The sequence below is a fragment of the Rhineura floridana genome, chromosome 6 (assembly GCF_030035675.1).
Source record: "Rhineura floridana isolate rRhiFlo1 chromosome 6, rRhiFlo1.hap2, whole genome shotgun sequence".
NCBI lineage: Eukaryota > Metazoa > Chordata > Lepidosauria > Squamata > Rhineuridae > Rhineura > Rhineura floridana.
This window is the reverse complement of record NC_084485.1, coordinates 155,430,645-155,545,893: the sequence shown is the minus strand read 5'-3', so window position 1 is coordinate 155,545,893 and position 115,249 is coordinate 155,430,645. Positions and strand designations below refer to the sequence as shown.

The following is a 115,249-nucleotide window of genomic DNA, read 5'->3' as shown; positions in this document are numbered from 1 at the left end:
CTTGTACAATACTTAACTTTCAACTTACGATGAGGAATCCTTAAAAGCCAGTTCACATGTGCAAGCCTTCACTAAAAGCATGCATTTGTGAACCAGCCTTTACTATTGCGGCACCCAAAAATAAAAAAGTGCTCCAAGAAGATTGGAGCCAAGAATATTGCTTCCTCAGTCTTTAATAGAATAGCTTGGTTAATGTGACCAACAATCGTTTTATATGCTGACTTATTTTTCAATTTGACATCTGCTCTTGACCTGTAAAACAGATTTCAGAAATGCTCTTGCCAAGCAAGCTCCCCGTCCAATCTTGCAGGTCTGCATTTTTTGGGAGGTGGGTGGGATGGTAGGTTTAACTTCACATTTTTCCTTAAAACTTCTCCATGTTTTTTTTATTATTATTATCTAAAATTTATTCGACGCCTATCTGGCAGGACAACCTGTCACTCTAAGCGACATACAAAGGAATAACAATACAAAACCAACATCAAAATAAAAATCAACGGGTATCCATCTTTAGTCTTTCAGGCATCACACTGTTAAAAAAAACCCCATAATGTATCAACATTTATTTGCCAATAAAATATTGCAACTTTTATTTAAAACAAAATGCAAATTGGCAAAAATCTTTGTGGAACAACAGGCAGAGGCACCTCCTCCAAAGGCCCTTATTTACATCAAGTTAACACTGTTTGCAGTTCACAGTCAGGCAATAGTGAAAATTTAAATTAGAAAAAACCAAATATATTACAACAAATAAAAAACAACAACTGACAACACTAGTAGTGTGGTTTTGCATGTGATCAGCATATTTTCAGTTTTATCAAATTTTCTCCTCAGTGACTTCAACTATTAATTCAACTAACAGAGTGCTGGGTTGATTAGAATCCTTAACTATCTTGCCTTATCCCTCCCCTCCAACCATGGGAGCCTACCCCTTGCACCACACATGCTTGGGCCCTTTTTTCTTAGGCAACTGCAGAGAAATCAGGTGTTCCTAATAAGAAAGCTTTCCGGAATATGGAAAAGGCCACATTTTCATCTCATGAGCATTACTTCAACTAGATGCGCAGAGCCAGTTGCATACAGTACCAAGTTGTGAACTGGTGGCAGAAAGTCACTCAACACTTCAGTCATCTTGGGTTTTTTCTAAGTCTGTGTTTTGAATGTGTTTGGTGTGCCTCATGTGAAGCAACAGGAACAGGCAACTGCTAGTTGTTCAGGGCCTCTGTGCTCCCAAGTAGAGCCATTTGGGATATATTTGGTCAGTTTGAGTACTGCGCTTAGGGCAGCTTATTTTATTCTGCAAAATCAAGTGGTAAGGCATTTCCTGGACTGCACCACTGTGACCATAGGGAAGGGAAATGCATATTGTTTCATAAAATAAGAAAAAGAAAAATGGCATGGCAGGAAGGCTAGGCTGAACCCATTTCTCCAAAATGATAGTTTTGGAAGTTTAGAGAGTTTTTAGGGCAAGATTCCTACACAAATGCTGAAGTGATACAGTATGGGAGAAGCTTTACCATTAGATTCTACTATGTGTGTGAAATGGTCCAAGTTACTGTAGCAATAACTTGCTTTTTCACATTAGCTGAAAGGGTTAAGTGTATAATTAAGGCCTTTTTTGTGTTTGCCAAATACTGTACGCAACGATAATTGTGATAAAGAGAGCAAGGATTTAAATGCCACCGATGCCACTGTTCTGTCCGCCTTAGAGACTGCACAAAACCTCTGCTTTCCAGGCAATTAGCTGTTTGGAATGCCTTCCAAGCTTAGTGTTTTGACAATCTACTTCAGTCGGTTTTAGAAATCTCTGAACTCAACGGTCATGAAACAGTCCACAGGAAGAGTGCCTATGTCCTAACATGCTGGTGCACATGGAAACCTTCTTAGAGAACATGTACAGTATCTACAATCTTGCTATAAGACCACCAACATCAGGGAAAGTATTCCTGCAAACTCCAGTCCTTAGTATGCAAAGAGGAAGATAGTCCTCCCTATTCTACAAGTCCACAGGCTTAAGAATCTTCCCTTTTCAGCTGAGGCCTCGTGGATTCTTTTAGATGTCTGCTTCTCACACCAGCCCTTTTTTTTTCATAATACAAACTTGCATTATGTTTGGTGGGTACAGGAAGTTTGATTTACAGATCAAAGCTCAGTGCCACATTTTTTTAAAAAAAATGCAAGCATGTTGGCGTAGCAGTCCCCCCGGTTACTGTCAACGAAAGTGCAGCAAAGTCTATTTTAAACAGGACACAAATTGTGCAACTAGGTACTGAGACTGATTCACTTCTTACATTTCCGAAGGCATCTGGCCATAGGGATCATGTAAGAAAAGATGATTAAAAAACAAACCTGTGTGGATACTATGATTACCAATTTCTTCCCTACAAGCACAAACTCCAGAGTCATTAGGGAAGCTATCCAAGTGCACAAGGCATTATGCTGCAGTTACAGTGATCAGGAACACAGTATTCTCACAAGAGGGATCCCAGAAATTTATTTCCTCTTCTTTGCTCCCATGTGCAGACGGGACCAGAGAATGGGTCATTATTTTCTTTCTTCTACAAGGCCTTCACATGTCTTTATGGGTGTTACTCTCATTCGTGACGTATGCAAAATCTTGCTTTCCCACCTGCCCTCACAGTCCCTCAGTATTTGAATAATTAGATTATAACGCATCCAACTACGAAGACTGCAACTGGAACACAATCAACAGCCAACACAAAGTTCAAGCAAGTGGGGAAAGAAGATACCATTATCTTCTGAAAAGGGCATGAGCGAAAAGGCTGGAAGTTAAGTTGCATCTTTTTCTACACTGAATAATCCATAGCAGAACAATTCAGAGGGATTCAACACCAGCAGGTAAGGCCCCCAAAATGTTTGTGGCTGGAAGATAAATAACTGTAGTAGATAATCCCAGGGTCATTTCAGGGGAGTTTAGTTCTGGAAAACTGAAATAGCAATCTAACAGGTGAAATGTTTTCACTCAAAATAGACAACAGCCACTGAGCAACAAGAGCTCTGAGTGCAGATTGGCATAGATATACCATCCTGTCCCTCACAATCCTGCAGCAGCAAGACTGACAAGGAAGGAAGGGAAAAGTGTAATATCAAGGATTGAGGATTTTAAAAAACAAACCCCAAAATATGGTTAAAGTTTGAGTCTCTGTGTTATTGTATACAGATGAACTAGCATATTCTTAAGCACTATGGATAACATCCAACTGTGTCCATCAACAAGTGCAACTGACTTCTACTTGTGCCACATGACTTCCCCTTCCTCTCCTCCCACATCCCCCAAACATGCTCCAGAGAATCCTTCAGCCCTCCAAAGCAGATCTTCGGGGAGGGGGGAGGGCAAGCAGGAAGGATGAAAGAAAGGGGAAGTTCATTTGTGAGACACTAGTCATCACTCATATCTTTGGCAGGGCAGCTATTAAAAGAGGGTTCTGGTCTCCTCTTGTTTTGCTGAAGAACAGCCTCCCCTAGCCTGCTGCCCTCCAGATATTTTAGACTAAAACTATGATCATCCTCAGCCAGTATGCATCAGGTTGGGGAAACCTGCTATAGAACCTCTCAAGGAAGCTCAAAGATGACAATTTCTAACCTTATGCAAAAGCATAAAAGTTCCTCTGTTCTTTTGAGTATTGGTGCTCAAGAGGTTCAGTCCAATCCAAAATATATTTCTTTCAAAGTTGCCTTACTTCAGAAGAAACCTGAAACAGGGAACATAATGCTGCTCTTTGGGGAAAAAAAGCTTATGTAGGGCCAAGATATAAAATATGCTGAAATTATGGCTGCATAGTCTTACTCAGACTTCTGCACTGGACCTGCACACAGCATTACCTATAAGTAGCAGAAGGGGGTGCTGCAGCAGTGCTTGTACTCTCTAGTAACTGCTTAGCACAGAGCAACTATGGTTATGCAGGGCAGTTCAGGTCCATCCCTCCAAAAATTTAGGCTTGTCTATGCAGAAGTTAAACAATATCTAGAATAAAATTGTGCTAAGTTTAAAATGGTCTATGTCTATATTGTCCCTACTTTAATGTGCACAGATGGCTGGAATCCAGGCTACACATTACTCACCATTGGAAAAGCTACCATTTAAGACAGGCTGTGACTGTTAAGAGTTGTGAAGCTCCTCAAGAGAGACAGGCTAGTGCAGTGTTTTCTCCAAGAATTTTAACGGGGAAGATTAAATGTTCAAGGGGATGAGAGTGAAGGATCTCTAGGTTGGAGAGGCCCGTGCTGGAGTTCCTACATAGGAAACACATGGTGGGTCACAAGTAATGACTATGCTGGCCCCCTTTCAGCGTTTCTCCATAGTCCAGTGGCTTTTTTCAAAAAGGCTTTGCTACTTTGCTGAACATTTTGGTTTTCCCATAATGTCCCTGACTTTGATGCAGAATGGGGGACATTGCGAGGAAACCATACTGGTAGGATGGAGACAATGATACTTTCGGCTGCGTCGTTGCCATAGGCAGCAAGAATACATCAAAAGAATCTTGGTGCAGGTGAAGACTACTGATAGTTGTGCCTGTGCCACTGCTACAGGTGACAGTAAAAAGGAAAAACAGTCTCTGGGCCTCTGTGGAAGGCCGGAGAAAGGGGACAAGAGCAGGCATAAGCAGTGGGGCCCCTGGGGTGCTGGCATCCCTAGCCAGTTCTGGCGAGACTCTGCACTCTGAGAACAGAGACAAATTGGAATGGGGTCAGAGGATGCCAATGAAGATAGTCAGGGACATGGAAAAGAAGTTCAGTGAAGAAAGGCTGAAGGAACTGAGTATGTTTAGACTAACCCAGAAGGCAGCTAAAGTGGAATATGATATCACTCTGCAAATACCTAAAGGGCCATCACACAGAAGAAGGCAAAGACTTGTTGTCTGTTGCCCAAGAGGGCACGGCTTAAGTTATAGGAAGGCAGACTTTGGCTGAATATTAGGAGAAACACCATAGTAATAAGAGTAGGTTATCAGTTGAACTAGTTACCTATGGGGATGCTAGGCTCTCAATCGCTGGAGGTTTTCAAGAAGCTGGACAGTCATTACGTTGGGGTGCTCTAGCCTTAGACTTCCTGCATTAAGCAGGAGGTTGGACCAGATGGCAACATAGTCTCCTCCAACTCCTATGATGCTATAAACCACTGGTCACCTTTGTCCTTTGGCTGCTTATCTCTACTTAGTGGCTAGTTTCTGCTATTCTTCCCCTCCAACTCTTAGGGGAAATATGCCATTAAGAAGAGATATAAGCAGAGAACTAGTAGAGGGAGAAACACGGATACTGGTCTCTGCTTCCCTGTGCATTTGCCTAAAATCCCCATCAATTTTCTCTGCCTGAGCCTGGGGAATCCTTCAGTATTCTCAACAAATCAAAACCTGCTTTATATTTGATTGTTCTCCATTTGCCTACTTTTGATTCACTCAGTCTGGACTGAGAAGCAAACTGGTCCCCTTCACTTTTCCATAACGATGCACCCACTGGAGAAGCAAGAACAATTTCGCAGAGTTAATGTCATTCTAGTTCTCAAATAAGCACTAGGAGAAGTTGCTTTTTATAAAGATAAAGCCCCAAGAGTGGCAAATTCATACCTTTCTACCATCACCAGGATTCAATATAAAAACAAGCAGCACAGCATTACAATTTTAAGTATCAACATTTTAAAAGTAAAATGGCCAAGTTTTAAAAAGATTAAGGTGCACAGCAAATCAGACCCTGAATGTTTTTAGACCAATGCTGTGAACAAAGCAGGAGAAGGTACTGACAAATGTGCAGGAACAAGAGTGTGGAATTCTCTAGCATAGGGTGGAAAGGCCATTCAAGTCCCAGCCAAGAACTACATCCCTCCCACTCTCCCCGTAGTATATCTTTGGAGCACACGTAAGTGCTGAATTTATTTGCTGGATTTCTGTGAACAGGAATTCTCCCCATGCCTAAGAAATATACTTACCAGGGCAAATTCAATTTCTCTCAACCCTTCAGTATGGTAACTTCAGCACTGATAGAATTATAGCTGTGTAGAAGAAGGATTTCTATACACTATAGCACAGCCTTTCCCAACCAGTGTGCCTCCAGATGTTATTGGACCACAATTCCCATCTTTCCTGACCATTGGCAATGCTGGCTGAGGCTGATGGGAGTTGTGGTTCAACAACATCTGGAGGCACACTGGTTGGGAAAGGCTGCACAGCAGGTAAGAGTGTGGTTTCATGTTCTTGAGCTTGTTAAAGAGATGTCTCATGAACAGCAGCATACTGTAGACCTTACCTATATTACATAAGTAAAAATCAACAGGTAGATAACATCTGCGTATTATCTAGACAATCTGGGAATTTCCTGGGGGAGAGAGAAGAATAGATGAAGACAGAATGAGCAACCATGGCTCACATTATGTGGCAACAACTGTCTGCACGACGGAGTGGGCATCCCCCAACCCCACCATACAAGTTGTGTCATACTATTCCAGGCAATACATATGGATGTCCAATTATTTCTGCTCAAAAAGGGAAAAAGTGGGCATCCGCAGCATGTGATGTTATCTGCAGGATGCAAAAAGGGGGTCATGCAAACACCCCCACCATGTGAAGATTCACTGTGCTGGTCTAAACTGAGCCCCAAACATGCTCGAATCTATCAACACTTAAGTGTGTGATAGGCAAGTGGGGACCATTCTTCCTTTAGCCTTCTCCCAGACACTGACATCAATTTCACCCTCCCCCCTCCAGTGATGCTACACATCGAGGGCATTTCTAGGAAAACCAAATAGTATCTTGAAATGCTGAACAGGACAAACGTTCTAGATGTGAATATGAACAGTACAGTAATTCATCTCATGAGGTACTCCCAAGAGCCCATTTGTAATCCTAGCAGTAGATATTATGGCCTCAGGTTTCTGGTTCCCTCAAAAAGTAGCTGGATTAGGGTCAGCATAATAAAAAAAGGAATGTAGAGAGCAACAGCAGCATTCTGCAGTGCCTTTAATCCAGGGTGGCCCCTCAAAGTTTATCAAAGGAGAAAAAACAGACATAACAGCTTTTGGACACACACTGGTAAATTTGTGCTACAGCCGAAACGCCTCCAATGAGTGCCAGGTTAGATACCCATGCTACACTACCAAGTGGTGATGACAGCCAGTTTGAGAGAGAGAGAGAGAGAGAGAGAGAGAGTCTGTGTGTGAGAGAGAGACATCCAGTAGCAAGTCTGCCCAATCATCACTCAAGAAGCTGTGAAGGACTGGATGTGTAGATGGTAAAACATATGAAAAGGATGACAAAAAAATAGGATGTGTTTCAATATTGTTTTTTGCCATTCTTATTACAGCAGCACAATGTACTGTGGAAGTTAAGCCAGGTGAACTAATCCACCACTTCCAGCAGCTCCAAAGACCTTCCCCCAAAATAAATTCTCTCCTTCTTGGGAAGGTCAGTCAACTCCAGCGGAGCCTCTGAACCTTTCTATCACAAGCTCAGAAGGTCCAAACATGCAGTAGTGCAGAAAGGGAAGCCCCACTCCCATAATTCTGGTCATCTGAACAACACAGTGGAGAACAGCAGGCTCTTCCCAAAACAAAGGCTCTCTTGTTGACTCTCCTACTTTCTGGAAGTGGAATGAGAGCAGAAGTCCCACTTTTTGCATAAGTGTTTTCTGGCTAGGGAAAGTTGACATTTTCCCTTCCTCACCTGCAAATCGTCTGACCCGCATGAAGCTTGGCTTCCCCCTTATCTGTCCCATGTACTGAGATGAACCTGTAAACATGAGAGCTCAATGATTTGAGGTACTTCACATAAAACTCACTCAAGTATCAGTCTTTCCTTTCAAAAGCATCGTGATAGGGGAAAACATCAGAAGGAGTCATCTTGACCCTTCTCCCTCCACTTGGTATACATTTTTTTCCTCCTAACCAGATGATTTGACAGTAGCTACCTCTGGACAACATCACTGATTTCTTGAACACAAGACAATAAGTTATTAAGTACAGGATTTGCTCCGGGCACACTAGCAGCTGTTGAGGACACCTGCAGCTCCTGCAGGCTGAGTTCCAGTTTGCTCACAGCTTCCCGAAAGGCAAACTTGTTGCGTGTTTGGGGAATGCAGTCCACATAGCCTGAACAGTAATCCAACAGCTGGTGCCCTGTGTCCACCAGTTGGCTGTTTGTGGTGGGTTCTGCAATGGCACTCGAAAGGAGGTCTGCACACTCCAGCAGAGCCTCTTTGCTGATTTTGTCTGCAGAGATTCTCTCAGTCATCTGTTTGGTCTTTCTCAGTCCTACTTTGGCTCCTGCTGTACCATTTGCCATTTTGGCAGGCGAGGTGGAAGACAATGACAGAGGCACTTGAGGTGGAGGCATGATGGGCCTTCCAGCTTTTCCACCGACAGATGCTGCTGCTGCCTTTTTGCTGCCCTCGCTGGCTTCTTGTCCAGGCTGTACCAACATCCCATTATTAAACTCATCTGTTGTATCTGAGGAAGGAGGCTGTTGTAGGAACTTCATGACAGGTGGTGGAGGTGGGGCACACTTTGGTTTTATCCGCCTGGGCCTGTCCCTGTCGCTGGAAGCAGTGACCTGATGCTCAGACAAGAGCTTGAACCGATTCCCCTGAGAGTCTGTACCAATGAGCTGCACTTCTGCTGGGGTATGTTTCAGACTGGGCGAGATGAGGACGGGCACTTTGTGGTTATGAGTGGTAGGAAGTAGTGCTGCAGCCTTGGGTGGAGAAGGCCAGCCTGACTTCTCTTCACCTTCTACTGACCCTTGCCGCGTCCCGCTGTTCTTCTCTTTGCTCTTCAGGCTTGCTGTAGCCATTGGCCCCTGAGTGTCCTGTTCTGAAACAGCTGCATCCACTGATGGGGTCCTGAGGGGAACAGCTGTAGCACCTCTTGGCAGAAGTTTGGCTTTTGGTCTGTCTCTGGTCAAAGTAGGGACTTCTTCACATCTTTTAGGGACTAGGTCGTTGGACTTGCTAGTGTTCTCCTCTGGCTGAGAGGAAGTAGACACTGTCCTTTCCAGCTGGACTTTCGACCTATGGCAATTTCGGGGAAGTGTCATCGCCATTCTTTCCTGCTCAGGAAGGCCTGAGGACATGGAAGATGTTGAGTTGGACCGGGGGAAGGGCTTTGACGCTTCTTCCCCAGTGGGCCTCCCAGCTCGTAACCCCAGAGTCTTTTTAATCAGGCGTGGGGTAAAGAACCCTGTGATGCCGGACCATCCACTACCGGTGCTTGTGCTTCCCCCACTGCTAGTGCTGCCACTGCCACCACCGTCGTCACCATAGAAATTTCGCTGTGTGAAGCCCCCAATATAGCACTTGGATGAGCAAAGGTTCCCATCCTGCTGGGAGGGGGTGAAAGAAAACCCATCAATATGCTGTAGAGAACCAACTGTTGAAAAGTTACCCGTCAACTCATATTTCTTGTGAGGTTGATTTTCCATCTCGCGGAAGGAGCTGCTGCGCTTTGGAGGCGTAGGGGCATTTTTCTTCTTCATGAAAGAGCTAAAGAATCCCCCTTTCCTGTCTCTGGTAAAGGTTGTCTCTCTGGTGTCTTCTAACAGGCCACTGGGTGACTTGTCTCTTTGCTTGCGAGGTAGTGCTGGGGATCCACTGGTCTGCTGTGTGCTTCTGATAAAACCTAGAGAAAGGGAGAGAGAACACACACTTTCCACCGTGTTGCCAGGTATTTATGAAGCCTGGAATTGTGACTGTACAAGGCTATGCCTGCAATATGTCTACCCTTTGTGGTCTTCTTGCTCATAGTTGCTTACTAGTTGCACCTAGACATGATTAGGATCTCCCAAAGTTTTCAAAATGTTATTAACAGCTGCAGCCCCCGGAATCAGATCACAGCACAGGGGCAGGATTATTTGCCCCCTCTCTCATGCCACCTTCTCAATTAAAACCATGTCCACAAGTTTTTCCCTCAGGGGGAGGGGGAAACTTATGAACATCCGTAAGATGTCTGTAACTTGTACTCCCTGAGACATTTAGTAGCTTGGGGAGCTGCATTGGTGGCTCCATCTGTCTGCTGCACAGCAGCTTCATCCCTTGCAACGGCATCCAAGACTGCAAGGGAAAAAAATCATTTGGAATGTGGGTGGGGAACCTGAGGCTCTCCAGATGTTGCTGGATTGTAACTTCCACAATCTCTGACCATCAGCATGCTGGTTGAGGCATACAGGAGCTGGAGTTTATCAACATCTGGAGAGCCACAGGTTCCCTATCTCTGAGATTCAGTGACACTAGCAAGATATTAAATTTACTTTGTTCCCAGTCAATCCCATTGAGGTATATGGAACAGAATCAGACCCTTTGTGAATAGTTCTTCCTTCAATTCCATTTCTCAGGTCAACATCCCTCAACACTGGATGTACTGATATATATTCCTTTCACCCATTTGTGGTGGACTCCATAAATAAGAGAACTTTTGCTACATATACATTTATGCTGTTTAAAACCCTCACATTTAGCTACAGAACTATAACCAACTATGAGCTCAATTGCAGTTCTTAGCTCTCCTTAAGTTTTCTTTGACCAGATACAAGTTTGTTTTCTTCTTCCACAAAGGCAAAGAGAGAACTGACCCCAAGAAGAAGAATGTGGTATCCCCAGCCCAGGGCCAGTCCTTTCTTTGAGACACTGCCCTACAGGAGCCAGGGTCTGGACACTGGGAGAACTCATTTACGAAGTTGCAGAACTCAAAGCCTCACACTTTTGCTTACCACACGTACCTGGTGCAGAGCTGGAAGCAGAATGCTCTACAACCTCCTGGGCTCCTTCAATATTCTCTTTGTTTTCTGCCTGTTTTTTCAAGGTCCTGGTCTTGGAAGGAAGCATGGGTAATCGAGGCAAATATGGAACTATGGATGATGAGGATGCTGTCCTTCCAAGTTCTTCTGCCACTTCTGTAAGAAACGTCAGGGTAATAGTTGGAACAGAGAGCAGCAAGGGAAGAGGAAAGGAGATCTGGGTGCTAACAAGAGGCACTGGATAAGGGAAAAAGAAACATCACTGAAAGATTCTATGAAGTTATCAAATTCAAGTACACAGAGGATCAGTTTTAAGGGTCCCAAAATGCAACAGAAACTGTTGTAGGAAACAAGAGCTAAGTTGCCATCCAGAAGCAAACAGCTCCTATTACTTAAATTATGTATCTTGCCTGATACGTAGAAATCAGAGCGGAGAATGAAGAGAAGATGTAAGCAGCAGTGGAAAGTAATGTGGTCCACAATGGTTTCTAAGTATTGTACAAAGCAGGTAGGGCAAGGAGAGACATGTATGTTCTCTCTGGATTGATGCATGATCTGTCCACAGAAGGGAAAACATGCATCTTGTCTCAGGGATATGTGCTTCCTCCTGCCTAGGTCTGCACAAGACTCAGAAGGGAAGAAGCAGTCAGGGTAACCTTAAGCTTCCTCCCATGGTTGTTTCTGTGTTTTCTACAAAACTACCATCAGCTCACCCAGAGTGTTGGCCAGGCCTGCTCAACCTCATAATTGTTTTGAATGAACTCAGTGCATGTGCTGCAGGGGAAGACTGCAAGGGGCTATTCAATAATGTACCGTATATTCCGGCGTATAAGATGACTGGGCGTATAAGACGACCCCCAACTTTTCCAGTTAAAATATAGAGTTTGGGATATACTCGCCGTATAAGACTACCCCTGCTTATGACATGCAGGTACTTAGCAGGAAAACTGTCACTTATAAACTTATAAATATTAATATTTGGATTGTCCAGTTGTTTTGTTTTTGTGCCTAGGAATTACCACCAAAAACTGGGGAAAGATGTGAGAAATCTTTTTTTTAAAAGCAACATTAAATGCCTAGACTCTAGTTTCCAACACTATGGAGTATTTATTGATTAAGAGAATTTATATCCTGCCCTTTTGCTGTTAAAAACAGAGCTCAGCACAGCTTACAAATATAGTAAAAACAATAAAAATACACAATCAGAGAAAAACAAGCCAAAATGTTAGGAAAAGGAGTCTTTCACACCACATGCTCAGTTCTAAATACTGTTGCAGCAAGTTTTACAAGTTCCTCCAGTATTCCACTGGTGCAGGCACTCAGACATTCAAAGTACTGTATGTTTCTTAGGTTTTATAAAAGCAGAGCTTTGCTTAACTCAAAATTTCTTCTCCCTTTGATAACCACATCTACACAGGTTCCACCTCCATACTCAAAATGAAACTGAGCCTGGAAGTGTGCAACAACCCCACACATACCTTGCTAATTAGATTACCAATGCCAGGATGTCTGTCTTATCGACTACTCTCCTGCTCCCCCCCCCCGGGCATCATGAAAGACCCAGTCCTGGGCTCAGAAAGAAAATAAATATCTGGTCCTCTTCAAAGTATTGATAAGCCTCTTGTTTTAACTGAAATAATAATTATAAATTCTTGTTCTTATCACTAATGGGAGTTAATTATCTTGCATATGCTGCTGTTGCTTCTGAGGTTAAAGATAAGTGAAATGCAAATAGGAAAAAAAAATACAGAAGGCAGTAACACTTTCCTAAATGTAATACCATACCAACCACAACAAGATTCCTATAAGGCAAAAAACTAAGCATCTCACAACCAGTCAGGATTCCTAACCAAAAACCAAAAATATGATAAATGAAGAAATATTTATATAAGCATAACTATCAAATATATTTATTATTTACACAAACTGTAAAGATATTTATAGTGCAATCCTAAATTTATTTATTCAGAAGCAAGTCCCAGCGTATTCAATGGGGCTTACTCAAACAGGGACAGAAATGCAACCTCAAGTGATAAGCAACTTCATTCACACAACCCAAAATTCCGAATCATGCCACTTTACACTGTTTTGCAACTGTTTATACTTGTTTTTATGGTTATTGGATTTTAAATGGCTTTATTTCTTGTTGTGAGCTGCCTTGGTTTCCAACCCTACCTCACAGGGGTGTTGGAAAGACTCCATACACACACGCACACACTGCAGATGTATAAATACATACAGCCCGTATAATAGTTTATTGTCAAACCAATTGGTCATTGCAGAAAAATCAGTATTAGTTTTTTAAAAATCAGCATTAGTTTCCTACAGAATAAAAACTGCAATACCTAAGTAAGCCCTGCCTACTTGCTTTAAAATAGGACTGGGGGGGGGCAGAAAGAGAACACAAACACAATTCTTTTTTACATTCACTCCAAAGTCCCATTGATTTTCAGCACATTCATAATCATGTCTACTCAAAAGTAATTCCTACTGAATTCAATAGGATTTACTCTGGACATATGGGATTAGCACTGTTTTTACCCCCAAAAGCAACTATTGGGAAGGTTTTCAAAACACTGCCCAGGATCTGACTCCTACACACAACAGGGGGAAAAACTGAAATGTATATACCTACCCAATTTATGAGATTTTCAGATAAACAGGAGGGGAAACCACCATTTTCTGGCCTCGCAATGAAGTTTTGCAGACACTGCCACCAAACAAACACTTCACTGATTGGCTGAAATCCTGAACGGGCGGGGTTAAAGCTACGAAGTGCTATACAGTAGTTTAAAAAAAGATTTAACCGGGGGGGGGGGGGCTGACGTTTTTATATATATCTCGAGAACCGCACCACCTAGAAACTTAATTTTTTTTTTAAATGAAAGCTGAGAATCCGGGCCACCTAAGGGGCTAGACGGGCGCCGGGTGGCATGCTTAGAATCCGGGTAAAACCCGGCTATCCGGGCAATATGGCAACCCTAATAAGACGACACCCGGCGTATAAGACGACCCCCGACTTTGGAGAAGATTTTCCAGGGTTAAAAAGTCGTCTTATACGCCGGAATATACGGTACATGGAGTTTGGAGAAGCTCTACAATTCCCTCCATTTCCAAAGTTCAGAAGTAAGTGTGGATCCTTATGTAGTCAAATGGCATCATGGGGGATTGGAACTGAGAAGTTTGCAGAAGTAGAAAAATCTTATTTAAAACCCTAAAGAAGAAAGAACCCCCCCAAACAAGTATACATTAATGGTGAAAACTGCATTTCCTCCTGCAGGAAACCTTTTCTTCTTGAAGAGTTGCCCTGTACCTGCCAAGTGCCTGTATCTAATAGCAATTTCAGCAGCAGGAGATTGAAAATCAGTGCTACAGCTCTGATTCAGTTTTGGCTCCCTGCCCCCTGACTGCTCTCAAGCAAAGAAAAATACATTGAGAGATCTTATCACATATCTCCCACACCATATCTAATTTGACAAACTGGAGCTGCTTGCAACTACCGGCTAAATGTTTAAATGTATTTCTGCAAACATGAATACTAGAAAGATGATTTTAAAAAGAAAAGCTAGGTTGAAGCCATCAGGAAGAGCACAATCCAGAAGAAACAGGAAAAAAGCCTAGTTGTGCACAACTCCCCTCCCACTACCGAACCCGAACCCCAAGATTCTTTAGTTTGGACAGCAGATTTAACCATAAACCATAGTTTAGTGTTACAAGGATGAGCTGATGTGTGCTTCCCTCTCCTTTGCATTTGAGGAAAGAACGTTGAAAAGCTTCCATTTGTGGTGATGAATAAACCACAGTTTCTATATTATCAGTCCAAATACAGAAAATTACCTTGTTCAAATCATAGTTAAATCAAACCAGCATCAGACAGTGGTTTAATATCCTGGTTTAAGAAATAACTGATTTGAATACACCAAGTTCTCACATTCATAGAATAGTAGAGTTGGAAGAGGCCTATAAGGCCATCAAGTCCAATCCCCTGCTCACTGTAGGAATCCAACTTAAAGCATTCATTTGTAACATGGTGTGTTAACAAATGTGGACAGATGCTTTAAAGTTTCTTCCCTTACATACAAAAAAGGGGAGACAGAAGTGTGAGCCTGAGGCTTGCATCTGCTTATCCTTACAATGCTAAACAACTTAAGAGTTAGGTCTGAACCAAGCTGAAGTCTAAAATGTCCATTTTCCAGCAGGTCAATCTGACGAAAGGCACCAAAAAGTTTTCAACTGCTAGAAAGATGAGGAAAAAACCCAGTATATTTCATTAGAAGTGTTTTAGATGTAAATATTTATAGAACGTTGAAAAGAAAGAAGGGTTCTCACCTTCAGAGATGCTGGAATCATGGAACATAGTTTCAAAGGCTTGGTGAGTCTCAGCAAATGAAGGTCTGTCTAGGGGATTCCATTTCCAGCCTGCAGCGTGATAGAAACAGAAGATAGTTCTGGGTCTGAACAACATGGCAAGCAAAAGCAGAAGTAAAAGCCTCCAAATTCCTCTCTCCTGACCATATGGGAGGAGCACATGATCCTAAGGTTCACTGCGGTGCTCTTCTGCTCATTCATGTTGCAGTAAATGGTTTAGCATGACATGCAAACACGGCCACTGTCAATAAATATAATTAGTTTCTACTGAATTCCAGTAGGTGGGGAACCCTCCTCCATAACACACTATTCATTCATAACATCTTTGTCAACTGCCTTCCGAATTTAAAAAGTCCAAATTCTTTAGCTTTGTTTTGTATGAGGGTATTCCTATGCCCTGGTCATTTTAGTTACTTGTTTCTGTATCTCCTAATTCTCTGGCTTTTGAGAAAGAGCAACCAAAACAGTATCCAATACTGCCATAACAAATACTGACATAATGGCATTAACAACCGCTGCAGCCCCCTGAATGCTTTACTAAGGTCCTAACATTATTATTATAACATGCTCTATGTGGGGCTATCCTCAAAAAGTGTGTGAAAATTTAAACTGGTACAAAACACTTCCAATGGACTTTTGCCTGGAGCAGGGTAGCTTGAAGGTATCACCCCAATGCTAATTCATTTCTAGTGAAAATTTAAGGTGCTGCCTTTAGAGCTCTAAACTGTTTGGGATCTGGGTAGCTGAAGTAACAGCAGATAAAAAAAGGGAGTATAACCCCAATGCAAAAACCGGAAGAGAAAATAAAACAAACTCGGCCCATGCCAAAGACTTCTCTTTAAAAAGCCAGGTCTCAACTTAGCATGTAAAAATATTCAGTGATGGGCTGGGAGGACATTCCACAGGATTGATACCACAATAAAAAAAAGTCCAGCTCTTATAGATACCTGCTATATTTCAGATGGCAAAGGAATCTGGATGAACACATGGAAAAAGGCAGTCCTTCAGGTTTCTTTTGAAGAAAAGGGTATATTATGCAATAAATATTATACTTGCCATTTGCAATCCCTTCCTAATAATTTCAAACACTGAGTAAGTTGTTTGCACTGCTGGGACACACAGAGCTGATGTTCTCACCGTCCTTTCCACTATGACCAACATTGTCTATTTATTTTTAAAAAAATCTATCCTGCCCTTCGTTGGTACTAATCCCAGGGCAGGTCACATCATATACAAAACAACACAAAACTAGAGCAGATAACAATACAACAACGAAAATGCCATTATAAAAAATCCTGGTATGTGTCTGTATAGTCACACAGTCAGCATATATGTGCAGCTAGAATTTATTTTTGGCCAGGGCTAATGGGAGATGGAATCCATCCTCATCTAGAGGATGATATATCTGAGAAGGCTGTTCTATAGAATTGTAGAATAGTAGAGTTGAAAGGGGCCTATAAGGCTATCCAGGCCAACCCCCTGCTCAATGCAGGAATCCAAATTAAAGCACACCCGACAGGCGGCTATCCATACAGGATAATACAGGAGTTCATCACAGAACTTTACTATCCTAAGTTTGGTGTCATCTGCAAGTGTGGCTCTCTCTTAACCTCTGGATTTAAATCTAGTATTGGTCTGACGAACGTCTCTAACTTCTTCCATTACAAAAACTGGATTGTAAATGTTAAAAATATCAACAACTACCTTGAATTCAACATTTCTTGGCAAAGGAACAAAACTTGGTTGAAATGAGCTCCAACTTCCCTATGAATTACTTGATTTAAAGCCATAATCATATCAGCATTAAACAGCCTCTCCATTTGCTTCTAAAATGTTGTCTCTTGTTCAGGAAATGATACCAGACACAACACTGTACCTTATTACACACAGTACACGAAAAAGGCAAGTAACTGGTGTCTCAGAATTTAGAGCAGTTGCCAGAATCCTAGAATTCTGCAAGCTGGATAATACACAGAAGTCTGCATGCTCAGTTGCAAAAACATTTTGGTTGCTGTTTGTGTTTATTTTAGGAAAGTTAAGAAGAATATTGTGGACTGTCTGATTTTTGGTAATTCCTCCCACCCCAGTCCAGCCTTTGCTGTTCAGGAGGGTCTCCCAATCCTCCAGAGAGGTTTTTGGGAGGGCTCAGGGGGCTGTAGGGAAGAGGCAAGAGCAGGAATGTCTCCTTACATAGCTTTTCGGTCAAGCAACTTTGGATCCAGGCCTATATTTTTGACAGAAAAATTATTTCCAGCAGTTTCCCTGTGTCACCATGAAGTCAAGAAATCAACAACATTACTCTGGATTCCATTTTATGCAACGCTGAAGCTGTTATATTAAGAGATATGTGGATTTCCACAAACCCCTAAGCAGAAGTCTGTGTCTTTGGACCAGTTTCTTGCTTCTGTTATTTTTTTTTTAAAGAAGATGTCAGCTGGTAACAACTCTCTGGAAACTGTTTTGCGGACAAGAAATTGGTTGCATGCCAACAGGCTTATACTGCCAGTACTACTTGCATACTACCAGTTTGATATGTTAAGCTAGCAGGACCTCTGGCTCCTATAGCATGTTCTCACATCATCTCCAATCTGCAATTTGTTTCTAAAAGTAAAGATAAGAACACAATACTCACATGCCCTCATGAGTTCATAGACTTTTGGGGGGCAACCTTCAGGTTGTTCCATCCGGTAGCCTTTCTCCAGTAAATCATAAACCTGAGAGAGGTCAATGCCAGGATAAGGTGACATCCCATAAGTGGCAATCTCCCACAATAATACTCCAAAGGCTGCAAGTTAAACAAGGTCATTTTTATTCTTTATTAAATCTATATCCCGCTCTTCCTTCCAGTAGGAGCCTAGGGTGGCCAACAAAACAATAAAAGCACTGTAAAACAACTTAAAAACAAAATACTTTAAAACATATGAAAACAAAACATCTTTAAAAACATCTTTTTAAAACATCTTAAAAAACAATTCCAACACAGATACAGACTGGGATAAGGCCTCTACTTAAAAGGCTAGTTGAAAGAGGAAGGTTTTCAGTAGGCACCGAAAAGATGGTATCTGCAGGAGGCCCTCACCTGCAGAGCACAGAGCTGGAGAAGGCTTTGTACACCAAAACCAGAACCTTGAACTTGGCCTGATAGCTAGTGGGCAGCCAGTGCAATTCCTTGAGCAACCGGGTAATATGCTCATGATACCCTGTCCCAGTGAGCAGTTGCACCGACGCATTTTGCTTCAGCTGCAGTTTCAGGACCAACCTCAAGGGCAACCCTACATAGAGCACATTATAGTAATCCAGCCTGGAGATTACTAGTGCATGATCAACAGCAGGACTCCTAGCTACTGAGGTCACCTGGGCCTCTAGCAATAAAGATGGATCCAGGAGCACCCCCAGACTATGAATCTGTTCTTTCAGGGAGGGTACAACCCCATCCAAAGCAGGCAACTGACCAATTATCTGAACTCGGGAACCACCAACCCACAGCGCCTCCATCTTGTTAGGATTCAGACACAGTTTACTGGCTCTCGTCCAGCCCACCATCGAGTCCAGGCACTGGTCCAGGTCTTGCACGGCCTCTCCTGATTCAGATGTTACAGAGAAATAGAGCTGGGTATCATCAGTGTACTGCTGACACTTTGCCCCAAATCTCCTGATCCTTCTTCATTTACACATCACAATTTCCTAAACTGTGGCTAGAGATAGCCTCTTTTTGAAGGGACTTTGCTCCCGCATGGGCTGTGTATTTAAAGGCAATCTTTAACTACAGGAGGGCCCCGCTTGTCAGTGTTCCACTAATACAGCGGCGCCAGTGAGGCGATCAGCTGTAGCACGGGGAGCTCCAACCACCGCACTCCAGCTGACAGGGATCAGCTGTAGCGTGCGGGCCCCCCAAGCTACAGCTAATCGTGTACTCCAGCTGATCAGCTGTAGAGCACAACCAGCTTTAGCGCAGAGAACTCACGCGCTCCACCTGATCACTGTCAGCTGGAGCACGGCGGTTGGAGCTCCCCGCACTACAGCTGATTGCGCGATCAGCCATAGGGCGTGGAGCTCCCACACTACAGTTGAGTAGGGCCCCACTTTCTGGCAGTTTTCGCTTTTCGGCGGGGGCCTGGAACAGAACCTGCCGTATGAGTGGGGCCCTACTGTACTAGTTGTAAAGTGGAGGGAAATTAGGTGCTGGAGAAAGTAGGTGAGATTTGGGATGTTGTTGTTTTAGATGTGGCAATCTAACTCAACTGTAACATATGTTCTTAAGCTACTTGCTAACAGACAGAAAGGCAAAATTCAGGCCATACAGCAGGGACAGCCAAGTGGTTACAAAGTAATTTTATCTAGCCCCTGGTGGCCAGATCAAGATATGGTAGAAAGCTTGCCCACTCATAAGGAAAAAAAACTGTTTATGGTTTTTAAGAGATAAGAGACTTTAAAGTTACATTGCTCTTTGGAATGTATATAGATCCATCTACCTCTGGGAGCATGTGCTCCATAAATACAGTACGGCCCTGCCTGTCGGTGCCCCGCTTTTCGGCATTCTGCTCCCCACGCTCCAGCTGATCATGCGCTCCAGCTGACAGGGATCAGCTGGTGTGCACAAGCTCCCCACACGCCAGCTGATCAGCTGTAGCGCGCGATCAGCTGTAGTGCAGGGAGCTCATGCACTCCAGCTGATCCCTGTTAGCTGCAGTGTGGGGAGCTTGCATGCTCCAGCTGATGCTGCACAGAGAGCTCCAGCACTACAGCTGAGTAGGGCCCCACTTTCCGGTGGTTTTCGCTTTTCGGCGAGGGCCTGGAACGGAACCTGCCGCATGAGTGGGGCCCTACTGTATAAAGTTTTTTATTTTAGGTGGTGTGAACACTACTCTACAACCTGAACTACCTAAATGAAGGTAGTCAGTTTCAGGCAAAATACATTTCTAGGCTCTGAAGCACCATCTGCAGACTAGAGCCGATCTTAAGAATATAGAAGTTGACTAACCCTGCCTTATAGCCCAGATTTTAATGCATTACAGGGACTCTACACATAAAAAGAATTTTCTCCCTTCTTACCCCAAACATCTGATTTGATTGAGAATGTGTTGTAGGCCAGACTCTCAGGTGCAGTCCATTTGATAGGAAACTTTGCTCCCGCATGGGCTGTGTAAGTATCTCCAGTCATCAATCTACTTAATCCAAAGTCAGCCACTTTCACCACATGATTTTCTCCAACCAGGCAATTGCGAGCTGCTAGATCCCTGTGTATACAAAGACACTGCAGAATTATGGCCTCTGGTGCCATCAAGTTTCACCCTAAACTCTTCAACACTAATTAAGTACATATGATTTTCTGAAATTGGAGGTAGAAAGCAGCAGCATGGGGGAGCTTGCAAAGCATAGGGTTGGCAATGAGCAACAAGTTTTGACAGGTGGGCAGGGCAACCCACCTGTCAATCATGTAATAACAATGATATCACATAGTTGAAAGATGGGTTGCCCATAAACCTGCAGGGTGGGGCCAAATAAAGATCTGGTCCCCCAGGGCCAAAAAGGCTCTCCACCTCTGCTCTAAACCACAGTGAAAAAGCTGTACTATTTGTAACAAAGCTTTATGCTTGTGCCAAGATACGACATTGCCACCTTTCACACTGAATGCTTTTTAACTAAGTACACTGTAATCATGAAAACAGACCTACAATAAAGATAATGAAGTTTATCAGCTTCTAGTTACCACTAAATAGCCAGTGAGTCTTCACTGAGCACAGTAAATTATTTATTTATAAAAGTAATTCTATACCACCATATCATAAAATATCTGGTCGGTTTACAATGTTAAAACATAAAACAGCATTTAAAAAATTAAAATTAAAATACAGATAATCATTCAGGTGACTGGCTAATCAAAATAAAAGCTGCAAAGGCCTCTCAGCATAAAAAGGTCGTCAAGAGACACATGTAAGTCAAAAGTGAGGATGCCTGCTGAATCTCTACTGTTCCAAAGCATGAGACCAGCGACATTAAATGCCTGACTGCTGGTTGAGACCAGTCAGGCATCTGTAACATGGGGATAACTAACAGAGCTCCTCCGGATGATCTGAGTGATAGAGCTGGGAAATAAGGGCTCGGGCAATCCTTAATGTGTCCTGGATCCAAATTGTTCAGGGCTTTGTATATCAAGACAAGAACTTTGAACTTGGCTCAGTAGGATATAGGCAGCCACTGTTGATGTTTAATCAGAGGTGTCACATGCTGTTGGCCTCCAATCAGCAGTCTAGCTGCTGCATTCTGCACCATCTGGAGCTTCTGGACAAAATATTTTTACTATGCTATTACTGAGTAATCATCTTATGTGATTCTTTGAAATGCAAACCAGAAAACTGGCAAATATAAAGTTACTTGCATACTATTTCATGCTGGTCTAAAGAGACTTAGCTTCCAAAATTCATGCCTCTTGAACATGCCACACAGGGCAGCAATTTTGATGAGACAAAAGTCTACTGCAACAGAAGCATATATCCATTAACAAAGGCCCTTTCAGAATACAAAATGTAATCACTCTTCTCCTCTGCAGAACTTATGAAACTCTTAACATTGCCAAGCAAGTAGAGCTGAGATACAGCTGTCTGGGCAAAAGCATGTGCAAATCAATTCATGCGGAGGCAAAACACGGTGGCAGGGTCATAAGTTATTCTGCACTAAAATACATCATGAATGCGATGCCAAGGAAATTTGAGTTATAGACTCAGTGTAAGTCAGGTATAGTAGATCTCCTTGATTTTACTATAGAGCCCTGACCAACTAAGATTTTCTTTTCCATACAAGGACTTAGGTGACAGAAGATAAATGAGGAGGAAAATGGGACATGGAGAATCTTGACAGGGATGAAGGAACATAGTGATCACAGTGGGCACTGGAGAGACAGGGAGCTCTGGAGGATAAAAAGGTAAAAGGTTTTTCTCCACAACTTGAAGTGTTCTCTTGACTTTTCTGAGCCTTCAAATATTTAATAGAGATATTTAATTTCTTTCTCAGAAGAAACTGGCTATCTTTCCCCTCACATGAAAGCTAAGAGCTCAGGATTGTTTAGAAACCTGAACAATATATTCAGTTTTGTCTAGAAAAAATAGCTGCCACAAAGTTATTAAGTTAAGGAGGCAACACATGAAGAACTTGCAATAGCTTTCCTTAAACCCATAATCAGATCCATTCAGTTTTCAGAAACAGTCACCCTCCAAGGTAGTACACCCGTACCCACATTCTTACCCCCCTTTTACAGAAGTCAGTATTCTGCTGACCTGTGGATGAAATTCTTCTTCTCCAGGTACTCCATGGCAGAGGATATCTGGGTAGCCATATACAGCAGGACAACAGCAGTCACCTCCTCTCGATTGCACTCCCGCAGGTAATCCAACAGGTTCCCATAGGGCATATATTCAGTCACTATATAAAACGGGGGTTCCAGAGTACACACACCTAGCAGCAGGATGGCAGAGTCTGGTAAGATTTATCTCTTATTATTTATTTATTTATTTTGCCGATTTGTAACCCGCTTTCGTTCACTGAATTCAAAGCAGCGAACAACAGTATAGTCTCATACAATATAAATAAACTCATAAAATCAGTTAACATATCCATTAAAAATCAATTAAAGATTAACATTAGATGAAACAGTACCGTTTACATATTAAAAGCTTGGCGAAATAAAAAGGTTTTAACATGTCAACGAAAATCTAAGAGGGAATTTGAAAGCCGTATCTCCAGTGGAAGAGTATTCCACATACTAGGGGCCACCACTGAAAAAGCTCTATTCCTAGTGCCCGATTGACAGATGGTAAAAGCTGAAGGAATAGTCAAAGTACATTCAACAATGGATCTCAGTGGACGATGGGATGTGTATTCACAAATGCGATTAGATAAGTAAAGTGGCGCCAAGTTATGTAAAGCTTTAAAAGTTAGGACCAACAGCTTAAATTGATGACGAAACATAATAGGAAGCCAGTGCAGATGATATAAGAGTGGTGTGGTGTGCACTCGAGGGCCAGCTCTTTGCACCAGCTTAAGCGGCCGGAGGGTTCTAACCGGAAGACCGACATAGAGGGAATTACAATAATCCAGTCGTGATGTTACAAGGGCTTGCGTTACTTTCCGTAAATCGGATAATCCCAGGAAAGGACGGCGTTGGCTAACTAATTTTAATTGTGCAAAAGCGCTTCGTGAGACTGCTGCAACCTGAGGTTCCAGGGTCAGGGCTGAGTTTAAAATAATGCCTAAACTACGGACTTGCGTCTTCAGGGGAAGTAAGATCCCATCTAATGTGGGAAGGTTTTTATTTTCCTGAGGAGAGTCTCGTCCGATTAGAAGAACCTCTGTTTTATCTGGATTAAGTTTTCATTTGTTACTGTTCATCCAATTCTGCACTGCTGCCAAGCATTGGCTCAGAGGATGAACCGCCCCTTTGGCGTCTGGTGGAAATGAGCAGTAGAGTTGCGTATCATCTGCATATTGATGGTAAGAAATCCCAGATTTACGAATAATACGACCTAAAGGTTTTATATATATATTGAACAACATTGGGGAGAGAACAGAGCCCTGGGGGACACCGTATCGCAATGGCCAGGGCTCTGAAAGAAAATCCCCAAGAGCAACTCTCTGGAATCTACCTTCAAGGAAGGAGCGGAGCCATTGTATTACAGTGCCTCGTAGCCCCATCTCAGAAAGGCGATTCAAAAGGATGTCATGGTCAATAGTATCGAATGCGGCCGATAAATCCAATAGGACTAGTAAGGTCACATTGCCTCTATCTAGTTCAAGCCGTAAATCATCGACTAGCGCCACTAAGGCTGTTTCTGTCCCATGATTTGGTCTAAAGCCTGATTGAAAGGTGTCATAATGGGCATTGGTGTCTATGAAACTTTGTAGCTGTGCTGCCACAACTCGTTTGATGACTTTACTTAGGAACGGTAGATTGGATACAGGGCGGAAGCTATCACAGAGAGTGGCATTAAGTGATGGTTTTTTAAGTAAAGGTGTTATAATTGCTTGTTTCAGATATTCGGGTAAATGGCCTTGTTGGAGTGATGAGTTAACTATCACACATAGCCAATTTGCCAGTTCAACTCTAGATGTTTTTATGAGCCAGGAAGGACATGGGTCGAATAGACACGTCGTGGGGTTCATTCCATTGAGGAATTTAGGGATATCCTCTGGTTGGATCGGTTGAAAGGTTGTATAAAGAGAAGGATAAGCCGTATCAAACATAGGATCACTGGGGCCTATTACTTTATTAGCGTCCAATGAGAGACGGATCTGATTAACCTTGCTCTCAAAAAATATGGCGAATTCTTGACAACGAGCCTGTGAGGGAACTATACCAGAGTCAGGCTGTGTCGGATGGAGTAAGCCATTAACTATCTTATAGAGCTCTTTTGAATGATTTCCGGCTGAAGTGATAGCCGCTGAATAAAAAGATTTTTGGGTGGCATGTCTTGCAGAGGAATAAGTTTTTGCCGATTTCTTAGCATCAGCCCGATCCAAAAGACTCCTGGTCTTTCGCCATCGGCGTTCTAAACGGCGATAGGAACGTTTCATTATTAACAGTTCTTCTGAAAACCAGGGAGCTGGTTTCGGTCTTACCATTTTTAGTGGACGAAGGGGAGCCATTGAGTCTATCGTTTCTGTCATGATGGAATTCCAAGTGTTAATCAAAGTGTCAATTGGTTCTCCCATGTGCGGGCAGGGGTGATCTTTAAGTTTTTGTATGAATATATTAGGATCCAACAATCTTTTCGGGCGATATAGCTTTGTAGATCTTCTAATGCTGGTAGACAAGGAGGTTACTAGTAATCTGAAACTGAGCAAATGATGATCCGACCATAGTAATGGTGTAATGGCAATATTGTCTATTTTCCACTCATTGATGTCTGAGTCCGATTGAAAAATGAGATCTAAAGTGTGGCCCGCACTATGGGTGGGGGCCGCAATTAATTGTTGGAGCCCCAGAGTAGACATCATGAGTAGAAAATTTCGTGCTGGACTTGAAGAAATTGATTCTGCATGAATGTTGAAATCTCCCAGTACTAAAAGGATTATTGTAGGTACACTCCTCTAATGCAATCATAGCAGAGTCCCCAAAATGCTGAAATAGCAGATATTAAGTGAGGAAAATGTTCACATTTCCAAGATGAGAGGCCTACATGTTTCCTATTTTCACAGTGACACAGGGAAGGATTTCCATACAACAGCATTTGCATAAGAAGCACAACGTCAGAACAGCCAAGGAACTAAAAAGAAACATTATTAATGTGGTGCTAAGCTTGACAGAGTGGACAAACATGGATAATTTGTCCAGAATCAAAAACCTCCACAAGGAACAGATATTATGCTATTCAGCGACTATGAAGCACTTCCAGTTCAGAACTGGGACCACAGTGAAAGGGGGGAAAAGCGTCCTGTTTTCCTTCCATTGCAGGAATATTCCTACCAATTTTATCCACAAAAACCTCTGCCACAACTGGTTGCAATAAGGATATTTCCAATACTATCTACTAAATCACACACAGCACTGAATCACAAAATGTTCTACTGCTAGTGGGATAAAACATATATCCAACTCAAAAAACTAGTTAAAATTCATAGCAATTAAGGACCTAGATGAAGATAAACACTGGGGACGTAACTGAACTAATTCCTGTGGTAGGTAATATGCAGAACTAGTTACCACATTCACTCTAACAGTGAAAAATCTGAACTTGAGGCAGACTGGGAAAAGATCCAATAAACACATAGGTCAACAACAGAGCACATGCTCCAAATTCAATCCCTTGCACAGCCTTTCCCAACCAGTGTGCCTCCAGATGTTGTTGGACCACAACTCCCATCAGCCTCAGCCAGCATTGCCAATGGTCAGGAAGATGGGAGTTGTGGTCCAACAACATCCGGAGGCACACTGGTTGGGAAAGGCTGCCCTAGCATCTTGAGTTATATAGAGGACTGGGAAAGACCTTTGCCCAGGACCCTGGAGATCCACAGTGAGTCAGAAGAGACAACAGTGGGCTAGGTGAACTATGGATCCAACTTTAAGCCAGTTTTCATCATTCATAAGACTTTAGTTGTCTAAACTTCTGCCATGTGACATCGATTTACTATGACACTCACCCTGCAAGAAACTACACACAACTACATGGTATTACTGTCTGGGCAGAGATTATCACTAGCTGTCTGAGATCATAAAAACATCGCTATAATTTAGCCCCAGTTCTCCTTCTTTAAGTGAGAACTATAATGACCTCTCTTGCAATTTTATAGTAAACAAGGAAGTAAAGCACTTTGTACAATTATACAAACCATTAAAAAACTCAGTCCTAGAATAGATTGTTGTTTCTCAGTGGAGACAAAATTCCTTTGCCCAGAAGCAGAATGTGACACACAAGCCCTGTCATTACCATCTGTTTCATAACTGGTGCAGTATTGATTGAAATCTCTGAAGTGCTTTGCATTCCCAACATTTTTGCATTTTGCCTTACTATAGCAGTGCAACTCCCACACATGGTGACAGTCATCAATATACACTAATAAAGGTGCAGAACTTAATGGTCAAAACCTGGGCTCCTACTAGGAGGAAGAGCGGGATATAAATATGATGATGGTGATGGTGATGATGATGATGATAATAATAATAATAATAATAATACACAGATAATGATTCAGATTAACGTAGGACCAATTGCTACACTATGCATGACAAAAAACAGAAACAGAACCAACACAAAAGTTTGTGTGGGGGAAACAACCAAGCTGCCAATCCCATTTCACTTCTCTCTTATTTCAATAGGTGATTCCATTTCCCCTGAAACAGCCTAATTCAGTAATTAAATGCCTATTTATGTCCTAACCTGTGTTGTTAGTGTAGGATTTGTTCAAAAATTTGGTCGTGTGTGTGTGTGTGGGGTGAGGTCTCTGAAAGCATCAAGAAAACCCTGAACTCCATCACGAGAAACCAGGGATTCTCATGCATCTGAGGCCTGTGAAAGCAAGGCTCGAAGTCTTCAACGAAACTAAGGGGAGCAAGCAGCCTTGAAAGGAAAGCATCACCCACTCTATGGAATTTATTTCCAGTTAAGCCAATTTAGGATTGCAGCCTCAAATTTTTATGCATCTTGGTTGCAATTCTATACACAGTTAGGAGAAAGCAAATCCCATTGAGTTCAATGGGACTTAATTCTTAGTGCAAAGAACTGCACTGTTAGTTTTTTGGCAGGATGTTTGTGTCACAGTAGTTTGAGGGGTGGAGTAAAAAGGTCAACCGCACAATAGAAGCCAATTGAAAAGGGCAGCCAATGCCAGGTACCTGCTTCTAGTATCTCTAAACTAGTTCAAAGGTCACCAAAAGAAGGCAAGTAGCAATTCACTGGAAAAGAAAGGTCCTTTATGTTTGATTTCTTTTGAAGATGACAGACCCTCTACGTGAAGAAATGGATCTTGGGTTTGAGTGTTGTATATATTCTACTGCTGATATTTATAATCCTCTCTGGGAGCCTTTTTGGCTAAAAGGCTGGATATAAGTGTTTTAAATAAATAAAATATGTATAGTATTCATAAAAATAATCACTCTTTAAAGATATAGATTGCCTTACATAAACAGTTGCCTTACACAAAATGCATTCCACAAAACATCACAAGGTTTTTTTTCAGTGTTCCCCCAAATTTCCATTTTTTTCCATTGGAAAAAATTAAAAAGTTCTCAGGGAAAAAAACAACAGAAAAAACATTTTGGCCCATTCTTGCCTGTTCCCCTCCCTGGGCCTTCACATCTCTACCTTTGAGACTATTAGCTCACATAAAATACTACGGCGAAGTCTGAGCCTGTATGTGTTTTGCCTTAGGTGCATAGCCTCTACGACAGGGACGAAGAACTTCTGTCCTGTGGGCCACTCTTGGCCCTCTAGGCTTTCCCATTTGGCCTGCCAGGCCATTCTGGGGAAGCCATGCCCACCTGCCTTACACCTGACATCAGATATGACATAAGGTGAGGGAAGGGCTTCAAATGAACAATTAGGAGCTCAGAGTGGAAAATGGAAATTGCTTCTCTGTGCAAACACTGTTCTTTGAAGCCAGCCCATGTGGCTCCTCTCCACCTCCAACAAACAGGTCTAAGAATTGGTCCAAGTGGCTCCTTTCCAACCACAACATCAGAGGTGGAAAGGAGCAGCACAGGGAAGCAAGCCAAGCCCCTTCAGCTGTAGCTCCCAAGTTTTGGGAACCACACACCCACCTGTCAATCATGTGATATCATGTCATCTGATCGACAGGTGGGCTGCCCCACCCGCCTGCCAGGGTTGGCCCACAGAGTGCAACCATAAAGTTTCCCACCCCTGCTCTATGGCAATATCATTTCCAGTGTGTAGCGGTCCAGAGACAGTATAACCATGCCCCATGGGTGAGTCAGGCACAGTCCTACCATATGTAGGCTTCACACATTCAGAGCTTTGTCTAAACTAGCCAAAGTAAACAAAGTGTGGATGGCACACTCCAACTGTTCTTGGATTGCAGGGCTTTTTTCAGTACAACCATATTAAAGTGAACAAGTGTAAATTTGAAACAGAAATCAAAACACATTGTGGTCAGATTAGTGCACTCACCTAATAACTGCACCAAATTTGGATGCTTGATTTCCTTCATAACAGAAGCTTCTTTCAAGAATTCCTCCACTTCCATTGTATCTTCCTGAAAGTGAAGATAATTGTGATCAATTAAAACAGAAATTAGGAGGTAGAATTCAACCGTATTTGCAAAAAAAAGAATACAACTGTAGAACTTTAAAGCACAACTAAAAAGGAATGTAACTTAAAGGAAATACTGATTAAAGTTACTGAAACTGTTTTCAAACTTGCTGTACACAGGCTGCACAAGGTGAAATTGACAGACCGGTGCATGGGAACTTGTTCTGATATTTCATGTGTCTTGGGGCATCCAATCTACAAAGATTGTAGATCTATATGCTGCATATAGTTAAAACTACAGATGTGGCGATTGCCATGAAACTGGGCAATTTTAAAAGGGGATTGCACAAATTTATGGATAAGACTATGAATGACTACTAAACATGATGCTACCTCTAGGATCAAAAGCAATTCAGGGGAACAAGACTAGGGGAGGGCTATCACCCTCATGTCCTGCTTGTGGGCTTTCCATAGGCATGTGGTTGGTCACTTGTGTGGAACAGGATACTGGAGTAGATAGGCTGGTCGGATCCAGCAGGGCTCCTCTTACATTCTTAAGGCAAGCAAATTTCAAAACAAGTATGTATTTAATTTCCCTAGACCCTGTTGTCTTACTACCAACCTAGTTATGATGCATGGGGAAGTATGTGCGTACAGCAGAAATATCAGATTCTAGATCTCACCATCATTGCCATGACTTTCTAGACTTTTAAAAGTACATAAGAAGAGTTCTATTGGATCAGACTATGGGTTAATCTATAGTCCAGCATCCTCTTTTCAACAGCGGCCAGCCACATGCTTCCAGACTGCCCAGAAGTGCACACACAAGCAATAGCTCTCAAAGGTGCACTGTCTCTGAATTTTGAGATTATTCAGCTACAGTGAAACATAATTGATTGTCACTGCTCTTGGAAAGTGAGATGGAGCTGGAGAGCTGAAATGAGGGAACACACGGGCACCAATGTTTCTAAAAGGGAGGGATGCAATGAAAGACAATTATCTTTTCACATAACGTGCCAGGAACACTAAATTATGGGCCACATGTAACCCAAGCAGAATCTGATGATTTCTACTTTTTCTTGCATATTCCAAACAAAATTTCCATTTACTTTTTATCAAATGATAACACATCATAACTACAAGCAACATTGGGTAGTATCTAATTTTTTCCAAGTGGGTTGCAGGTTACTCTTGTTATATTATCTCATAAGAATATAAGAAGGGTCCATCTAGTCCAGTACCCAGCTCTCAGAGTAGCCAACCAGATGCCATGGGAAGGGTTGGAGCGCAACAACACTCTCCCCACTTGCAATTCCCAGCAATTGGTATTCAAAGGCATATAGCTTCTCAAAGAAGTCCTGCTTACTCTGTGAAGAAAGACACTCTGCACATTCTCAGATGTGTTCTTACTGTTCCTGTATTCCCAGGCTAAGCCCTGCTGAGTTCTAGCAAGTTAGGCTGTGGATTGTCAGACAGATTACTGCAGGATACAAACTTTGAGATATGATTATTTATTATGTAGGTATTTGTATGAAATGTAAATGTACTGCCTTCAAGTCAATGCCGACTTATGGCGACCCTATGAATAGGGTTTTCATAAGGCTGAGAGGCAGTGACTGGCCCAAGGTCACCCAGTGAGCTTCATGGCTGCATGGGGATTCGAACCCTGGTCTCCCAGGTCGTAGGCCAAGACCTTAACCACTACACCACACTGGCTGTCCACGTATTTGTATACAACATCACAAAACAAATTAAAAAGAACACACAAATTTCTTTAAAAAACACAACAATTCAATCTGAAAACCAGCAATGAAATGCAACAGAGCATGAGGAAATTTTAATAGCAACCTGCAGCAAGGCAGAGTATCTCAGTCTGAGTATATACCTTTTACAATCTGCCACCACTAAGCAATCGGAAAATATTTGCAGCCACAATTGTCTTAAGATTCATGACATCAGTGGATGGCATGCACTGCAAACCTAGCAACAGGTTGCAAGTTACTACAATCAGTCAAGTACATTTCAACACAACCACGACAGGAACAATTCTTTTATTAACACAACACACAGGGACCTACTAAGAGAAACATCATCATCAACAACAATTTTTAAAAATTGTATATACCATTTAATACCAAAATTGGCTTCTAAATGGTTTAAAAATATAAAAACCAATTGTACAAGCATTAAAATATGAATATAAGGCTTTAGCAACATACCTTGAGTGTTTTCACAGCAACTGTGAGATTGTATTTCTTCCATACCCCAACATACACTTCACCATACTGTCCTCCCCCCAGCTTGTGCTTCATAGTGATGTCTGTTCGTTCCATCTCCCACTTATCATGGATGGGAGATACTCCATAGACTGTGGGCTTATTGCACTTTGGTGCTGGGTAGTGCAAGGTCGTCACCAGGCCATCAGCTACTGTCGAGTGATGGTGAACTAGCTCTGCCAGAGTACTGAAACGGCTTTCGGCTGTCACATACACCTGTTAAAGAGAGAATGAAAAGCCTTGTGTAAGCTGGGCAAGAAAGGAGGTGTGAAGGCTCAGGAAAGGGAGGAGGAGAAAGAAAACTCAGGAAAAAAACCTTTTCCCCCAGAACTATGAAATGGAAAAATGAGAAGAAAACAGAAAAATCCTCTTATGAAACATTTTCTTGTTTCAGAATGATCAGATAAATCTCCTTTAAAGCAATGTTTAAAATAAAATTGTGACAACCAAATCTCTCTACAATCAAATACCTCTGCTACAAATCTCTTAGATATAAGATTCAAAGGTAGTTTTGTTAGCAATGATGTCGTTGCTACTGCGTCTAGTTAGATTACTAAACAACTAATATGCACAGGATTTGACACTGAGAAAGTACTTTTAAATGTTGCAGCATACAGAGCATCTTTAAGTATTTGGTCCACTGATGTAATCTGGGAGTCTGCCAAGTCTATTGCTTCAGCAATCTGGTGGAAAAGCTTTCAGAATAGCAGAGGCTCTGGTGTTTAAGTTTGCACTTGCTTGAGATTTCATTGCCTTTTGCACCAAGTGAAAGAATGATGAAAATGGTTGAAAATATTCATATATATAATCAAGCAGCAAACTAACATATGAAATAATCAAGAAAGGTCTTTTAATTATCCTTCCATTTTCTAAAAAACATGAAACCAAATTTTAATATCTGAAATTATGGCTTTTTGAGACACCCATTATAGAAATAAATGAGGGTCATTCTGCTATTTTCAAGGCTATATTATTTCCTGGGACAGAGTGGGATATAAATAAAAATTATAGCCCAGCTCACATGTAACAGTAAACTATGGTTTAACACAGAAGTTCCCAGCAACTATGCACTACTTCTTCTGTTCCTAGCATGGAGGGGAAAACAGAGACCAATCAACACAGTACTTGCTTGGTGAAGGTCTGAATCTAACCAATCTAGTTGCTGACCACCAACTTAGAATGAGAAGATCATCTCTTTAGGGTTCAATCCAATACATGTCTATTCAGAAGTAAGCTCCATTGGGTTCAATGGGACTTACTCCTAGGTTAAGTGTGTATTAGACTGCAACCTTAGTTATCACAAGGACAGACTAGAATTACAGAACAATGTACATATACAAATACTTTGCTTAAGCTTTAAAGTAGTAACATCTTGCAGTTTCAAAAGGTTTTTACTTCAAACAGCAATAAAACCAGAACATTTTCATGATTTCACTTTTATAAAATGGGTTTCCCAAAAGGGATTTACCTTGCCATCTGCGGTGGTATTGATCCTGTAGTGGTAAACACGACCCTCATACCTGAGCGAGATGGACAGTTGTCCTGGGCTGCTTTCACTTTCCCGAACTAGGAAGCTGCCATTAATGAGGCTGCTCAGCAGATACTCAGCTGCACTGCGTGACACTGGTCCGTGATACCAGGAATGCTTCTCCAGGCTGTTCACTGGGGTGATGTAGTTACTTGGAACCCATCCCTGACCATTCTTAGAGCGTACTTCACTCCATTCACCATTCTGGTTGTAACCCAGTACACGTAGCTTCTCACCTGAAGCAAAGAGGAGAAAATTCCAAGTACAGTAGGGCCCTGCGTCCCGGTGTTCCGCTAATGCGGTGGCTTTCATTCCCCGTTTTAAAGCCGATTTTGCCACTTTTGCGGCATTTTGGCATCATTTTTGCGCGACGCGCCCCATTATACTCATTGGGGCTCCGCTTTACGGCGGTTTCCGCTTTACGGCGGGGGTCCGGAACGGAACCTGCCGTATAAGTGGGGCCCGCCTGTAAGGTAAAATGAGATTTATAAGATTTAATCTGCCCCACCCAGAAATTGGAAATAACAAAATACTCAAGGAAAGCTAGCTTCTCAGACTAAAGACAGGAAACAAACGGGAGTGGGCCCAGCAGGGCTGTTGGAAGAACTAAAATAATATTAACCATTTCCTCTTAGCAACTGGGTAGCTTAACCAATTCTGTGGGATGGTTTTTCACCCTAACTGAAAAATGTACCTGTCCTTGTGGTTTAAACCAGTTTGAAGACCTTGTACATAATGTATCCTTTGTGTAACTGGTTGCAACAACAATACTTGGGACAAATTTTAGGAGAGATGTGGACAGCTCTGAGGATTGCCATAACTGGGGATTGCCAACTTGCACAAGTAAGTAATCTGCGGCACCTGCAGAAACAGCACTAGGTTGGCAACCCTCATTTAGATTTTTTATTAACATTATCTCTATACTACTTTGCATTTCCAAAAAAGCCCAATAACCCCTCTAAGTGATCTACAACCTTAAAACATCAGAATTATTTATAGTGCTCAAATGAGTACTTCAGACACTCTAAAATAGCTATAGGAAGCACATTTCGGCACAGAAATTGAAATGGCAGATTGGCAAAATATGTGGGCTAAAAACCCTTTCCTGTTGGTATCTGCGAAAAAAGAGAGAAAACCAGAACAAGATTCTACACCGGTGGTATTTAACACTGCAAAAGCTCAATCAAATCAACTCACAAGTCTCACCTCTATGCTAGAGAGGATGTGGTGTTATTGGCACTGTGTATCATATGTGGCGAAATTGTGTTATTACTGCATACTGTTTGTTGTTATGTGCCTTCAAGTCGATTACGACTTATGGCGACCCTATGAATCAGCTACCTCCAATAACATCTCTCATAAACCACCCTGTTCAGATCTTGTAACTTCAGGTCTGTGGCTTCCTTTATGGAATAAATCCATCTCTTGTTTGGTCCTCCTCTTTTTCTACTCCCTGCTGTTTTTCCCAACATTATGGTCCTTTCTAGTGAATCACGTCTTCTCATCATGTGTCCAAAGTGTGATAAACTCAGTTTCATCATTTTACCTTCTAGTGACAGTTCTGGTTTAATTTGTTCTAACACCCAGTTATTTGTCTTTTTCGCAGTCCATGGTATGCGCAAAGATCTCCTCCAACACCACATTTCAAATGAGTTGATTTTTCTCTTATCTGCTTTTTTCACTGTCCAACTTTTACATCTGTACATAGAGATTGGGAATACCATGGTCTGAATGATCCTGACTTTAGTGTTCAGTGATACATCTTTACATCTGAGGACCTTTTCTAGTTCTCTCACAGCTGCCCTCCCCAGTCCTAGCCTTCTTCTGATTTCTTGACTATTGTCTCCATTTTGGTTAATAACTGTGCCGAGGTATTGATAATCCTTGACAAGTTCAATGTCCTCATTGTCAACTTTAAAGTCACATAAACCTTCTGCTGTCAATACTTTAGTCTTCTTGACGTTCAGCTGTACCCTGCTTTTGCGCTTTCCTCTTTAACTTTCATCAGCATTCGTTTCAAATCATTACTGGTTTCTACTAAGAGTATGGTATCGTCTGCATATCTTAAATTGTTGATATTTCTCCCTCCAATTTTCACACCTTCTTCATCTTGGTCCAATCCCGCTTTCCGTATGATATGTTCTGCATATAGATTAAACAAATAGGGTGATAAAACACACCCCTGTCTCACACTCCGTGCGACGGGGAAGCAATCGGTTTCTCCATATTCTGTTTGTACAGTAGCCTCTTGTCCAGAGTATAGGTTGCACATCAGGACAATCAGATGCTGTGGCACCCCCACTTCTTTTAAAGCATTCCATAGTTTTTCATGATCATTCTACACAATCAAAGCCTTTGCTGTAATCTATAGAGCACAGGGTGATTTCCTTCTGAAATTCCTTGGTTCATTCCATTATCCAACATATGTTTGCAATATGATCTCTGGTACCTCTTCCCTTTCTGAATCCAGCTTGGATGTCTGGCATTTCTTGCTCCATATATGTAAGAGCCTTTGTTGTAGAATCTTGAGCATTACTTTACTTGCATGGGATGTTAAGGCAATAGCTCGATAATTACTGCATTCCCTGGGAACCCCTTTCTTTGGAATTGGGATGTATATTGAATGCTTCCAGTCTATGGGCCATTGTTTAGTTTTCCATATTTGTTGACAAATTTTTGTCAAAATTTGGACAGAACGTCATACTGGAATGCTCTATTTAATGAAAGAAGCTTAATAACAAGACAAACTGTTGAATGCATGTCACTGTTGGCTTTATTTTACAGCCACAAGAGTGGCTGTGTGCTATAGCCAGTATGGATTTTTTGCATTCTGCAATGTTAAAATGAAAATAACCCCCATGCCATTCTGCTTCCCGTAAGTTCGTTTAAAAAAAACCTTACAAAACTTACAGTCCTGAACTCAGAGATGCTTGTTTAACAACCCCCTAAGTTTTCATGGTGATACACAAAACACTCAAGAGAGAATCAAGAGTTCAGAGTATAAAATGAGAGAAAGAAATCCAGGTATTAGAGTACCTGTAATCCTATTACTGACCTTGCCCCATACTCTGACCTTCACATTCTGCAGTTTAAAAAGTAAAAAATAAGAAATTTAACACTGGAGTCAATGATATGCGCAGGTATGCTCAGTAAGAACCAACTGTCAGTGTTCTAAAGGCCAGCCTCACAGCTGTTTGACTTGGCTAATCAGGTGGCCACACCCACACCAGACCATTATTTCACTTTAGACAGTTATGGCTTCCCCAAAAGAATCCTGGGAAGTGTAGTTTGTGAAGGGTGCTGAGAGCTTTTAGGAGACTCCTATTCCCGACAGAGTTCCAGTGGCCAGAGGGGTTTGTCAGCCCCTCTTCTATAGATGTGAGGGGAATAGGGCATCTCCTAAGCAACTCCCAGCACCCTTCACAAACTATAATTTGCAGGATTCTTTGGGGAAAGCCATGATGGTCATATAGTGAAATAAAGGTCTGGTGTGGATGTGGTCAGTGACAACTTTGCTTTAAATTTGGGTGGCAGACTACATGTGCCTGCTGTAGAATAAAAATGTGGGGGAAACCCTAAAAAACAATGGTATTATTCACAATGTTTTCCTTTTGGGAAGGAAAGGGGCTTTCCCTCTGCCCAGTGCCCACCCATCCAATCTTCTCCCCTCCCTCTCCCTCCCTACGCCTACCCTTCCTCCTTTTCTCTCCCCCTTCCCCCTCCTCCCCAGTCCCTGCCCCTCCCCCAAGGCCAGTTTCATCTATCCTAAAGCATGATTGTACAGCAGTAAATCACACTGAGCTCAAAAAGCATCCAAATGATCAAGCCTGCCCTTCCCTTCTCCTCCTCCCTATCCCTTCCCTCTTGCCCCTTCCCCTCCCCCCACCTTTCTCCTTCCTTCTCATCTCCCCTCCTACCTTCTCCTCCTTCCTCATGGTCAGCTTTACCAATCCTAAGCATGATTGCATGGAAGTAAATCCCACTGAACTCAGTAAGAATGCAAATGATCAGACCTGCTGTCCTGACCCCTCCCCCTCCTCTCCTCCCCTGCCCACTCTAGCCCTTCCTCCCTCTCCTCCTCCCCCAGTCAGCTTCACCTATCCGAAGCATGATTGCACAGCAGTAAATCCCACTGAATTCAATAAGTATGCAAATGATCACACCTGTCCTCCTCTTCCCCTCCCCCTCCCACCTGCTCCCATCCCCCTTCTCCCCTCTGCTCTTTCTCCTCCCTTCCATGTTCTTCCCCTCCCCATCCCCTGTGGTCAGTTTCACCTATCCGTAGCATGATTGCAGGGTAGTAAATCCCACTGAACTGAATAAGCATGCAAATGATCAATCCATTCTCAACAAACTTGCACAGGATCCCATTTCTTACCTTCCAGACTAAAAAGAACAAAAATTCACTAATAGACAAAAGACCTTGCAGTTTAAGCACACATCTATAGCCAACAGATATTTCTATCAAACTTTAAAAAGCAGGGAAACTGGGCAGCTATAGTGAATGCCCCAAGGGAGCAGGAGACCTCCTCTGTGAGATATTGGACTGCCCCACAAATGTGTCAAAATGCAAACACAATTTGGGTTGGTCTTTCACAGTTCAATCCACTTCCTGTGTAGCATGGAAGAATTTGCTTTTTGACAAATTTGTAGGGCAGTACAGTATCTCAGACAGGAGGTCAGGTCTCCTGCTCCCTGATGCATTCACTATGGAGAATGCATCCCCTGGTGCATTCATGTTCTTAAACTGCAAGGGGTTTTTTGCCTATTAGTGAATTAACAATCTTTACTGAAGGGCAAGCAGACTTACAAGGAGTCTGGTCTCTCTCAGCTCTGCCCACCGGGGTACTTGGTTCAGCATCATGGTAGATCTGAGGGTCGGGGAGGTGGGGTTGCTGTCGTCTATAAGAGTTCCATCTCACTCACCAAGCACCATGTTCATTCAGTTACTGGCCTGGAGTGTTTGCACCTTGTGTTGGGCCAGAGGGACAGGCTGGGAATCCTTTTGGTGTACCGCCCACCTTGCTGCCCAATGGCTTCCCTAACTGAGCTGGCGGAAGTGGTCTCGGATATATTGTTGAGGTCCCCCAGACTAATAGTACTGGGGGATTTCAACATTCATGCCGAGACCACTTTGTCTGGCGCGGCTCAGGACTTCATGGCTTCCATGACAGCCATGGGGCTGTCTCAATATGTTAGTGGTCCAACACATGTATCGGGGCACACTCTAGACCTTGTTTTTGCTACTGAGCATGGGGAAAGTGATCTGGATGTGGGGAGTTTTACAACACTCCCTTTGTCATGGACAGACCACTGCTTGCTGAAGTTTAGACTTTCAGTAACCTCTTCCCTCTGCAAGGGTGGGGGACTTATTAAAATGGTCCGCCCCCAGAGACTAATGGATCCTGAAGGTTTTCAAAGGGCTCTGGGGGATTTTCCGGCTGATAGGACTGGCGCTCCTGCTGAAGCCCTGTGGAATACGGAGATGACCCGGGCTGTAAACACGATCGCTCCTGCACGCCCTCTCCTGTGTAGAGCTCATACAGCTCCATGGTATACTCCGGAGCTGAGAGCGATGAAGCAAGATAGGAGGAGGCTTGAGCGGAAATGGAGACGAACTCCCGACGGATACAATTATGCGCTGGTTAGTGCTTCGACTAAGCTCTATGTAGGAGCAGTGAAGGCAGCTAAAAAACATCATTTTGCTGCCACTATTAAATCATCTCTTTGCCGCCCAGCGGAGCTCTTTCGAGTTGTCCGGGGGCTTCTCCATTCAAACCCTCCGGACACAGTGGAATCATCGGAGGCCCGCTGTAATCAGTTTGCCGATCACTTCCAGAATAAGATCTCATGTATCCGCCAGGACCTAGATTCTCAAGTTATAGCAGTAGATCCTAGTGAGATGTCCGGAGCACAGTCTTGTCATGTTTTGTTGGATGAGCTTCAGTTGGTTCAACTCGAGGACGTGGACAAGGTGCTTGGACAGGTACGTGCAACCACTTCGGTACTGGATCCTTGCCCCTCCTGGCTGATAAAAACTAGTAGGAATGGAACAGGTAGCTGGGCCAAGGAAGTGATAAATGCCTCTTTACGAGAGGGAGTGGTCCCGGGCTGTCTGAAAGAGGCAGTGGTGAGACCACTCCTGAAAAAGCCTTCCTTGGACCCAGACAATTTTAACAGCTACAGGCCAGTGGCGAATGTTCCATTCCTGGGCAAGGTCTTGGAACGGGTGGTTGCTGGCCAGCTCCAGGCGCTATTGGATGAAACCGATTATCTAGATCCATTTCAATCGGGTTTTAGGCCCGGTTTTGGCACTGAGACAGCCTTGGTCGCCCTGTACGATGACCTATGTCGGGAAAGAGACAGAGGGAGTGTAACTCTGTTGATTCTCCTTGATCTCTCAGCGGCTTTTGATACCATCGACCATGGTATCCTTCTGGAGAGGCTCGCGGAGTTGGGAGTTGGAGGTACTGCTTGGCAGTGGTTCCGCTCCTACTTGGCGGGTTGTCTCCAGAAGGTAGTGCTTGGGGAACATTGCTCGACACCGCGGGCTCTCCAATATGGGGTCCCGCAGGGGTCAGTTTTGTCCCCCCTGCTTTTTAATATCTACATGAAGCCGTTGGGAGAGGTCATCAGGAGTTTTGGAGTGCGTTGTCATCAGTATGCTGATGACACGCAGCTCTACTTCTTTTCATCTTCTTCAGGTGAGGCTGTCGATTTGCTGAACCGTTGCCTGGCCTCGACAATGGACTGGATGAGAGTTAACAAACTGAAGCTCAATCCAGACAAGACTGAGATGCTCTTGGTGGACGGGTTCTCTGATCAGATGGTGGATATATACCCTGTCCTGGACGGGGTTACACTCCCCCTAAAGGACCGGGTTCGTAGTCTGGGAGTCTTTTTAGACTCTTCCCTCTCACTTGAGGCTCAAGTAGCCTCGGTGGTTAGGAATGCGTTTTACCAACTTCGGTTGGTAGCCCAGCTACGTCCCTATTTGAGTAAAGAGGACCTTACATCAGTGGTACATGCTCTGGTAACCTCACGTTTGGATTACTGTAATGCGCTTTACGTAGGGCTACCTTTGAAGACAGTTCGGAAGCTACAACTAGTGCAAAATGCGGCGGCCAGATTGCTGACAAGGACCAAGCGGTCCGAGCATATAACACCTGTTCTGGCCAGCTTGCACTGGTTGCCAATATGTTTCCAGGCTAGATTCAAAGTGTTGGTATTAACCTATAAAGCCTTATACGGTGCGGGACCACGATACCTTGCGGAACGCCTCTTCCGATATGAACCGGCCCGTGCACTACGTTCTGCTACGAAGGCCCTCCTCCGGGTTCCAACTCACAGGGAGGCCCGGAGGGTGATGACAAGATCTAGGGCCTTCTCAGTGGTGGCCCCCGAACTATGGAACAGTCTCCCTGAGGAAGTACGCCTGGCGCCGACTCTGCTCTCCTTCCGGCGCCAGGTCAAAACCTTCCTATTCTCTGAAGCATTTTAAGTTATACTGATTTAATTTTAAAAATGTTTACTGTGTTGGATTGTTGCTTGTATTTTAGTATTGTTTTGTTATTTATTGTATTTTTATGTTGTTTTATGTTCACCGCCCAGAGAGCTATTGCTAGTCGGGCGGTATATAAATTTAATAAATAAATAAATAAATAATACAACATAAAAAATTGGTAACTTTTCCTGGTGGCAGCAAGACAAGTGATAAAGCAGAGAGAGAGAGAGAGAGAGAGAGAGAGAGAGAGAGAGAGATGTATGCGCGGCTTTGCATATGTGATGTGTGTCTGTATGAATGTCTGTGAGAGAGATAAACGTGTCTCTATGGTCGGAATATGCATGGCGAGAGTGTGTGTGTGTGCGCATGCGAGACAGAGTGCCCACCTTGTATATCTTTCCTAGTACTGGGAACTGCTCCCTGTTATTAGACAGCATCATTGTGTATGAAAAATCAGTATTGTGTGATCTCCACAATCATGACCAGCAGGACACAGGTGACTTCCCATGATAAGCATGAGGTTTCTGGCAGTGGGAAGTAGCCAGAGCCGCCCCTAGGCACTGGGAAGCGGGGCAGTTGCCCCAAGCCCCACACTTTGGGGGCCCCCCGCACTTGGCGATCTGCTCACTAGCTCGCCTTCGTCACGCCAGGCAGGGTGCAGCACTCGCTCTCTCTCTTTCTCTCTGCCCGGGACAGGGGCTCGCTCGCCTGCCCTCCCTGCTGAAGCCGCCGCCGCCACCGCTGCTCCTGCTGCACTTAGCGAGCGGTAGCCGCCCCGGGGACAGCAAGCAGGGCCGGCAGCTCCAGGAATGGTGCCTGCGCACCTACGGTGACTCGGCCAAGACCAAGACAGTGACCTGGAGCAAATGGGGGGGCCCCCCAACTATGCTTTTGCTCCGGGCCCCGTACATGCTAAGAGAGGGCCTGGGAGTAGCAATGACTGTACTCCCTCTAGTTACGTGTTATGCCACACCCCCACAGCAGCCATCCTGTGACTAGATAAACAACCCTTTCTCAAAATTCTAAATGTGCCCACTGGTCCAAAATGTTAGCGACCCTTGCATGTATTTTACCTGCTGGATAGGTAAAATAAATATAAAACTAAGTATTTTATCAGCAGTAATCAGGGGAAATTCTTAAGTGACAATCCTGTGTTTTGTCAAGGAGATTTGAGAATTTTAAATTTGTTTATGCCTTTATTCATTCAGGTTTTACCTTTTTAAATTGCTGTTTGTATGAATTTATTTTACTTTATTTAATTTAACATCTGTTAAAACAGAGACAAAATTTTTAAAGTTTTGATCTGCCAACAAAATTCAATATTTTAATTTTATGCCGTATATAGTTTCATTTGGTCTGAGTTCATTTCAGTTACTGTTACATTGTATTAACCTATACAGATAGTATTTTGTATTAATTTATGCAGATATGTAGTTCCCTTCATTAAACTCTTGTTTTCACAATTCTGTGAAAAAAGGCAATGAAACTAAGCAGAAATGTAAAGCTTAGTTGAAAATAAAACTGTAAGCAATTAAATTGGTTTCACTCTATTTAAAAGAAGCTGAAAGAAAACCCAAGATTCAAAGAGGCCACATTCAAAGAGCAAAACAGCTAAACAACCAAAACCTCACATGATCAAGAGCCGCCATTCCTGCTGACAATCCCTCAGATGTCTTCCACTCCCTTTTCCTTTCACCTGCATGCCTACAGCAACCATTGCGGTAGCATTTCTCTTCCTCAAGTTCTGCAATAGCCCCACTGTGCCAACTGCTGCTTCCACAAAGCTTCACAGTGTCTAAACAAGATAACACATATGTGTATACACCACCTCCACAAGGGACAGTTTTGTTTACCTTTGGTGATGCTGAGTGTGTTGTCACCACTTGCTACAAAATCATAAAGTGCAACAAAAAGATTGGGATCACTTTCAGTGGCTCCTAAGAGGTTCTCCTTGGAACTCCACCTGATCGCTTCATTCAGTGCCTGGGGTTCTGTGTCACAACCATAGGGACGGTGCAGAGCCTCTGGGGGAAGCGGAAAAAAAGAGAAAATGTTTAGTATCTATATCCTTTAAAATCCAAGGGCACACTGAATTTGGTCTTGAGAAGCAAATGGAAACCAAGTTTGTTAGGTATATCTCAACAACCAATAGCAGTGGCAATACACAATGTTTGGGTGCTTGAGGCAAAAGAATGCAAAGGACACCTCCTCTGCTCACTAATATGGAACACAACCCAGTGGGAAATCATCATGCACAAGCCCCCAAGGAAACAGACAAGAGTTGTGCAGCATGAATCAGATGTCTCCTGTTCTGTGGCTCTTAGGAGCACTCAAAATCCACTGCTCGAGGTACTCACTTTTGTTTGCCAGCTAGTGGAACTGCCTCTGCTAAATTACAAGGCAAATACCAAAAAGCTATTGGATAATCAATGTTTCAAGCTGTTGGGAAAGCAGGCACAATCTTATATGATGGATAAAACTCTGTTAGTTTTCCTAAGGCCACATGATCACATTACAAGTCCAGGTAAGACAATGACAGAAGCGTCATGTACAGCATATAGAAAAGCATGTAATTCAAACAGGCCATGAAGAAATTATACTGCAGTGGAAAAACAAAAACAAACCCAATTCATATTTCAAGAAGCACTCTTTGTAATTGTACACTTTAAAATGCAATTATCTGAGACGGTGTACTGGTTGGGGGGGACATCAACATGACCTCAGGACTGTTGCTGATATGCCAAGCTCCCCAAATTTATTTTTGAACTGCTAGACAAAGCAGGCTTCAAATGTGTCTTTGCTTTAAAGCCTGAACCTTTTAAGTTATCCAATCAAATTTCAAGTTAAAAAGGAAAGAATAACTAACTTTGAATCAGAATACATACAAAATTTGTTTCCCAAAAGCAAAAGTTAACCTTCATCAACCTGTGTCAACTCATATACTGTAGACCTTGTAGGGAGGCACCTGCATCTTGTACTCTAAACTATCACATATATTGATGGGGCTAAAAATAAATAATCCAAGTAAGCAGTTCCATTTGATATATGGATAAATCAGGCAGCACAATGAAAACATTAAACTGCCATGCAAGTGAAAACACTGAAAAGAGCAGAACATTAAGATGGACATGCTAGACCAATGTTGGGCAACTCATTCATTGGAACATTGGTTCCCAACCATTATAAGTACGGCACCCCCTTTGTAAGCTCAAAAGATTTTGTGACCCTCCCCCAGAGAGACTGTAATTTTAGTCTCTGTTAATTGAAAAAAATGGCATGTGGCAAAATCACATCTCCAAACATCCCTTTCCATTAAAAGCTCTCAGCAGACAAAGAGGTGTTGCTTTCTTTTCCTTATGCAAAGATCCAGTCAAGTTGGTATCCCCTTCCCCCCTACACACAGTCTGAAGATGTACAGTCCTGCATTTGGGCACATGGGAGGGGGAAGCCCTCAACTGCTGCAGTGTCTTGGAGAGCGAGATTGGGGGGCGGAGTGCAGGTGGAAGAAAGGGGGGACACTGGCACACACACAGAGCCTCAGAAATGGAGGATGAGCAAGTCCTGGGCTTCCTCACTGCTTCTTGGCTCTGTCTGGGCCGAAGGCAAGATCTGACTGGCCTCACAAATAAGAATAAAATTTTTAAAAGGAGGTGGCAGCGAAGCAGGAGCCAAGAAAGGCAGGTAGGTCAGCTGCCAGGAAGGAGAGGCAGGGGAACAGCCTTTCCTTGCAGTCTTGTTTCTTTTGCTTCATGAAAAGCCCTCCTCTCTCGTTCTGAGCAAGGGTGTCATCAGCCAGTGTCAGCACGAGGAAATGGGAGTTGGCGATAGTAACCCCCTCTTCTTCCTGGTAGCTCCACCCTCAGCCTTGTTCAGCATCTGCCACATGTTTTATAAGCAGACACCTGTCCTTGGCACACCTGGAATACACTCTGCCGCTTCAGCAAAAGTCCCCCCCCTTTGGAGCAAGGGGGAGATGTCATCTGCAGCAGCAGGAGGGAGCAGACAGCATCCAGGGAGGGAAGACTTTAAAAAATCCATTTCTTTACTGTTCGGAGCCCCCCCAAATTACTTCATGGCCCCCAGGTTGGGAACCACTGCACTAGATGACTAGGGCATTTGTTGAACATGACCCTCCTGTAAGCTAACATCTGTTACACTTCAGTTCCTCTGGGATGGTGGCAGCAGCCAGACAGTGAAGGTTTGTGATGGACAGAAGAAAGAGGCATCAGCAGTGATGCAAAAGAGGAAGGAGAGGTGCAGAGCCATTCCCCATCCAAAGCACCCAACATCAAGAATTAGCTCTGGACTAGAACAAGCAAGCATCAGCAAGACTCTTTGAGCTGCATATGGCTAAGCTATACCGCAGCAGAACGCACGAAAGAAAGGGAAAGCTCAAAGGAAGCACTAGCAGCAAGCCACCTGCTACTGTCTGTTTCAGAGTCTGAAGCAACACTGCCCTCATAAAGAATCCTGTGCTATGCAACATCATGATCAAGAATTTGATGGAGATATGCAGTGCTTCATTATGCCTTTTGAATGCATTCATAAGAGCTGCATTCTAACAGCTGACTGTTACAGGCATTACTTTCAGGAATGTTCATATGATCCACATATGGGGAAGTAAACTGCTCTCCCCACACTAATGAGAATCTTAGCATATCGGTCCCACAATGGGAAAAGTTAGCAATTCAGTAATCAGCTGCACAACCAAGTTACACAGTTATTTTTTAATGGTGAACAGCCTGTGCCTTGACACACACTCTTCATTTCTTATGGATCATCCAATATCATCTACTCCCTGTAAGAGTTTCTAAACTCACATTGTTCAAGATACTGAAGAGTGAGCACCCCCCATTGGGAATCGAAGAATCAACTCCCACCCCACAGTTAATCTTAACAACCTGAATAACTTAAGTCCTCAGTTCTTCTCCAGAGGCTGAAGTACACTGTACACAGGAACAGAGTAAGCATCATGTGCAATTATTGCTTTTCAAACATACCTCCCAAATCAGATAAAGTAGGTTTAGAGGCCTCCTCACAAAAGGAACACAGTTGCTTATTATTTTTGCCAAAACTGCTCGAGTGAAGAAGAATTGTCCCCAGCATGATGTTGCTCCCTACAGAAAGCCAACACAACTGCCCAGCACAAATCAGAACACTGCTCCCTGGGCCATGGCATGCTATGTACATGTGACTACTACTACTGAGAGAAGGAGGCAACAGGAAAATGCAGGACTGTTGGCGTGGGAGGGGAAGCAAGTGAGCAATACATTCCTCTGTTCAGCAACTGGAAGCTTTAGGAAATGTGGAGCTTTTCTGACAGCTAGAAGGAAGGGAACAAACTGCAAGTTGAAACATTTCTAGAACTGACAAACTGTAACAATAAAAGCTTATTCATTTACAGATGGAAGTTAATATTGCTTGAAGGGAAGGAACATTTTCCTCAGCATAGCTGAGTGATGCATATTAACACACACACTTTTTTCAATATGTGTACAACTTCATCAGTATGTTTGAATGAACTCTTCAACAACTACCCTTTAAGAGGCAAGATTAACAGATTTATTCTCAGTGTTCCTAGATCAATTCTGTTGCAAACTCTTTCTTTAGTGATGAGAAAAGGACCAAACAACCAGGTGATATATTTGTCATTTGCAAGGGACAGACTCCTGGCCCTAGCTATTGCATCTGCCTGGCCTTCATATTTGACACACAGAATCCCATCTAATAACAATGAGATTAGGCAATCAAATTAGAAAAGGTAATTATTTTCCACTTGCACACCAGACTCACTTGCTCTACTACTTGTTGGCTCTTCAGGCCTTAAAAGAAAAAGCTAACGCACATAACGCAGTGTAAGAGTTACTTTTATTGGCCAAGTGGTCTGGAAAGGATGCACTTCTGAGCAGCGAGCTCCAAGCAAGACCCATTACCCAAGTAGATTTATTTTTTGTTAATTACATCTGTATATTTAAAAAATGTTGTTAATAGATAACTAGGCTGGACTTTGCTGATTCTATCTTTATATCAATATTTCAGTGGGCAGTGTCATTTCTCTAGCACAGATTATACCATGGTTTTGTGGCATAAGCAAGCCTAGGGTTCACATACTCCTTTCTTCCTCTGGTGTGGCCTTGAAGAGGAGTTTGAATTGACAGACTGGTCAGTGCTAGTGTTAAGTATGGCTTGTTCAAAACAAACCAGCTTCAGACAACAGGATAATCTGTAGCTAAATGGAAGCTTCCAAACTCCTCCTTGTGGCCATACTGGAGGAGGAGCATGCAAATGTGAGACTTACCTGGGCTCCTTCACATCATGCTGAACTATGGTTCTGGCATGAAATCCAAACACAGTCTCCATTCCTAGACAGCATCACTCGGCCTCCCACAAAGCTGACAGAATTGCGCTCGGAATACCCAGCAGCCACCTTCAATTGCCTTCTTGCTTCCAAGGTCATTTTAATATTTCTCCCTTCTGTTTGAAGAAATTAGTATCATCTTTTCGGCGCCAGGTTAAAACCTTTCTCTTCTCTGAGGCATTTTAAGTCCTGTTAATTGTAAATTATTATATTTTGATTTTGGACTGTACAGTTTTGTGTACAGTTTTGTGTTATTTTTATTGTATTTTTAATGTTCACCGCCCAGAGAGCTGTTGCTAGTCGGGCGGTATATAAGCTTAATTAATTAAATAAATAAATAAATAAGAAGGCTCCCTCTTCCCCACAGAAAATATTTGTTCAGTCCCTGAAAGGATTCCGTTTTTTTCTTTTCTGTTCAGAAACCTCTGAATATAGGCGCAAAGTCAAACAAAAGCACTGAGATAGACTCCTCAGATGTTTACAACCAACCATGAACTCTTCCAGTAAAAAAAGTTATAATGGGGTAAGGCTAGCTGCATCTCAGATTGATAAGACCAAGAATGTGTAAGTACATAAACACAGATACACTCTCTCTCTCTGTTTGGGTATGGACTATAGCGTTGCTACTCAGCAAGGACAAGAGAGTCTATTCACAAGCATGATACTAGCAACTGCCAAGTGTCCAAGGAAAACCTCACAGGCTGCAAAACAGGGGAATAATGCAACCCACCCCCCAGTTTATAATTTTTTTTCCTTTTCACAGTCTACTCTGGTAACATGACATTCATGCACCAGTGCTTGAAACTGACGAGTAGGGCAGGAATACACACACACAAATCACAAGGATCCAGGGAAAACATCTCTTTCATAGCTAGTCATACAGAGGGATCTGGGAATCTCCATGTCTACAACACTGCAAGCACATATATTTTCCCCCATTTCAGCAGGGCTGCGGAGTCGGTGTGTCAAACCTTTGACTCTGACTAATCTATTTTTCTACTGTCCAACTGTGACTCCTTCATAAATGGCAAATTTATTTATTTATTTATTTAACTTGTACGCCGCCCCATATCCGAAGCTCTCTGGGCGGTTTACAGCAATCAAAAACATTAAAACAAATATACAATTTAAAACACATATTTTAAAAACAATTTAAAACACAATTTTAAAATTTAAAACAATATAAAAACAATTTAAAACACATGCTAAAATGCCTGGGAGAAGAGGAAAGTCTTGACCTGGCGCCGAAAAGATAACAGTGTTGGCACCAGGCGCGCCTATTAATTTTTCTACCGTCTGACTCAGACTCTGACTCCTTCATATATGGCAAATGTATATTAATGTGTTAATATTAATTAATATTAATATTAAAATATTAATTTTATTTTGAAGTCGGAGTCAGTACATTTCTACCGACTCTGACTCCACCCAAAATTGCTTCTGACTCCGACTCCATGACTCCAACTCCACAACCCTGCATTTGAGTGCATGCTTAAGAGTGGCAGGAATTCTTATCCCCTTTAGTGTTTATGAAGCATGGCAGTTCTTCCACGTTAACATTTGTTTTATTTACTTATTTCATTCCATTTATGAATTGCTTCCTATGAAAAATCTCAAAGCCATTTAACAATAAAAATATCAATAAAAACCAATTACATATACACACAAAATTTCAAATCCAATAGACTTGGAAAAAAATCTCCACTTAAAAGCCTTGTTGAAAAAGAAAGGTCTTCAACTGGTGAGAAAAAGACAATAGAGATGGTACCTGTCCAATATGGGAGTGAGTTCCAAAGGGTAGGTGCTGCCATGTTAAAGACTCAATCCCTGCTTGTACAGAATGGACTTCCTGATGAATTGGCATCTGCAAGGGGCCCTCTTCTTTCAATAATATTTTTATAGAGCGCAGCAATTAGTTGGGTATATAGGGGGAGAAATGAACATGAGGAACAAGGAACTTTCTCATCAATGCACTGTAAACCAAAAACTGCTTTTTCTTTTAAGGGGTGGTTTTTGCCCTTTTGGATTCAGTAGAGAAGACACATATTGATAGTTGCTTCTAAAAAAGTAGTAAATGTTTTAACTGTTTTGTCAATAATTTTAATGCTTTTTGTAACCCGCTTATATAAATTTTACCTTTAAATTTTTGTTAAAAAAATAAAACACAGTCAGTGATTTAACATCTAAAGAGGGAATATCTTCAAAGCTACCAATCTCTGTAATATTTATATTTACAGATGTACCCCCCTCATTTGCATTTTCTTTGAGAACAAAACTTCCTTGGGCCTTGACAAAATAATATAAAAAGAAAAAAACTATTTCTACAGTCAAGCTGCAAAGCAGGCTTACAAATATACCTAAGTAAATGAGAACCGGCCTGGGTGACCCTGGTTGAAATACCTACTCAGCCATGAAGCTCAGTGGACTGTAGGACAGACACACACACAGACACACACACACTCTCAGCCTAACCTACCTCACAGGATTGTTGTGAGGATAAAAAGGAGCAGGGGAGAACCATGGCAGCATTTAACTAACTTGTCCCATCAGTGCAAGGATTACTGCTAATGCAATGGGACTCCCCCCTGCCCCCGTGTGTACTCCATGCCCCCCCAAATCTGCTCCAGAAGGTTGGGGGAACTTCTAGAACAGATTTAGGGGACAGGCAGGAGGAGGAGAGGGGAAGTAAAGTTTCACTGCACAAGTAGAAATCGTACTAATGGAACTACATACTTAGTGCTATGTTGAATATAAGCCCATATGTGCCACCAGGGCTGTGGAGTCGGTACGCCAAACCTTCGACTCCGACTCCTCTATTTTTCTACTGTCTGACTCCAACTCTGACTCCAACTCCTCTAGTCCTTTTCTACTGTCCGACTCCGACTCCACCCAAAATTGCTTCTTGTCAATCAAAATTTATTTGGAAGTCAGAGTCGGTACATTTCTTCCAACTCCACCCAAAATTGCTCCCGACTCCGACTCTGACTCCACGACTCCAACTCCATAGCCCTGTGTGCCACCTTGACTCTTTATAGGAAAGAAGATTATAAATATAAGGAAGTAAGTATTTGTTTCCCTCATAACAACTGGATAGTTTTTGGACAGAAATAATATCATCTGGGTTATGAACTATGAATTTGTACTTTTAGGCAAAACCAAAACATTTCAGAAGCCTGTCAACAAACCACAGAACTTGTAACGTGAACTTGTATAGTATAAGGCAGGGGTAGCTAAGGTAGTACCCTCCAAATGTTATTGGACCAATTCCCATCATGGTCAATGGTCAGGGATGATAGGAGTTGTAGTCCAACAAAAACTTGATGTCTACCCTTGGCATAAGGTTGCAAACAGCCTTGTGTATAAAGTCCATATAGTCATAATTTTGATTGGTTGCTAGAAAAAGCAGCTTAGCAGCCACATAACAGTCAGAAAGCTCCCCTGCCAAGCCCATCAGGAACCTGGAAATTAAACTGAGAATTGAAGCTAAGCTTGGAGCAGGAAACTGGGAATCCAGAAAGGCCTGCTGCACACTTGAAAATTGTGGACATTCTAAGGCGTTTTTAACAGGGAGGGGGAACACTACAAGGCATGCATGTGTGAAGCCTCTCTCATCAGTAGACACTCCTTGTTTAAGCTCAGAAAGCTTATTATTGGCTTGACCTTCCCACAACTTTTGGCACCGGTCTTCAGCTCAGACTTAAAGATGAGTGTAAAGTACTTTGATGGAAGTTTTGCATGTTGAAGATTGCTATTCAGGCCACCAATCTTAGATAATCAACTAATTCATTATCCCTGCTACCTCTAAGTTGAAGTATCCAATAAAACCTAACGAGAAGATGAGAGACTGAAGAATCCCCAACAGCAAAAGAATAACGGAAAGCACAGGGTGTGAACCCAAAGTAAACTAATCCAGAAGTCATCAGTAAGCTACAGGAGACAGTATACATCACTGTTTTTTCCAAACCAAAGCTATTAATATAATTCAATGTCAGGAAATTGCAAAAAATTCTGCATTGAACACAGATGACTCAACTATAGTGAGGCATATAATTTATTTTTATTTTATTTTATTTATTTGTATCCCGCCCCTCCTCCCAGCAGGAGCTCAGGGTGGCAAACAAAGCACTAAAACACTTTAAAACATCATAAAAACAGATCTTAAAATACATTAAAACAAAACAGCATTTAAAACATTTAAACCATAAAAAGGGTTAAAAACATTATTAAAAACATTTTAAAAGCAATTCTAACACAGACACAGACTGGGATAGGCCTCAACTTAAAAGCTTGTTGAAAGGGGAAAGTCTTCAAAAGGCGCCGAAAAGATAACAGAGATGGCGCCTGCCTAATATTCAAAGGGAGGGAATTCCACAGGGTAGGTGCCGCCGCACTAAAGGTCCATTTCCTATATTGTGCAGAACGAACCTCCTGATAAGGTGGTATCTGCAGGAGGCCCTCACCTGCAGAGCACAGTGATCGACTGGGCATATAAGGGGTAAGACAGTCTTTCGGGTATTCTGGTCCCGAGCTGTATAGGTCTTTGTACACCAAAACTAAAACCTTGAACTTGGCCCAGTAGCAAATGGGCAGCCAGTGTGATTCTTTCAGCAGCAGGGTGACATGTTGGCAATACCCTGCCCCAGTGAGCAGTCTCGCCACGGCATTTTGCACCAGCTGCAGCTTCCGGACCAGCCTCAAGGGCAGCCCCACATAGAGCTCATTACAGTAATCCAGCCTAGAGGTTAGCAGTGTGTGGACAACAGTGGTCAGGCTATCCCAGTCCAGAAACAGCTGTAGCTGTCTCACCAGCCGAAGCTGGAAAAAGGCACTCCTAGCCACTGAGGTCACCTGGGCCTCTAGAGACAAAGATGGATCCAGGAGCACCCCCAGACTACAGAACTGCTCTTTCAGAGGGAGTACAACCCTGTCCAAAGCAGGCAACAGACCAATTATCCGAACTCGGGAACCACCAACCCACAGCGCCTCTGTCTTGGTAGGATTCAGTTTATTGGCTCTCATCCAGCCCACCACTGAGTCCAGGCAGCGGTCCGGGGCTTGCACAGCCTCTCCCGATTCAGATGTTATGGAGAAACAGAGCTGGGTATCATCAGCATACTGCTGACATCTCGCCCCAAAGTTCCTGATGACTGCTCCCAAGGGCTTCATATAGATGTTAAACAGCATGGGGGACAAGATGGTACCCTGCAGCACCCCACAGCACAGTTGCCAGGGGGGCGAAAGACTGTCATCCAATGCTATTCTCTGAGGACAACCCTGGAGATAGGATCAGAGCCACTGTAAAACAGTGCCTCCAATACCCATCTCACTAAGTCGGCCTAGAAGGATACCATGGTCACTGGTATCAAAAGCCACTGAGAGATCAAGCAAGAAGAACAGTGTTGCACTCCCCCTGTTCTTCTCCCGATAAAGATCATCCATCAGGGCAACCAAGACCGATTCAGTCCCATAACCAGGCCTGAACCCAGACTGGGATGGGTCAAGATAATCGGTTTCATCCAAGAGTACTTGGAGTTGCTGCGCCACAACCCTCTCAATCACCTTCCCTAAAAAGGGGGTATTTGCAACCGGTCGGTAGTTGTCACAAATCAATGGGTCCAGAGTGGGCTTTTTCAGGAGTGGTCAAATCAACGCCTCTTTCAAGATGGCTGGAACCACTCCCTCTCGCAATGATGCATTGACCACACCCTGGATCTACTCGGTCAGACCCCCTCGGCAAGCTTTAATAAGCCAAGGAGGACAAGGGTCGAGGGGACACGTTGCTGGCCGCATCATCGCAAGCACCTTGTCCACGTCATCAGGCCACATCAACTGAAACCATTCCCAAGAAGTTGCAGCAGACATTGCACTGGACACCTTATTGGGTACTACAGTAGATGTGGATGGGACATAAAATCTGCTACAGAGGTGACCAACTTTACCCTCAAAGTGCCTTGCAAACAATTCACAGTGGGCCTCCAAAGGGTCTAAGACTCCATTTCCTGGAATTGATGTCAACAGACCCAACAATACAGAAAAGCTCCACCGGATGGCTACTTGAGGATGCGATGGAGGCAGAGAAGTGGGCTTTCTTCGCCGCCCTCACCACCACACAGTAGGCACGGTTATGTTTTACTCGTGTCCGATCAGCCTCACAGCACGTCTTTCACCACTTGCACTCTAGCCGTCATCCAGCCTGTTTCATTGCCCTTAGTGCACTGGTGTACCAAGGTGCAAGCCGGGCTCCACAGCGCAGCAGAGGGCACTCGGGGGCAACCGTGTCGAGAGCCCAACACGCATCGCTGTTCCACAGCGTGACAAGGGCTTCAACAGGGTCACCTGCTCTATCTACTGGGAACTCCCCCAGGGCATTCAAGAACCCAGTGGATTCCATTAGGTTCCAGGATCAGAGCCATAAGTTTAAACTTCATCAGGAAGTGGTCTGACCATGACAATGGGGTGACATCCACCCCCGCTATCTCCAGATCACCCCTTCCTCCATCTGGAGCAAAAACCAAGTCGAGGGTGTGCCCTGCCCTATGTGTTGGGCCAGTAACAAGTTGAGACAGCCCCATGTTCATCACAGAGGCCATGAAGTCCTGAGCCGGAACACTAGAGGCAGCCTCAACATGGACATTGAAATCACCCAACACTATCGTTCTGGGCTCCTCCAACGCCACAGCCGAGATGACCTTCACTAGCTCGGTCAGAGAAGCTGCTGGGCAGCAGGGTAGACAGTACACCAGCAGCAACCCTAGTTTACTCTCTCCTCGGCCCGACACCAGGTGCAGACCCTCGCAGCCAGCTCCAAGACAGAGTGGTTTCGTGGTGACAGAGGTGGAAGTTCTGTAGACCACAGCAACTCCTCCCCCCGTCCCTGCAGCCTGTGCTGGTGCTGCAGCAAGTATCCAGGTGGGCAATGCTGGGTCAGATCAACCCCTCCAAGCTCAACGCGGAACCCATCCATGAGAGGAGCAGCAGCAAGGAACAAGGCGCAGATAGCCTTGCGTTCACCTTCTCGGGTAATTCACCACCTCCCCATGGCTATATTTCCCTCTGCCCGTAATCACTGAAATTGGGGTGGCATCACCCATGTTCCTCCATACTAAGACTCCTCCTAAACACCTAATATGGGCCCAACAGAAGCCCACCAACAAAGCCTGCTGGAGCGAATTATCCCAGTAGGCCTCTGCAAGGATTGGGAACAGTCACACCCATTCAAGCTTTTTCACTCATATCTACTCCCCCTCCTGTCTCACACCCGGGGAGGGCCAGCCTTCTGCCAGTTACAGACTAGGCATCTGGCAACTTTCTCCTCTCATTCAGTTCACTGCACAGGCTCCCACCCTGTGCAGGAACTACACATGCACCACACGCCCTCCCCACCACCAATCTTCTCTAGACTGGTTTAACAGAAAACAAATTTAAAAACAAACAACAAGAAAAAGTAATAGAAGGGGGTAGCGCCCTCGCCCTTGGGACTCCCCAAGGGGCAATCCCCTTTGGTGTCGCCTCTTCGGTGGCAATCCCGCCGCCCAAGGGCAGCTGGGCTTGTATGCCTCCTGGCCAAGCCAGCAGCTGTTGCAAGGGGCTGTGAGATTAACTGCAGCCTCTCTCTGGAGCAAGGGCTAGACACGGGGTCCCAGTCCTTGCAGCACTTACCAGAGACTTCAGCTGTCTGGACAGACAGCAGCCCAAAGGAGCTAGTAGCAAGCACCCAGATGCCAGATACTCATGGACAAATGCTTCTCCCATGTGATCTCAGAATCAGACACAGTTAATAAAAATCACTGCATAATCCTTGTAAAGTAAATGGTTATCACAAGATATTTGTTACATATGTGGTAGAAATATCCAGTTGTAACTAGTTACTAGAGGAAGACAGTACGGCTCTTCTCAGACATGATTGGGGTTACGTTAAGACTCACCCCATTGATCCTGTTCAGTGTGACTGAAAATGAGGTGGCTATGAATTTGAAACCAATGATATGGATATTGTTGGTAGCAGCTAAAATAGGTGTGGGCAAGAAAATGGAAATGATCTTAAGCCCCTTCTGAATGGGAATGGTTAATGAGGTGTACAGAAAAAGCTTAGATGAATAAATTAACTGAATTGATTCAAAGGAAAGAAGGAAGACTGCGAAAAACTAATTTTGTTGAAAAATGGTCCTGTTTGGTTGATTTTTTTGGAATGTAAAATATGGAAGTGTAGGACTTGAAATATGTTTTTGTAATACCTAACATACTAAATGTATACACACACACCTGCTGATAGTGAGAGTAATCAAGAGTTGTCTCAGCCCAATAGCTTATCCCATGTAGCCTTGATCCAATACCACTGAAGAATATTATTAAGCAATAAACTTCCTGCAAAATTTCCAGCTAAGTGCAAAAGGCTGAAATGGAAGAACTTTGAGTGGCAAGCAATGTCTCCTACCACGGCCCCAAAACACAATTTCAAATGGGTTGGTCAGGCAGTGACCACAGTTTAGCAGCATAAGGTGGAAAGATGTCCACGATGCAAAGACAGCGGCAGTTCTAACACTACTATGAAGACTACGTAGATTCTAACACAGGTGCAATGCTATTTCCTCTTCCCCCTCCCACATACAGTTTCTCTCTGTACAATGATAAATGGGCTCCCATTTAGTGGTGCACAGACAGGAATGCTCCTCTCTCTTCACTGTTGCTCAATAGTTTCCTGAACAGCTGAGCAGGATGGGGAGGAGGACATTTTTAACCTCATCTTCCCACAATCTCCCCTGTCCAACTGTTTAGAAAACAGCTGAGAAGCAGTGAAGAGGGAGCTGATTCACTGGATTTTCCCAACTGACAAAGTTTCAGGGAAACGGAAGGAAGGATCTTGGCGGGCCAGTGGTTCCCCTCCACTGATGTAATGCCCACAGTCTGGGCCCCTGATGCTATAAAGGGCCTAGTTTCCTCAGAGCTAAAGGACTTGCAAAAAGTATGCACTACAGAGCTGAAGGGTAGCTTGGAATAAGTCATTGTCATGAAAGATTCTCAGCAAAGATGTACTATCTGCTCCAAAAAAGGCAGAAGAAAGCACTCACAAATTTAATGCTCTGTGCACTTTAGCATGTGTGGCAAGAAAGTAAGCTTCCTGATCAACCTCCACAACTTTTGTGCCTGTAATCACTGGTATACCCACTTTGCTCAGCCAAGATGTAAACTGTGCCTGTAGAGAATCAACAGCTATTCAGTAAAACTTATTGATGTTCATGGTTTAATTACTATACTATGTATAAAGTATAGTATAATTATACTATACTATACTATAGTATACTATGTATACTAGTATATAGTATAATTATATTATAGTATAATTACTATACTTATATTACTGTAGGTTTTCAGGTCAGCCACCCCCATGACCTTCTTGTACCAAGGGTCCTTGGCAGGGGCGGGCTTCTTCCCCCATGTAAGTCAATGGAGAAATTGCTATTTTGATTTTCCCAAACTGTATCATGGAGAAAAACAAAATGGTGGCTGTTCACAGAAGCTCTGAATTGCTGCATGCACACACATCAATTTCAAATGAAATAAACAAAAATCAATGAAATAAGGAAACCCTGAATCAGCACCAAGAAACAAAGGTACTATTTCAAATAAGACTAGTATCCACAGGATTGCAGCTTTAACCTGCAAAAAGAGACCTTGCTATCCTTGCATGTGTACAGAGAGTCACACAGAAATCTGCCTTGTCTCTAAGTAAACATGATCATTATGTATTACAAAAAGACAAGTGATTCCTTCACAACCAAATATAGTACTAGATTGTATGAAGACTCTACTCGGTTGCAAGGCAATTTTTTTATAACATATTATATGTATGTTTGCACTAGAAATATATAAACTGAAAAATTATTATTAATTTTTAAAATTTAATTATTCATACATACATACATACATACCCCGCCTTTTGGCCAAAGGCCCTCAAGGCGGCTTACAAAAAACACAAATATAAAGATACAATATAAAATACATCAACAAAACAATACAATTTACAAAATACAACTTACAAAAGTTAAATAACTGCTCTTAGGCTAACAATGTAAAGTGCACAACACACGAGGGAAAAGCGACAGGGAAGAACGAGGAAAAAAGCACACTCAGGCACCAGTTCTTAAATTACATTTCTTATCATGCCCAGCTGGAATGGAAGCAGGTAGCCTGATAGCATGGTGGCTACTGGAGAGAGCAACGGCAGCTAGTCACTCAACAGAGGCGATGAAACAGCTCATGGATGGATCAGCTTTGGCATGGAAACAAAACACATCTTTGCTGCTGAAGCCACGAGGCATCCTGGCGAGCATGGCGCCCCCCTCCCCAGAACTCTGCCCCTCTCGTTTGCCTCTTGCTTGGGTTCCTTAGCCACCATGAGGCTACGGAGATGCTGGATATGCTCGGGGTAAGCAGGGGCCGGCCAGCTCGACTCCAGGTACACATCCCAGCAGAGTGGCTGCTGCGCCCAGGGGTCCCTGGGAACACTGATTCAAAATAGCCTTGATTTAAATTAACCCACCCTGGTTCGCAACATCTGTTGAAGTATTGGGCTTCTGGCCTTGCTCCAGGTTAAGGAGCAAAGAGCTAGACTTGAAATCATAGCCTACTACTTCATAAGCTAGAACATTAAGCACTCAGCCAGTTTTCCTTCACAAGTCAAATGGAAGAAATAATCCATGTTGATACCAAGGTAGGAAAAAGGGCCCATTTACCATTATTTTAAGAGCCTTCCTCCCACAGTTATCAACTTGACTGCTTATTATATCATTCCTTCCTGTTGCCACAGTGTTGAGTGGAATGCCATAAAAGATTGTTCAGGACAGCATCAGCTGTTTGTCCTGGGAGGCTCCAACAACATTTGTCTGCACTACACCTGCCTTTGTAAGTTGCCAATCTTAAGATTCAGTTTATATTCTCAGTTGAGCAAGAAGGAGAAAACCACAGCAGATAACCTATCATTAATAAAGTGCAAAGTCATAGTTTGCTTGGTTTCTATATAAAGATTCACGTCCTCTTAAAGTCAATGACATCATCCATTTCTTGATTTCTTAGAGAAGCAGTGTTTCTCCAAGCACACTAAGAAACATCATTTTGTACGTAGCAGAACGCAATTAAAGGACATCATCTACAGAATTAGAACTTAAATGTTTATGTCCACCTTTATTCCTGCCTTTGAAATTGAAGAAATACAACCCAGCTAGTTAGGAAGCTCCTCTATTCTCCTCTATATATCTCTCAATGTTCATGAATCTCTTGCTTGTCCAAAGATATTTATTTATATATATAAATATATTTGTATGCCGCTATTTCGTTAAAAGCATCAAAGCAGTTAACAATAAGTTTAAACAAAACAAGATATCACTTCTTTTCTACCTGGAAGCAGGAACTTAAGAGTTTGCATGCATTTCAATTAACCTGCCACTGTTGTCACTTGGCAGCAGTCAAATATTCCAGTGAGTCAAGACCACAGTTGTGAAACTAACATCCTATTTTTAATTGCTTTATATTATCATACAACAACACAGGTAGAAGTGAGGGTCCTATGATCCCCAGCCTCACAGTAGTCCATCTCAGCACACATACTACTAATTTAGGAACAGGAACCCATTTGCCCTACAAGTCTCTCCTGTGAATCCCTTCTCTTCTCCTCCCAATCAAACCACATAGGCTGGGGATTGCCAACCCAGCACCAGTGGGCACCATAGCACCCACAAAGGCTTTCAACAGTGCCCTTATGCAGGAGCCCCAGGCTCTGAATTTTCATTTTAACAAGTCTCTAGAAATAAATATACAAAGCAAGATGTGCAGGTACTCTTCTATGCGATTTCTGTGAAATGAACCAGCCTCGCTGTCAGTGTTTTTAGTCAATGAGTGAAGTCAGCAGTGACTGGTAAGTGAATTGTTTGGACATCAGACAGTAGGGATCCCTGGAGTCCTAAAGAGCATTTGTTTTCCCTTTCTCTTTACTGCACGTTTCCTGCTTCTGTCTTTTTTTTCTAGTAGTCCTTGGACTCTACATAGTTGCCCTTTCTTTTTTCCCCAGCAATCTGGATGCCTTTTTCCTGTTGTGGGTTCTTCTGACATCAGGTGCTCTCTAGAAGTTATTTTCTGCAAATACTATTACACAGTAAGTGCAGGTGGATGTTAAAGAATCCCCCTCCTTCCAAAAGGCAACTGTGAAAACTTGGCGAAGAGGCTTAGGCATGTCTCTTGCTATGCCAGAGTTGATGTCCAGGCACTCATTAAGAATTCACTGTACTTACAGTGCAATGGTAAACATGTCTACTTCAGAAGTAAGTCACTTTGTGCTTAATGGGGTTTACTCCCAGGTAAGTAGGTACAGGATGGCAGTCTAGGATTTGGTTTATGACTGGCATTGGGGAAAACAGGGTCTTGTGTTTTTAACCGTTGCATATCCACAATCAGAACCAGCACAACATGGGGTTGTAGCCAATGCTAGTCCTACTTAGAATAGACCCAAATGGAGTTAATGAACATGACTACTTTAGGTTTATTAATTTAAAAGGGTTTACTCTGAGTAGAACTAGTATTGGACACACAACCCATAGTTGACTTCCCATGGTAAACACAAGACTGTTGGGGGAGGGGAGGTAGAGAGAATCAGCAATGATTGTACTTTCTCTAATTTTGTGTTATGTCATGCCTCCCACAGCAGACATTTTGTGACTGGCACCCACAGCACACTCTTAAAATTTGAGATGTGCCCACTGGTCCAATTTCCTTCCCCCCCCCCAATGGATTCAAAATTTCCAGAAATGTTTACATCTCTACTAAGGTGAACATTCCATCAGAGCAAGGAATTCTCTTTACACAATGGAACATTCTCCCCCCCCCCAATGTTCTGGACCAGATGTGGATATGGCGCTGAGCACATGCAGGGGAAGGATAGGAGGAAATCCTGTTGAGGTAGCACAAGAATTTAGTTGAACACTGGCCACAGGTAAATGGAACAAAGGAAACCTCCACAACCATTTCAATTTGTAGTTGAAATGATATTCTATTGCTCAAGTGGGACCTCAAAAAAACCCACATCACTGCTCTGTGACATGCCATTTGGTCTGTGACATGGAGCTTGATATTCTAGAATTACTGGGGTAGCATTATAGTACGGGGAAATTTGTCCAAACTGAAAAGTTAACTAATCACAGTACTGTTTGATGTAATAAAGAGGAGTTTGTTTCAAAATATGTCTAAAGCCTTTTCTGTTAAAATGCCATTTCCACAGCAGCTTTAAAGTCAAAAGCAATTCAGGGGTTTTAACGGGTGTTTTCCCTCTTGAAAACAGGAAAGGGCCATGCTATTTGAATATATGTGCCAGTATAGAAGACTGAGTACATCCCTGGGTTCCCAACTACATCTATCATTGATTTTCTATGCACATGTGAGGAAGCTTCTATATCTGGTATATCTGTACATCATCTGTGCATCATTTAAGATCTGCAGCATCCCCTAGTGGAAAAAATGAAGTAATTAACTATTCAAGGTGTTACAGTAGTTTTACGATATGGAAACCATTACTTTTACAGCTCTCTCACGTGTGCAAATTCACATATGTTTTTGTGCAACATTAAACCTAGTTAGGTAAAAGGGAACATCATACTAAGTAAAGGGTTGGTGGAAGAAGAGTATCATCCCAAATAATTTCTTAGCTGGTTAGCCACAGAGTTCTTGTTACACTTTAAGAGTTAGACTTGGATCCAAAGATCCTCTGCACTTTCACTTCTGTGTGGAAGGGTCCCTGATTTTTGCTTGTTATTACCCAAAGTTTTTATTTTTGCTTAAAAAGTTTATTATTACACAAGCTATTACCCGCTTGTTACCTAAAGTTCTCCGAATGGCTTACAACATTATTAAAATTATTAAATCATACATAAAACAAAATAATAAATGTCCTATGCCATGTTCTATATTGCCCCTGCATATTTGGGGGGCAGAGTTGGACTGCCGAACAAACTGATGGATTCTAAGCTGATCTAACTACAGGCAATGTGCCCAATCTGAGTCTCTCTGCTGCTGCAGACTGGAGCTGGTGTAGCAAAAACAAGTGTAATTACTGCCCTCTCCCTTTTACCCTGATCAGCATGAACAGTAGGGTTTTACATTATACATGAAGTGGTAGCTCAACTACTCCTTTTAGCCCTGCTGCTCCCAGCTTGGATAACACTCTTAGCCTACGCTTAAACCCAACCAACAACACGGGACATAATTTCAGTTTACCACTACATATGCCCATCTCTGTTTTTAAAAGCAAGGATGATCAGATAAAGGAGGCTGTATAGAAAAGGGAATGTTTGGTAACTGATGAAATGCACTCTTTACATAACTATTAAAGGTAAAACAACTGTATCCTCTTTTACATCTGGTTAGTTTCCCTGTTTTCCCCCCTTCTATCTCTTTAAAAAATTTAAACACAGTTTTTAAGTGGTGGTATAGCCCCTGGTACAACCCATCTTAAATCATGGTATGAAGTACAAATGGGCCTCAGTCATTCATTTGGAGACAAATGCTCTAAAGTTAGTGTTGGACATTTGACCAAGCAAATATTGTCAAAGCGCTAATTATATCAGAGTAAAAAGGATACTTTAATCATAAACAGGTTTTGATATTTATGCTAATTACAAAAACGTTTTAGCACTTACTGTGAAACACTTAAATTAATGTAATGAAATAAAAGCAAGTAACAAATTGTAATGCCAGGTCCATGGTGGAAGAAAAGCAAGATACAAATGCAACAAATTAAAAACTTTAATTTTATTTAATAGAGGTAAGGTTTCTATAAATGCATATGATACAATGGACTGTTCTTCCCTGTGGTTGTTATTCTGGAATATCAAGGTCAGCCTACATCTACATTTTTTTAAAGTCCAAAAGCAAAGTAAAATAGTCCATTAATACATAGTTTCCAAGTAGAACTTTGAACTTGATCAAACATAATGTGGTTTAAATATTATGTAGCTTTATTTTCTACTCAAATATTTCAGTTCTGATACTTGTGGCTATGAGAACAACTTGAACTATTTATATAAAATATATACTTAAGTGACATGGCACAATTCTTTAGTTTCGTTTACTAAATGGAAGTCCAACAAGCTAAAGCAGATCCTAGTCTTCTAGGGTGGTGGTTCCCAAACTTTTTTCCCCCTGGACCACTTAATTATTTTTCTGCCTGTTGTAGCAACAGAAATGCATTGTGCTAGGTGCTTTGTTATTTTTAATTGTGTTTTATTGCTTCTTTTCTTTCTTATATTGTATTACAATCTGAATGCGATAGAATTCAAATTGAAATCAACACATAAAATTAATAAAATACAATTTAAAATCAGTATGAATATTTAGTACAGATATGCCATGGCCCCCCTGAATGAAGCCGCCTGCAGGCCACTGGTGGTCCATAGACCACCCCTGTTCTAAGACATTGCAAAATATTCAGAATACCAGCATAACTGGTATATGCTGTTCCAGGCTGCATTCTCAGTTAAAGTGCGGTAGCAGTTAGTCCAATAGGCTCGGACAGTACCCTGCATGTTTATCTAGATGTTGCCCTTGAATCTTCAGCAACCGACTGGGATTCCATTGTAGAGGAGGATAAGCCAATGTGAAAAGAGATCCCTTAAGTTCAAAAACTGGACAAATATCTGGATGTTTGACACACATGATTCAGGTGTGTAGAGTTGAGATGTAAAAGCGTCCCGAATCAGTTTAAGCCAACTGAGACCACCCTATACCTATCTAAAGCCATATTCTAGTAATGAACTAAAAACTACTACACAAAGAAATACAAAAAACCAATGTTCTTAGAAACCACTGAGTCCCAGGGCAAATGAGCAGCAAACAAGTGCACATTTGCTGGGCCAGAGTCTGAATCGGGCTCAACCCTGTGACAATGCCAACATTTTCAAAACAGATCTCTTAGAAGAAATCAAAAGACCAGCCATGTCTGATATAACAGACTTCTTTCCGCCATCATTCCAACAATTAACTAAGGACCATTCATGAACATAAGTCTTTACTGTGTTCAAGCTTAAAGTTTATTTAAGCACTAATGAAAACATAATGATGTAATCACACTGGAAGTTTAAACTGAAAATGGTATTTAGCCCAAAGGCAACTATATTCTTATCTGTCCAAGTAAAGATTAATGAAAAGAAATGGGGGTGCCACAGCATCTGATTGTCCTGATGCGCAACCTATACTCTGCACAAGAGGCTACTGTAAGGACAGAATATGGAGAAACCGATGGTTCCCCATTGGAAAGGGTGTGAGGCAGGGGTGTATTTTATCACCCTGTTTGTTTAATCTATATGCAGAACATATCATATGGAAAGTGGGATTGGACCAAGATGAAGGAGGTGTGAAAATTGGAGGGAGAAATATCAACAATTTAAGATATGCAGACAATACCATACTCTTAGTAGAAACCAGTAATGATTTGAAACGAATGCTGATGAAAGTTAAAGAGGAAAGCACAAAAGCAGGACTACAGCTGAACGTCAAAAAGACTAAAGTAATGACACTTTAAAATTGACAATGAAGACATTGAACTTGTCAAGGACTATTAGTACCTTGGCACAGTCATTAACCATAATGGAGACAACAGTCAAGAAATCAGAAGAAGTCTAGGACTGGGGTGGGCAGCTATGAGAGAACTAGAAAAGGCCCTCAATTGCAAAGATGTATCACTGAACGCTAAAGTCAGAATCATTCAGACCATGGTATTCCCAATCTCTATGTATGGATGTGAAAGCTGGACAGAGAAAAAAGTGGATAAGAGAAAAATCAACTCATTTGAAATGTGGTGTTGTAGGAGAGCTTTGCGCATACCAGGCACTGCAAAGAAGATAAATAACTGAGTGTTAGAACAAATTAAACCAGAACTATCACTAGAAGCTAAAATGGTGAAACTGAGGTTATCATAGTTTAGACATGATTCACTAGAAAAGACAATAATGCTGGGGAAAACAGCAGGGAGTAGAAAAAGAGGAAGGCCAAACAAGAGATGGATTGATTCCATAAAGGAAGCCACAGACCTGAACTTACAAGATCTGAACAGGGTGGTTCATGACAGATGCTCTTGGAGGTCGCTGATTCATAGGGTCACCATAAGTCGTGATCGACTTGAAGGCACATAACAACAAAGTCTGTGTCACTTTATAGTCCATTATGAACTATAGTCCACTTCATGCATCTGATGAAGCATGCACCATAATAAAAACTGCTTGCCTTTAAGGTGCCAAGAAATTTTTTTATTGATTTTTTCAGCAGCAGACTAACAGTTACTCCTTGTCCTGCCCAGAGTGAGACTCACGAGACGAAGACGAGAATGGAATTAATTCTTGTTTTATTAAAGTAACATCGAAGGCAATGCGTTTCATAGGCACACTATGCTAACTTACTGCGATCCCTAACTAGGCTACCTAAGTAAACTCTGCAGCGTGTGAAGAAAGTTGAGTCAGCACCCAGGTCAGGGGGAAGCAGGCTTAAGTAGGAGAAGTCTTCGCCCATAATCTCTGACTCCTTCGAAGACTCTCCCTCTGACCAAAGCGCTTCTCCCGGCGTCTGGCATGGGAAGAAGGGGGGCGTGCTTCCGCTGGCTCATCTGACAATAGTCTCGATAGGTGCCGACTCGGCTTCCGGAGGCGGGGAAGCGCTTGAAGTGCCAAGGGGGGAGCTCGGGGGGGGGGTGGAGTTGGCGCACACACCAAGACATCTCCCAACAGCTCTATGGGGGCGTCTGGAAGTTGAGTGTGGTCTTCTTCGGTGGGAGAACTGTCCGTGGAAATTGGCAGTGTCAAACACACCCGCTCCCGCCTCATCCTCGAAAGTCTCAACACCCTCTGATTCTTCCCCTTGCCCTAGCAGCCAGCACCGACGCTCATCCAGCTCCCCTCCTTGATCCTCCTGAGGGAGCTGGGGCTCAACACTCCTATGGAAACCTGGAATGAGTTAAATTCAACGCCACAGTGAAGTAGTTGCCATTTTAGAACCTTTTAAAGACATTCACTGCATTGCATACTCTATTCTGCAAATTTTAGATGTCACATGAGACACCAGCAGTTGCTAATATCGGTTCTAACTCAGTTGACAGGCTCTCTTGGAATTTATTAGCAGATTTATCATTATGAATTAGATATGGTACTGAACTACCTGTTTTTCTGTGTCTATACCAGTTGTAGTTTTGATATTTTTGTACTGACTGTGTTGTAGTTATTGTCAGCCGCTTTGGGCTTCATTTTGGAAGGAAAAGCAGGGTACAAGTCTGCTTAGCAGTAGTTGCTTGGTGACAGGTTTTGAGAGGAGAGTGATGTGACGGTCCTTCCCTGGCTCTCCCTGTCAGGTTACTACCTGCTCGTGGCTACTGCCTGTCACTAGGCACCACCAGGGACTCCACCAGTCCGGACCGTCCTTTTTTATGGTTTCTCTCTCCGCTCTAGTATAGACCTCACCAGATCCCCCTGCTAGGCAGCACCACCAGTCACGTTCTATAACCAGTATTCCCAGAGTCTCTGCCTGAGTCTCTCTCAATCAGGTTACCTCTGTGACTGCGTGCTCAAGCTGTCCCACTCCCTTTGTATCAATGCAGATACATATATTTCTGGTTTGCTCTGAATACTTGTGGTGTTATTCTTCCCTTCACCACTGCCACCATTTGTTACCCTTCAGCCTTGGTATTTACCTTACTCTCCCTTCTGGTCTGTGAAACCCCAGCCAAGGATCAGGCCTTTGGTAAACCAAAAGTATTTATTAAATAACAAAGATAACAAAGATTACTTTAAAAGGCACTTAAGCATATGGTTACATCTATTCCTGAGGTACTGGTCTTAGTATTAATCCGAACTCCACACTCTCCTCTCATAAACCCACCAAACAACCCTCTAACGTCCACACTCCACCTCACATCCACCTTCCACCTCACATCCACCCAGATTTACCTGACATCCTTCCATTTATACTGTCAGCCATTTTAAACACTCAGCCAATCATCCAGCATTCTACTGCCCATTCACTCCCCCCTCCTCTTTCATTCCACTTACCATGTATCTCCTATACAAACAGCACTTACCATATATACACTAATAGAGGAACATCACAAGTGACACAATCACTTTAAGATTTTCTTAGATGAGGCCCAGATCAGGTAAATTCATTCTGATTGGTGTGGGTGACAGCAGACTCTGCTGGTTGGAGTTTAAGTTGGTTGGAGTTAAGAGTTGAGGAGACAGTTGGTTCACCAGGGCAGTGTGAGGAATAAGACCAGATAATAGATGAGGAGAAAATTGAGGCCTGTACATTAACACCCAGGGTATTGTTAGTAACTGTCTGGTGAAGATCAGAAGGAAGCTGGTGACTGAGTTGGTCTGTGAGGCTGCCCTGTGAAAAGATCTTACCAGAAGTGACAACATGGGTTTTAAAAGTTGGCTATGGTGTCCCAACAGGCAGACGGCAACCAGAGAAGCTTTAGGGTTCAGAGGCAGATTATCCTGAATAGCTGGACTGCGCTGTGGAAGCATTTGGCTGGGGAGGAGGTTTAGGGAAATGGGCCTGTGGTAAAAGCTTTAGGAGGCTGGTGTCAGCAACAGTGTCTCTCAAGTCTTAAAAACTGTCAGCAAGCATCTCCAAGTCCCAGTATAAGTATCAGCATTCCTTTATGTAAATAGTATCCCTTTAATAAACCTATAATCTTAGTTTAAAGTTTAACCTATTTCTAGTGTTGCTATCCATCTCACACCCACAGCTTTCTACGCATGCTTCTAGGAGGGTTGAAAGCATTCTGTGAGAATTGGTAGCAGCAGAAAATTAAGAGAGCCTGTTTACATGAAGTGAGGCTGAGAGGGACCCAGGATCCTTGACAAGGACCATAGCCCCAATGCTATACACCAGTGGTTCCCAACCTTTATGAGGACGGGACCCCCTTTGTAAGCTCAAACCATTTTGTGACACCCCCCCCGCTAATTGTAATTTTAGTCTCTGTTAATTGAAAAAAATGGTGCATGGCAAAATCACATCTCCAAATATCCCTTTCCATAAAAAGCTCCCTGCAGACGGGGAGGCGTTGCTTTCCTTTTTAATGCAAAGGTCCAATCAAATTGGGATCCCCCTCCCTCCACAGCCTGAAGATGTACAGTCCTGTCTCCCAACACCAGTGGGTTACAGTGTTGGACTAAAATCCAGGTTCAGATCTGCACCCAGCCATAAAGCCCACTGGGTGACCTTGGACCAGACACCGTCTGTCAGCCTGATCTATCTCACAGGGTTGGTGTAAGGATAAAATGGAAAGGGGGGGGGGACCATGTGCACCTCCTTGAGCAACTTGGAGGAAAGGTGGGATATAAATGCAATAATTAAATTCATTTAAGCTGCAGTATGTGGACCCCAGTCTCAGCCAACCTGCTGAGCTTTTAAAAATAATAATAATAATCAAGAAGCAGCGATGTGGTCGTGGTGGGGATGCTAGATGGTGAAGACAAAAAGGTGGATAGACTGAGGAGGGGGTTAGTGCTTTTAGGCCTTGAGATGACAATCAGGACTGATGAATTGTTTAGCATGCACTTGAAGAATGAGTGGAGCAGAAGACAGATCAGAGCACACACGCACACAAACACACCTGCCCCTCCTGCAGGTGTGCATGCATTTGGGCACGTGGGAGAAGCCCTCAACTGCTGCAGCATCTTGGGGAAAGAGACTGGGGGTGGTGGAATGTAGGTGGAAGAAAGGGGGGACACTGGCACACACACAGAGCCTCAGAAATGGAGGATGAGCGAGTCCTGGGCTTCCTCACTGCTTCTTGGCTCTGTCTGGGCCGAAGGCAAGATCTGAGTGGCCTCACAAATAAGAATAATTTTTAAAAGGAGGAAGCAGCGACACAGTAGTCATGGAAGGCAGGCAGGCAGGCAGGCAGGCTTACTGTCAGGAAGGAAGAGGGAAAGCAGCCTTTCGTTGCAGGCTTGCTTCTTTTTGCTTCAGAAAAGCCCTCTCCTCTCGTTCTGAGCAAGGATGTCAGCAGCAGCAGCTGTGCAAGGAGACGGGAGTCGGGATAGTCATCCCCTCTTCTTCCTGGCAGCTCTGCCCTCAGCCGCCTTTAGCATCTGCCATGTGTGGTATTGGCAGATGCCTGGCCTCAGTGCACCTGAAAGATGCTGTGGTGCTTCGGCAAAGTCCTCCCCTCTTGTTTGGAGCAAGGGAGAGATGTCGTCTACAGCGGCAGTGCAGAGCAGGCAGCATCCAGGTAGTGAAGACTAATAAATAATTCATTTCTTTACTGTCCGTGGCCCCCTCTGGTTACATCACGGCCCCCAGGTTGGGAACCACTGCTATATACCACATCTAGTGTTGGAGATCACAGGGATCACAGTCCCAATGCATGTAGCTGAATCAATTGTTCCTGAACATCCAGAGTTCCACTGCAACCACCAGGGGCAAGGGGCAAGTAATCACAGTCACTACAGTCTCCTCCTCTCCATGCGTGTGGGAGGAGGAAAGGTCAAGTTAAGAGCATTGGCCAAGCACTTAGGTGGCACCACTCACTTTTCTCTCATACAAAGTTACTGTGCATGCAGATCCAGGCACTATCCATTTCAGTTCCTGGCTATTACTAGTTACCCTTTTCATCTCTCCGCTTTATTCTCCACAGACCACTCAGCTCTATACAGAACATAGGGAGGCCCACCCCATGATCAGCAGTGATCACAATGCTCCTGCCTTTCCTGTCAAGGGCACTGGCAACCTAATAGTTCTAGGCAGGATCCTGCACCTTGGCAAGCTCTATCACAGACAGTTATGCAACAAGTGAATGTGTTCCTAATATAGAACTGGTGCCATCAGGGACACTATACCTGCCACTCTGCTGTCTGTCAGCCACGACCCAAGACACAGGAGCCCTGCTGGTTGACAACCCTACACATATCTTTTCAGAATCCATTCCATTCTGGATACTGTGGAATAGAGGTTTGACTTTGGCAACATGCTGGACAGGGAATCTCTTTTCCACATGAAAGTATAATCTAGCTGGTGTGAGGATGGGATATGGAAGGGGAGGGACATGATGGCCTCCTGCTAAGGAAGTTACATTGGTGGTGTGTTGCATAGCTTCTTCCGCCTTCCCTTTATGTTTTGTTTTCTAAAACAGTGCTTGTGAGCAGCATAAGAGGATCTGAATTCCTGCCTGTAGAGATGACTGGGGACAAGCAGTAGCAGGGTTTTTTCCGTCTGTGCCACTGGGCATCATGGAGCAAGGGGCACTGTGACATGATTGTGTGTGTTGTGATGCAGGAAGGTGACATGGAAAATGTCCTCATCATTGTGAGTTCATTGACTCCCTCTTTGTGTAGGTGGCATTGTGTAGGGTTTAGCTGCGCTTTTGCTATTTTTGCTGTTTTTCCAAGTGGTGCATTTTCTCTCCCCTCCTGGACTAAGTGGATCTATGATTTAGTAGCCATTCCACCAGCATCTCCTCCTCCACCCCAAACATAATGACTATATAAAATTGCTCTGTAAATCCTATGCCAGTTACATCCCTCTCTCCTAGTAGTTTTCAAACTGTGTTCCAGAAATCCTTAGTAATTCTGTAAGGTCCCTCAATGAGGAAAGTCAGTAACCATGAGCAAGTTTTCTTAAATGATTTTTCCACCCATGCTCACTTTCCCCAGACATGTACAAGGGAAGTGTTGAGTGTATTATACTCCCATTTCATACAGAAGAGACAGATGGCGGAGCCAAAAAGATCTGGCCAGCATTCCATAAAAACTTAAGTGTTTTTCCTAGGACATGCCCAGAATATTGTGTCATGACAGAAGTTCCACAGGAGTCAAGTCCACATGGAATGGTGTTTTTGAAGACAGAAAATTTGAAAACCATTGTTGTAAACTAGGAAACCTGCTGTTATATGCCTATATCATCATAAACACATGGCTCTCTTTGGTCAGGTACTTGACATCCATTAAAGCTGTATGTGAAGTATCACACCTATGGATCTCAATCAATCAGACTGCTACAAAGACAACCTGAACTCAGAAGAAATTATTACAAGTTATGGTAAAGATCACAAAGTATTTCTAAATGACCAAACCACAGACAAATTGGAAATCGTCCTGTGACGTCATGCTGAATGGATACCCTTTGGCAAACTCCAGTCTCAGGTACAGGGTACTATATAATGCACACATCAACCAGGACACTTAGTATTACTGGTGTCTATTTGAGCTTTTCATTAAAAACTTTAAAAAAGCAGATCTGACTATCAAGAGCAATAAGGAGAAACAGTACATGACCTTAAAACAGAGAATATAACTTCGTAGAGTTGCTACTATACTACCTATGTTTATCAAGAGATTATGAAAGAACAGTAACGATAGAAGAAACCAATAATACTTTCTTACCTTGATATACAACTTGTTTCTTAATAGCACTACATCTCTCACAGACATACCCACAGCCTCCCAACTAGAGGTGCTCTCTTTCTCCCAAGAGAGTGCACACACAGTTTTCTTCTACCTTCATCTCTGCCAGTAAAGGTCACAGTAAATCACACTGTTAACCTAACAAGAGCAGACCTGCAATCACAATATCGCCAACGAATGTTAGAAAGAAACCCTGATAAACAGTAACTGGAAGAAAGAAGGCTCTAAAATACAACTGATCCGCTGGAGTGCGCTCCACCTGGAGTGCAGGGAGCCCGAGAGCTCCAGGTGATCACTGTCAGCTGGAGCGCAGCAGCTGGAGCTCCCCACTCTACAGCTGAATGCCCTGCTGGTGCCACCATATTTGCGGAACGCCAAAAAGCGGGGCCCTACTGTAATATGTGTTTGACACGTTCTGAGCAGTGTGACAAAAGTACTGTATCAATTGTTGCAATTTGTGACAGGCATCTCAGGACGAGATCCATTCTTACCAACGTTATTGTCATGATAAAGTTATGCTAAAGAGATGGAAAGAGAAAAGACAGCAACTATCAGGGAAAGTGTGAAGGAAAAGCGGAACATGTTTCAATAGGCAAATAGATTTTGGTGAGGAAGAAGTTTCAAAAGACAAGGATCTGAGGTCCACTGTGGAAACACCCATATTGCAGGTAAAACAATGCATTTTGTTGCGATTCCTAAAAAATACCTATCAGCACAGGTTATCTCAAAGTGATGTGTGCCTTTGGCATATACTTGCAGTACTCAAACATTTAGATGACCTCAAACAGTAGACACAGAGTGTGAAAGAACAGCAAGCTGACCAGAAATGTAGACAGTCCTGAGGAATAATTATATCCAATATGTATTCCAGAGGGACAGCCTTGTTGCAAAAACAAGTCAGTTCCCTGACACCTGGAAGACATACACATTTATTGTTGGCATAATCTTTCATAAACCAGAGCTCACTTCATCAGATGATCTGAAATCATGGGATGATGTTCACAAGCTTAGCAGAGCTTAAAAACAGGATTAGTTAGCTTTCTAGATGATTCATTTTATTAACCAGTATATGCTATAATAGTTAAATTAGAACCTCTCTAAGCCCACGGTATGCTTGACAAGATGCTGGGGGCACACAACAGAGAAGGGCTGCTGTCTTCACGCTTGCTCAGTCACTTCCTTGAGCCATATTGACTGTTGAGAACAGCGTGCTAAGTTAGAAATACCTTTGTCTGATCCAAGAGAACAATTACTTCTTTTTTAAAGGGGGCTGCCTGCCCGGCCCCCTCTCCATAGCGCCTCTGGAGACGAGCTGAAATCCCTCCCCCATCACAAGCCTCTTCCACTTCAGTGCCACACCCACTCCCAGCATCTGCGGCAGCGTACTTTCCCCCCTGCCTCCCCTTCCACCTTCCTCCCTCGCCATAGTCCGCTTCCCACCTTACCGTGCTGGGTGAAGATATTGAAGCCGCTTTCGGCGCCTCGGGGAGCGGCCGCCTCTCGCCGCCGGTTGGCGGGCCTGGCAGTGCTGCTGCTCCCCCGGAGACTCCTAGGTTGGGGCTGTGGCTGGGAAAGAGACGACGGCTGCTGCTGCTGCTGCTGTGAAGCCGGCTGCTGGAGCGCGGCGGCGCCCGGTTCCCCGACGCGGCCCACCTGCTGGCCCATCCCCGTTCTCCTCCCGTCTTGAGCTCCCACCAGAGCCCTCGGCTTTTTCCTCTCGCTCACATGCCGCCGCCTAAACCACTTCTTGAGCCGCGCCCGGCTCCCCACAGGGTTGCCCTGTCTCCTTCTTCCTCACACCCGCGGTCCGGACAGGCCCTCACGGACTCGCCTCCTCAACCTCCGCCGCCGCCATCTTAACCACAGAGCTCAGGGGCAAGGGACGGAACGACTCCCTCTCGCCCACCCTTCCCACCTCCGGTCCTCCAGGGGCGGCTGTTGCTCCTCCTCCCATCCTGGCCCAGCTCCTTGCTCTCGTGCTCTGGCCCCGCCCACAGGCGTCCGCAAGTGAACGGTAGTTACTGCGCCCTCCCACCCTAGACGCGTTCGGCCCTACCTTCTCCTTGGGAATGTGATGAGAATCGATTTAAAATAATCATAAACTACAGATAAATAAGCTCAGGTGCAAAATATTCAGGCCAAAAGTTTAATACATTTATTCATCCTAATTATTATTAATATATATAAGAACATAAGAAGAGCCTGCTGGATCAGGCCAGTGGCCCATCTAGTCCAGCATCCTGTTCTCACAGTGGCCAACCAGGTGCCTGGGGGAAGCCCGCAAGCAGGACCCGAGTGCAAGAACACTCTCCCCTCCTGAGGCTTCCGGCAACTGGTTTTCAGAAGCATGCTGCCTCTGACTAGGGTGGCAGAGCACAGCCATCACGGCTAGTAGCCATTGATAGCCCTGTCCTCCATGAATTTGTCTAATCTTCTTTTAAAGCCATCCAAGCTGGTGGCCATTACTGCATCTTGTGGGAGCAAATTCCATAGTTTAACTATGCGCTGAGTAAAGAAGTACTTCCTTTTGTCTGTCCTGAATCTTCCAACGTTCAGCTTCTTTGAATGTCCACGAGTTCTAGTATTATGAGAGAGGGAGAAGAACTTTTCTCTATCCACTTTCTCAAGGCCATGCATAATTTTATACACTTCTATCATGTCTCCTCTGACCCGCCTTTTCTCTAAACTAAAAAGCCCCAAATGCTGCAACCTTTCCTCGTAAGGGAGTCGCTCCATCCCCTTGATCATTCTGGTTGCCCTCTTCTGAACCTTTTCCAACTCTAGAATATCCTTTTTGAGATGAGGCGACCAGAACTGTACACAGTATTCCAAATGCGGCCGCACCATAGATTTATACAACGGCATTATGATATCGGCTGTTTTATTTTCAATACCTTTCCTAATTATCGCTAGCATGGAATTTGCCTTTTTCACAGCTGCCGCACACTGGGTCGACATTTTCATCGTGCTGTCCACTACAACCCCGAGGTCTCTCTCCAGGTCGGTCACCGCCAGTTCAGACCCCATGAGCGTATATGTGAAATTAAGATTTTTTGCTCCAATATGCATAATTTTACACTTGTTTATATTGAATTGCATTTGCCATTTTTCCGCCCATTCACTCAGTTTGGAGAGGTCTTTTTGGAGCTCTTCACAATCCCTTTTTGTTTTAACAACCCTGAACAATTTAGTGTCGTCAGCAAACTTGGCCACTTCACTGCTCACTCCTAATTCTAGGTCATTAATGAACAAGTTGAAAAGTACAGGTCCCAATACCGATCCTTGAGGGACTCCACTTTCTACAGCCCTCCATTGGGAGAACTGTCCGTTTAGGTTGGCGGGCACTAGAGAGAAGGCCTTTTCAGTGGCGGCCCCCACCCTCTGGAACTCCCTCCCACAAGATCTTCGGCACATCTCTTCCCTGAATATGTTCCGCAAGGCCTTAAAGACCTGGCTTTTTCAGCAGGCTTTCGGGACTTCTGGGGAGGCTTAATATTCTTCTGTTTTAAATGCCTCCTATTATGTATTGTTTGCTCTTATAATTTATATATTTCACTGTATTTTTATATTGTATTCTGCCATATTTATTGTATGTACGTCGCCTAGAGTGGCCACTGGCCAGATAGGCGACACATAAATTAAATTTATTATTATTATTATTATTTATTCCTACTCTCTGCTTTCTGCTTCTTAATCAATTCCTTATCCACAAGAGGACCTCTCCTCTTATTCCATGACTGCTAAGCTTCCTCAGAAGTCTTTGGTGAGGTACCTTGTCCAAGAGGAAAAGCCAAATATATTTAAAATAATAATTTTCTTTAAATCATTATTTAATACACTATTTTTCATGATAAAATCCATCAGTTATAACGGAAGAGTTGTAACTTTTTTTCTTGAAATGTTTTTTTTTTTAACGCAGGCCCCTTTTCAGTAAAAAATAATAGCAAAAGTACTTATGAAGCACCTTATGTTTGTGTAGATTTATACAGCCTTTCAAGCTACATCATCAAGCAAAATGGAAATATAGTGCATTTGTTGGTGGTGTTCAGGCTTAAGGCAGCAATCCTAGATACATTGCCATTGATGGCAGTGGGCATGCTGAAGATTGCACAAGGGCATTGTGGGAGAGAAGGTGAGGATATATGAAGAAATGCTTATTGGCAGGTGACAAACTATGCTTGACCATAATAATTTTGTCTGGCTGAGTTTCTAATCTCTGGAGCATCTGTAGTGTTGAATAGGCCAGTGGTTGCCAAACTTTCCCCCTCTGAACCACTTGAAATTTTCTGAGGATCTTAGTGGGACACTTGCAATCTAATACACAGTTACCTGGGAGAAAATCCCATTGAACCCAATGAAGCTTACTTCTGAGTAGACACATACTGGATTACAGCCTAAATGATTTTTCTGCCTGGTTAGCAATTGCAATGTGCTGCGCCAGGTGCTGTATGGTTTTCAGTTCTTTTTTCTTCTATTTCTTTTTTTAGTTAATCTTTATTAATTTTACATCATTATTAAACATAATCAAACTATATATAACATATGTTATCATATAACAACAAATGATGTGAATTGTTGTAAACCACCCAGAGAGCTTCGGCTATGGGGCAGTATACAAATGCAATAAACAAATAATAAATGTAGATACTCAAATATAATTTAAAATAAACTCATATTGGTTGCTTTTACAGTGCATTTATGGAATTCAACTTTCGAAGCAAGGATATTTTCATTTACAATTTTATCTTACTTGTGCTTATTATTTCCCTTTTCTTTTTGGGTATGGGGTAAACCAGGAAAGAGGGGGAAAGACCCACTTAAAGAAACCATATGCATTTATATCCTGCAAAGGACCATGATCATGTTCTTTCTTGTTCGTGTATTGTACAAAATCATACCCTGTCAAAATAAATGTTTTTTTGCTTTGACCTCTAGAGACTCTAGATTTTTGTGTTTATCTAACAATGCTTCATTCCAGACTGGCTTATACCAATATTCCATGTTAGCTCCGGATAGGTCCTTCCAAAAGCATGCCGTTGTGAAATGTGCCACGTGTAGTAAATGTATGACCAATGCTTGTTTTGCAGATCTGAATCATCATCTATGAACAAATTTAAAATGGCCAATTGTGGAGTAGCAGTAATCTGTTGATTCACTATTTTATTTCCTGGAATACATTGGTCCAAAATATTTGTATTCTGGGGCATTCCTACCACAGATATAGCTACTTATCTATCATACAGCCTCTCCAACAATTTGGTGATGAACTTGCGTTAATAAATGATAATTGTTGTGGGGTCAAGTGCCACAGATACATTATTTTTAGGAAAAGTTCCTTATTTCTAACCTATATGGGGTTTTTACCCATTGCATCCTCCAGCCCCCTGAATCTATTGCTATCTGTATGTTCCCACTATGTTTTCAAATTTTACATCAAGTCGTAGGATGTGTTTAACATTATTTTATGGATCGCTGAGGTTAACATTTTGAGTCACCCTCTGTGGACATCACAAATTCCTCAAAGCAAGTCAATCTCCTCGTTGCATTTTCTTTTACTCCCCTAGTCATTGCCACCCTGGACTCCTGCTGGGAGGAAGAGCGGGATTTAAATAAAATAATAGTCATTAAAAAGGTTTTTAATTGTTTCCTGAGTAGCCATGGAAGGTCAATCTCTCTCAGCGTATTCCGTATCTCCCCCTCCCTAATAAGATTATGATTTACATAAAAATCTTTTATATGATAAAGTCCCGTGGCACACCACCCTCTAATATCATATGCTTGGCCTTTATTGTAAAAACTAGGGGTGGTGTGCCCAGGGAATGAATAGTGACATTGTCGGTGTTAATATTTTCATTTTCCAGTTATTAAACGCAGTTTCAGTGAACTTATTTTGCAATTTCAGCCCTTTAAGCTTATTTCTTATATTGTATTCTATATTAAAAATTGCATTCCATAGAATTCACATTGTAATAGAATAAAATGCAGTATAAAAATAAAAGCAACCAAATAAAATAAAAAACAATATGAATATTTAATGTGGGCATGCTGTGGATCACTTGAATGAAGCTCACAAATCACAGTTTGGGAACCTCTGGAATAGTAATTGACGCTTACATTTTGACTGATTATGCATTTCAGCTTTCTGTATGACAAACAATGCTTCTGGAAACTGAACATTTTGGGCATAAATCAGCACAAATTAGTCATAACTAGTCTGCCAACAGTTTACCAGGTGTAAATATGTATTGTACCACTTCAGACTGAAAGTGGGGGTTCACATGAATTACTACTCCCCCAGTAGGAAAAAAATTCTTACAGAAAACTATCATGGCAGAAAATATTCTAGAGCCCTTCCCCCCCTCACATCTAGTTTTTATGTGTGTGGAAGGTTTGCTTTTTTTCTTCATACGGAGGAACTAGTCTGCCCACAGTTGTCCATGCTCTGGTGATGTGCCATCTGGCTTACTGATGCTGGACTGCCCTTGAAGACTTTAGCTAATACAGAATGTAGCTGCTAGGCTGGTAAGCACAGCAGCCCAATGGGACCATGTGTCACCAGTCCTGAAAGTGCTGCACTGGCACAACCAATTCAGGTTGTTAGTACTAGCATAAAAAACCCGATATGGGTGAGGAACCAAGTACCTAAGTGCCTGCCCCAATATCAACCATCTCTGACCCTACAGTCTGCAGGTGAGGCTTTGTTGGTGGTGGTGCCACTAGGGACTGTCCAGTTGAAACTGACTCATGACAGGGCCTTCTCAGTGGCAGTTCCCCATTCATGAAATGCCCTCCTTAGTAAGGTGCATCTGTCTCCCTAATTATTGCCTTTCAGGAGAAATTTTAAAACATTCCTGTTTACCCAGGCATTTGATGGCTGAAAGATGCTGTTCTTGACAACCATGAAATCATTGGCAATGTGAATGTTTCTGAACTATTTTAGAATGATAACTGATTGATTGAATGAATGAATATCAGTTACATGTTAGTCTCACCTGCAGACTGAAGTGGTACAGTTCAAAAATGTTTTACCACAAGATTAGTCTCAAAAGGCTTATTGCAACTAACTTTTTCTGGATTTTGCCTTGGCTTCTTCCTTTTTCTATATTCACTTCTTGATCTCAATGACTGTTTTCAGCTGATCACAAATATCTCCTTAGGCAAGGTGCTCAAGCAGGTGGTGGTTAAGCAACTCCAGGAACTCTTGGATGAGATAGATTATCTGGACCCACTGCCATTTCAATCTGAAATGCAATCTTCTATACAACAAAGGTACAAAATCCTTGCCATCTTTTGCATCTGGCCATCTAAACCCTTGGGTTTCATGCATTTCTGTTCTCTTTCTCACAGAAAGTTAAACCCACAATGTCCAAGTCATTAACATGCATCCTATAAGTTTTCTGATGTTAGGTTTATCCTAAGAATCTACACCTACCTGTATTTAATCAAAACTGTGAGAGTTTTGTTTTTGCTAAATATTGGAAGGCAAACTCAGAATGGATGAATAAAATAAATTCAAGATTAATGCATTTTTTGTCACATTGGCCATTTTCACCAATCTACTTTAAAACCGCAGAATATATGACATATAGGAGCACCTCTTGTAACAAATATATATTCCAAGGGGAATCAATTGACAGTCATATTATCTTCAAAACCATGGACAGTGTGGCCAGTGGGGTGCTATAAGAACTATTTCTGCACATTCCTCCCTCAGTTTCTTTAAGGTGCAGGCTATCAGAGGAGTTGGCAGGAAAGGCATACAGGAGACCTGGGGGCCAGGCAGTTGAGAGTGCATCTACTGCCTCTGCCTGGCCTGATGGATACCAGGCGAAGAACTGGGGAAGGTGATGGTTGGTGGGAGACGTGAAGAGGTCCACCGCCATGTCGCCAAAGCGGCGCTGTAACTGGGCAAATACCTCCGGGTGCAGTCTCCACTCCCCCACTTAAAGCCTCTGGGGACTCAGCCAGTCTGCTGTAACATTGATGTCCCCAGATATGAGATATTCCGCATAGATCAAGCCCACATGTAGCTCCGCCCACAAGAGGAGATGGGCAGCTTCTCGCTGGAGGCTCTACGACCGCATCCCTCGTTTGTTGATGTGGGCCTTTGTACAGACATTGTCGGTGTGAAGCGGTGTGGCAAAGGCTGAGTCTGGGAGTAAAGTGCTGGACGGCTAATCCGGTCGCCTTGAGTTCCAGCCACTTGATGCTGTGTTGTGTCTCCTCTGCTGACCACAGTCCCTGGATAAAGAGAGAACAACAATGGGCACCCCACCCTGACAGACTCGCATTGGTTGTAATCACCACCCATGACGGATCCTGGAAAGGAATGCCTCTCTGGAGGTTGGAAGAAGCCGTCCACCAGAGGAACGAATTGCGGAAATGGGTTGAAAGGTGCAGCTAGGGATGCTTACAGGCCATGATGTCCTGCTGATAGGGAAGCAGGAACTACTGCAGGAAGCGAGAATGATGCAGTGCCCACAGCACTATTTGAATTACAGATATAAAAAATCAGAGAATTTTCACGAGTCATGAGATCTAGAGACCGAGGCGAGCAAGGTCCTTACCGATGACTGCAAGTTGGCCATCTGTTCTGGAGAGAGTCGGATTGTGGCATCTCGGCACCGTGCCACAATCTGAGTAGCTATGGCCCTTGCAGAGAACTGAACTGCATCCAGCGTGGCATGTGCAACGAAACCTACAGTCCTGTGAAGCTTTAGATAGGTCTTGTGGAGTCTGCTAGGGTTACTGTCAAGATCAGGTGATGCTGGATCCAGCAGATCATTCAACCAGACCAGTGAGGCACAAGAGAAAATAGACGCCACACAGGGCACCCTGACCACCAGAGCCGCTGCCTCGTGGGTCTTCCGGAGGGAAAAGTCGAGACGACGCTCTGACATGTCCTTGAACTGAGCTCTCAGTTTCTTCAGGCAAACGAGAATGAGAAACGGGGGCAAAAATGGGACCATCAATGCCAGGAACTTTCAGCAAATCCATGAAGGCCAGTTCCAGACAGTAGAAATGTGCTGTCAGAGAAGGAGGGTGCCTGGTCTGAAGAGGAGCCTGTCACTCGGCTTGGGCTACCGCCTTAAACATGTCAGGAACAGGAACAGTCACCACCTAGGTTTGGGAACCTTCAGAACTGAAGCTGCTCTGGAAGGAGGCAGAGGCAGGTCGGGTGATGAAGAATTAATATCTAAGTCCACTAAAGACTTGCACAGGAGAGGTAAAACGTGGTCGGCCTGGAACAGCCTGTGAGAAGTGGGCGTCACTGAAGATGGACTATCCTCCATACCGGAACCCTCACTCCTCTCCCCATCCTCACACTCAGGGTCCATGAATGGTTCCAAATGATCTCTGGGTGGCATGACCGTGGCATGGCCCCTGGATGCTGCAAAAGGTTCAGAAGAAGAGGCGTACTCTTCATCTGAGGAATCCCCCATAAATTCCCTAGGCAGTACTTGTTTAGGACGCCTAGATTCCCCCACATTGGGAGCATGCTGTGAGGGAGTAACTGTGGCAGCCATGGAGTGAGTCAAAGTGGGGGCCAAGAGCGCTGAGGACAGGACTTCAACGAGGGCTTCCCTGATGTGGGCCAAGGGCCTAGGCATGAGTTGGAATGGCACAGCAGCCTCCAGACCTGCATGATGGGAAGGCTGAGCAGACGGCTGAGAACTCCTCCTGTCTGGGAAATCCTCTACATTGCTGCCTTAGGCATTAGGAGATGCCACGAAAGGTGCATCTGCAGCAAGCTCATCGTAGCTGCTGTGTTGCAGTGGCTCTTAGATTCAGAAGCATAGGCCTTGTGACAGCGCTTAGGGCTCTCAGAGCGCTGGGGGCATCCTTTGGGGCTGAATGACCATTTGGCAGTGGCCATGCAGACTGTCCCTGAATCCCCTGAAGAGTGACAAGGCACAGGTGCAATCCCTATGTCACCTGAGCCAACAGCCATCGCTGATGAAGCAGCCGCCATAGATCTCTTCTTTGCAGGGGCTGCTAATAAGCCACCCAAAATGGCAGCTGTTCTTTTCTTGGCGGGAACAGATGGTGCTGCTGAGGCAGGGGGAACTAGTGCTACCACAGCGCCTGCTGGAGCCCCTGCCTTGGCTCCCGCCCAATGTTTCTTGAGTGCCTTGTGAGGCGCTGGATCAGCTTCCACTATGGCACTGAGGGAAGACCTCAGTGGCAGTGTGGTCTCCAGGGAGGTAGCAGGTGGAGACGTGGAAGGGACGCCTGCAGGAGGATCAGGTACCTCACACCCACGCCGAGGAGATTCGGCAGCCACGGCCATTGCTCCCTCTCACGTATGCCTTTCTAGGGTGTGGAGGTGTATTTTATGGGGCAGCTCTCACGCACATGTGCCTTTCTGGGGTGCAAGAGGCGTAACAATGGTGGCTCTAATTCAGCCAGGGTAGACTCTTGACTCCCGGGTGAAGTAGGTCCCTCTTTCCTTTCCCAACCAGCCCAAGCGGAGGAGGTGAAACGAGTGGGTGGGTGGCATGGGAAAACTAGGGACAGATTCCAAAGCTAATGAAGAAACATCTTTTTTTTTTACAGCAGACAAAGAGGAATGACAACACTTACTGCGGGAAGGAACTAACTGAAAATGGAAAGAACAAAAGGTAAGAATGACAGAGATAACAGAGAAGAGAAAAAATTCCACCACCTAGGTCGAGGTAGGAACGGACTGGGAAGTCACGTGTGTGAGCCGACCTACTCCCAGTAATTCTTCTGTATTTTCCTGCCTATAGTCGCTAGGTGGAGCCAGAACCCACTTGATGGACTATCATTCAGGGAGAATATAATTTCTATCTAATACTGAAACCTAGGAGCTACCCACCCACATGGACTCGATCTTATTGGAATTCAATCTCTCAGACTCCACTGCTGCATCCAAGCACCACTCCAGAACCTGCACAGCCTTGCCTGATTCTGTTAAGGAGAAAGAGGCAGGTGGCTCAGAGTACTGATGGTGCCCAGCTCCAAAACCTCTTATGTTCATTGGCCCACCTAGTTTAATATTGTCTATAGCAAGGGAAGAGAGCCTCAGGCACAGGAGACAAAGGTGGCCCTCCAGGCCTATCGATCTGGCCTACAGCTCTCTCCACAGGGCATGCCTCCTCCACAAGCCACACCCCTCACTGGCCCTCTCCACATCTCCCTCCAGGTTTTTATTTTGGCCTAGATGGAATATCTACATCTCTCTGTCCAGGCAAGCAAAAGGCATTCCTACAGTTCACTTTTGCTTGCCTGGACAGAGAGATGTATCCATAGAAACCCCCAACCTTTGTGGGACTGGGCTACAGCTTACTGTACAAAGATAACAGTCACATCTGTTGCCCCGCCCCACCTGTGCCATGTGTCCTTTGAAGGTTGCCCATGAGGGAATGTGGCCCTCAAGACATAAGAACATCAGAAGAGCCTGAAGCTGGATCAGGCCAGTGGCCCATCTAGTCCAGCATCCTGTTCTCACAGTGGCCAACCAGGTGCCTGGGGGAAGCCCGCAAGCAGGACCCGAGTGCAAGAACACTCTCCCCTCCTGAGGCTTCCGGCGACTGGTTTTCAGAAGCATGCTGCCTCTGACTAGGCTGGCAGAGCACAGCCATCACAACTAGTAGCCATTGATAGCCCTGTCCTCCATGAATTTGTCTAATCTTCTTTTAAAGCCATCCAAGCTGGTGGCCATGACTGCATCTTACTGCAAAAGGTTTCTTCATCCCTGGTTTACATTGACTGGCAGCAGCTCTCTAGAGTTTCGGGTAGGGGTCTCTCTCAGCCCTACATGGAGATGCCAGAGACTGAACTTGGAATCTTTTGCATGCAGAGCAAATGCTCTACACTACTGAGCTGCGGCCCTGCCCCAATGCTTCCATCTAGAATTGGCCCTGAAAGTTGGGATGCAACCATCATATCACGGTGCCTCCAACTCCTACCTCACAGAGCCTCTCTAGCAAGATACCATGCCTGATGGTATTGAAAGTTGTTGAAAGATAAAGAAGAAACTAGAGTCACATTCATTTTCTCCTGATATTTCATAGCTGATTGGAGATCTCCACTCTGTGGTATGTTTTAATCTGAGCAAGTCCAAAATGCCTGGGTAAACGCTGATCCCAAAGTGCAAATCAAAGTCTTGCCACAAGTCTTTATCTGAGGGCATCTTCTTCAGGACTAGTTGGCCTAGTCCACCTATGTTGGCAGCAAGACATTTTCTTCTTTGTTCACTCTTATTTTCCAGAGTAAATCATGGGCCCAAACAGAGGCAGGTAATTCTCCCAGTGCCTCTTGCCCTCCAACTCACAGGATCCTGGAAGACCCTTGCTCCTGGAGATTGGTTAAGGGCTGAGATTGGTATAGGTACCAGATTCCACCCTGTAAGGCCATCATGGGGCATCCAAGGGGCAAAGTCACTTGAGGATTTTATCTCATCCATTTTTTCCAGGCACTGAGGGCTCCTCTCACACACGCACACACAGCTCCACATTCTCCTTCTGTACTTTTTCTTCCACAGCTGGCACACATGGACTGAAGAAATCTAGCTGCAGCAGGTCATCTCCAGCCTGTAGTTCACTCTTTTCAAGGCACTTTCTTCCTCCTCACGTCCCCTTCTAATTCTTGGGATATCACCTCCAGCTTTCTGGTGCCTTCCCTACTGGCAGTCTCCTGGACAGTCAAGACCTCTTCTTCCCCCACTACTGACTGCAATTCCTTACAGTCCAAACCCTTCAACTGCCCATGCACTTCCTAGATCTCTTTAGCCACCCAAGTCAGTGTGCTCTGCAGCTGGCTTCTGAGTGACTCTCAACCACATGTAGCGGCTGATCAAGCAGGGCTTTCACCACCTTGCATGGGGTCTCCCTTTTCTCTTCAAAGATGCCTTCCAACATCTCTCCTTGTTCCTGATGTTCCTGGCACAAAGCATCCAGCTCGTTTAGCAGTTCTCTGAAACTGCTGCAGAACCTGCTCCCTTTGCTGCTGGTCCTGTTGGTACATCAATTGAATCTGTTCCAGGAGTGCTGCTAGTTGTCCCTCCATTTTGACTCAGGCACTCCTTGCTCCCAATGTTTCCTCCAGAAAACTCAATCCACCTGCTGACACCAGTGTTATGCACACCCCAATCTCCATGCGGTGAGAGACTTCCAGGGGTTCCACAGTGCTTACTCAGGTTTGTTTCCTTGGAATAAAAGTGACTTAAGACTGTGGTATCTTTGTGATATATGGTTTTATTTACACCTATATAAGCATAAGATGGAAGGGCTCCCAGCATTAAAACTCCAACAGATCTTGCTTCACCATTAGGCTTCTTGGGAAGACACTCCCAAACCATGGCCTTTGATTCAGAACATACAGCAGTCAAGCCTCTCTGTGTTTTTCCAGCTCCCAGCTCTACATCAGACTAAAACACACAAAAACCACCTCTTCACCCTAGGATAAGGGAGGCCTCCAGCCAGGTGAGGGGGGGCAACCCCTATTCCTATGGCAACATATCTGCTGTCCACCAAGTCTTCAGACATATAAATCAGGTCCATCAACTTAACAAAGAAACTGACTTGACCAGTTCAGCAGGTTTCTCTACTACAGAATTACAGACTTGGAGGGTACCCACAGACATCATCCAAATCAGCCCCCCCCATCCTATAACAATTATACTGAACTAATAGTCTAACTGCACATGGGTGACATGCCACTCCCTCCACACACACACCCCACAGAAGTTATTAAAGGGTCTAAATGAAAGCTTAATTGATCTCTGTTGCTAAATAGGATTGTGACCAATAAGATTTTGGTGGAAATAACAGGATATTTCAAAAATAAGAGTGATAGTAGTTGCCTTAGAAACAAGGTGGGACTTGTTCAAGGCCATAATTCAAGGTAAAAATTAATGACCTCAGATTAGATTGCTTCCAGATAACCTGGGAGACACAACAGGGTCTCTTCTGTTCCTCCCCTACCCCAAATTAAATGGTCTCAGGGCTAGTCTGGGCCCAGAGTAGCAACTTTTTCTCAGATGATATTGTTCTCTGTATAGCAAATCCACACACTTATCTCCACTATTGAAGAAATAGTAGTGGTGTATGGAACAGTGTCTAGATTTAAAATAAATTGCAGCAATTCTGAGTTTTTATCTATTAATGTGCACACTGTGTAGGATGCTATCTCAGGAAACATGGATACAAGCCCTTGGAAGCAAACAGCCACATAACCACTCCTCAGAAGGATTTGAAGCATATGAACTTTATCCAGGTGATTAAAACCCTCACAAAACTGCATGGCCAGTGCCATACTATACATGTATAATCGTGTCATTGAGTTCAATTGGACTTACTCCTATGTAAATGCATATAGGACTGCAGCCTAAAGAACCCTAAAGGCTTAGAAAAAAATTAAACTATCCTCAATTAAAGTCAACAGGCAAGCAGCCTATTTTGACACTAAACTTTTTTAAAAAATCATCAGGCACTGGCTCTGAAGCATAGTATGCCTACAAACCAATGATTACTTTTTGAGGCTAGTCCCAGGAACTACTATTTGTGTTCCCGTTAACAATATTTTGATTCTACCCATTTTCAGAAAATGCAGCATAAGCACAAATCTTTATTCCACCATTATCAACTAAAGATGAGGAACTAGTTCAGGCCAAAAAGTCTGCAAGGGGAATGCATCACAAGGCAGACTTTGCATTTGCATGGCTATAGGGAGTCAAGTGACAGCTAGCAAATATGTCACTCTTTTTGGTTGACACAGTTTCCAGTGAGACCACTGTTGGACAGTTCTCAGAAAATGATTCCAGCAATACCAAGAGGTGGTATGAGAGTGACTGAAGGAGTCCTTCCTGCACTACTTGATAACCCTAGAACTCCATGGCCACCAAGAGAGGAGCCTGGTCACCCACTCTGGGTCCCTGGAAGCAGTAGCATGTGTTGGAAATTGCTGTCTTAAATGGAGGAAATCTAGATAATGCTCTAATGATACAAAGGCAGAAGTACAAGCTCTTAGTATTTATACCAGGTCTGCAGGAGCTAATGCACATCTCTTATTATTTTCTATGTCCAAAGGGGGCTCTTAGCATATACAGCCCACAGCAGCTCACTAGGTTAGATCCTAACCACAGACCCTGAGGTTTCCAGTTCAAGCCCCAGAGTCCCTAACACTTCTCATGCCCAGTGTCACTCCTCACAGGAACTGGATCAACACTGGAGTGAAGGGGTCACACTGCCATAGCCCCCATACCACTAAAAAGCTAACACCAGAAGGAGCATACTGAGACTGCACACTATCTTATGTTGTCAACTTCTACCCCATGACAGCAAGGCAATAGCCACTATTGATGCAAACATGCTGTGAGAAGAATAAAAACCAACCCATTGTTTTATTAAAATATTTATTCACATAATATTTATGCAGAGTCTGACCCCTGGGGAAACACATAACATAGTCAAAATTTTGTGTTGTTTTCTTCCAACAGCTCCCATTTGCTCCCACTCCCAAGAGCAACCTGCTGGCAGCTCCAAATCTCAAGCATTCTGCTTCAGCCGCTACATAAATAAGTTACCTTTTTAATAAATTAGTTTATTTTTTAAGTGACATTTCCAGTACATTAGATGCCTAAATGGAAGCGTGTGTGGTTTGTTCCACACCACTTGCCAATTCAGGCAAGGATACAGAGGGCTGTAGTACTTCCTTCAAATATTTTGGTGCTTCAAGACTTCTTCTGTCTCTACTACTGGCTGCACAGAAATGAGCATGTCTTAACCACCTTGGAAAGTTGTCCTATTTCATACCGGCACACAGTTGCCTGTGTAAAGGTAAGGGGAATATGGAGACATCCCAAGAATGTCAACCAAGTTGCAAGAGGTTACCCTCACTAATAGTACTACTCCAGTTCCGGACACAATATAGTTGTGGCAGAAGGCTTTTGAAATGTCCAAAGAATTTCACCATAGCACCTGACCTGATCACATCTTCATGTCATGTTTCAGTGGCCCTCATGGTAGCAACTGATGTCTCTCATCATAACTTGAGATGCTTAGTTGAATCACAGAAACCAATTCGTTTGTGAACATTCTCTTTGTTGAAATAGGTAGCTTGCTATAGATGGGTTTGGCACAGCTTTTTACGCCTTGCTGCAATTTAAGAAAATTACTGACGTGGACTGAGAACAAAAGCTTAAAAATGCTTTCAAAGAAAAAAAAATATTTTGTCTGCACGCTCCAAGGCGTTGCCCTGCCAGTTCTATTACAGAAGGAGGAAATTGCATCTTTTGCCCAAATCGATGAAATTTTTTTTGAGAGAGTTGACTGAAACATTCCAGCCTTGCCTTTAAATTAGTTTTAGCTGGCATCTCAAGTGTCAAATCCAGGAACATTAATCTATCACTGCAGATCTGCTAAGGCCCCTTATCAAGTTTGCCGAATAATGCACCAGGACACTACATGTCAAAACTGATAGACAGAATAAACTTCTACAGATTTTTCTCCAATATGCTGGAGGGGGAAAATTTCCAGGACAATCATGTTTATTATTCAAACCAGAGACACCTAACATTGACTGAAGCAAGCTACAATTCCAGGCTCATGATCACAAAGCCAGTGGATCATTTAAAAGGAGACTTTTTATGCCAGTTGAAAAAGGCCTATTGAATGAGGTTGTATGTTCAAGTTAGCCTTGAAAAATGAGACAATATCATACCCTCTGGCACAGCACCTGTGACTACTTACAGAAGTAGTGACACACGTCAGAAAATTTTCCATTCCTCAGACTCTGGTGGCATCCATCTTTTAAATTAAATGCAAACTTTAGCAACAAATCCTATTTGACTAATGAAGGGCTGTCAACATTGAAAGGATATAATGAATAAGTCTCAATCCTTCCTACTTTTAAGAATAATTATTTGGTTCAATTGAATCTGCATCTTTAAAAAGCAACAAGGATTACTAGGTATCAGTGAAATATTTACTTCAAAGGGGCAAGAATCCTTGCGTGTGGGAATACAGCAATGGCTTGCACAATAATCTCCAATCTTCATGACTGGTTGAGTCTTTGAATCATCGTGCAATCCTGATTCCTTTCAGCCTTGTGGATGGAGTATAGATTTAAATTAACAACCTAAAACAGTCTCCTTTGCATTTTGGAATTGAAGGATTTTGCTTAACACTGTTGACAACCACACATTCCTTCATAGGGCTCTTGAGAAAGTTCCAGCCAAAAATTCCTAAGATCCATGCGGGTCAGGAGAGACAACTGAATTTGCCTTTTCTGTTTTTAGGCAGCCAGCAGGGATGCTGGGTCAACCTATTATTTAAAACTCTGGTCTAAAATCTGAAGATTATGTTTGGAAAAGGTGAGGGAACTGTGGCTCTTCTTTGGAGCCAGTCTGTATTAATGCCCCAATTCCCATTTCTTCTTAAAGAAACCCAGGAGAGCTCTCAGTGCAACATCCACTGCCAGCAATGGACATCCAAAATATGATATAAGGTTACCTGAAGGCAGGTACCGTGTCTTCAGCAGAACCTTCATACCACTGTTTCTCCTTTGATGCAGGAAGTCTGGCATTTCAGTTTCAGTCCATCCTGCTCACAGCCATGCAAAACCAATTGTGCTGTTTCCTATTGTTTGCTTAAAAATGAAAGAGAGAGAATCCCCACCATTGAAGTTACAAATGGGAAAGTGTCATCCTATCTTCTACTAGTACAACGTCTGGTCCAAACTGGTCTGTACATTGCTTAACTGTAGCCAAGATGTTCAGGAGTCGCTGGTCTAGGGCATCCATATGAGGGGCAGACAACACTGGTGAGATAGGATCATGCAACATGGCAGTTTTTAAGGCAGACTTCAGCACTCCACTCTTCAGGTAGTTGAGCCTGTTCCATGTGGAGACTCGAATACTGCAAAAGAAAAGAAAGCATCTGTGGCAATCCTAAGTTTCAAATGCAAACATCAGGGTCTGGGACATGAATCAGTCTACTTGGGCCTGTTCAGGCATGTCACATGATGTTCTATTTGGTGCAAAAAGTATTATGAGCATATTTTGCACAAAACAATCCAAACAAAGTAGTGTATTTGTTGGGCTTAAGAGTGGGGAGATCTGGGTTCAGCCAGTCAGTTTCCGAGCCTAACCTCATAGAAACAAGAAAATGAAATTCTCCTTGTAGAAAAGGCAGGGTGCAAATGTGATAAACACATAAATGCTATGCAGAAAATGAATTATGCAAATCATGTATGTAAATAGTTACAGTACTTTGCATAAAGCCGCTCAATTGGAAAGCTTTGTTCTGAATTATGTAATTGTGTTTTATTATAATGTGGATATTTAGTAAGGAGTAGTGTTTGAGCATGAGGAAGTGGTAGGTTACATTATAAGTAGGAGCAAGTGTAGGTCTCTGCCCATGCTGGAGGCTATGAAAAAAAAGCTAGGAGTCTTACAAGTACTGAACAGTGAAGCCCTTCCCAAAACTTTCTGCAGGTTTTGAAATGCATATCAACAGCAATGAATAGAAATAAGATATTCAGAGGTCTGCAACTACTGTCTATTCTAACCAGATTAAACACAATACCAAACATATATAGAGCAGTCAGAGCACTTGCATACATACATTATTCCAGTAATCTTTAGAACAGGCTTGAGGTAGGTCAGTCTTGTCCCCTTATTGCACAGGGAGGTTATTTAGGGAGTTCATGGCAGAGGTGAGATTTAGGAACTGTACAATTTACAGCTCAGCCTTAGCCACAATGCTATAAAAGCCCTGAAATCAATAGAAGTTGTTAATGTAGGGCTGTAAAGATAATAGCCTGGGTACCTAGATGTTTGACAAGGGCAACTAAAATTTTGAAATATATTTTATTCACCCAAGAATTTCTGACATCCCTCTGAATGGTTCCTCAGCTGTGAGTTTACTCAGGCGCTTAATTGTCTCACTTTTCTTCCTTCCCTGCAGTTACTATACCCACTGCAGGCTGTCCAGTTGACAACGACCCCTAATACGGTCTTCCCAGCTGAGGTTCCCCATTTGTGGAATGCTTTCCCTGATAAGGTGCATCTGTCTCCCTCATTATTGACTTTCAGGAGAAATTTAAAAACATTCCTGTTTACCCAGGCATTTGATGGCTAAAATATGCTGTTCCTGGCAACCCTGAAATTATTGGCTAAATGTGATCATTTCTAAACTGTTTTCAGAATGTTTTTAATGATATTGCTGTTGATGTGTTTGCCACCCTGGCTGCTTTGGGAGGAAGGGCAGGATGTAAATTGATTGAATAAATGAATACTTCTGTGCTTCCCTTATCAGAAATGTGTTCCATGTAATGTGGATGGCTCACATGGAATCTTGGAGCTTGGCAACATGTTACTCTCATCACATGAAAAGCAGCTACACGCAAGTCAGGCTATGACTGCTGAGAACTCTTGAGGCTTCCTCAAAGGAGGGGGATCGCAGAGCCTCTCCATCTTGCCCTGCCTCTCCTTTAGCAACTAGTTGTTCCCAGGGACTCAGAGGAATAGCCTCTTTTTGATGTGACAAGCTTCATGTACAGCCAGGATCTCAGTCTCAAACAAAAGCTCCAGAACCATTAAGATACTAGATTAAAATTCTGCAAAGCGTATGCATTCATATTTACCAGACTATCTATTCTTATGATGAACTGCAGCAGCACTGGATTAATGGTCAGATTTGCATGCTCCCAGGATGCTTAAGGTGGAGTGTTAATCACTAAGATTTGCAAGTTGTATACAGTATATAAGATTATTAACTTTTTTGTTCTTCACTTACATGCAGCATTGATAAAGAGGTGCTAAAATGCTTCTCTCATCCAGGGAAGGATTCCCAAAGCTGAAAAACAAATGGAAACAAATCCGGTGAATCCTCTGGAAAACTTCACCCCTCTCTCAAAGCTAAGGTCTTCAACAGCTCTGGCATTTCAATTCACCCACAAGCTGAAGAAAATAAGATATATTAGCATTAACAGGCTGCACAAAATTGCTTACAAAATTTCACTATTAGCTCCCTGTCTTGAAAAGATGCCAAAAAACATAAACCAATTAGGACAGCCTTCCCCAACCTGTCGCCTTTCTTTCTTTTTTTTTAGACTACAACTCCCATCAGCCCCAGGCAGCATAGTCAATGGTCAGGGAAGATGAGGGCTGTAGTCCAAAATGTTACAGAGAGCACTAGGCTGGGGAAGGCTGCCTAAGGGAGAGCCTGAAGCACAATGATAATCAAGGCAAACTGATCCTAACCTTAAAAAATGTTAGCTTACTTAGAGAATTTTAAGATGTTTACGCATTTCCCACCTTTTGGCATTGTCAAGTAGAATTAGCATGCTGGCTCCTTCGTCATCCTGAAAGCTTTCGTAATGATGTCGATCAGCATTCCCAATCAAATAATCAAAGATGGCTGTATCTATGATGTCAAGGAGCCGTGGGCCTGAGTCATAGGGTGATGTCTTCTTTACAGCATCACAGTAGCTCTCATCATATTCCCATCTGCAAGCAGATATGGATCATGCAAAACAAAGCTCTGATGACCTTTATGGTTTATTTAAGATATAACTATGCATTGTCAGAGGCTTTAAAGAGAGACCTCCATAATGGGGAAAAAATATTATTATTATGACTGTTTACTCCTATATTGCCTTTTGGCCAAAAGGCCCTCAACGGAAATAATAATAATAAGGCAGCTTACAAAAAATAAAGAAATACAGAATACATATCAAGAAAAATACAATTTACAAAACTTAGATAACAAAGTATTAACATTATTATAAAGCAGGAATAACAACTTTCAATGACAATACAATAACAGGCAACATTTTCCTAAAACTTCCCTAATAAATTCCTAATAATTAGATAATGTCTAATAGTTCTTACATCAATATGTTGACATCAAAGCATGGCATCACTTGGGGTGTCCTGCTGATACTGCACCTGCCAGTCCCGAGACAGGACTGGCAGCGGGAGCAGTCCAGTGTTTGCCAACATAGACTGTGTTCACAGTAAGCAGTACGTCAACTTGATCACGGGAATAAAGCGATCGATGATCCAGCCCACAATCTCCCTGCCCTGGCTCGCCAGGCTGCTCTCGTGGGTCATGGCAAAGATGGAAACCTCAAAGGGAAAGAAGAGGAAAGAGCTGGAAGCCTGCTCGGCAGGGGTAGGCCTGCCCATGGGAGAGATGGAAACAACGGGCTCTGAGAGGAAAGAGGTGGAGGCCAGCTCAGCGCACGGGGATCTGTCTGCAGGGGAGTCCCCAGCGCCAGAGCTTGTGTCGTCGGAGAGTTGATGTGGGTCCACCATCATGACCAGGCGAGATGACGAGAGGCCCAGCAGGGAGGGCAGGGGCTAAAAAGAAGTGGTGGCAGAGACAGGCGGGCGGCACGTGGTGGCTCCGGGGCTTTCAAAAGTAAAGGTGGCACAGCTGTCACTCTGCCGGGCTCTGAACTGCTTCATTGTAGGCCTTGGCTGCTTTCACACATGGGGCTAATAGTGCTACTTTACCGGATTAAAAAGGTAGCGCTTCATTCCATATTTCAAAAATCCCTTTCACACTGCAGTACCTGTTATATCGGCATTTTGCACAACAGTCTTTCACACACAGAGCAGAGTTCCCCCCCTCCCCCCAATTCAGCCTCACGCAACACCAGATGAGCAGGTCTTCATCTACCTTTGGTTTGAGGCCCGTTCTTTCGGTGCGTGGGGGGGGGTTGAAAGAGGCACGATCACGATCAGCTGAGAGGCGCGGCAGCGCAGCAGCAGAGGCTCTGGTTGAGCACAAGCAGCAGCAGCACAGGCTGAGCGAATGCTGCATGCTGGGAGGGCTGTTGGTAAGGGCAGGAACGCACTGCATGCTGGGATGGCTGTTATGTGAGCAGCAGCAGCAGCAGCTAGCGCAAAACTCCCGCAATCATCTGGTTTCCCAGCATGCTATCGGAATTTTTCAGGTATCATTTATTACAGAAATTAGCGCTAAACTTTCAATACATTCCACCAGAATTCCGGAGCTACCCGTTATGTCGTGTGAAAGCTCAGATTTTATGCACAAATTAACAGGAAATAAATTGTCAGAATAACAGAATAAAGTGCAGTGTGAAAGGGGCCCTTGTCAGCCTCCTCCAGCGCAGGGCAGCGTTGGCGGCGTCTTCAGGAGCAGCAGGTTCAGACCTACATAACTTCTGGAGCTTCCACATTTAGATTAGTGTCTCTCACATAATCATGAGTTACTAAGTTAGCTATGGAAAGACTTATGGTACATGTCCATAGGAAGAAATGGCAGAGTTGTCACTTTCAGTTAACTTTCAATGCAGTGTTCTCCCACCATGATGTGTGAGAAAATTGTCTTTACTTACTGGCTTGCCCCTTCTCCAAAGGTTCACACTATATCTCCTCTTTACAGCATGGGCTCTTAATTCCATCTACCACCCCCTAACAATTCCACACCCTTTCAATAATTTAATGCAAATCCACAAAAAGAGGATACACACCCTTATTTTGCCTAAGGCTTTATATGAATGGCAATACTTGGTTCTGTCTCTGCAAGGTGCAGTAATATTTCAGGAGGAGTAATGGTAAGGAATAACTAGTGAGAGAGCCTTATCTGGAGATCATGAAGGATAAATAGTCAACCTGAAATCCGGTACCTTGAACATCATGGCTATTACAGCAGATACTGCCTGTATAGGCTTCAACCATAACCCAAGCATATGGGGCAGGTACAAATGGGTTTAATTTGTTTTTAAATAGAAAGGTTTGGAGGAATCTAAATTTACAGATGCAATCACAAAAGACGAACAGAACTTATCATAGTTAGCAGAGGGTGTTCAACAAAAGGAATGTGGAACAGAGATGCTCAACAAATTCAAACTTAGCAAATTATGATGCAAACTGACCTGATCCCAATCTTTCAGAGTAAAATGTTAATCAGAAGTTAATTAACCACAAGATTTGGTCCAACATAGTTCTCCACTCAAAAAACATATTTTACATTAACCTCTGCCAGATGGGCATCTAACAAATCTAATAAATAAATACATGTTTAAAAAATGTAAAATGTCACACTCAGTCCCCATTGGAGAATTTGGAGTGCCTGATCAAACTCTGGGATTTGCATGAAGTCAGAACAGGGTAGGGGAGCCAAAGAGAAAGCAGGCTGCATAGCAGTGGGTGTGGCAAGAAGCAAGGGGCACTGACGGGAAAAGTGGTGGTTTAAAATAACAAGAGAGGTCTGAATAATTGGCAAGGGAGGAACACTGAGAGGTTGTTGTTTTTAAGTTCTAACACGGAGAAATAGCAGAGATGGGTACAACACAGAAGCTAACAGAACAGAGCCATTCTCAGCTCCTTTCTTGCTGTACTCAAATCCCTGCTCACTCCACTCAAACCTCTGCCATTCTTAAAAAACGCGATATTTCTCTCAGTGTCTCTCAATTCCCAATCTGCCACTGTTTAGAACAGTCACTTTTTCCCTTTTAGTGTCTCTCCTTTCTCATTGTACTCAAACGTCTCTCTCTTCCACTCCTCAGTTGCTTCATGTGAGAGAGACAAAGGATGCGGAGCCCTCAAAAACTCCATAGTACCTTCACACAATGTATATCACTCCTGGTACCATGTGTTGTCCTAACAAAAAGTTCCAGATTCAATGTAGTAATTTGGAACAGATATTTTATTAAGAAGCAAACACCCACATATGTACAGCATCCATCAACTGAACTTAACCTTTTCTCACTGAACAAGCTAGATGGAAAGTTGGACTTACCATGAAGTGTCCTTCTGATCAGTGGAGAGTGGAGCAGACAGGAATGGGTTAACTCCTCCTGGAGGCAGAGTCAGCACTATAAAATAAGTTTAGTTGGTGGCCAGCCGGAAGGAGGAGAAAACCTTCTCCCGTTCTCCAGTTTGTGACCCAGCTGTAAAAAACCGAGTACTGAGCAGCCGGCCACTCTATCTACATGAACTTGAAACTTGAACAGTGGATAGAATAAGGACAAACATTAACACATCAATAGACAGCGCCAGGAAGGGACGTAGGAAGCCCTTACTACTCTATCTAGAGGGTGAGCGATGGGGTTGTTGCCCGAGGGTTTCCAAGGAGATGCCCTCCCCACCCCACAGCCTAGGTTTTGCTGCAGAATGGGGCTGTCTGCTCCACTCTCTGCTGACCAGAAGGACACTTCACAGTAAGTCCAACTTTCCATTCTCGGTCAGCGGAGGGGTGGAGCAGACAGGAATGGGATATACCTGAGCAGTGACCCACCCTACATCCTTGGGTGGGAGCAAATCTAGGTCACCACCCTCTGAAGAACCCTTCTGCCAAAAGAGGCTTCAGCAGAAGCGAACTTATCCACCTTGTAGTGCTTGACGAAGGTGGATGAATGAGCCCAGGTGGTGGCTTTGCAGATTTCCTCCAGCGGGGCATCCTTGTGGAGTGCTGCCGTGGTGGCAGCCGCTCTGAGTGCGCAGTTATCTCTGGAGGGGGAGCTCTCCCTTTGGCCTGATAGGCCTTAACCACACAATCCTTCACCCAGTGGCTGTTGATGGACCTGGACACCTTCAACCCCTGTGTGCCCTGTTTAAAGGACACAAACAGAGCTTCAGACCTCCTGAATAGTCCAGGTAGATCCAAAGTGCCCGCCTGACATCGCATTTGTGCCACTTCTTCTCCCTGTGATGGACTGGGTTGGGGCAGAAGTTGGGTGGAGATGTCCTGTCCCTGTGGAAGAGGGAATTGACTTTGGGGGAAAATTGGGGTCAAGGCGAAGAACCACCTTGCCTGGTTTGAAAATGCACAGCCCCTCCCAGATGGAGAGGGCCCCCAGTTCCCCCACCCTCCTAGCTGAGGTGATTGCCACAAGAAAAACTGTCTTGAGGGTGAGGTCCTTGACTGGTATGGAATGTGCTGGTTCAAATGGATGTTGTGAGAGAGCTCAAAGGACTAATTAGACATCCCAGGAGGGAAACCTGTGTTGCACTGGTGGTGACAGCAGGGTTGCCCCTCGGAGAAAGTGTTTGATTCGAGGGTGAGAGGAAACGGAATGGCCCCCACCTTTGGAAACACACTGCCTAGGGCCACCACCTATCTCTTGAATATGTTGGGGGGCAGCCCCTGATCCACACTATCTTGCAGGAAGTCAAGAATGGTGTGGATGTGGCATTCTGCAACAGGTCTATACCACCTGTTGAACGCCTTCCAGATGAGGTCATAAATTCTCTGGGTGGATTGTTTCCAAGATGCCAGAATGGTGGAAACAACCTTTCAGACAGCCCCTCTTCACTTAGGCACTGCCGCTCAGCCTCCAGGCGTGACGCTGGAGCCACTCTGGGTCTGGGTGAAGGATGGGGCCTTGTGAGGGGAGATCCAGTCTGGTGGGACTGGTGAATTGGGTGGGTCTGGTGGGCTGGAGCTGAGATCCACTAGGTCGGAGAACCATGGTCCCCATGGCCAGTGTGGAGCCACCACTATCACCTGGGTCTGGAAAATTCTGATTCAGAACTGTCTGGACAGTAGATGTAAAGGCGGGAAGGCATAGAGAAGTACCTGAGGCGAGGGGGCTGACAGGGTGTCTGTGTCCTGGGCATGTGGATCCCAGCCTTGTGGCATGAACTGGTCCTCATTCAACAATGAGGCAAACAGGTCCATGCATGAAAGCCCCCACTTCTGAGTGATCTCTAGAAACATGTCCCGGTGAAGGGCCCACTCTCCCTGGTGGACTTGTTCCTGGCTCAGCCAATCGGCTTGTGTGTTCAGGATCCCCTGCACATGGCTGAAATGGATACCAGGTGCCTTTCTGCCCACTGGAACAGCAGGTTGGTCTCCTTCTGAAGAAAGCCTGATTTCATGCCCCCTTGTTTGCAGACATGCAATTTGGCTGTGATGTTATTGGTGCACATGCATTTGATAAATAAGAGGTAGGAACTGCTGGATTGCTGGGTGGAAGTGTGCCCACGGCACCGAGTCTATGGATGCTATCATGGAGCCCTGCAGCTGAGCCAGTTGGATGAGAGTAGCCTGTCTGCCTTGCAGGCATGCGTGCAGCTGGTACAGATGCCTGTCCGTATGTTCAGTGGACAGGAAGAGCTGGCTCTGAGCTGTGTCGATGACCACTCCCAGATGTTGAAGACACTGGGTGGGGATCAGATGGCTCTGTCCCTGCTGATAATGAAGCTGTGGTTTCCCAGACACTGGATGGTCATCTCGAGATCCCATTGCACCACTGTCGCTGAGGAGGCCCTCACTGGAAGGTCATCCAGGTAAGGGTATACACAGACTCCCTGAGTGAGAAGGTGTGCCACTACTGCTACCATGATTTTGGTGAACACCTTTGGGGCCGAGGCGAGGCTGAAAGGCATTGCCCTGCATTGGTACTGGTGGTGGCCATGTGTGAAGTGGAGGAAGAGTCTGTGCTGCTGGAGAATGCGGACATGCAGGTACACCTCTGTGAGATCTATAGATCCCAGGAAGTGCCCTGGTTGAATGGCTTCTGCAGTAGACCTGAGCATGTCCATCTTGAACTTCTTTGTCCACACGAAGCGGTTCAGGAACTTTAAACCCAGGATGACGCAGTGATCGCCATTGTGTTTGGGGACTGTAAAGAACACAGAGAAGATTCCTGAGGACCACTGATGCTCTGGCACGGGTTCTATGGCACCTATCTCAAGGAGGTGAGAAATGGCATCCAGGGTTCTCTGCAGCTTCTCTGCGATGGAGGAACTGCCCTCCCATCTGTCCTGCAGAATGGCGGAAAACCATAAGGAGTAGCCAGACAGACAGTGCTCAGCATCCATTTGTCTGAGGTGGAGGCCACCCAGGCATGTGTGAAAAATTGAAGCCTGCCCCCCACCTGGGCCGTCCTGGCTTCATGCTTGGCTTGACTTGAAACTGGGCTTGGAGTTTTGATGATGTCTGTTGCCTCCCCCCCTCACTGGAGGAGGGTGTGGAACAGGTGCACTACTGGGAGGAATTCCAGGAAGAGTTCCAGGACCCACAGAACTGTCGAGTATTCCTGTAGGTAGTTGGATAGCCCTTGGAGCAAAAGGAATGTGAAGTCTTCCTATGGGACTTGTTATGCTTCCTGGGGGTGGAAGGAAGAGCTTTCTTTTTATCCTTTGTCTCCACCACGTAGCGCTCTAGAGACTTGGCAAAAAGTTGACCACCTGAGTAAGGCAGAGCTGCAAGGCTGGCTTTGGAGTGATTGGTCCACTACCCACTATTTCAGCCAGATATTGCGTCTTACTACCACTCCATATCCAAGTGCTCTTGCTGAGTACTGCAGGCTGTCCAAGGAGGAATCTGCTAGGAATTCAGCTGTTTTTGCCAATTTGTGCAGCCCCTCCCTGACGTGCCTGGCATCAGGAGGCACTTCTGTTAGCAGCACTTTAGCCCACTTTACCACAGCCCATGTCTGGGCTGCCAAAGCTCTCATGGCCAATGTGGATGCTTCGTGTGCACATTTTAAGATAGCCTCACTGCACCTGTCACTTTGGTCTGAAAGAGTATCCACTCCTCCTTTGGGGATAGCTGTCTTGGCCCCGAGGGCAGATACAGGCTTGTGAATGGCTGAGACCTGAAAGGTTGCCATGGTTGTGGCAGGAAGTCCATATAGCTTTTTGGACAGGGCATGAGGAGCTTTGGATTTGGCTGGATGATCTCATTCTTCCTTAGCAATATCCTTCAAGAATTTGAAAAGGGAATGACCACCTTCTGATCCCCTGATCTGGGGAAGATGTCTGAAGCTCCCAGTTCCCCTTCCTCTAGTTCCCCCTCCTGAAGAGTTTTCTTAGGCGGGTCTAGCTGAAGGCAGGCCATAGCCTTAGAAATCAAAATAGGATAGGAGTCAGAAGAATACAGTCTTCTTATGCACCGGGTATAGCATGGGGAAATCCTCCCCTGAGAGTTCCCCTTCTTCCTTCTCTGAGTCTGAAGCAGATGACGGGGGGCACCCTTCCCTCAGGAGTCTGGGCTAAGGGAAAGGCTGTGAGGCTGGAACCCAGAACTGGAGCATATTTTGCATTTATCCTTGTGGGGTTTAGGCTTCTGGAAGAAGTCCCTTCTTTTGCTCTTCCCCCTTCCTCTATCTGGGCTGACATCCAAGGAGGAGGACGAGGAGGAAAATGAGAAGTAATCATGGCAGCGGGCCCTGGAATGCTTGGAGCCTGATTTCCTGTGCGCATGGGCCCAATGCTTGGCTAAGAAAGCCCCCGCCTCCCTCATCGTGGCCTTGTTAAGCCAGGCCAGCATGGCTGACGAGGTAGAGGGCTTATCTAAATGGTGAGATTTGGCGTGCTTTTTTCCTGCAGGAGTCATGTGTGCATCTTCCCCTCCCCCTGGTTGAGTAGAAGGGAGCTGAGAAAACGAAATTATTTCAGGCGGAGAGTCTAGCATGGTGCCTGTCACTGAGGTGAGGATGGCTAGGGGATTGCTTAACTGAGAAGTGGATCCCCCCCCTCAGGGACCCATCTTCCTCAGCCGAGGTGTGAGATGGGCTGTATCTCCCTCCAGGCATAGTTAAAATCCCAGCTGAAAAAGGGAGAGGCTAGAGCTGGAGCAGGATATGCCCCCTCCTGATAAGAAAAGCATAGCAGCTTTACCTGAAAACAAAGCGGCAAGGTGGCAAACCGTGCATCGCGGAGGCCCATTGCCCCAGGGGATTTCAAAATCAACAAAAAGCCTTGGATAGCAAGGGACCAATCCCAGTTTCTCTCAGGCTCTTTAGCGGCAATGCTCCCAAAAAGCTTCCCTCTCCTTAGGACTGCAGAAAAGCATTCCGACAAAGGACAGTAGGAGGAGGCATGAGACAAATCTCAGCCTCCACCATGCCCTGGCACTTCCTGTGCCTCTTCAGAAAAGAATCCCTCTCTTCCTCCCTCAAATCTGCCTATTCACTTAGGGTGGGAAATGAAAGAAGAGAGAGGCAGAAGTCTGTGTGCAGCAACTGCAGTTGAAGGTAAACTCTAAAAAGAACAGAAAAAATAACTAAACTGTTCCCAAATTCCTTATGGGGACCCAGGAGGAATAGTCTGACTCTGTTGCTTGCTGAAGGCAGAGTCCAGAAGTGGAGAAATGGAGGTTTCCTCATCCTTCCGGCTGGCCACCAACTAAACTTTTTTAATGTGCTGACTGTCTCCAGGAGGAGTTAACCCATTCCTGTCTGCTCCACTCCTGACAGAGAATAACAGGCTTGCTCTTAAGATTCTATACATCTTAAAGGTACAGCAACATATATCATCACGGGGGGGGGTGCACATGTGTGCCAAGGGGGCTGCAGAATAGGAGAGAGGGGAGGAGGTATGGAAATGGGGGTGGTCTGTGTGCAAGGGGGAGTTAAGAAAACAGAGGAGAAAAAGGAGATGAAGGTGAAAATGGAAGTGCAAATGGGGGTTGCAAAAAAGGAGGGAGTAGGAGGCATGGGAATGGGGTGAAGATGAATGCGTGGGTATGGAAGGGGTTGCAAAATAGGAGGGGATGGTGGCTTCATAATTGGGTGGAAGGTGAAAAGGGTGCTTAGAAGTTGCAACGTGTGGGAAAAAGAAGGTGCAGGAGATTACCGAGGGGATGGTTTCTGTGCAAGGAGGAGAAGGAGGCCATGGCCATGGGGCTAAAGGAGAAAACAAAGTAGCGGTGTACAGTGGCTCTGGGAAGATGAAAAGGGAGCTTTGTAGCTGAATGGAGTATGAAGGGGAAGCTCTAGAGAGTTAATGTGGGGGGGTGTTAATGAGTGGAATGAGCAGGGATGCAGCCCCTAGTCTCAATATATGCATTTTAAACTGTAGTTGGTAAAATAGTTTTAGAAATACATATTTTGAGAGAAAATATGTTCAGAAACACATACTCAAATGCAAATTTTCATGCAAATTTAAAAATATCACTGATTAACACTGAGATGGGATGGAATGGAATTATGGATCATCACATGGACCAGAAATAGGCTGATTTGTCTGTCTCTAACATGGAACATTATGTACTCTTTATAAGCACAGTTTACTCCACTGGTAGAAATTAGCACAACTTTTACAGACAAAACAGGTCTCAAAACTTGAGACTGCACACCACGTATATGCACACAGACCACCAGCACCCCGAGTCAATTTGAAGTTCTTTTTTCTACCCATTGTTTGGGAAAGGGAATGGTCAAAAAACCAAAACAGATCTTCGTTTCTCATGGTCTCTTGAAATCCTTCACATCCCTGTTTCCAGGCACCTTTGTCCACTGCACACCATTCTCAGAGTCATTTCTGCACCTTCTCCACCAGATAAAGCCTTTAGAGGTTACAATAATAGAACCCATACACAAAATACATTGTACTAGAGAACCTCAGCTGTAACACAATTTCAAGAACACTGGCTGATATACCCCTTTGCATCTATAAATACAGCTCATTCCCCGAACTGACGAACAGACATGACAAAGAGAAAACCTCTTTTATGAATTCCATACCTGGCCAGTTTGCCTTCCCTGTATGTTCTGCCCCATGGGTGTCGATGCTTCTGAAGGGGCCAAACATCTGGCAGCCATAACGTGACTGATCCCTCCATGGTGCCCCCTTCAGCACAGGCTGGCTCTGTTTCCCGGCAATAGTAGCACTTTCCATAAAAGCAAGTATTATTACCTTGGAAAGAAGCAAAAACAAAAAGCCATCTCATGTCATTTGATATAATCACATTAAAAATGTTTCTAGAGGTTGCAAGACAATTCAGAAACTTTCTAGGAGGGATACCTTCAAACCTAGAAGTTTAAAATTACCCTGTGTTATTTTGCTCAAAAGAAAATACAGCGTCCCCCTCCTCCTCCCAATATTCTGGAAAAAGGCTTCAAGCAAACAGCAAGTTACTTTTTCCTACTCGTGATTAACTAAAAGCCTAGCTAAATGAAAAAGCAGATATTTTGAAGTAAATGAATGCATTTTGCAGACATTATTTTACTGTATATACACAGTCAGGGATCTTAAGGTGAGAGAGAGAGACCTCCCGATACCTGTTACATCATAGTTTCATTGCTTTTTAAATGATTTTTTTTAGAATGAACTGCTGCTTTAAAAACATCTGTTGAACACTGCTAACCCAATTAACAGAAAAAGTGAAATGGCAATGACTTCTTAACAGAAGATTCTCACAAATTACAATCCTTCACACAGAGCAATCTGTGAATTAAGTCCAAGAGATGTAATGTTGTTTCCAATCCCCTGTGGTTAGGAGTCCAGGAGGGTGCTGTGCCATGTTCCCTGCCCCCTTTTCTTTTCAGAGCTAACTGTGGTGCAATTTCAAATTTGGACCAATGCTTATGGTAACCACAGTGTTAGTTTCAAAACAGAAATTACAATCAGAATTAACTGTGGATAAAGCTTATCATGGTGTTGATATCGATGCACATATAATTCTGAACCAAAGTTAGTATTGAAAAAGGAAGGAGAAGAATATATATGTATGAGGGGGAGCAGGCCCACAAGCTCACTCATAATCTCCTAAACATGAAAAATCAAGAATATGATATCTGACAGAGCTTAAGGGGCTTACAGAGCACCAGGTCTGCCTTTCCCAGTAGTAATCAATTTCTGCAAGCCCTTCGCAGGCTTTATTCAATTTTATTTTGGAGATTTTCTTCATAATATTTACTTTGTCACCTACCTAATGTCAGGAAGGTACTTAGCAACTGTTCTGTAGCAACAAGTTTGATCTCTGTGCGGAGATTCACAAACCTGCCAACCACTAGTGGGGCTCGTCGGAAACCCAAGATTCTGTTTGGAGAAGACAGGATAGGAAGGAAATGAGACACAAGAATATGTAATATGGAGCAATCCACCCCCTTCCAAATATCTAAGAAAGAAAACCCTATGAATTTTAAACTTTACAATAGCAGTTGACTATTTAAAGATCATGTTTCAGCTGTGTTGGAACTTCCTAAACTGTACATGCAGGATCACTATCCACCCTACACAGACAGAGCTCACAACCAAAGCAAGGTTAAAGCAGAACAATGGTGGACTTGCCATCAGGCTGTACAAATGGTCTGAACCTCAAAACAAATTGTCTAGCTGTTGGCCCATACCTGGGGTGGCTGTAACCAAGTTGTTCTGCCCCAACGCCATTTTAGATAAAGTTTTCCTTCTGAGTGCTTTGGCTAAATGCTTTGGCTTCATCTGTGATAAGGACTGGAAAAAAGGGTGGAAAAGGGGACATCTTGTATGTCTGAGGGACTGGCTTTTCCTCAGTTTAGAGGACAAAACAAGACGAGGACGAGGTTCATTTAGTTAGTACATTTATATCCAGCCTTTCATCCATTGTGCAACTCAATGTGGCATACATAAGGTTTCCAGGTTGTGTCGCATTCAGGCACTGACCTGATTCAGGCATGCTTTGCTTCAGAAAGGTGGCTGAATCATGTGCCCAGGGATTTTATTCCTTCAGTGCATTTTTACAAGCAAGTCTACAGAAGTAACTAGTCTGTTTTAATAAAAACGAAACAAAAAAACACAACTATCCACTTGCCCAAATATGCCTGTGTCTGTCATCTCTACCCAAGTTACCATGCCTGATTCACCTGGAGGCAGTTTTTACTTTCCACAGCCTACCAGCCTGTCTCAGCCTGCAGTAATTTGGTCCTATTCAGAGATATAGTTTGAACCTCACATTGACAATGTAATTACCTAAGAAAAAGATGATGACCTGTTGCAATCATATAACAATACAAATGAATTAGTTATGTAATGGGAAGCCATTATTTCCTCATAATTTTAACCATTTCAATAAAAAACAAATTTTCTATTCAGTGTTTAAAAAAGCTTATAGGTATATTTCCCATCTCCAAGAAGAGTGAATTCTAATTTAACATTTATGTACCTGTCCAGGTGGAAGGCTGCCACCTCTGCATTGTGTCTGTCATACCCTGCATATGGTTCCCCTTCTACCACATAGTCTCTGGCATATCTAAAAATTGCAAGACAGACAATCTTGGTAATTGTGCTGGATTTTCCTGTTAAGCTATAGACACAAAATCGAAGCAGATTAGGTTTCTTCATCACCCCAAGAAGATGCATGCCTGAGGCATGTTTCCTTGCAATTGATCATGCGGCCACACATGCAAGGAAATTTTTAACTAGAGCTGTTAGCGACTGAAAAGAGACTTGCTGTGCAGCCCACATTCCAATTTAAAGACATAGAGCTTATTCTCACAAACAATGGAGCAGGAACTTCCTTGCAGTCGCTTCCCATGTAGCTACATTAACAAAGGAGCCATACTGGACATACCCAAACAGAAGCCAGAGAAGGTAAGGTGACACTAGCACCATCTTCTCAGATCCCCTTTTTCCCCATTCATACACACTGTGGTGAAGAGGTGGACAAGCAGCTGACCATTTCTCTGATCTGTCCTCACCCATCCCCTGGGGAATGATGGTCAGCACTCTGATCTGCAAAACCCCTATGCAAGTCATTGAGTTTTATAAGGGGAACACTAAATGTATTTTGTCCAGTCACTGAATGAACATTTTACCTCTTAGGTTTGAAGACCACCTTCTGCCCACCTTCCAGTATGAGCAATGCCTTCAGCTGAGTGCCCTTATAGCCCACGTCTGCTTTGATTATCTTTTTTGTAGCCATGGCATGCATCACTGCCCCTAGTTCTGGTGTTTCCTCTGGATACACTTCACGAGGCACCACCCACTGAGCTGCAATCTCCCAGGGAGATTGCAGTGTGTGATCAAGTCGTGGGTCCAATTCCACCCGCAGGCTTGCCATCATACGGTGAAAGGCGCGCTGGTCCTCACGGTTAGCTGCTGAGGTGTCCAAGTTGTCTATGAGGAAAACCTTGGTGAAAATAAAGATGACAAGGAGGATTGCCAGAAGCACTACCCGTTGTTTCAACTTCATGATGGCAAGCGGTCCTTTTCTCCTGATGTGTTCTTCCAAATACTACAGGAAGTATGTCACAAAACAAGATGAGAAGCAGTGTGGTACTAGATGGATTTCATTCATAATCTTCACTCCAGCTGACCTAATGTTGCATCTTCTGGTATGCCTATAAGTTAATAAATACAGCTGTATTTCACTTCCTTAGGCATGATCGGTTATACCTGCAGAACAGATGTTGCTGTTATCTAGTACTTTCACTGTGCACATTAGCAAAAACAGATAATAGTTTTCAAAGCCAGCATCTATTAAAAGACTGATTTCATCAGACTTTCAGGTAACAAGTTCCTTGATCACTACATATTTACTATGCAATATGGGAAACTGAGTGAATTGAAAGAATCATAGAATAGTAGAGTTGGAAGGGGCTGATAAGGCCATCAAGTCCAACCTCTTGCTCAAGGCAGGAATCCAAGTTAAAGTACCACTGATTTTTAAAACACAGGGATTTCTAACAGTTTGGTGATCTGAAAGTGAAAGAAAAATGTATTTCCCTTCAGCGTTTTAAAAAAACATTATGTACTCATTCTTCACACACATACACCAGGCATCTTTAACTTAGCTGCTAGATTTTTGTTTTTGTTTTGGGGATGGGGCTAACAGAAATGTACACAGCAAACTAGATCTCCAGTTTATTTAGGGAGGATTGGTGACATGGCTCTTCTGTACAAACTGAACTAAGGAAATCTTATCCTGCCACTGGCATATATTCCTAGGGCATTAAGTCCTTTCCCAAACAGCACAATGGAATGCCACTCAGCTAGTAAACAAGCAAAACCTGAGGACACAGGAGAGACATTCTTTGACTCCATACACTGTTAAGGAAGACAGAGTTAGGGTCTTCCAGCTGGCTAGGCTTGCCTACCTTTACCTGTGCTTGTTGTGACCCAGGATAAGGCGGGGGGTCTTAGTGGAGGGAGACTCGGAGTTGGAGGACTAGGGCGAAGACTTGAGGGAGGAGAGCGAACCGCACGCTCAGTCCCCTGCCCCCCCCGAGGGCTCGCAGACTGAACTGTCAGAGACTGGTGGGATGGGCACATGCCCTTCGACCGTGCCAGAGGAACCGCCTTGCCAGGTTGAAGATACCTAGCCAGGTGCCCAGCAGGTTCCCATGCTTCCCCAACCTGTTAGCCCTCCCCACTCAGAGATCCAACCCCCCTTTCCCTCTAAGAATTCAGAGGTGCAAAGAGGAATGGTCGGGGTTAGGCGAAAGAGTTCACGTGAAAGTCAAGCCCTCTTAAGGAGGTGTGCAAGAGGGATTACTTTGCTGGGTCAATGTCTGTAGCTTGGAGACTTGCATAGTTAGAGTTAGTCAAGGGAAGTTAGTTCTTAGAAAGCATAGACAGTTGGATGAGTTGGAAGGCTTTTGAAGTTCCTGTGACTTTAATAAAAATAGAAAAACTCAAGTGCGTCTGGAATTCCTGGCTTTGAGCAGGACAGTGCTGTTCTCTACCTAACTTCCTTCCATTGTGAACTGATATGGTCAGGGAAGCTGACTTGTCTCTCCTTTCTTTCTTCTTTTTTCTTCGACTGTCCGAGGAGGGAGGAGACATCTTTGTCTTTGCTCTCTCTCCTGAGCCATGAGGGCAATACCCACGTCTGGGCATTGCGCCTCAGTTAGTTAGTTAGAACTAGGTATGCCTTTTCTATCTACTATGTATTTCTATCAATAAAGTAGCTTTTCTTATCTTACTAAGTCTTAAGTCTCAGTGATCTAAATGCAGGATAAAAGCCTGCTTCTGAGGTAAATACACACACTAGCACACACACAGTTCAGACCACTGAGGATCTCTGCATATACAAAATTTCCATAACAAAGGGTTATGGCCGCCCAGTAAGCTAAGTTGTATTGCAAGTTGCACCTGAAAGCTAAAAAGGCTAAGTATTGTGTGTGATTTTCAAAGAGATCAAAAGGGGACTATGTTAGAGAAAGAAAAGCAGATCAAAAGATAGGAAACCATGGCTGAAGAATCAACACAAGACAAGCATTCTAAGGCTGGAAAATTGTGGAAGGGGAGAATCTGCATGGAGTCCTAACTGATCTTGAACCCTCAGCAGCGGATGAAACAGCCACTGCCTCCTTGAAGTGTAAGCACGCCAAAAGGAAGTCTTATTTCTGCTTTATCAGTTGAGGCATTATATGTTTGCATGGGATGTAGGAATGTGAAGGACATATGGAAGAAACTGGAAAATCTGTATCACAGAAAATCTAAAAATCATGTGATGTTTCTCTATAAGTCGCTGTACATGCTGAAAGAATCTGATAGAGACGATCTGAATACACATCTGGACAGATTTACAAGTCTGCTCCGAGAGTTAGAAAGATGTGGAAGGTTGTTGGATCAAGATTTACCAAAAGTTGTTTTGCTGGCCTTTCTAAATGAACATCCCAAGTGACTGCTTGCATACTAGAACAGACAGATCAGAATATGGATCAGATTATGGCCTATCCGAAAGATCAGGACTATAAATAGAGACAGGAGCAAGCTCTGTCTGAAAAAGCAAATTTTACTGTGGGCAGAAACAGCAACCAAAGGCAGGATAGAGGGATGAGTCATGCAGCCTTGATGCCACAGCAGTGTACTGAAAAACAAAGGAAGAGTTGCTTCAAATGCAAATCTCCTAATCATCTTCAAAGAGATTGCCATAGAAGGGAGACAGGAGAAAGAGTTGATTTTAAACAAAGGCAAGCTGAAAGAAAAACACATGGCCAGACTAAAGTGAAGCATTGCAGTTACCATGCTTCTGACGGAAAGAATTATGATTATAAAACCAGATTTTTAATTGACACGGGAGCTAGTGTCCATTTAATAAATGATAAAAATTTGCTTAAGAATTTTAAATCTCATACACAGAATGCAATACAGTAGGGCCCCGCTTCCCGGCACTCCGCTAATGCAGCGCCTTTCTTCCCGTTTTAAAGCCGATTTTGCGGCATTTTCATATGACACGCTCCATTAAAGTCAATGGGGTTCCGCTTTATGGCGATTTCCGCTTTACGGCGGGGATCCGGAACGGAACCTGCCATATAAGCGGGGCCCTACTGTAGCTGCTTCTGGAGATGTGTTCTGTTCTGAAGGAATGGGCATGGTGCAGCTACTTTGCAAAACACCAGAGGGCACCAGAGAGCTTGAACTGAAAAATTGTCTATTTGTTCCAGCATTTAAAGATAATTTAATAAGTGCCACTAAAATAATCTAGCTTAGAGGCTTTTTTTTTAAGTGGCAAAGTTTGCCAAGTTTTAGATCAAGAAGTGTGTTGTACTGCAAAACTGAAAAATGGACTTTTCAATTTGGAATATTTTGAAACTGCATGCAAATACAGCCAAAGAAACCTGTGATTTTGGATGTGTCCATGTTTGGCACAGAAGAATGGGACATGCTAGCTTAGCCAGAATCAGTGCTCTAGAGAAGGAAATTTTGGCTTGAGACATTAAATTGGACAGTGTAAATCCAAAGAAAAATGTGAATGTTGTATAAAGACAAAAAGCATGAAACCAACATTTCCTAAGAAAAGTGAAAGGAAAACTACAAAACCTCTAGAATTAATTTACACTGACCTTTGTGGACCCATTAGAACGCCATCACATACATGCTTACTTTCATAGATGATTACTCATGGTATAACTACAATGTACCTATTGAGAAAGGTCAAGTACTTCAAAAATTGAAGGACTATGTCAGAATTTGTGGAGGAGAATTCGTGTCCAGGGCTATGCAAGACTTTCTACATGAAGAAGGCATACAGCATCAGACTACTGTTGTTTGTGCTCCAGAACAAAATGGGGTTGCGGAACGCATGAACTGGACTCCTGGACAGATTTGTTCCCTGTTGGAAGATGCACAGTTACCACAGAAGTACTGGGGGGAAGCAACGGTTACTGCCACCTATCTGTAGAACCGACTTCCTGCATCTGCAACGAACAAAACACCTTTTGAGCTATGGCATGATCGGACACCAAGCGTGTCTCACCTTCATTTATTCAGGTGCAAGGCCTTTGTACACATCCTGAAACAAAAGAGGTCAAAATATGACAACACTGCCAAGGAAGTAATGTTCACTGGATATTCTTCAACGGAGAAGGGATACTGAGTAATATATCCCAAAACTGGTGAAGTTGGGAGTATACAGAGCTGTCCACTTTGAGGAAGGAAAGTGTGCACACCAACCAGAAGGGGCGCCATACCAAACAGATGACAACAAAATGGAAGAAGAAACTGAGCTATTCTTCCACAACAGAAGGGATCACAGTAATACACCAGCAGAGGAAGACGAGGAGTCTGAGCCAGAACAGGCATCAGAGCCAGAAGGGGCAGCTGAAGCACCAGCACCCAGATGCTCTGAACGCACCGACAAAGGCATACCACCAGAAAGAGTTGCTTACCTCATTAGAGATGAATTTCCAGAGCCAGAGACCTGGAAAGAGATTGAAGCCTTACCCAAAGCTGAAGCTGAGAGGTGGAGGCAGGCTGCCAAGGAAGAGCTGGAAGCTCTACACAAGAATAAAACTTGGACACTGACCAAGCTTCCTCAAGGAAGGAAAGTTGTAGGCTGCAAGTGGATATTTAAGAAAAAGTCAGATGCTGAAGGAAACGTTAAGAGATACCATGGGAATGCACAGAAAATACAGGGGAACCCCCCTCCCTTTTATTATGCTGCCTCCCTTGTTATTTGACTGGGACTTGGATGCCAGTTATCGATATGACCCAGGGACCTACGTACATCAGGCCGCCACCGCTGCTGCCTCTTGTGGTGGAAAGCTGGAGCCGGAGCCAGGGAGGAACTGCGGCCTCTTGGCGGGCCCATTGTTGTGGCCTATCCTGGAGGATGTCGGTTCCTGTGGTGATCTTTTGGCATTTTCGGAGGCGGTTTGGAGGCCTGGGAAGAGCCCCTGCAGCGGCCACTGCCCTTCCATACAACCTTAATCCACTTGCCTGATATCAGCGGCATTTACACTCTGGCCCCTTCCCCAAGGCTTCTCAAAGAACTGCTCTGTTAGTTTTGTTTTTGAGAGGCTGGTTGTTCCACCCCTCTCCTCGCTGGAACTGCTGGATGCTGGGGTTGGGGGAGATGCCGGTTTTTGATCTTGTAAATGGACTATCTCCCACGCTGGTTTTATGCCAGGGTGGGAAGACTTACATCAGGAACTCCTATCTCTAGTTACACCTCGGACCATACAGGCAAGAAGCCTATTATTGAAACTGAGTTGCCTCTACCTTGTTGTTTAGTTATCATTTATTGTTACAGTTTTTATTGTTTGCTTTCTGATATTCTGTTGTTTTATATGTTTTGTTATGTACATTGCTCAGAGTGGCTGGTAAATCCAGCCAGATGGGCGATTAATAAATTGAATAAAATAAAATAAATAAATACCGGGCAAGACTAGTAGCCAAAGGATACTCTCAAAAGTATGGACAAGACTACTATGAAACATTTGCTCCTGTAGTCAAACACACGACCATCAGAACTCTTCTGAGTGTTGCTGCTAACATGAAAATGCAGGTGGAGCACGTGGATATAAAAACAGCATTGTTGCATGGAGAAATAGAAGTGGAAATCTTCATGCAACAACCACCAGGGTTTGAAGTTCCAGGAAAAGAAACCCTAGTGTGTAAACTTCAAAAATCCATCTATGGACTTAAGCAGGCTGCCAGAGCCTGGAATGAGAAACTGAGCAAAATACTCTTGAAGGAAGGCTTTGTACAAGCCAAAGCAGAGCCATGCCTGTACAGCAGATTCAAGAACAACAAATGGACTTACTTATTGATTTATGTTGATGATCTACTGTTGGCTTATCAAGACCCACTGGACAAGCAACAACTGGTGAATCATCTCAACAAGGAGGTTGAAGTGAAGTGCCTAGTTGATGTCACTCACTACCTCGGAATACAAATTGAAAGACAAAATAATGGATCCTTCTTGCTGGGTCAAAGACAAAAGATCCAAGACCTTCTCAAGAGGACTGAAGGATGCACATCCAGCACCTATTCCAATGGAAGTAGGATACCTGAAACCACACCACAACAAACAACCATGGGAAGACCATGAGAGCTACAGACAAGCCATCGGGAAACTACTATATATCAGCACCATTACCAGGTCAGATGTGGCGGCAGCACTGGGATACCTGTGCAGAAAAACCAGCTCGCCAACCAAGAAGGACTGGGAAACAATCAAGAGTGGTGGGACATCTGGAGGGCACTGCAACCATGAAACTGAAGTTAGTGGCTACCCAAGATCCCATACTAGTGGGATATGCAGATGTTGATTGGGCTGAAGACACTACAAATCCAAAATCCACCAGTGGAATCATCTTCTTCTATGGAGATTCAGTGGTCAGCTGGGCTAGTAAGAAACAAGAGACTACCACAGAAGCAGAGTATGTTTCAGCTTCTGAAGCAAGCAGACAGTTGACATGGCTACTTGAACTGTTCAAAGATTTAGGAATCTTTATCCCTGGGCCTGTCATGATGCATGAAGACAACCAAGGATGCATCAGACTCATGGAGTCAGAAGGGGTGAGTTCATGAACCAAGCACACAGATGTGAAGCACCATTTCATTAGCGATACCTACCCAGAGAACTACTCAAGATGGAATATTGTCCAACGAAAGACATGACTGCAGACACTCTGACGAAGGCGTTGGGCAAAGTCAGATAATGCAAGGTGCAAGAAAAGATGAACCTCGTGGGCTGAACCAAACACTCGTTGAGAAGGCATGTTGGAAGTGGGGCAAGAGCAACTCCTATTTGGGTTCTTTTGTTTGTATTCCAGAAGGAAGATAGAGTTAGGGTCCTCCAGCTGGCTAGGCTTTCTTTACCTGTGCTCTTCTCTACCTAACTTCCTTCCGTTGCAAACTGATATGCTCAGGGAAGCTGATTCGTCTCTCCTTCCTTTCTTTTTTCTTCTTCGACTGTCCGAGGAGAGAGGAGACATCTTTGTCTTTGCTGTCTCTCCTGAGCTGAGTCTGGGCACTGCACCTCCAACTTAGTTAGTTAGAACTAGATATGCCTTTCCTATTTACTATGTATTTCTATCAATAAAGTAGCTTTTCTTATTTTACTCTCAGTGATCTAAATGCAGGGTAAAAGCCTGCTACTTAGGTAAATACACACACTGGCACACACACAGCTCAGATCACTGAGGATCTCTGCATATACAAAGTTCCATAACACCCTGATCCACCCAATTAGCAGTGCTTTCTTTTTCAAAGTCTTCCATCTATGCTAATTCATAGTAAATTAAGCCATATACATTGTAATCCTTCTCTCAGTCTCTCCCTTAATAGCAAAATGCAGATGTAAACTCCTTGCAGCACCTCCTTTCTTATTTATTACACTTCAGATTTTGCTATTCCACTAAGGAGCTCAGAGCAGTTTTTAAGTGGTCTCCTTCTCAGGCAGCTTATAAGGCTAGATAATTACATTTTAAAAAATACCAGTGATTGAGGGTAAATAGGATACAACAGGCAGCCCTTATGACAACCAGGTATGGAAGACGAGGATCTCTCCTTTGAAAAAGGAAAATGAAAATGACTAGACCTTTCTGAGTTGAATACCTTTGTACAAACAACATTTTTTGTAGAGCTCTCACAGGCATTTTATATTGGATTTCAGCTAGTCCCTGTTTTATACTATCTTTCAATTGAAATTTCACCTTTTAAAATAAAACCATATTCAGTCTTGCACATGTTCTTCTCAATGAATCTTATACTCATTAAAGAGATCCAACCATATGTATCCACTTTTATCTGTAAGCCGCCTTGAGTCCCAATTTTGGAAAAAGGGCAGGGTAAAAATAAAAATAAATAAATGAAATAAAAACAGTGCAAGATTTTCCCGCTCTCCAGGACGGTAATGCAAGATATGCCATCTTCCCAGACAGGGGAAGTGACACAGCACTACCCAGGGCCATATTTAGGAGGAGACACAATTCCCTCTCTCAAGATCTGGCAACAACGAACAAAAATAATATTCCAAAATACTGAATGAACACAATGCAAAGGGAAAAAAATACTACCTAGCACTGATCTCTTATTTCTAAACCTATCTAATTTGCAGACAACATGTTCGAAGAACTAATATTGACAATTCCCAAAAGGACAAGGCTTGCGTAGATGAGACCTCCATTAAAATTTGGAGAGGGAAAATCCACATTCATTCCAAACAATCTGTATTTCAGTACAAAAGGGGTCAGACAATAGCGATTCTGAAAATTACAGCAAATCTATATGCTCTCATAATAATGGATGGAGGCAGATTGAAAATGCTGTAATTAAAGGGGTGCTAAGGAAGGAAGAGGAAGCAGAAATGAGAAAAAAGGCACAAACATGCAGAGTCTGATGAGACTAAAAACCAAGGGTGAAGAATAAAAGTGGAAGGATAGAAGTCTGTGATGAAAAATGACAGACAGATGGTAACTGTTCCTTTGCTCCCCCACCTTTTACAGTATGTTTACTCTCACATCACTGTAATTAATCTCTGTTTTAAAAAGCTAGAAAACCATTTCCTTTTTACCAAACCTTTCCTAAGGCAGTCAGAACTACAGCTGAATAATTATCAGACTGAACTGTCAACAAAAAGCATGAACCTTTCAGCACTTCCACGTGGCATAGATAAACAGAGTAGGAATGGAGATATACTTTTCTACCCTTTTTCAGTGCTTCGGTACGCATGAACAGTCTATGTGGTATGTACTTCTTGATAACCCTATATCGGAGAACAGAGAATGAAGGATATCAGATTGTGTGAATGGAGCTGCAATTAGGAGGCTATATAGGTAAAAAGCATTCTTCTACAAGTTCCTTCACATGGAGATGGAACTAGCAGTACAAGTTATACCCCTTGTTCACAGTTGTTTTAATTAAGACAGTGAAGATGTCCTGGAATTTCAAACATTCCCTGTGTGGTTGTATGTTAGCAGTGCAAACTTTTCTCAACATGAGGAATAACTAGTTCTATCCTTTGGGACTGAGATAATTATTTGGGTCATCATTTTTCACAAGTTGTTAGGAAGAGGATCCATTAACTTCTAAGAATCTTCCCTCCTACAATAATTTATTTACAAACATCACGTTTACAGCTTCAAAAACCTGGTAAAAATTATGGGAAAACATGGTCTGATAAACAAATTCAAGGGACTTAGCTTGGCTTCTCTAAGTAATTACTATACACTTACTGACAGGCAGCTGAATGCTTGAACCAACTCATTGAAAAGCACTGCGCGTGAGGCAGACTCAAGCTCCATCAGTAATGTTGATCCGTCATGGCCCTTTTACCCTTACACAAGTCATCATTTGATGTTGCAGATATCAAGTGATGGATATGCATGTAAGAACCCGCCCTTATGATATAAAGTGGGGGAGAGGGGAAGTGAAATGTGTTAAAAAGTTAGGACTAGAGAACTACTATGAAGTGCAAAAGATTTCCCCACAATGGGAGAGAAGCAGCACTAAAATTTCCACACACAAGGAGTACTACATCAGATTAGAAATTACCGTGTGCACATCAGTGCATCCAAAATTAGTGGGTAGCACTGCAATGGTTGTGGGAAGATTTCAAACACTTCTCTGTAGCATTCTCATACCTTTACAGCAATTTATGACAAAATATATAACCTCACTTCCTCACACCCATACAGAAGCCCTTGTACACCAGCAGGAACTTTGTTGGTATTCCAATAATATTACAGGGGAATAACATTTAAGTCTGTTTAAGCGATGTGTCACTTCATGTCACCATTAAAGTTGCAAAGTTTCTCCTTATTACAATGCAAATTAGGAAAAAATATTGTCAGTCCGCTCTTTAAAGAATTATTCATGGATTTTAGGAATTTTGTTAGTTTTGTTTTTTAAGTATTTTAATCCTTCCTGCTGTGTCTTTTTTTAAAATATGTGGTCTGTGACCGTAATAAAACGATTCATTCATTCACATTTAAGTTATTTATATATATACATCACATCTTATTACACTTGATCTGAAATATTGCTGCCAAAAGGATAGTGCCAAAGAATAAAAACATATTTACAATAGCATTTATAAAATTAGTTTTTGAGCATTCAAAAGGTCCCTCATCTCTCTTATGCCCATGCACTAAAATCTGGAACTTCAACAGCCTTCCTCAGGATGTCCCTGCTATCTGAGGTGAGTGCAACTGGAGAAAGGACCTTCTCAGGTGAGGTGCCCAAGTTCAGGAGTTCATTCCCATCCCAGAAAGCCTCACCTAACATCTTATGCTATTATCCTTCAGGAACCAGGTGAATTTTAATTTTATTTTTTTTAATTTCCCCAGGCTTTAAAATCACTCTTTTTATTTTTGTGAGTTGGTCAGTGATGATCTAACACTGTTTTTAGCGGTTTTCATGGTTTTATCATTTTATTTTATGATACCCTGAACTTTTTAAAGTTATATACAAATCTTCCCCTCTCTGTCCTGCAGGTGTATTTAGCCCTTTCCTTCCTTCACACGCAATCTCTGAGGAGAAAAGAATAGCTACCAGAACTCAATTCGTTGTAAAGACAAATGTTTTGTGATTACATACTCTAATACAAAATAATTCCTTCTGAAGTTCTTCCTCCACATCTCTATGAGGTGTTGTGCGCACTCTGTAACTACTCTGTGTACAGAATGCACTCTGTACATGCACATGGAGTTATTATTTTTCATGCGTTCCAAAGATATTCATAGAAAACGGATGCCAGCACTGAGCCCTCGATACTCCCTCTCCCGAGAGAGACAAGGCGTTCAATAACCCACCCGCCCCCATGGAAGCAAAGGCAAACTAACCGCGGCCTGAGCCTTGTCCCCCTCCTCACAAGGGGTGTGGGGGGGACAGTGTTTGAGACATCCCCCCCTTTCATTTCTGCCACATGGGTGGCTCCGCGGTCCCTACAGGGAAGGTGGGCGCAATGAGAGTCGGGGGAGCCGGGCCTGCCAACTCACTTCTCCCAATTGCGCGCGCGGTCTCCACGCTGCCCCACCTGCCCTTAACGTTCACTCTTCTACTTACCCAGCCAACAGGCGCCCACACGCCATACCCGGTCACTGGGCCACCCGGCGCTGCTACCGGCACCTCCAACAACCCCTTTCGGTGCTCACCTCCCCCAAACACCCATCCAACATGGTATCGCCCAGCGTTTAGGTAAGCTCGCTCTCCCCCGTGCACGCACCTGCCAATGGAAGCGTCCAGAAAGACCACGCCCCTCCCCAAACCAGGCCAATCGCATGTTTATTTTAGCGCCAAGGCTAAAGACGTCGTAACCAAAGAGCTCTTAAAGAACCCGTAGCGTCGCCCAGTTACGCCTCTTCATTCTCGGCTAGCCAATAGAAAGCCGCGCTGTGATATTCCGCCTCTCTGCACGTACGTGAGCGAGGCAAATGGGCGGGATCCTGTTAACTTGTTCTGTAATTCATTCCTGCCTGTATAAAAATAGGATTTCCTGGGCGATTTTGCTTAGTGGATA

The 115,249-nt window shown here is 43.6% G+C and overlaps 2 protein-coding genes across 4 annotated transcripts; both read right to left on the bottom strand.

Moving 5' to 3' along the window:
- Window positions 1-548: 548 nt before the first annotated feature.
- On the bottom strand, window positions 549-71,847 carry ABL2 (ABL proto-oncogene 2, non-receptor tyrosine kinase). Its single transcript, XM_061634222.1, has 11 exons — window positions 71,348-71,847; window positions 41,963-42,133; window positions 32,546-32,841; window positions 31,021-31,293; window positions 28,721-28,805; window positions 22,379-22,556; window positions 20,157-20,341; window positions 17,737-17,889; window positions 15,066-15,155; window positions 10,719-10,892; window positions 549-9,622 (listed from the first exon to the last, which is right to left on the bottom strand). Exons 1-11 carry the CDS (start codon window positions 71,565-71,567, stop codon window positions 7,914-7,916), a joined length of 3,534 nt encoding a protein of 1,177 aa, XP_061490206.1. The 5' UTR covers window positions 71,568-71,847; the 3' UTR covers window positions 549-7,913.
- Window positions 71,848-86,830: 14,983 nt separating this feature from the next.
- FAM20B (FAM20B glycosaminoglycan xylosylkinase) lies at window positions 86,831-115,043 on the bottom strand. 3 transcript variants are annotated; one of them, XM_061634220.1, is made up of 8 exons: window positions 114,956-115,043; window positions 103,371-103,895; window positions 102,719-102,805; window positions 101,507-101,616; window positions 100,320-100,491; window positions 90,187-90,378; window positions 89,666-89,725; window positions 86,831-87,784 (listed from the first exon to the last, which is right to left on the bottom strand). In XM_061634220.1, the coding sequence occupies exons 2-8, from the start codon at window positions 103,745-103,747 to the stop codon at window positions 87,553-87,555; spliced, it is 1,230 nt and encodes a 409-aa protein (XP_061490204.1). In that variant the 5' UTR covers window positions 103,748-103,895; window positions 114,956-115,043; the 3' UTR covers window positions 86,831-87,552. The 3 variants fall into 3 exon arrangements, with proteins under 3 accessions (XP_061490204.1, XP_061490205.1, XP_061490203.1); XM_061634221.1 differs by lacking the exon at window positions 114,956-115,043 and adding an exon at window positions 114,796-114,938 and having other exon boundaries at window positions 103,371-103,950; XM_061634219.1 differs by lacking the exon at window positions 114,956-115,043 and adding an exon at window positions 114,796-114,938.
- Window positions 115,044-115,249: the final 206 nt, after the last annotated feature.

Coding starts and splice junctions, on each gene's coding strand:
- ABL2 (XM_061634222.1), bottom strand. CDS start 71,567: ATGGGCCAGCAGGTGGGCCGCGTCGGGGAACCGGGCGCCGCCGCGCTC. Junction 32,842..41,962: donor CACACTCAGCATCACCAAAG/GTAAACAAAACT, acceptor TCTTTGCTTCAG/GTGAGAAGCTACGTGTACTG. Junction 10,893..15,065: donor TGATTCCAGCATCTCTGAAG/GTGAGAACCCTT, acceptor CGTTTCTTACAG/AAGTGGCAGAAGAACTTGGA.
- FAM20B (XM_061634220.1), bottom strand. CDS start 103,747: ATGAAGTTGAAACAACGGGTAGTGCTTCTGGCAATCCTCCTTGTCATC. Junction 100,492..101,506: donor AAGTACCTTCCTGACATTAG/GTAGGTGACAAA, acceptor CTTCTTTCCAAG/GTAATAATACTTGCTTTTAT. Junction 87,785..89,665: donor CCTCTTTATCAATGCTGCAT/GTAAGTGAAGAA, acceptor TTTCTTTTGCAG/TATTCGAGTCTCCACATGGA.